Below are 144179 nucleotides of genomic sequence, written 5' to 3'. Positions count from 1 at the left end.
CACTTTGGCGAGGTGCACACTTTGTGTGTACGTTATCACATGGGCATGTGATGTGGACTTATATAACCCCAATGACGAAGGGTTAATATAGTGAGTGGAATAATTATATGCGTAGGTATATAATGTATTTATTTGTTGTAGCGTGAGATGTGAAGTGTCGATGTGCTAAGACACCACATTTCACGTGACGAGTGAAGTGTCGATGTGCTAAGACACCACTCAAAGTAATGTGATGGGTGAAGTGTCGATGTGTTAAGACGCCACCCGGGGTGAAGTGTCGATGTGTTAAGACACCACCCGGAGTGAAGTATCGATGTGCTAAGATGCCACTCCAAGAGAATAACGGGTGAAGTGCCGATGTGTTAAGGCGCCACTCGAGGTGAAGTATCGACGTGTTAAGATGCCACCTCAAGTAAAATGAAGAATGAAGTGTCGAAGTGTTAAGACAACACTCGGGGTGAAGTGTCGACGTGTTAAGACGCCACCCGGGGTGAAGTATCGAAGCGTTAAGATGCCACCCGTGGGGTTAGTGTACGAAGTGTTAAGTTCACTAATGGTTGTTATGAACATCGATGACTTATTTCGCGAAGTCATTCCCTTGCGAAGATTTGGTTAACCATGGTTATTGTGTTGTAAGCGTAAGCAAATTATGTTATTCGAGATATATATATATATATATATATATATATATATATATATATATATATATATATATATATATATATATATATATATATATATATATATATTGTATACATATAATGTTGTATTGTCGTGATGTAGCTAACCCTCCGGGTGTAGCTTATTGGCATTGTTCACATCGTTGTTGGTGAACTTATATGTTGTTGATGTATCTTTAGCTCGTTGCTTAGTGATCTTACGATATGCTTAGACTAGCTTGCCTTTATGCTTGGATGCTCCGGTATGCGGTATTTGGTTTTGTGTGGCGTGTCCATTTTATTCATATATATGTATGTAGTATATTCTCACTCACTAAGCGTTAGCTTACCCTCTCGTTGTTTACCTTTTTATAGATTTGCATGGATGTGGTGGCTTGGGTAAGCGTGGGACTAGTGGACTCGCGTAGTTGCTTTAGAAGGCTTGCTTTTGGATTGATTAGGATTGGGTAGCGTATCCCCAATCGCCATGCTCGGCTTTATTTTGTGTTAAAAGTCGTGTGGTCAAAAACTTGAAATTGGTACTTAAAGGGTAATTTGGGCATATGTGGGCCCGGTGTCGTAAAACCCTTTTTATTGATGGAACGTGTTAGTTTTAACTATTATAATATGTTGTGAAAACCGTTTAATCTAAATGTGTCAGGAAGTGGTCAAACATTTTCGCATTTGGGACTTTTTGGGACAGCAGCCTGTCCACGCCCTTTTGCGCGCCGCACGGGGTCATGGCGCGACGCGCCATTTGCTGCACAAAGAATTTTTTTTATTCCGTGTTATTGGTTGGTTAACGGGTTGGGTTGTTACAAGTGGTATCAGAGCATGGTCTAAGGGATTTAGGTGACTTGGGATAGGTGCCTAGACTTAGACTTTTGTGTGTGCTTAATTTGTTGCGGGACTTGTAGGATTACAGGTCGAAATGGGTTTAGTTAGTGCCTTGTTTATAGGTTGACTAACGTTTATATTAGTAATGCGGATATTATTAATATATGATTGTGTTGTGATGATAATTCTCGCGTGTGTTTGTTGAAATGTCCCGTTCTTATTGATTAAAAACGTTCCATATTAATTGATTTCGTTGCGAGGTTTTGACCTCTATATGAGACGTTTTTCAAAGACTGCATTCATTTTAAAACAAACCATAACCTTTATTTCATCAATAAAGGTTTAAAAAGCTTTACGTAGATTATCAAATAATGATAATCTAAAATATCCCATTTACACACGACCATTACATAATGGTTTACAATACAAATATGTTACAACAAAATAAGTTTCTTGAATGCAGTTTTTACACAATATCATACAAGCATGGACTCCAAATCTCGTCCTTATTTAAGTATGCGACAGCGGAAGCTCTTAATAATCACCTGAGAATGAATATGCTTAAAACGTCAACAAAAATGTTGGTGAGTTATAGGTTTAACCTATATATATCAAATCATAATAATAGACCACAAGATTTCATATTTCAATACACATCCCATACATAGAGATAAAAATCATTCATATGGTGAACACCTGGTAACCGACATTAACAAGATGCATATATAAGAATATCCCCATCATTCCGGGACACCCTTCGGATATGATATAAATTTCGAAGTACTAAAGCATCCGGTACTTTGGATGGGGTTTGTTAGGCCCAATAGATCTATCTTTAGGATTCGCGTCAATTAGGGTGTCTGTTCCCTAATTCTTAGATTACCAGACTTAATAAAAAGGGGCATATTCGATTTCGATAATTCAACCATAGAATGTAGTTTCACGTACTTGTGTCTATTTTGTAAATCATTTATAAAACCTGCATGTATTCTCATCCCAAAATATTAGATTTTAAAAGTGGGACTATAACTCACTTTCACAGATTTTTACTTCGTCGGGAAGTAAGACTTGGCCACTGGTTGATTCACGAACCTATAACAATATATACATATATATCAAAGTATGTTCAAAATATATTTACAACACTTTTAATATATTTTGATGTTTTAAGTTTATTAAATCAGCTGTCCTCGTTAGTAACCTACAACTAGTTGTCCACAGTTAGATGTACAGAAATAAATCGATAAATATTATCTTGAATCAATCCACGACCCAGTGTATACGTATCTCAGTATTGATCACAACTCAAACTATATATATTTTGGAATCAACCTCAACCCTGTATAGCTAACTCCAACATTCACATATAGAGTGTCTATGGTTGTTCCAAAATATATATAGATGTGTCGACATGATAGGTCGAAACATTGTATACGTGTATATGGTATCTCAAGATTACATAATATACAATACAAGTTGATTAAGTTATGGTTGGAATAGATTTGTTACCAATTTTCATGTAGCTAAAATGAGAAAAATTATCCAATCTTGTTTTACCCATAACTTCTTCATTTTAAATCCGTTTTGAGTGAATCAAATTGCTATGGTTTCATATTGAACTCTATTTTATGAATCTAAACAGAAAAATTATAGGTTTATAGTTAGAAAAATAAGTTACAAGTCATTTTTGTAAAGGTAGTCATTTCAGTCGAAAGAACGACGTCTAGATGACCATTTTAGAAAACATACTTCCACTTTGAGTTTAACCATAATTTTTGGATATAGTTTCATGTTCATAATAAAAATCATTTTCTCAGAATAACAACTTTTAAATCAAAGTTTATCATAGTTTTTAATTAACTAACCCAAAACAGCCCGCGGTGTTACTACGACGGCGTAAATCCGGTTTTACGGTGTTTTTCGTGTTTCCAGGTTTTAAATCATTAAGTTAGAATATCATATAGATATAGAACATGTTTTTAGTTGATTTTAAAAGTCAAGTTAGAAGGATTAACTTTTCTTTGCGAACAAGTTTAGAATTAACTAAACTATGTTCTAGTGATTACAAGTTTAAACCTTCGAATAAGATAGCTTTATATGTATGAATCGAATGATGTTATGAACATCATTACTACCTTAAGTTCCTTGGATAAACCTACTGGAAAAGAAAAAAATGGATCTAGCTTCAACGGATCCTTGGATGGCTCGAAGTTTTTGAAGCAGAATCATGACACGAAAACAAGTTCAAGTAAGATCATCACTTAAAATAAGATTGTTATAGTTATAGAAATTGAACCAAAGTTTGAATATGATTATTACCTTGTATTAGAATGATAACCTACTGTAAGAAACAAAGATTTCTTGAGGTTGGATGATCACCTTACAAGATTGGAAGTGAGCTAGCAAACTTGAAAGTATTCTTGATTTTATGTAACTAGAACTTGTAGAATATATGAAGAACACTTAGAACTTGAAGATATAACTTGAGAGAGATCAATTAGATGAAGAAAATTGAAGAATGAAAGTGTTTGTAGGTGTTTTTGGTTATTGGTGTATGGATTAGATATAAAGGATATGTAATTTTGTTTTCATGTAAATAAGTCATGAATGATTACTCATATTTTTGTAATTTTATGAGATATTTCATGCTAGTTGCCAAATGATGGTTCCCACATGTGTTAGGTGACTCACATGGGCTGCTAAGAGCTGATCATTGGAGTGTATATACCAATAGTACATACATCTAAAAGCTGTGTATTGTACGAGTACGAATACGGGTGCATACGAGTAGAATTGTTGATGAAACTGAACGAGGATGTAATTGTAAGCATTTTTGTTAAGTAGAAGTATTTTGATAAGTGTATTGAAGTCTTTAAAAAGTGTATAAATACATATTAAAACACTACATGTATATACATTTTAACTGAGTCGTTAAGTCATCGTTAGTCGTTACATGTAAGTGTTGTTTTGAAACCTTTAGGTTAACGATCTTGTTAAATGTTGTTAACCCAATGTTTATAATATCAAATGAGATTTTAAATTATTATATTATCATGATATTATCATGTATGAATATCTCTTAATATGATATATATATACATTAAATGTCTTTACAACGATAATCGTTACATATATGTCTCGTTTAAAAATCATTAAGTTAGTAGTCTTGTTTTTACATATGTAGTTTATTGTTAATATACTTAATGATATGTTTACTTATCATAGTATCATGTTAACTATATATATATATCCATATATATATGTCATCATATAGTTTTTACAAGTTTTAACGTTCGTGAATCACCGGTCAACTTGGGTGGTCAATTGTCTATATGAAACATATTTCAATTAATCAAGTCTTAACAAGTTTGATTGCTTAACATGTTGGAAACATTTAATCATGTAAATATCAATCTCAATTAATATATATAAACATGGAAAAGTTCGGGTCACTACAGTACCTACCCGTTAAATAAATTTCGTCCCGAAATTTTAAGCTGTTGAAGGTGTTGACGAATCTTCTGGAAATAGATGCGGGTATTTCTTCTTCATCTGATCTTCATGCTCCCAGGTGAACTCGGGTCCTCTGCGAGCATTCCATCGAACCTTAACAATTGGTATTTTGTTTTGCTTAAGTCTTTTAACCTCACGATCCATTATTTCGACGGGTTCTTCGATGAATTGAAGTTTTTCGTTTATTTGGATTTCATCTAACGGAATAGTGAGATCTTCTTTAGCAAAACATTTCTTCAAATTCGAGACGTGGAAAGTGTTATGTACAGCCGCGAGTTGTTGAGGTAACTCAAGTCGGTAAGTTACTGGTCCGACACGATCAATAATCTTGAATGGTCCAATATACCTTGGATTTAATTTCCCTCGTTTACCAAATCGAACAACGCCTTTCCAAGGTGCAACTTTAAGCATGACCATCTCTCCAATTTCAAATTCTATATCTTTTCTTTTAATGTCAGCGTAGCTCTTTTGTCGACTTTGGGCGGTTTTCAACCGTTGTTGAATTTGGATGATCTTCTCGGTAGTTTCTTGTATAATCTCCGGACCCGTAATCTGTCTATCCCCCACTTCACTCCAACAAATCAGAGACCTGCACTTTCTACCAAAAAGTGCTTCAAACGGCGCCATCTCAATGCTTGAATGGTAGCTGTTGTTGTAGGAAAATTCTGCTAACGGTAGATGTCGATCCCAACTGTTTCCGAAATCAATAACACATGCTCGTAGCATGTCTTCAAGCGTTTGTATCATCCTTTCGCTCTGCCCATCAGTTTGTGGATGATAGGCAGTACTCATATCTAGACGAGTTCCTAATGCTTGCTGTAATGTCTGCCAGAATCTTGAAATAAATCTGCCATCCCTATCAGAGATAATAGAGATTGGTATTCCATGTCTGGAGATGACTTCCTTCAAATACAGTCGTGCTAACTTCTCCATCTTGTCATCTTCTCTTATTGGCAGGAAGTGTGCTGATTTGGTGAGACGATCAACTATTACCCAAATAGTATCAAAACCACTTACAGTCCTTGGCAATTTAGTGATGAAATCCATGGTAATGTTTTCCCATTTCCATTCCGGGATTTCGGGTTGTTGAAGTAGACCTGATGGTTTCTGATGCTCAGCTTTGACCTTAGAACACGTCAAACATTCTCCTACGTATTTAGCAACATCGGCTTTCATACCCGGCCACCAAAAATGTTTCTTGAGATCCTTGTACATCTTCCCCGTTCCAGGATGTATTGAGTATCTGGTTTTATGAGCTTCTCTAAGTACCATTTCTCTCATATCTCCAAATTTTGGTACCCAAATCCATTCAGCCCTATACCGGGTTCCGTCTTCCTGAATATTAAGATGCTTCTCCGATCCTTTGGGTATTTCATCCTTTAAATTTCCCTCTTTTAAAACTCCTTGTTGCGCCTCCTTTATTTGAGTAGTAAGGTTATTATGAATCATTATATTCATAGATTTTACTCGAATGGGTTCTCTGTCCTTCCTGCTCAAGGCATCGGCTACCACATTTGCCTTCCCCGGGTGGTAACGAATCTCAAAGTCGTAATCATTCAATAATTCAATCCACCTACGCTGCCTCATATTCAGTTGTTTCTGATTAAATATGTGTTGAAGACTTTTGTGGTCGGTATATATAATACTTTTGACCCCATATAAGTAGTGCCTCCAAGTCTTTAATGCAAAAACAATCGCTCCTAATTCCAAATCATGCGTCGTATAATTTTGTTCGTGAATCTTCAATTGTCTAGACGCATAAGCAATCACCTTCGTTCGTTGCATTAATACACAACCGAGACCTTGCTTTGATGCGTCACAATAAATCACAAAATCATCATTCCCTTCAGGCAATGACAATATAGGTGCCGTAGTTAGCTTTTTATTCAATAACTGAAACGCTTTCTCTTGTTCATCATTCCATTCAAATTTCTTCCCTTTATGCGTTAATGCAGTCAAGGGTTTTGCTATTCTGGAAAAGTCTTGGATGAACCTTCTGTAGTAACCAGCTAGTCCTAAAAACTGGCATATGAGTTTCGGAGTTTTCGGGGTTTCCCACATTTCAACAGTTTCTATCTTTGCCGGATCCACCTTAATACCTTCTTTGTTCACTATGTGACCGAGGAATTGAACTTCTTCCAACCAAAATGCACACTTTGAAAACTTAGCGTACAATTCTTCCTTCCTCAATACTTCTAACACCTTTCTCAAATGTTCACCGTGTTCTTGGTCATTCTTTGAGTAAATAAGTACGTCATCAATGAAAACAATGACAAACTTGTCAAGGTATGGTCCACACACTCGGTTCATAAGGTCCATGAACACAGCTGGTGCATTAGTTAAACCAAACGGCATGACCATAAACTCGTAATGACCGTAACGTGTTCTGAAAGCAGTCTTTGGAATATCATCTTCTTTCACCCGCATTTGATGATACCCGGAACGTAAGTCAATCTTTGAATAAACAGACGAGCCTTGTAGTTGATCAAATAAGTCGTCGATTCTCGGTAGTGGGTAGCGGTTCTTGATGGTAAGTTTGTTCAACTCTCGATAGTCGATACACAACCTGAATGTACCATTTTTCTTCTTGACAAACAAAACAGGAGCTCCCCACGGTGATGTGCTTGGTCGAATGAAACCACGCTCTAAAAGTTCTTGTAATTGGCTTTGCAGTTCTTTCATCTCACTGGGTACGAGTCTGTAAGGAGCACGAGCTATTGGTGCAGCTCCTGGTACAAGATCTATTTGAAATTCAACGGATCGATGTGGGGGTAATCCCGGTAATTCTTTCGGAAATACATCGGGAAATTCTTTTGCGACGGGAACATCATTGATGCTCTTTTCTTCAGTTTGTACTTTCTCAACGTGTGCTAGAACAGCATAGCAACCTTTTCTTATTAGTTTTTGTGCCTTCAAATTACTAATAAGATGTAGCTTCGTGTTGCCCTTTTCTCCGTACACCATTAAGGGTTTTCCTTTTTCTCGTATAATGCGAATTGCATTTTTGTAACAAACGATCTCTGCTTTCACTTCTTTCAACCAGTCCATACCGATTATCACATCAAAACTCCCTAACTCTACTGGTATCAAATCAATCTTAAATGTTTCGCTAACCAGTTTAATTTCTCGATTCCGACATATATTATCTGCTGAAATTAATTTACCATTTGCTAATTCGAGTAAAAATTTACTATCCAAAGGCGTCAATGGACAACTTAATTTAGCACAAAAATCTCTACTCATATAGCTTCTATCCGCACCCGAATCAAATAAAACGTAAGCAGATTTATTATCAATAAGAAACGTACCCGTAACAAGCTCCGGGTCTTCCTGTGCCTCTGCCGCATTAATATTGAAAACTCTTCCGCGGCCTTGTCCATTCGTGTTCTCCTGGTTCGGGCAATTTCTAATAATGTGGCCCGGTTTTCCACATTTATAACAAACTACATTGGCATAACTTGTTCCGACACTACTTGCTCCGCCATTACTCGTTCCGACACCATTTGTTCCTTTCGTTCTATTAACCCCTGGTCCGTAGACCTCACACTTCGCCGCGCTATGACCATTTCTTTTACACTTGTTGCAAAATTTGGTACAGAACCCCGAGTGATACTTTTCACACCTTTGGCATAGCTGCTTCTGATTGTTGTTGTTGTTGCGGTTATTATTGTTGTTGGGATGATTATTGTAGTTGCTGTTGTTGTTGTTGTTGTTGTTGTTGGGCCGTTTGTTGTAGTTGCGATTGATGTTGCGATTGTTGGGATAATTGTTGCGATTATTGTTGTAATTGCTGTTGTTGTTGTATTGGTGATTCTTATCACCGTTTTCCTCCCACTTTCTTTTGACTTGCTTCACATTGGCCTCTTCAGCAGTCTGTTCTTTAATTCTTTCTTCAATCTGGTTCACTAGTTTGTGAGCCATTCTACATGCCTGTTGTATGGAGGCGGGCTCGTGTGAACTTATATCTTCTTGGATTCTTTCCGGTAATCCTTTCACAAACGCGTCGATCTTCTCTTCCTCATCTTCGAATGCTCCCGGACACAATAGGCACAATTCTGTGAATCATCTTTCGTACGTGGTAATATCAAATCCTTGGGTTCGTAACCCTCTAAGTTCTGTCTTGAGCTTATTGACCTCAGTTCTGGGACGGTATTTCTCGTTCATCAAGTGCTTGAATGCTGACCACGGTAGTGCGTACGCATCGTCTTGTCCCACTTGCTCTAGATAGGTATTCCACCATGTTAACGCAGAACCTGTGAAGGTATGCGTAGCGTACTTCACTTTGTCCTCTTCAGTACACTTACTTATGGCAAACACCAATTCGACCTTCTCGGTCCACCGTTTCAATCCGATCGGTCCTTCGGTTCCATCAAATTCCAAAGGTTTGCAGGCAGTGAATTCTTTGTAGGTGCATCCTACACGATTTCCTGTACTGCTAGATCCAAGGTTATTGTTGGTATGTAGCGCAGCCTGTACTGCGGATATGTTTGAAGCTAGAAAAGTACGAAATTCCTCTTCATTCATATTCACGTTGTGTCGAGTAGTCGGTGCCATTTCCTTCAAAATAGTCAAATGGAACAAGTTAATCATACAGAATATTAAGAGTAGTTAATAGTATTTCGTAGCATAATATGAACTCATTTATAAAAGCTTTTTCTTCATATTAGCATTTTATAAGTTTAAATTCGGGTAGTACCTACCCGTTAAGTTCATACTTAGTAGCTAATATACAATTCAACTACTACAATTCTATATAAAAAACTGATTATAATAATATTTCTCGTTCAAACTTTTATACAATATTTTACAAACTTACAATACCGCTTATTTTACATATAGCATGAAATATAGCACGCAATAAATTTGATACAAGTTGGTTGTGAAGATAATTCTAGCTAGTACACAAGTCGTTCAGCAAAGGCAATAAAGACACGTAATTCATACGTCCAGAAACAAGTCATGCATTCTGGTTTTACTAGGATTACTTCCCATCCTTGGTCTTGTGGAACATAACCGTTATGGCCGTTGATAAGACAGCGTGTTGTAACGTCGTCAAAGGGACGAGGGTTACGTAATGTCCAACAGTCCCGTAACAATCTAAAAACCTCATTTCTTACCCCAATTACCGACTCCGTCACTTGTGGGAACGTTTTGTTTAATAGTTGTAGCCCGATGTTCTTGTTCTCACTTTGGTGAGAAGCGAACATTACTAATCCGTAAGCATAACATGCTTCTTTATGTTGCATGTTAGCCGCTTTTTCTAAATCACGAAGTCCAATATTCGGATATATTGAGTCAAAATAATTTCTTAACCCATTGCGTAAAATAGCATTTGGGTTCCCCGCAATATATGCGTCAAAGTAAACACATCGTAACTTATGGATTTCCCAATGTGATATCCCCCATCTTTCGAACGAAAGCCTTTTATAAACCAAGGCATTCTTGGAACGTTCTTCGAATGTCTTACAAACTGATCTCGCCTTAAATAGTTGTGCCTGATATTGCTCTAAACATACATATTATTCGACGCAATATCAGTTATATTTCATCAGCTTTTATCATTTAAAAAGACATTCAATGTATAATATTCAAGAAAAACGACAAAAGTGGACGAGAGCTTGCTATTTGAAGAAACGACGATAAAACGATAGTTTTAACCAAATTTATATCAAGAAAAGTTTATCCGAATGAAATTACAAGATAGATGAAGAAAAGAGTTCAAATGGAAAGTGCCAAGTCAGTACACGTCGATACGGGATCAACAAAGAACAAACGAAAAAGAAAAATAAAGAAAACTGCCATCAACTCATACGCGAATCGTGTAGGATTACACGAAACGCGTAGTAATTTGTTCTTACACGAATCGTGTAGCCTCTACACGAAACGCGTAATGTTAGGCCGAGTTTAATCATGGATCAGAAATGGGGCGGCTGCTTTTGAGATTAAAAACTATTCTTTTTCCTAGTGCTACAGCAAATGGGATGGCTTTTTGACCAACTATATCACTAATCCTCAATGTTAAATACGGAGTAGCAGTCAGTGTACAAGGGGGTGGAGACAACACATAATATACAACATATTATTACTATACACATACTATTGTCATTATTATTATCTGTATTATTTTCATTTCAGTTTCAAAGTTCAAATATTAGGATTAGTTTCAAATAGTAAAGGTGTACTGTTCGTGATTAAGGGTGTTATTGTACGCGTGAAAAGGGTGTTATTATTGTAATTTTCCTACCGTTTGAAGTTAATGAAAGTGAAGATATTTTAGTAAGTTTACTCTGTTAAAATTAGCGTTGTTATTATTTTTGCATATCTATATTTTTATGTTTACCCTAGTGTAATGAATAGCTAAATTTCTATAGTGTTTGCTTAGATGTAGAGCCCCTAGTGAAATGGATTGTTACCATTTGTAAAAATTAAAATGTAACTTTAGTATTTTTAATATTGAGCCTAGTTAAAAGAACCATTTTTATGTAATTAGGTATTTGACCCTTGCCACTTAATTTATTAAGTTTAAATAACGAAAGTTGTTTTTATTTATATAAATTAAGCTTCAACATTAAAAATGATCTAGACGAATTTATGGATAAGTTATTAACACCAATTTAGAAATAAACTTCGGTGGTTTGGGTAATATCAATAATTATATGACAGTGAAATTATAAAAAGGGAAACTGTTATAATTTGGGTATTGGCGAAAGTCAAAACTAGGCTAGGTCTCAATTTAAATACTTAGGGAATAGTAGCTATCTAAAAAAAAAGAATCCGATGAAAATTAGATTTATTTTAGTTAGTTGTAACCTTATATTTATTCGAAAGAAAAATATAAAGTTTATTACTAAAACATTTTAAATAGGGCGAAAACTTAAAACAATCCATGGACCTAGGGGTGACACATTTAAGTAAACACTCCCATTTATCCCATTATTATTTCTTGTAAACTTATTATTATCATTATTTACGAATTATTAGTAAAAAAATATAAAAGAATACATAAAAATACTTAATTCTGTACGAAACTGTTTTGTCACATCGTATTACACATACGCGAATCGCGTATGTATACGCGAAACGCGTAAGCCTTAAACCCGGCTACAGTACCAGTAGGGTTAAAATTAGGGTTTTAATTATTTAATTAGTTTAAAATTAGGGTTTTAGCCTTTTTACTATTATATTTAGGTTATTACTATATAATTTATTTTAGTTCTTATAAAATACTTTAATACATGTTAAATCCTAATAATTAGTGTTAATTATAATACTTTATAATTAGAAATTAGTTTACAATTAGTTAATCATTTTAATTCCTTTTAATTTGTATTAATCTTTTTAAACATGTCATTTAGTTAATTTAAATAAGTTTATATTATAATTGCTCAAAACAAAATTCTAAACATATAGTTTTATTAAAAGTTACTATTTTACTAATTACCATTTAGTAATATAATTAATGCTACATAATTAGTATAATCTCATTTAGTTCCTTTTTAAGTTAATTATTGTAATCTTGTAATTTTATTTAGTAAATTAGTTTAAGTTATTTTCTTTTACTGTTATTTTATAAATTCCTAATCCAAAACCCCCTTTAATTAAGTTTGACATCAAAGACTATTAAAAACCATTAAACACTCCATCTCCCTGTGGAACGAATCGGATTTACCGACAAACTAAACTACACGGATAGGACTAGTTGCCTATATATGTGTGAAATCAACCTGAATTCAATAAAATACCACATATACAATAAATCAATTCGTGTAACAAAACAACTCAAATCCGTTCATAAATAAAGGTTACATTTCGCAACATCAACTTTTTGGTGCCGCTGCCGAGGAGTTGGCAGTTAAATAAATAGATAATTTTTTTTCTGGTTCGTAGTAATAGTTGGATTTGTACGTGGACCGGGTTGTTGGATCACCAATTTTATTGGTCTTTGAAGGATCCTGCCCCTCTGCTGCATCTTTTGGCTATTCGAAACGTGGGCCAAATCAGAAGGATAATCAGTTTGTTTAAAGGTTTTTATCATTGTTTTTATGTTATTCGATCCTCTCGAGGAAATTTATTTCCAAGAAAGTTCAAAGTTTTTGAATAAATCCTTTAGTTCTTTGTACAATTTCCCAAATTGTATGATCCGTTCAATCCTAAACTCGTTAAACTTAATCCGGAACCTCAAAGAATTAATAAAGGACAAAAACAACAAAAAGAAATAGGAAGTGCTAGTAATTTTGAAACACCGAAAAACACTAAAAAAAAAATAAACAAGTAGGTAACCTTAGATAAACCTTTAGTGAAGTGATCTCATAATAGAAATTAATGTATGAACTTACGTTCCTCCAATGCTGAATTAACTCCTTCACATCCTGAACCCGAAAGAAAATTCCACGAACGCTTAAGAGCCCAAGAAGTAGAAATTCTTGCTAAAAATTTAGAGTCACTTTCCTTAGAATCCGACTCTGAACCAATTATTCAACCAATCATAGAGCCGATTATTAAAGAAGAAGAAGAAATGGCTGATACAAATTTAACGATGGAAGCATTAATGAAGGCAACAAGGAAAGGTCAAGGCCACGCAATCATCCAACCCACGATGACTGATGGCTTTGAAATAAAAGGTCAATTTTTACACATGGTAACTAATACATGCCAATTCGGTGGAGCTCCAAATGAGGATGCTAACGAGCATCTTCGTAAGTTTGTAAGCATTTGCAAACTATTCAAAATTAAGGATGTCACCGATGATGTCGCATGTTTAAAAATCTTTCCATGGTCATTAAAGGATGAAGCTAGAGATTGGCTAGACTCATTACCAGAAGGTTATATTGAAAACTGGAATGAGTAAATATAGCTACTAGAAAAGATATAGACGTTGCAGCCGGAGGTTCGGTCATGAAGAAAATACCTGAAGACGCCCACACAATCATTGCTGATTTAGCTTCCCATTCCCATAATTGGCATCAAGAAATAGAATTCTCTAGATCATCAAATGTTGCTAGTATTGAAAGCAATGATGAAATTGCTTCTTTAAAAGTTCAAATAGAAAATCAAGCAAGGCAAATCGAGAAAGTAACCAAGGAAATGCATGCTATCAGAGTAGGATGTGAACTATGCCAAGGTCCCCATCTTACTAGAGATTGTGATCAAAGTACAATGGAAGAGCAAGCAAATTTCTTAGGTTACTTACGAAAAGGTGAAATGAACTTCAGTGATTTTCCAGCTATAGAAGCAAACAACCGAAAATATCCTCCTATAAACAGCTATCATGTAGGAGGACCTTCAGGATCAAATAATAATAACTATTAAAATAATAATAACTATCAAGGAGGAAATCCAGGTTACCAAAACAACTGGAATTTCCCAAATCAAAATCAAAGAAATCCACCACCAGGTTATATTAACCGAAATCAACCTCAACGAAATTATCAAAATAATTTCCAACACAATCAACCACAACCACTAGCACTTATGCAACCACAACCATTAGCAATTATGAAACCTCAACCTGAGAGGAAATCTGGTTTAGAAGATCTCTTAAGAGATTTTATGGTTAAGCACGAGCAAAATGCAGAGCTCCAAACTCAGCAAATCCGAAATCAACAAGCCACAATACAAAACTTAGAAAGGGATGTTGGAAGGATATCACAGTTACTATCAGAGAGACCACCAGGTACTCTCCCCTCAAATACTCAAGTATATCCCAACAACCCCCAAACAAGGAACGAGCATGTAAATGCTATAACTACTAGAAGTGGTTTAACTACTAAACCGGAGACTCTTAAGTCCCCGGAAGTTCCTTTATCTCCTTCTGTTTTACAAACACCGGTTGATGAAAATGAGCAAGTTGACAAAGAACAAGAGAAAGATGACCCACCTGAGGTCATACCAAAGAAAAATGAAGAACCACCAGTAAAGGTGCATAAGGAACCCATTCCATACCCAAAAGCATTAAAGAAAGACAGACTCGCAAGGCGGTATGAGAAATTTGCGGACATGATTAAGCAAATTAGTATTAACATGCCACTCGCGGAGGTTCTTAGGGATATGCCCAATTACGGGAAGTTTTTAAAGGATCTCATATCCTCGAAGGGTAAATACCACGATGTTTCTGCTACATTCCTCCATGAGGAATGTTCGGCCATCTTAAAGAAACAAAATGTACCTCCAAAATTAGGAGACCCTGGTAGTTTTATCATACCATGTATGATGGGTGATTCGGTAGTGTACGATGCACTAGCCGACCTAGGTGCAAGTGTTAACCTAATGCCTTACTCATTATATTTAAAACTTGACTTAGGAGACTTAAAACCAACCCGGATGGGTATTCGATTAGCAAACCAATCATTTGATACTCCCATAGGTATAGCCGAGGATATACTTGTAAAAGTTGGCTCACTTATCTTTCCCGTCGACTTTGTTATTCTAGAAATGCAAGAGGACACAAAAGTTCCTATCATTTTAGGACGTCCTTTCCTAAACACTGCAGATGCTATCATTAATGTCCAAAAAGAACAATTGAGTCTAGGTGTGGGAAACGAGAGAATAATTTGTCACATTGACAAAGCCATGAAAAGACCCACTTCTACCGATGACTCTTGTTTTCAAATTGATGTTATAGATCTTTGTGTCGAGAATGAATTGAAGGAGCTACTTGAAATTGATATCCCGGGGTTAGCCCCGGTAAGTGAGAATGAATACTTCAATATTGATAAAGATTTTGATGAGTTGATGAAGGTGGTCACGGATGACGAGACCATAATAGAAGAAATTCCCAAGGAAGAGGAATCATTTGAGGAAATCAAAAATGAAGATAGATTTCGTATAAAAAATTCCTTAGAAGAACCACCCGTACTAGAGCTTAAAGAGCTACCCAAACACTTGGAGTATGCTTATCTCGAAGGTACATCTCAATTACCAGTAATTATTGCTTCACATCTTTCAGATAATAAGAAGGATAAGCTAATTTCTGTATTAAAAACCCATAAAAAGGCTATAGCCTGGAAAACAACCGACATTCCGAGAATAAACCCGTCTTATTGTACACATAAAATTCTCCTTGAGAATGACTACAAACCCATAGTACAAAGACAACGTAGGCTAAATCCCAACATGAAAGAGGTTGTTAAAAAGGAGGTCGTCAAGCTTCTTGACGCCGGGTTAATCTACCCCATCTCCGATAGTCCATGGGTTAGTCCAGTACAAGTAGTACCCAAAAAGGGGGGTACAACCTTTATATTAAATGAAAAGGACGAACTCGTCCCAACTAGAACAGTTACCGGCTGGAGAGTCTGTATTGATTACAGACGTCTAAATGATGCCACTAGAAAGGATCATTTCCCGTTACCTTTTATTGATCAAATGCTTGAACGATTAGCGGGAAAAGAATATTATTGCTTTCTAGACGGTTTCTCCGGTTACTTCCAAATTCCAATTGATCCCAACGACCAAGAAAAGACCGCATTCACTTGTCCTTTCGGTACCTTTGCCTATCGCCGCATGCCGTTTGGTTTATGCAATGCACCCGGAACCTTTCAAAGGTGCATGATGGCAATCTTTGATGATATGGTAGAGGATTGTATGGAAGTCTTCATGGATGACTTTTCCGTATTTGGAGACTCCTTTGAATCGTGTCTTTTCAACCTTGAACGTATGCTTATCCGATGTGAGAAAGCAAACTTGGTCCTAAATTGGGAAAAATGCCACTTCATGGTGAAAGAGGGCATTGTACTTGGTCACAAAATATCTCGTGCGGGAATAGAGGTAGATAAAGCTAAAATTGAAGTTATCTCTAAGCTACCTAAACCATCAAATGTTAAAGCCATTAGAAGCTTTCTTGGTCACGCAGGATTCTATAGGCGATTTATCAAAGATTTTTCTAAAATCGCCCGCCCATTGACCAAGCTTCTTGAAAAGGATGCTCCATTTGACTTTGACACTAATTGCGAGAATGCATTCTCGATTCTTAAGTCAAAACTCACACAAGCTCCCATTATGGTATCTCCAGATTGGAGTATGCCATTTGAGCTAATGTGTGACGCAAGCGATTATGCCTTAGGTGTTGTTTTAGGACAACGTCAAGATAATCATTTTCTACCGATTTATTATGCAAGTAAAACTCTAACAGGAGCCCAAATTAATTATACCACCACGGAAAAAGAACTCCTAGCGGTTGTTTATGCATTCGATAAATTTCGGTCATATTTGGTGTTGTCCAAGACCATTGTTTACACGGACCATTCGGCACTTAGATACCTATTCTCGAAACTAGATGCAAAACATCGTCTCATACGTTGGGTTCTTTTACTTCAAGAATTTGACATTGAGATACGTGACAAGAAAGGAGCTGAGAATCTAGCTGCCGATCATTTATCCTGACTTGAAAACCCCGAATTAGATAAACTTGATGATACAATCATCAAAGATACATTTCCTGACGAATCTCTAATGAGGGTTGAAAAAGAATCTGAAATCCCATGGTTTGCCCATTTTGCAAACTATCTTGCTTCAGACATTCTACAAAAAGGACTTACTTATCAGCAAAAGAAGAAATTTTTTGCAGATTTGAAGTCATATTTCTGGGAATACCCAGACCTATTTCGTGTTGGTGCGGATCAAATAATTCGCCGTTGTGTGTACGGACAAGAAGCTCAACAAATTCTTGAGCATTGCCATCAAGGGCCAACCGGCGGTCATTTCGGACCAAACCACACTGCAAGAAAAATCCTTGATTCGGGCTTTTATTGGCCCACGATCTTTAAAGATGCCCATAATTTCGTTCGGACTTGTAATGCATGCCAACGAACGGGCAACATCACGAAAAAGGATGAGATGACTCAAACCGGCATCCAAGTTTGTGAAATCTTTGACATTTGGGGAATAGATTTCATGGGACCATTTCCAAGTTCACATAAGTGCAAGTACATACTAGTAGCCGTTGATTATGTATCCAAGTGGGCTGAAGCAAAAGCTTTGCCTACAAATGATGCTAGGGTGGTGGTAAACTTCTTGAAAAATCTCTTCTCATGCTTTGGAATCCCAAAAGCACTCATATCCGACCGAGGAACACATTTTACCAACAACCTTCTTGAAAAGGTGTTGAAGAAGTATGGCGTAACTCATCGTTTCTCTACTCCGTACCACCCGCAAACAAGTGGTCAAGTGGAGAATACGAATCGTGCCTTAAAACGCATACTTGAGAAGACGGTTAATAACAACCCTAAAATCTGGCAACGCAAGTTAGATGACGCGTTGTGGGCTTTTAGGACTGCGTATAAAACACCAATAGGTACCACACCATTTAGACTTGTATACGGTAAAGCGTGTCATCTACCTGTTGAAGTTGAACACAAGGCATACTGGGCTATGAGAGAATGTAATACTGACCTTGTACAAGCCGGAGAAAATAGGTTATTACAACTTAACGAACTAGATGAATTAAGATTACAAGCCTACGAAAATTCTAAAACATATAAAGAAAAAACTAAAGTATGGCACGATGCACGATTAAAAAAGAAAGAATTTGAACAAGGGGATAAAGTATTGGTATTCCAATCACGTTTCAAGTTTTCACCTGGTAAACTTAGATCCCGATGGACTGGGCCATATATAATAAAACAGGTTTTTCCATCTGGATATGCAGAGTTGTATGGTAAAGACGGTGGAACTTTCAAAGTGAACGGACACAGACTCAAGTTATACTTTGAAGAAATCAATACTACGGAAAGAGACGAAATCACCTTCTACCCTAAGGACAAATAAATTCAGGGTAACTCTAAGGTTTTAAACTCCATTCTCGATTTTTATTCTTATCTTTAAGAGTGGGGTTAGATTGGTCTTTCCCTAGCAGACCCTAAAGAACTAGTCTTCTCCCTCCATTCTACCTTTTTAATTTCTTTTTGTTTTTATTGTGTAATTTCAAGATGCGCAGTCAGTATATCTACAACCATTTCATTTTAAAGTGCGATAAGATTTTACCGAGGGATGTGGTGTTAGATATTAAGAAAAGATGCGATAAGGCGAGGAAAGAAGAAAGACAGAAACTAAATGAGACAAACTATGCAAGAGGAAAATCTAAATCAGCTAAAAGGCGTCGAGCACGTCATTTGGGTAAATGTGTGAAATGTGGAAAACCGACTCACTCCGGAGATTGCCCAAAGAACCAAACGGACTCTAATTACGAGTACGTAACCTTATGCCGAGAAGGGCCTTTAAAATGTGCAGAAGAAAACCTCTTAAACCAGCGAGGTTACGCCTACGAAGCAATGGGGAGCGAAATAATGCGACTCCACTACGAGGCGAGCCAACGAGGCTTCACTCTTTAAATCTTTTTCTCGCCAATTGTGTATTTGTGCATTTTTGTGTGTAATGTTTTGGTGTGTTTGTTTTGTTTTTGTTTGTTGTATGTTCTATTAAAACAGTCTACCATTTAAAAGTGATGAACCTTGAGTTCAATATGTTTTCATTGAAAACGATAAATGTTAAGTGTTACAACTGAATTATCGTTTTTCAAATTGCTCGAAATTTCTTGTTGGATTCATAAGATATCTGTTAAATAGTAAACCACGAAAACAAAATAAAAATTTAAAAAAATCCTTTCTACTAAATTGAAGGTGAAACGCCTTGAGTTTAACTTGTTTCTTTGAAAATGAAAATGTTTAGGTGTCACAACTGAATTTTCATTCTTCAAATTGCACAAAATTTTTTGTTAAATTATAAAAGTCTACAGTAGATTGCAAAATATACCTTTTTATCAATAACCGTAAAAATATATAACTTGTAAATCTTTGTCGTGGATAATGATAGGTTTGACGACCGAATTTATCTCTACCTAATCGATAGGAAACAAAGTTTTAAGTTTGAAAATTAGTTGATTTAGGGGTATACAAAAAAATAGAGTGTATTTTAATTTGTGTAATTTTTATTTTTCATGTACTTGTTCTAAAAATTAAAAATGTTAATATTTTTAACACAAAAAATAGAGTGTTTTTATTTTATTTTAAATTTGTTTTCGAAAAAGATTTAAAAAACTTTAATTTAAAATCAATTACTATACAGAAATATAGTGTCATTTTATTACAAATTTATAAACGGATTAAGATCAGGTGTAACAACCGAATTTCCGTTACAAATATAAATTTATAAAAGATATTTTAAAAATTCAATTGATTTTAAGTTATACAAAAAAAAAAAAAAAAAAGACAAAGCTTACGCGAATTGTGTAGACCTACACGAAACGCGTAAGGTCAAAAATAGCTGAACATAACAGACGGGCAGCAGTCTGTTCTTTACACACTCTTTTCATTATTTAGGCTGCTGTAAACGAGAAGAAACCCCAAAAATCGCCAAAATCACACCCAAAACTTAAATTAACACTTCCAATCTTCTCCAATTCTTCAATCTTTCAACATGCCTAGATTGGTAAGGGTCCTAAATCCATTTTACCTAGTGTTCTTCCAATTTTTCATTATATTTCTTTATAGCTTTAATCCGAAGTATATACATGTTCTTGTTGATTTTTGCTTGATTATTGCTATATTATTGTTGTTAGTATGATATTAAACCCGATTAGCATGAAAAATTGATGTTTAATTGGTTATTAAAAAATTAGGGTTTATACAAATTGGGGATAATTGTGAAATTGCTACTGAGGTGTGTTATTTTGGTTGTAATTAGATGTTTTTAAGTACTTTGTTAGTAGTTAGAACTCTTGAACATGATTTTGTTTGTTTGATTTAGTGATTTTTAATTTTGGTTTGAATTTGATAGTTTTTTTTGTCATTTTAAATGAATCAAGTATGAACTTTCATGCTATTAAGGATTATTTAGAAGCTGAAATGCACGCAATGTGATTGAATTGAATTAGATATATTAGATAAATTGCATGTTTTCACTTGTGAATTAGACTTTGCATAAGAAACTTGATTTTTGATTTATGATTTTTGGTTTGTTTCTGCTTTGTTTTGAATCATAGAACTAAAAATTCCGTTGTTGCTTAAACAAGTTGATTCCTGTGGATTGAAAACAAGCTTGTATGTTGAATTTAGACTCTTTGCTAACATTAACACATCCTATTGGGATGATTTTCTTGATTTAAAATGTTATGCAGGGACCAATTAGAATGAGGGCATTTAACCAACAACAAGCAGAAAATCAGGTTACACCCGAAATGGAACAACAACTCTTGAACCTACACCCGATCCTCCAATTTCCTAACGAATTACATCAAAGGGTACAAAAGGTTAAGGATTTGCTCATTCTGGTAAATAGAACCATCTCTCCAGTTTACGTTGTTGATTGGGCTCCCCTAGGAGACCCAGTCAACCTAGATACACCGATAAGGGAAATTTTAACCCAAAGTTTCACGGATGAATTTGGGGTAATTACGTATTATAATGACTTTGAGAGATTGTTTAGGTTGAATTCTCCTGTATATAGAGAATTGTGTTTGGAATTCTATTCTACCGTCAGGATGAATATACACCCTAAAAATATTGAAGATACTAGATTTCTACAATTTCGACTGGGTGGGGTAGATAGAGTAATGTCCCTAGGCGACATGACTTTGGCTTTAGGGATTTACGACGGTAATGAGATAAATGCTCCAGGTTTTTGGGAATATATTTTTACAGGAGCTAGGTATACAGGAGATTATGATTCTTTGAGCGTCTGGCGTTCTTTTTCCCAAAAGAATACATATGTAGCAGGCCAAGAATCATACCTTAAGATCACTGATGTTCGCTATCGAATAATTCATAAATTTATAGCGAACACAATTAACCAAAGGGCATTCCTTAATACAGATAAGATTAATTATGTTGACCTTTGGTATTTAGATGCAATCAGAGATAGTGATACATTTATTAGTATACCCTATGGAGTGGCCTACTTTTTGGCCCATATAGGTAAGGGTGCTCGAGGATCCAGTGACATGTCGGGGGGTCACTATGTCACATGTTTGGTAGCCTGGTTCGGTCTCAACCCGAATGAATTAGATCCTCCAATCCAGCCGATAGATCAACGGGTTCGTACTTTAGGATTGGAGGTGTATAAGACAGCTAAGGCTATACGTGTGAGGGGTGGGGTACGTAGTTTAAGGCAACAGGAAGTTGCTGCTCACGCACCTATGGAGGAGGATGATGAACCCGCGAGGGAAGCTAGGAGGAGACGCAGAGAGACAGATCAGGCTAGCTCATCTCATACAGGTACTTCTGATTTCGATATGCTCCAAAATTCTTTTAACGCATTGAGTTTAGATGTACGTAACTCATATCAAAACTGGGGAGTGAGATCAGAAGACCAGTATACTGCTTTGTCTCGACAATTGGGGGATATTAGGCATACCCAACTAGATCAGTATAATATTCTGTCTAACATCCGATACGATCAGAGGGGTCAGGGAGCACAATTAGAGTGGGCGCATCATCAGGCATATTTATACGCGTCTAACCCGCAGAATTACGCACCCTCAGCCTATCCTTCATACCCCCAATGGCAGACACCCAATGACCCTCTACCTCTACCATATGACAATAACGCCGCCATAGCCGCGATTCAGGATGCATATAGGCGTTTCTACGAGGAACAACGCCTAAACGAACAATGGCAGCGACAGCAACAGGAAGAAGGCGAACAGGGAGGCCCGTTTTGGAATCCATTTAACTAGTTCTATTCTTTAAAACATTTTTATTTTTATGGTTTGTAATAACATAATTGTATGGTGTGTATTGATACTTTTTATGTTTCTTATGTTTTATTATATATTAGCAAGAAAATAGTGTGGGGTAAAATTGTTTTGTACGATTGAAGTACAACCCCATGTTTTGTATTTTTTTTTTTTTTTAACATGGTTTTGACAGGTACAGACGAAAATGCAATTAAACACAACAAAACACCGATATGCATTGTGATACAAAAGATGGATATAATCATAGGTAAAACAATTTGAAAATCCAAAACGGTTAACAAAGGATGTTCCAAATACTTTACACTTTTTGTCCTCTCAAATTTATACATTATTATCTGATTTTATGTAATGAGGGCATTACATAATCTTAAGTGTGGGGTGGGAATATATAAATTCTCGAAAACTTATAATTTGGTGATTTTTATCAAAGTTTATAAAATTTTTAAACAAATGTATCAAATACATTTTTAAGGTAATTACGAGCGATTAAAGCATAGGTGTCAAAAACCGAAATTATCGTCTCAATACATTAAAAACGCATAAGGATATTTGTTTAAAACTTATAAAAGAAAACCAATTATAACAAAAATTTATAAAACCTTATGTTGAGAACCATTTATCACATGTTTCTATGAAGTTATTGCAGATATCATTGCTTTGGAACGTATAAACCTGAATACTCCATTATTACGAGTATTAGAGGATGAATCAAGTCCATCCCGTAAGGAAGTAAAGTCTTCCAAATTGACACACTTGCTAACTTATGTTAGAAGATGTAGTCCAGAACAGCTGTAGGTTGACGAAAAATCTTGAAAAGTCATCCCTATCATCGGCTGGAAATCCACCTAACCTCAGCATCAAACAGGGTTTTTGGTGGTCAGACTTATCCTAACCATGAGATGGATCTGTCTCGTACAATGGGGGGGCACAATGCAAATTAGCTTTTAAGACTAATGAATCTAATCCCCAGATGGATGATCTCCGTAAAGATTAACCGCATCTATGTTTGACTGCGGTCAACATACATATGCCATAACAAATTGAGGTGTGCAAACTCATGGTTCACCGATGATATTTGGACACGATATAATTTTGTTCTAAAACTTATGCTATTTTATGAATTATATTTGTGTAAAACCATTTTTTTGGACATTCGGCTTCAAGTTCCATGATACTACAATCATGGGGGTGAATAGCTTGCTAATCGCCGACTGAGACTTCGGTTTTCAGTTACCCTCAACCGGAATTTGAGGTTAAAACCGGAAAACGTGTCTAGTGTAAAAACTAGCATGACATTTTATAAAATCATAAAACGTTTTCACAAGGTCCAATTTTCCCTAAGGATCCAAATTTTTAAACCTTAATCACGAGTTTCATGTTTGTTTCTGTTGTCAGAATTTCGTTTCGTGTGGTGTGCGTGTGATTCAATAAAAATTGTGTAGTGTTTCAAACTATTCCATATAGCGTGTGTTTCATTTCGTGTAGTGTGTGTTGTGTGATCTAAAATATGTAATGTTCCGATTCTGTTAAAAGATGTAATTGCTTGAGGACAAGCAACGTTCCAGTGTGGGGTATTTTGATATTGCTCTAAACATACATATTATTCGACGCAATATCAGTTATATTTCATCAGCTTTTATCATTTAAAAAGACATTCAACGTATAATATTCAAGAAAAACGACAAAAGTGGACGAGAGCTTGCTATTTGAAGAAACGACGATAAAACGATAGTTTTAACCAAATTTATATCAAGAAAAGTTTATCTGAATGAAAGTACAAGATAGATGAAGAAAAGAGTTCAAATGGAAAGTGCCAAGTCAGTACACGTCGATACGGGATCAACAAAGAACAAACGAAAAAGAAAATAAAGAAAACTGCCATCAACTCATACGCAAATCGTGTAGGATTACACGAAACGCGTAGTAATTTGTTCTTACACGAATCGTGTAGCCTCTACACGAAACGCGTAATGTTAGGCCGAGTTTAATCATGGATCAGAAATGGGGCGGCTGCTTTTGAGATTAAAAACTATTCTTTTTCCTAGTGCTACAGCAAATGGGATGGCTTTTTGACCAACTATATCACTAATCCTCAATGTTAAATACGGAGTAGCAGTCAGTGTACAAGGGGGTGGAGACAACACATAATATACAACATATTATTACTATACACATACTATTGTCATTATTATTATCTGTATTATTTTCATTTCAGTTTCAAAGTTCAAATATTAGGATTAGTTTCAAATAGTAAAGGTGTACTGTTCGTGATTAAGGGTGTTATTGTACGCGTAAAAAGGGTGTTATTATTGTAATTTTCCTACCGTTTGAAGTTAATGAAAGTGAAGATATTTTAGTAAGTTTACTCTGTTAAAATTAGCGTTGTTATTATGTTTGCATATCTATATTTTTATGTTTACCCTAGTGTAATGAATAGCTAAATTTCTATAGTGTTTGCTTAGATGTAGAGCCCCTAGTGAAATGGATTGTTACCATTTGTAAAAATTAAAATGTAACTTTAGTATTTTTAATATTGAGCCTAGTTAAAAGAACCATTTTTATGTAATTAGGTATTTGACCCTTGCCACTTAATTTATTAAGTTTAAATAATGAAAGTTGTTTTTATTTAAATAAATTAAGCTTCAACATTAAAAATGATCTAGACGAATTTATGGATAAGTTATTAACACCAATTTAGAAATAAACTTCGGTGGTTTGGGTAATATCAATAATTATATGACAGTGAAATTATAAAAAGGGAAACCGTTATAATTTGGGTATTGGCGAAAGTCAAAACTAGGCTAGGTCTCAATTTAAATACTTAGGGAATAGTAGCTATCTAAAAAAAAAGAATCCGATGAAAATTAGATTTATTTTAGTTAGTTGTAACCATATATTTATTCGAAAGAAAAATATAAAGTTTATTACTAAAACATTTTAAATAGGGCGAAAACTTAAAACAATCCATGGACCTAGGGGTGACACATTTAAGTAAACACTCCCATTTATCCCATTATTATTTCTTGTAAACTTATTATTATCATTATTTACGAATTATTAGTAAAAAAATATAAAAGAATACATAAAAATACTTAATTCTGTACGAAACTGTTTTGTCACATCGTATTACACATACGCGAATCGCGTATGTATACGCGAAACGCGTAAGCCTTAAACCCGGCTACAGTACCAGTAGGGTTAAAATTAGGGTTTTAATTATTTAATTAGTTTAAAATTAGGGTTTTAGCCTTTTTACTATTATATTTAGGTTATTACTATATAATTTATTTTAGTTCTTATAAAATACTTTAATACATGTTAAATCCTAATAATTAGTGTTAATTATAATACTTTATAATTAGAAATTAGTTTACAATTAGTTAATCATTTTAATTCCTTTTAATTTGTATTAATCTTTTTAAACATGTCATTTAGTTAATTTAAATAAGTTTATATTATAATTGCTCAAAACAAAATTCTAAACATATAGTTTTATTAAAAGTTACTATTTTACTAATTACCATTTAGTAATATAATTAATGCTACATAATTAGTATAATCTCATTTAGTTCCTTTTTAAGTTAATTATTGTAATCTTGTAATTTTATTTAGTAAATTAGTTTAAGTTATTTTATTTTACTGTTATTTTATAAATTCCTAATCCAAAACCCCCTTTAATTAAGTTTGACATCAAAGACTATTAAAAACCATTAAACACTCCATCTCCCTGTGGAACGAATCGGATTTACCGACAAACTAAACTACACGGATAGGACTAGTTGCCTATATATGTGTGAAATCAACCTAAATTCAATAAAATACCACATATACAATAAATCAATTCGTGTAACAAAACAACTCAAATCCGTTCATAAATAAAGGTTACGTTTCGCAACATCAGTGCCGAAGAATTCTGACCGACTCTAGACAAGATTTCATCAATCATGTCTCCGGGTAGGTCTCTTAAAATATTGGGTTGTCTATCCATTTTGTGTTTTTATACTGTAAAATAGACAAGAGTTAGATTCATAAAAAAAATACTTATTAATACAAGCAATTTTTACATATATCATAAAGCATAAGCACACTATATTACATATATTACACCACACGAATACAACTATCTTATTCCGACTCGCTTGTTTCTTCTTCATCGGTTTTGGTTCGTTTTGCCAAGTTTCTAGGGATATATGATGTTCCCCTAATACGAGCCATCGTTTTCCACATTGGTTTAGAAAAACCTGGTGGTTTAGAGGTTCCCGGGTCATTGTTACAACTTAAGGACTTCGGGGGTTGACGATACATATAAAGTTCTTCGGGGTTGGAATTAGATTTCTCTATTTTTATGCCCTTTCCCTTATTATTTTCTTTTGCCTTTTTAAATTCAGTTGGGGTAATTTCTATAACATCATCGGAATTCTCGTCGGAATCCGATTCATCGGATAATTGGTAATCCTCCCAATATTTTGCTTCCTTGGCGGAAACACCATTGACCATAATTAACCTTGGTCGGTTGGTTGAGGATTTTCTTTTACTTAACCGTTTTATTATTTCCCCCACCGGTTCTATTTCTTCATCCGGTTCCGATTCTTCTTCCGGTTCCGATTCTTCTTCCGGTTCCGACTCTTCTTCCGGTTCCTCTTTGGGAACTTGTGAATCAGTCCACGAATCATTCCAATTTACATTTGACTCTTCATTATTATTAGGTGAGTCAATGGGACTTGTTCTAGAGGTAGACATCTATCACATAATATCAAACGCGTTAAGAGATTAATATATCACATAATATTCACATGTTAAAAATATATAGTTTCCAACAAAATTTGTTAAGCAATCATTTTTCAAGTAAACCCGGTCGAAGTCCAGACTCACTAATGCATCCTAACAAACTCGATAAGACACACTAATGCACAATTCTGGTTTTCTAAGACCAACGCTCGAATACCAACTGAAATGTCCCGTTCTTATTGATTAAAAACGTTCCATATTAATTGATTTCGTTGCGAGGTTTTGACCTCTATATGAGACATTTTTCAAAGACTGCATTCATTTTAAAACAAACCATAACCTTTATTTCATCAATAAAGGTTTAAAAAGCTTTACGTAGATTATCAAATAATGATAATCTAAAATATCCCGTTTACACACGACCATTACATAATGGTTTACAATACAAATATGTTACAACAAAATAAGTTTCTTGAATGCAGTTTTTACACAATATCATACAAGCATGGACTCCAAATCTCGTCCTTATTTAAGTATGCGACAGCGGAAGCTCTTAATAATCACCTGAGAATGAACATGCTTAAAACGTCAACAAAAATGTTGGTGAGTTATAGGTTTAACCTATATATATCAAATCATAATAATAGACCACAAGATTTCATATTTCAATACACATCCCATACATAGAGATAAAAATCATTCATATGGTGAACACCTGGTAACCGACATTAACAAGATGCATATATAAGAATATCCCCATCATTCCGGGACACCCTTCGGATATGATATAAATTTCGAAGTACTAAAGCATCCGGTACTTTGGATGGGGTTTGTTAGGCCCAATAGATCTATCTTTAGGATTCGCGTCAATTAGGGTGTCTGTTCCCTAATTCTTAGATTACCAGACTTAATAAAAAGGGGCATATTCGATTTCGATAATTCAACCATAGAATGTAGTTTCACGTACTTGTGTCTATTTTGTAAATCATTTATAAAACCTGCATGTATTCTCATCCCAAAAATATTAGATTTTAAAAGTGGGACTATAACTCACTTTCACAGATTTTTACTTCGTCGGGAAGTAAGACTTGGCCACTGGTTGATTCACGAACCTATAACAATATATACATGTATATCAAAGTATGTTCAAAATATATTTACAACACTTTTAATATATTTTGATGTTTTAAGTTTATTAAGTCAGCTGTCCTCGTTAGTAACCTACAACTAGTTGTCCACAGTTAGATGTACAGAAATAAATCGATAAATATTATCTTGAATCAATCCACGACCCAGTGTATACGTATCTCAGTATTGATCACAACTCAAACTATATATATTATGGAATCAACCTCAACCCTGTATAGCTAACTCCAACATTCACATATAGAGTGTCTATGGTTGTTCCGAAATATATATAGATGTGTCGACATGATAGGTCGAAACATTGTATACGTGTCTATGGTATCTCAAGATTACATAATATACAATACAAGTTGATTAAGTTATGGTTGGAATAGATTTGTTACCAATTTTCACGTAGCAAAAATGAGAAAAATTATCCAATCTTGTTTTACCCATAACTTCTTCATTTTAAATCCGTTTTGAGTGAATCAAATTGCTATGGTTTCATATTGAACTCTATTTTATGAATCTAAACAGAAAAAGTATAGGTTTATAGTCGAAAAAATAAGTTACAAGTCATTTTTGTAAAGGTACTCATTTCAGTCGAAAGAACGACGTCTAGATGACCATTTTAGAAAACATACTTCCACTTTGAGTTTAACCATAATTTTTGGATATAGTTTCATGTTCATAATAAAAATCATTTTCTCAGAATAACAACTTTTAAATCAAAGTTTATCATAGTTTTTAATTAACTAACCCAAAACAGCCCGCGGTGTTACTACGACGGCGTAAATCCGGTTTTACGGTGTTTTTCGTGTTTCCAGGTTTTAAATCATTAAGTTAGCATATCATATAGATATAGAACATGTGTTTAGTTGATTTTAAAAGTTAAGTTAGAAGGATTAACTTTTCTTTGCGAACAAGTTTAGAATTAACTAAACTATGTTCTAGTGATTACAAGTTTAAACCTTCGAATAAGATAGCTTTATATGTATGAATCGAATGATGTTATGAAGATCATTACTACCTTAAGTTCCTTGGATAAACCTTCTGGAAAAGATAAAAATGGATCTAGCTTCAACGGATCCTTGGATGGCTCGAAGTTCTTGAAGCAGAATCATGACACGAAAACAAGTTCAAGTAAGATCATCACTTGAAATAAGATTGTTATAGTTATAGAAATTGAACCAAAGTTTGAATATGATTATTACCTTGTATTAGAATGATAACCTACTGTAAGAAACAAAGATTTCTTGAGGTTGGATGATCACCTTACAAGATTGGAAGTGAGCTAGCAAACTTGAAAGTATTCTTGATTTTATGTAACTAGAACTTGTAGAATATATGAAGAACACTTAGAACTTGAAGATAGAACTTCAGAGAGATCAATTAGATGAAGAAAATTGAAGAATGAAAGTGTTTGTAGGTGTTTTTGGTCGTTGGTGTATGGATTAGATATAAAGGATATGTAATTTTGTTTTCATGTAAATAAGTCATGAATGATTACTCATATTTTTGTAATTTTATGAGATATTTCATGCTAGTTGCCAAATGATGGTTCCCACATGTGTTAGGTGACTCACATGGGCTGCTAAGAGCTGATCATTGGAGTGTATATACCAATAGTACATACATCTAAAAGCTGTGTATTGTACGAGTACGAATACGGGTGCATACGAGTAGAATTGTTGATGAAACTGAACGAGGATGTAATTGTAAGAATTTTTGTTAAGTAGAAGTATTTTGATAAGTGTATTGAAGTCTTTCAAAAGTGTATAAATACATATTAAAACACTACATGTATATACATTTTAACTGAGTCGTTAAGTCATCGTTAGTCGTTACATGTAAGTGTTGTTTTGAAACCTTTAGGTTAACGATCTTGTTAAATGTTGTTAACCCAATGTTTATAATATCAAATGAGATTTTAAATTATTATATTATCATGATATTATCATGTATGAATATCTCTTAATATGATATATATACATTAAATGTCTTTACAACGATAATCGTTACATATATGTCTCGTTTAAAAATCATTAAGTTAGTAGTCTTGTTTTTACATATGTAGTTCATTGTTAATATACTTAATGATATGTTTACTTATCATAGTATCATGTTAACTATATATATATATATATATATATATATATATATATATATATATATATATATATATATATATATATATATATATATATGTCATCATATAGTTTTACAAGTTTTAACGTTCGTGAATCACCGGTCAACTTGGGTGGTCAATTGTCTATATGAAACATATTTCAATTAATCAAGTCTTAACAAGTTTGATTGCTTAACATGTTGGAAACATTTAATCATGTAAATATCAATCTCAATTAATATATATAAACATGGAAAAGTTCGGGTCACTACATTTGTATCGCGTAGAATTTTGTTTGTGTTTGTTTATATCATCGAGCGAGGCGGTCGTTGTACTAACGAGTTGATACGGTGTGTGTGCGTAATAAAGACTTGCAAACCTTATTACGGGTGCAAATCGTGTCTAACAAGTGATGTACGACGAGTGTTTAGCAAGATGGGGCGGTGTTGTGTGTGTGGTTTTATACGTTCGTGATCTAATCGCTTTGCATTCCTTAGAATGGTGACGGAAAATGGGATCGAGACGAACGACGCAGAGTTTAACGCTAGAGTTACGGCCGCCGTTGCGGAGCAAATGAGTGCGTTTCGAGAAGAAATGGATAGGAAGTATTTTGAACTTCAAAGTAGTGGTGAAATGGAGCGTTGTCTTAAGAGCTTCATAAGGACTAAACCCCCAATGTATGACGGAAAACCAGATCCTTTGGTGAGCACAACTTGGATCTCGGATGTCGAAGGGTGTTTTCGTACTATTGAATGCCCTCCCGAGAAGAGGACAAGACTCGCTACTAGTTTGTTGCGAGGTAGGGCGAAGGATTGGTTGGATGGTAAGATTGATCTTGTCGGTGGCGAAACTTTTATGACTTTGTCGTGGGACGAATTTAAGAAGGAATTCTTCGAGGAGTTCCGAATTTCAGCCGATTTGTAGGAAATGCTTAATGAGTTGTGAAATTTGCAACAAGGTTCTATGGACTTGAATACTCTCAAGACGACCTTTATGGCGAAGGCTAGTTTTTGCCCGGAGTATTTGAGGAATGCTCATTTATTGATGCAAGATTTCTATCGAACCTTGAATAATGACTTGAGGAGTAAGATTAGCAGAGTTCAGGCGAAATCGTTTGAGGAGTTATTCGCCACGGCTAGAGGTTTTGAGTCGTATTCGCGATCGAAGGTTGGTGAACCTTCAAGTGAGAGAAGGGTTGTTTCTTTTGGTGCTCCAAGTAGGATGACTAAGGGTCCGAGTGTGAGCACGGGTGGTACACGGACTGGTATATCGGATTCTAATGCATCTAGGTGTTACAATTGTGGCGTGAGGGGTCACAAGTCTTGGGAATGTCCGGTGCCAAAGGGTGATGGCACAGTATGTTTCAATTGCCAAGAAGAAGGACATCGTAAGTCCGAATGTCCCGAGTTAGCGGGGACGGGGGCGGCAAGGAGACGTTAAGGTACGTTTCGTTTTAATAAATATGTCCTTTGATTATTTATTATGTGCCGTTTGAGTTGGAGTATGTTAAATGCATCGTGTTGTGCATGTTATCGTCATGGGTGACGTTCCTAATGGAAGTACCCTATGGTCACGTTTTGATTGTTGGGCGAAGGGCGTAAGACTTGGCGTAACCAAGCATTCCTTAGTATTTGGAAAATGTTTCTACCAAGCCATGGAAATGAGTTTTGGTGTTCGGATGTTAGAGCGTGTTCGCTCTCGTGTTGAAGTTGATGAACCATGAGGTTCGACGGTTGGGATGAAACCCGAGAAATCGAGTGTTTTGGATCTCAATGTATGTTGGTAAAGGAGTCTACATGACGCGACATTAGGTGCCTCTTTTATACCTACTAGCGTGGTGTTCGACTCCGATTGTGTTGCGGTTACATTGTACTTAGGGTACTGAGGTGAAACCCTTAGGTACATGAGTGATCGGGTGGAATTTGACAAACTAAAGCAATTGGATGGTTGTGAGGGTATGGTTTGTGTAATTGTGGTACACTTTTCATTCGAAGTGTTTAAGGATTGATAGAAATCCTTCGTGTGCCCAAGATTGGAGCAAGATGTGGTGATGGGTCGTGTGAGCCCAATTATTGGTAAAGTCTACCTTTGGTAGCATTGTACGAGTTGTGGATATGGAACGTAGTTCCAAGTGGGCGAGTTACACTCCCGCACGAGGAGATCCTTAGGGTGAGAATTCGGATAATGCTTATGGTAGATCCGAAACTTGTGTTGGGACCTAGTTTTGGTCGATTTGTGGTAGAGTACAATTTTGGTTAAATTGTACTTATGATTTTGGATTTGAAAATTATCACCGAGGTGGTAATGTGGTAAATCTCGTTGAGAGATAATGGACGTGTTTGACGAGCAAGGTGAAATCCCTCGGTTAAGGGATGTGTGTGTCGGATTCTCTTTTAGAGAATTTTTGTTTTGTGCCTATGTTCGATATAGGTGGTTCTTGCTCGATTGTGTGAATGGTTAGTGGTATCCGTTAGGATTCACTATGGCGTAGCAGAGCGCGATGTTACGCTACTTGTTGTTCGAGGCCAAAAGGGCGTTGATTGGTGAAGCATGACCTTCGGGGTCCGCTGACTTCATCATGGTATTGTTGATTGGTGAAGCATGACCTTCGGGGTCCGCTGACTTCATCATGGTATTGTTGATTGGTCAAGCAAGACCTTCGGGGTCCGCTGACTTCATCATGGTATTGTTGATTGGTGAAGCATGACCGTTCGGGGTTAGCTGACTTCATCATGGGAGTAGTGATATATCGGTGAAGCATGACCGTTGACGGGGTCCGCTGACTTCATCCGGTGTTGAGTGATCTATCGGTTGTTTTATACACCGATGGTGGGGTCGTGAGGACCATGTTGTGTGTTGAGTGATGCGATAGCCGTGTTTCGCTCACATGTTGTTACGGGTGTGACGATAGTCGATTTTGTCCACCTTGGGATCAGCGTTTCCATAGTCGTTTTGGGCGCTATCGGTTTTAGCCGTTTGTTTACGATGTTACGGTAGTTGCGTATTGGTCGTATTGCGCACTACAAGGGATGTTTAGTGGTAAGTGTTATCCGTAAGGGTTCGTTTGGTTCGGTCTTCATCATTTCGAGTTGTTGACCTTAGGTTGAGACTTGGTTGCTTTTAGCGTTGTACTCGGTAAGGGTACGCTAAGGGATTGATATCTCGGTACGAGATTAGTTGAGTTTTCCCGATGTTAGGGAATGAGCATGGTTTTAGTGCTCGGATTGTGGATTTGATAAATCGCGGGTGACGATTTATTTGGTAAAGGCGATTCATTGGGAAGAATTGCTTAGGAAAGTCGGTTGGGACTTATGTTTGAGGACCGTGGAGTGTGGTCCGTTTGGTTAAGTGGTGAAGATCACGAGGACGTGATCGATTTTAAGTGGGGGAGAGTTGTAAGACCCAGGATTCTGATTCTGGCAAGTCGCGCGCCGCGCCACCTGGTAGCGCGCCGCGCCATATGTCGCTGGCAGACTCCCTTGTTATTTTAAGGGTTTTAAAAGGGCATTTTGGTCTTTTCGCGTTTGAGCCAGATTTGTGGACTTAACCTCATCCACCCATTTCATTTATTCATTTCTTTTTCCTTTTCTTTTCATTTTCTCTCTAAAACTCAAACACCCCATCTGATTCTAAGGGATTTTTGGAAAGGAAGAAGCGGGTTTTGATCTTTGGCGCAGTAGACAAGTTTGTTCTCCTCGTTCTTAGCTACACGGTGATACTAGTGGTAAGCTCTAACTCCGAATTTCGTTTTTTGTGTTCACCATTCAAATTTGGGGCTTTTGATTGTATGATTCATAGATGGAACCCATTTGGTTGTTAATTGAAGATTAACACCAAGATTCGGGTTTATAAGTGTTAAATGCGGGTTTTGGGTTGGTTAATGATTTAACCATGTTTAAGACTTGAGAATGGTGTATAATCACTAGTATTAGTGATTATTGATGTATTGGAGACCTTTAGGGTTCTTGTGGTTGACTAATTTTGACTAGAGTCAAAATTAGGGTTTATTGATGATTATGACCCGAATGTCGATTCGATGAGGTTTATAAACTTAAAATGGATTAAGTTGAAGTATAAAACTGAGTTAAATATGTTTTGGTGTCAAAACTTGTAATTGGTGAGATTTTGACTTTATGTGTCAAACTTATGGTTTATGGGCGATTTTGAGAACGATAAGTGTTTAACACTTGTGTTCGGGTTTAATTGGCATATTAGGACCATTATCACTTGTGTTAGTGATTATTGGTTAGTTTGGGCACGGTTTGTGCTTGGAAGTGCAATTGGGTCGAAATGGCACTAAGTGTCGAATTGGGTTGGTTTGTAAGTCAACCCTAATTGTGTGTTGTTGTAATTGTGATAATGGAATAGGTACTTTCCATTGACGAGTTGCGGATTATTTGGAAGCGTTCATCAAGGCGACAAGGTGAGTGTTAATATCATATATACATATGTATGTGTAGGATGGGTGCGGGTCGGGTGAAGGGGTTCTCGCTTGTAGAGCTCGCTTCTCGTATAGGTGGAATTGTTGGACTTGTGTATAGGTCCAATTGGCACGGTTGTGCGTTTTGGTTGACCACTTTGGCGAGGTGCACACTTTGTGTGTACGTTATCACATGGGCGTGTGATGTGGACTTATATAACCCCAATGACGAAGGGTTAATATAGTGAGTGGAATAATTATATGCGTAGGTATATAATGTATTTATTTGTTGTAGCGTGAGATGTGAAGTGTCGATGTGCTAAGACACCACATTTCACGTGACGAGTGAAGTGTCGATGTGCTAAGACACCACTCAAAGTAATGTGACGGGTGAAGTGTCGATGTGTTAAGACGCCACCCGGGGTGAAGTGTCGATGTGTTAAGACACCACCCGGAGTGAAGTATCGATGTGCTAAGATGCCACTCCAAGAGAATAACGGGTGAAGTGCCGATGTGTTAAGGCGCCACTTGAGGTGAAGTATCAACGTGTTAAAATGTCACCTCAAGTAAAATGAAGAGTGAAGTGTCGAAGTGTTAAGACACCACTCGGGGTGAAGTGTCGACGTGTTAAGACGCCACCCGGGGTGAAGTATCGAAGTGTTAAGATGCCACCCGTGGGGTTAGTGTACGAAGTGTTAAGTGCACTAATGGTTGTTATGAACATCGATGACTTGTTTCGCGAAGTCATTCCCTTGCGAAGATTTGGTTAACCATGGTTATTGTGTTGTAAGCGTAAGCAAATTATGTTATTCGAGATATATATATATATTGTATACATATAATGTTGTATTGTCGTGATGTAGCTAACCCTCCGGGTGTAGCTTATTGGCATTGTTCACATCGTTGTTGGTGAACTTATATGTTGTTGATGTATCTTTAGCTCGTTGCTTAGTGATCTTACGGTATGCTTAGACTAGCTTGCCTTTATGCTTGGATGCTCCGGTATGCGGTATTTGGTTTTGTGTGGCGTGTCCATTTTATGAATATATATGTATGTAGTATATTCTCACTCACTAAGCGTTAGCTTACCCTCTCGTTGTTTACCTTTTTATAGATTTGCAAGGATGCGGTGGCTCGGGTAAGCGTGGGACTAGTGGACTCGCGTAGTTGCTTTAGAAGGCTTGCTTTTGGATTGATTAGGATTGGGTAGCGTATCCCCAATCGCCATGCTCGGCTTTATTTTGTGTTAAAAGTCGTGTGGTCGAAAACTTGAAATTGGTACTTAAAGGATAATTTGGGCATATGTAGGCCCGGTGTCGTAAAACCCTTTTTATTGATGAAACGTGTTAGTTTTAACTATTATAATATGTTGTAAAAACCGTTTAGTCTAAATGTGTCGGGAAGTGGTCAAACATTTTCGCATTTGGGACTTTTTGGGACAGCAGCCTGTCCAGGCCCTTTTGCGCGCCGCGCGGGGTCATGGTGCGCCGCGCCATTTGCTGCACAAAGAAATTTTTTTTTATTCCGCGTTATTGGTTGGTTAACGGGTTGGGTTGTTACAATTAAATTGACAGTTGTTCTTGTATTCACCGGGTCTATAAATACCCGTATAACCGGTTGTAATAAGATGTGGGATATAGAAATAATTTCAAGTTAATTTTCATAATCTTGTATTCTCTGAATTACAAGGTAAAACAAATTGAGATCAGAGTCTCTCTCTAAGTGTGATGATTTGTGCCACCATCTAAACCTTTATTACTCGAACACCTTTTTGAAATAACAACATCCTGATCCCATACCTCCAAGCCCAAATCAATACACATAGTCCTTAATCTCTTGACTGTTGACTTTCAAAAGTCAATTTTTCAACATCATTCAACACAAAAACTTCAGTAGCAACTTTTGTTGGAAAATAAAAGTACCAGTCCCATATTATGTAGCTCGAATCACTCTGATCCAGTTCACCATAATCCATCTTGATCAACCATAACTTAATGACCCAAAACCACGAATTTGGTCAATTTGCACATATACTAAAAATTCCTAACAAATCACAACTGCATGTACCAAAATCCACCCACAACTTTTAACATTTCCAAACCAAAATATTTTCACATCATAAACAGGACCCATGCTACCATGACAATCACACATAATTCAAACGTTAGTTTTATTAATTGGCATTCATACATACAACAAATTTCCATGTTCAATACTTAAAGAAACAAAGCAGTCTAGAATTCAAATTTAAAATCAAGTGAATCAACCTATAGCAACTTTTTATCTTCAGTCATTATCAGAATCACTTCTTTTCTAAATTGTTTTTAGATTCTAAAAACAGTTTATGGGTCAAAATTGAATATCATACCTATATAACTAATTGAGGTCCAACTTTTGGCCGTTGCCTCAAACCAAAACGACATTCTAAAAACATTTACAAACTCATCCCCTAAACTTACCCTCTATGTATAATTTCAACCCCCAACAAAGGGGGTAAAATATAAACCCAAAACTAATTAACAAACTAAAAAAAAAAAAACTTCACCCAAACTTTTAACGGGCCGTATCTTTCCACTCGCTTCGAGTTAAAATTTTCCGACTTCACCCTTCAACTCGAAATAATTTTACGAACGCAACACAACTAGCTATGGCAAAACGGACTACTTTTTTAAAACGTTAATAATTTCAGACTACTTTTTATACATATACATACACGTATAACAAACAACCCAAACTAACCACCTCGTATCGATGGTTATGTTCCCTTTGTTACGCGAATTTTCTGGCGTAAAAAATGCGCAATACATTAGGCATACTAGGTACTAACCACGTGCTTTCAAACATACCGTAGCAACGTGTTTTAAATTATGTAAATGCATAACGTTACGTAAAATAAGAATATGCAACCCGAAAGGCCCCGCCGCATCGCGCGGGCCGATGTTTTTCTAGTTTAAACTAAATGTATTCTAAACTAAATCCAAAACGTATAAATAAAAAGAGTATTTGACCCATTTGAGCTTTAAGAATCCATAAGGATTAATCTACTTTGAATATTTATATGACTAAGAAAGCCACCACATCTATAACTATCTTTAGGATTTATAGTTTTGAATTTCATATCAAAGCTGACCCGAACATTGGCAATCCTAACTCATTCCTTTGTTGGTGCAACAATACTGACCCAAACCACTAATACATTTACAAACTCTGCGCATAACAATTATACTTGTATAAAATTTGACCCAAATTAACTATCACATAGCAACTTTGATCCAAACCAAGAATATAGGGGTAATTCTGACCCAAATAAGCATGTAACACCCATTTGCACACTAAAATCACAGTTAATAATTTATTGACACATAAACATAGATAACGAATGAATTCTTATACTTACAAAACACAACTTATTAAATATCATTGTGATTAAGGAATACCTGTGTAATACTTCACATCTCACATTTGTGCTTTATATAAACATCCTGTTCGAACATGAAATTCATCATTAACGTTCAATACATTAACAAAATAAATACATAAATGCACGGATTCGAACCAAAATGAGATCAAGAAAACTAACCTTGATATACTAATAACCCAAATTATCCACAAGAAATAGTGAACTGCAGCTCACCCAGATTCGCACTATTCAGTTCTCTTTCTGGACCACAACTTCTGAATAATAAAAAGTTAACAAACTAAACCAACAAACACAATTTTTATATAGTTGCAAGAACTTGCAGTTTAATTAGTAAGATAAATCCTGATTTGTAGCATCGTTAAAGCCAGGTAACACAATCATGAAAACATCACTTGTTTCTTCCACCTATGCAGCTGCAACCTATTGCTTTCTTACCACACACAAAGCCCAAAAATTGGGATATAGAGCCGAAATTCAAAATTCGTGATGATAACTTAAAGCAAAGCTCAATGAATATAAATTGGTCAATAGAATATTTAAGTTGGTCGATAGAACATAAATTGACAACAATTAACATGTTCATAACTTATTACAAAACGATAACCACGTGAAAACATATACTATATAAAATCATTGATTGCTTTGTCTTTTTTAAAGATAGGATTACGCACCTGATAAGTTAACAAAAGCATATAGCTTGTGCAACTATTTATGAAGTTAAAATTTTCTAAAATAAATAACAGCTAATCACCCTGATACTTAAAATTTAATACAGAGTACTATATTACTAAAATTTAATATCCAGCTACTAACTATGATAATACGAACTCGAGTAATTCTTACTTTAGAGAAGGTGCATATATACGAACAAATTAATCACTTATACGGTTGTACACTTAGGGTTGAAAACGTGTCCCAGTCAGAGTTTTGTCAAGACTTGTCTAGTCAAAAACTCAATGCATCAGATTCTGCAAACATTCGAGGATCACTTTCCTTGGAGTAAACATTTGTCATTGTGTTAGACGTGTAGAACACAAAACCTACAAAGAAATCACATTACTGGAGTTTGTAATTATCGTGCCTAAATATAATAATAAGTTTTAAAATGATATGATCTAAGCTTTATTAGGTGGAAATTTGATTTCATACCCGACAATTAAAAAGGTTTAATACTTGTAGAGTATTATGGCACTTACATTTTTATTTATTTAGAATAAAAAGTCCGCTTATATATGAATCATATGAAAAAGATATCATAAATTCAACAAAACAAAGAAGCACATAAACTGGAAAAATTATACCAACATCAAGCTTTTTTGGAACCTTCCTTTTTCTTTTTTATGAAATATGTCATTCTTTTATAATCATCCTATTTACCTGTTATAACCAAGATCGACTTCTAAATGAAGCGAACTGCCACTTCTAACAATATAAATTATGACATGTAAAAGTAATTTACCTCTTCAGGTCAAGACTTGAATAATAAATGTATTTTTTTGAGACTGCTAACAACCATTCTGAGAAATTCATTAACTTTGGGATTATCATTGTCATCCAACCTCATGCACTCTACTGAACCTACATGCATGAACAACAACCACCAAAAAGTCATGCTCACCTAATGTAACCTAACATGGCCCACCCCAAAAAATTGGTCCTTTTGACCCATTAGCCAACCCATCCATTTGACTTGTACTATTGTTATGTTGAATGTTTATCTGACTTGTACATGTCAGGTTACCTTTGATCAACTCAATTTTGACCTTTTAGTTTGTCAAAGCAACCATGTTCCAACGTGGAAATAGCCATTATTGCCATTCTTCCATCTTCCCTTTTTATGAACATAATAAATAGGTTACCGCAGTTAGCATTAATCAAATATTTGAAGCACAAAACTTATAATGTTACTATTAAAAGTTACTAATACCTTTTAGTATGTGTATTCAGTGACACTCATCACATACAAACCCGCCTCTCATTGGTGTAAAAGTTTTTCTACAAACTAACCTAATAGTACCATGTTACCTTGGAAGTTAGAAAGTAACCGGAGGCTGCTTATAGAACGTAGCATTAAGTCAATTTGGGAAGCACAAAAGATCAATATATGTATCGTGCTGCCTGTTACCTGCAAGTTAGTTGACACCAACGTTAGTAGATGTTGGCCTCTTACTATGCCTATATGTCGTTCTCTCAAGCTCCATATGCTGATAGATGCTGCTTAGATATATTTGAGTCAACAAACTCATAACAATTTTTAGGATATCAAGTTTAAAATAATAGTCTTTTAATTAGCTAAGTTTAAGTTAACATAATAGAATGTAACATTGTTATTTTACAATTTTATAAAACGTGTACATATCAGGTTGTTATTTCCACATTATCATTGACCTTTTAGTTTGTCATGGCCTTGATTGTCCCAACACAGTAGTCACCATAAGTGCTAACCTTCCCTGGTTATGGGCAACAAAATTAGCACATTTAGCATTGATCAAACATTTAAAGCACTAACTTAACATGTTGCTATTGTAAAATAGGCCAACATCAAATCAAAATTAGTAATAAATTAAACTTTGAAGCACAAAACAGCAACATAAATTGCAGAAGCACCAAACTTAACATGTTGCTATTGAAGAATTAAATTAAACTTTGAAGCACGATAAAGAATTCTTAACTTACCTTCGAAGTTTAGTTGAACTTTTAGTCAGTGACTGTACAATGATATTCTGAACTTTGTTTATCGATATAAAAAGATAATGAATACACTTGTTTGGTGAATTGACTTACAGCTGAATACACTTTCTTTCCAAGCTCTGATCCAATCCCGATTTATGTCTTTTCTGTTTTAAATCCGGAAAGAAAAGCAAATGTAAACTTAAAAATTATAAAACGTTAATTGATAACATACACATGCATAGCACAAAATCAAATTGGAACATCAATCTCAAGAATCACTGATAAAAGAATTTCAAAATTCATTAATTAGTTGGCGATTATTTACCTTATCTTAATCGCAACAAAATAGGGACGCAAATTTGATTAGGGTTAGATCTGCTGTATAGATTGAATCGTTTGTGAAGAATCGCGTGGAAGAAATCGAGTTCTTCAGATCCTGTTGCATCGATTTTAAAGAATGGGATGTGGGTGTTCAAAAATGAGATTTGGAAGGGATATTGGCCAAAAAATAATAGGATGGGAAGCAAAACCTACAAGAAAGGGTGTGTTGAATATCCGATAATTGACTTAAATGGGAGGGATATTGGATGGTTCAGATGAAGACTTAAAATTTTGGTCAACAATCCATAATTATAGGATGCATTTAATTACTTAATTACTTGTTTAAAATTCAAAATTCAAATTGATATAGATTTATTTAAAAAAGGGTATTATTTGTACCACTAAGTAGGTAATTTCTAGATTAAGTAATGGTTTTACGGGATGAATTTGAAGCGTTAGATCAAAGGGTAGATAAAAGTCCAATGTTGATCTAATTGTGATTAAAGAATAGATTAACAAGACTTATTTGTTAATAAAAGTTTTCTTTTAAGGTACAGTAAGATGTAAAGATTATATTTTTAATTATAAATTAAATAATAAATGATGTCGCATAATTTACTTAGATTTTTTTTTTTTTTTTTGAATTTTATTAATGAAAAAAAGGTTTATTTATTTATGATGTTATTATTTTAAAATTTTAATAGAATCTATAGATAGATGAGGGACAAATTAAATAACTTAATAATATATTAAATTCAACAAAAAGTGAAACGGAATCCTTTTTTTAGACGGCAAGAGTAATAAAATTTAAATCGTGGTTTAAAAACCGTTATTATCCAGATTTCTAAAGTGCAACGTATTTGTGATGTGGGCCGTTTTAATTTTAATTTGGGTTAAACGCATATTTACTAAACAAACTAAGCCCTTCAAAAAATAGCCTAGTTGCGTCAAACTAATGGGGCAAAAACCGAAATAAGACATAGATGAAGGATGCAAATGAAAAAAATTGCTGCCTATATATAAATATCTGCAAATCCTATATCTTGTTACCAAAGAAATCAAATTTCTGATCAGAAAAAATAAATCGGTGAAGAAAATGTCAGGAATGGAACGACTACAGCGAATGTTCGGTGGCGCCGGCGGCTCTTTAGGTCACCCGCCGCCAGATTCACCGTCTTTGGATACATCAGAACAAGTTTACATCTCTTCACTCGCTTTATTAAAAATGCTCAAACACGGTATAATTTTAATTTCTAGGGTTTGAATTTTTGATATGTTAAATTTTGAAAAATTTAGGGTTTGAGTATGTTGTTAAATGGACTGTTTGTGTGTATTTTGTAGGGAGAGCTGGAGTGCCTATGGAAGTGATGGGATTGATGCTTGGGGAATTTGTGGATGAATATACGGTTCGTGTTGTCGATGTATTTGCGATGCCGCAGAGTGGTACTGGTGTTAGTGTTGAAGCTGTTGATCATGTTTTTCAAACTAATATGCTTGATATGCTTAAACAAACCGGAAGGTGTGTGTTTTGTTATTATTATGTTTACAATTTTTGATTTTGTTTGTGTTTATGAATGTATTTGATGTTTAAATTGAGAAATTGGTATTACAGTGTCGATTTAAGTTAAGAGGTGTCTTGGAAATCTGTTGCTAATGCTATTTGGTTTAGGATTATTCAAGATGGATAATTTTGTTGCAGGTAGTTGTTAATATGACTTTATATTAGGGTTTTAAAACTTTGATTTGATAACCATTTATGATTTATGAAGAGAGGTTTATGTTTTGCATGATGAATGATAATGGTGTAGTGATATGAAACATAATGAGGTCTGTTAGGCGTGATTCTAATTATGGGGTTAAGAACTTAAGATGGATTAGTTTGAATTGCAACATGCATAAGGACGTCTTGCGTTGCAAATTTCATAGTAGGATGATTGTAATAATAAGGTTCTTTCTGGTCTCCTCCTGCAACACTAGCCATTGTTGATACCTTTTGGTTTAATCTGTATGTTTCCCGCACCGGTTTAAGTTATGAGGTTTTAACTGCTGCATTTTTTGGGGTCAATGTGCCGAGAATTTATTTAAGTTTCCACTTTTTCCATTGTTTGTATTGTACTATTGTACCCAAGTATTTAAAGTTCTATTGTATGTACGGAAGTTTCTAGAATTTTTAATGTATCAGTTATAGTTTCTAATGTGTGTACCAACGTTTCCAAAAACTTTCTATTGTGTGTATCAGAAATCAACATAAAGACATACATTAGATATTTTAAAAAGTTTAATACGTACAAAAGAACTTATAATATAATGGTTATTGATGCATACAATAGTAAAAGTATAAATTTTAATACATATTCGAAACATGATCCTAATTTTTGTATTATTGGTTCTCCAGAAATCATATTTTGTCTCGTCCATCCTCTATTTATTAATGCTGTTTAATCTGCAAATTTAGATATAGATATTACTGAGCCTTGATTGGTTTATTTACTTGTTGTCAGACCTGAAATGGTAGTCGGATGGTACCATTCACATCCCGGATTTGGTTGTTGGTTATCTGGAGTTGACATAAACACACAGCAGGTACTGTTTTTTGTTCAATTATTTGTTGCTTCATTACAATATCTTTTGTGCATTTTATAAACGTAGTCTTAAAAAATGCTTGACCTTCCAGAGCATGTTTAGGTTTGACAACGTACCGTTGGCAGCCGTGCAAGTATAGTAACTTATATTGTAGTCATATTGAATAATTTTTACAGCATTTTTTGAACTTTCAATCGAACTTATTGAATCCATCTATCTTATCTTCCTTTGAGATGCTATTCGTAGCTTTAATTGGTACTTTTTTCACACCTCCTATCTATTAATTCTACATGCATTTGATATCATAATGATATCTTAAAATTTTTCTTATATAAAAAAAATTAATTACTATGAACCTGACATTGTTGCATGTTCAAATTTTTAGAGTTTTGAAGCTCTAAATCAACGAGCGGTTGCAGTGGTGGTGGATCCAATTCAGAGTGTTAAAGGGAAGGTTGTGATAGATGCCTTTCGCCTAATTAACCCTCAAACCATGATGCTTGGACAAGAGCCTCGCCAGACAACATCCAATCTTGGCCACCTCAATAAACCATCTATCCAAGTCAGTACTTCTTAAATAACCCTACTTGGTTATTTTTAGTGAATGGTTTGTGTATAGTTGTCATCTTACCAATGTGGTTTATTTTTTGCAGGCACTGATCCATGGTTTGAACAGGCATTATTACTCGATAGCCATCAATTATAGGAAAAATGAACTTGAGGAAAAGATGCTATTGAACCTGCACAAGAAAAAGTGGACAGATGGACTTACACTTGAACCATTTGATACACATTCGAAAACTAATGAGCAGACTGTCCAGGTATTTTACTAAATTGCCTTTTGATTTTCATAATAATAATCTTGGTTCACCTAGATAAAAGCAACTTACCATATTGTATTCATCACTACTGTGGGTCACCTATGACCCATTTAGTCCCTTACCTTATATAACTACAATTGTTTACTGTATAACCTTTCTGGCCTACAAAGATATTGTGATAAAATATTTTGAATCCCAGAATCAAAGTCGTGTATCGATTCTTGAATTTGTAAAGCTGTTGTACAACTGAAGACAGTTGTGACCCATTTGCTCATGAATGGGTCGATTGAGGTTTGGTTTTATCATTGATTTATCAAACATTACCACAAATACACAATACTTCACAAATCATTATATAGGATTCATATTAACATTAGGAAAGACGATGTAATCACATCTGACATTAATTATATATGAAGTATTTGGAAAAGAACATATTTTGGGACATCCTATCCGCCTATTTTGCAACCTTTATGTGCTACCTTTGTGGATGTTTTGCTCATAATTCTGTTGTTGGGTCAAAAAGTAATGAAAGATTGGTTGTGCAGGAAATGTTGGGTCTAGCTATTAAGTATAACAAAGCGGTTCAGGAAGAGGACGAATTATCCCCAGAGAAACTTGCAATTGCAAACGTTGGAAGGCAGGATGCCAAGAAGCATCTGGAAGAGCATGTATCTAACTTAATGTCATCCAACATCATTCAGACACTCGGTACCATGCTCGACACAGTTGTCTTCTAAATGTCACTTATGTTTTCAAACGTATCGTGTACCTTAACGACTTTCTAGATAAGGTCTTTGTTTATCAGGCTATGACTTTTTATTTGTAATTGTTATGTTATGGTACAAATTCTGGATATTGCTCTTCAAAGTTTTCTTTGATATCAACTTGCTTTCGTTAAATGAAAAACTCATATCTTGTATGAGTGAAGTTGTCTGATCTTGTTGAACCATAAAGCTCATGTATCAAGAAAGGAGTTAAAACTAATGATGTAGGTGCCCTAGCTTTCGCTTCAATTTTTTTCTCTCTTTGTTTTGTCTATCGAATTTAGCAAACCTTTTTCATGTGGAACGCTAGGGCACCTACGTCATTAGTTTTAAACAAACTTTTTGACAACTTTTCTTGACCGATATTGTTCTTAAGTGGTAATAAGGAAAAAATTGTTGTAATTTAGTAGTTTATAACTACCCTTGGCTTATTTACTAATTAGAGACTTATATGTATAAGTAAGAAAAGAGAGAGTTTATATATATGTGAAATATATTCAAGAGTGCATTATTTGCTAATTCAAGAGGGAGTATATATACTACATATTCTCACTATACAAGTATTAAAAAATTGTTAGCCAATATTGACTAATACAACATCTATGGACTTTTCATCCACATCTATAGACTTTTGTGTCCAGTTAAATTATTGGCACATATATAACACTCCCCCTTGGATGACAATTTTATTAGAGAGCAACTAGTACTGCCTCGTTAAAAACCTTGCTAAAGAAAAACCCAGTGGGATAAAAACTTTAGTCAAGGGAAAAAGAGTGCAGTATAGAGTTGACTCCCCCTCAAGTAGACATCGTTGAGTCGTCACATCTTTTGAACTTGTCTCATGCCAATATTGTGAACGTGTGTTCTGAAAATAGCAGTTGGGAGTGCTTTGGTGAAAATATCAACAGAGTTTTTGCTGGATTGAACATATCTCATTTCAATCTGGTTATTCTTAATGAGATCTTGAGTGTATGAGAAGAATCTAGGAGGTATGTGTTTTGTTCGGTCACTTTTGATATACTTTTCTTTCATCTGTGCTATGCAAGCTGCATTATCTTCATAGATAGTTGTTGGACTTTTATCGCGTTCTAGTTCACAAGAATCAGTAATGAGTTGTGTCATTGATCTCAACCAAAAACATTCCCGAGTAGCTTCATGTAATACAATCACTTTGGCATGATTTGATGATGTTGCAACAAGTGTTTGTTTTGGAGAACGCCATGATATTGCGGTACATCCATTTAGGAATACATATCCAGTTTGAGATTTAGCATTATGTGGATCAGATAAATAACCTGCATCTATATAACCAACCAAATCTTGTTTTGAATCGTTAGAGTAAAATAATCATAAATCAGTAGTTCCTCAAGGGTATCAAAACATGTGTTTGATCCTATTCCAGTGTCTTTTTAGAAGGAATTGAGCCGAACCTTGTTAACAAATTAACTATAAAAGAAATGTCAGTTCTGTATAATTTGTAAGATACATAAGAGCCTCAATTCACTAAGATATGAAACTTCTGATCCAATAAGATCTTCATGATCTTCACGGGGATGAAATGGATCAGTGTCAATATTGAGTGATATATCAACCAATGGTTTTGTCTTTAAAAATGTTTTAACATCTTTTCTGTATAAGTTGTTCGATGTACAAATAAACCATTAGGCATATACTTAATTTGCAATCCAATGTAATACTTGGTTTTTCAAGATCTTTCATTTCAAATCATTTTTTTATTTATTTATTTATTAATTTTTTTTTTAAGAAGTTGAATGATTTCATAGATCTCTTTATTTGTTAATATGATGTTATGATCATTGACATAAACAACTTACAATCACATATTCGAACATTGTTTTCTTAATAAGAACACACGTGAAAATAAGATTATTTGTATACCCTTTTTCTTATCAAATAATCACTTAGTCGGGTATACCACATGCGACCCGATTGTTCAACCCATATAAAGATCTTTATGATTTAATGGAATACATTTCCTTGGTTGATTAAATGCTTTTGATACCTTAAACCCTTTAGGTATATATATATATATATATATATATATATATATATATATATATATATATATATATATATATATATATATATATATATATATATATATATATATATATATATATATATATATATATATATATATATATATATATATATATATATCAGTATTAAGTGATCCATATATATAAGTAGTAACAACATCCATGAGATGCATTTTTTAAGAAACTGCCACGTTGATTAAGTATCTAAAAGTAATTGCATCTATTACAGAAGGATAAGTTTTTCTCATAATCCATTCTTGGTCTTTGAGAGAAATCTTGAGTTACAAGTCTGAATTGACCTTGTAAGTTCATTTTCTTATTTCCTTTTCGAATTCAAATTCATTTATATCCCACACGTTTCACATCTTTAAAAGTGATAACGATTGATCCGATAACTTTTCTTTTATTGAGCGATTGTAATTCAGTTCGTATTGCTCCTTTCAATTGAGCTCAGTCATGTATATTTTGACACTCAATGACAAATTTTGTTTCTAGGTCATCATCTTTATTCATGATGTCATTATATGAAAAATTCTCATCAATATTTATCATTCCGTTTCGGTTCCATAATATTGCATAATTTATTGCAATTTATGTATTTATTATCAATATCCTCTGCAGAAGGAGTATTGATATTTGGTTCTTCTTGAACACTTTATTTTACCTCATTATCAGCTGATTTTATTTTCGAGGATTTTTATCTTCGGAACCAATTGATCTTCCACGTTTCATGCGTGGCAAAGACTCAAGAGTGACATTATTGCCAGTTTTTGGAATTTCAATTCGAGCTGGAGCATTTACTGCTATTATATATGATTTAGTCACTCTTTTTGTATCTTTAAATGCATCACGTAATCGATTTGCAAGTTCTTGCATATGCATTATTTTTGAACTTTCGTTTCACATTCTTTTGTGCGAGGATCAAGATACCTTAATTGATGTTCACACCATGAAACATCATTTTATTTATTTTTCATTTCTCCCCCTAATCCAGGGAACAATTTTTCATTAAAATGACAATCAGCAAAACGTGCTGTAAAAACATCACCCGTCATGGGTTCAATATATCTTATAATTGAAGATGTTTCATATACAATATATATATCCCCATCCTCCTTTGAGAGCTCATTTAGTGCGTTGTGGTTGTGCAACTAGAACATATACTGCACAATCAAATGTTCTAATGGTGGAAAATATTTGGCTCTCGGCCAAAATCAAGTTGTAGGGGAGAATATTTATGAGTTGCACTTTGTCTAATGTGAAATAATATCGCAGCATGTAAATTTGCATGTCCCCATATATATCACTGTGAATTCTTTCAAGAAACATTGGTGATTCTTTCTCAATATGCTTTTCATTAATCACCATATGTGCTTTTCATTAATCACCATATGTGCTTTTCATTAATCACCATATGTGCCTTTTCATTAATCACCATATGTGCCTTTTCATTATATATCATTTTCACCATATGCGCTTTTAATCATATGCGCTGTGCTTTTCATCACATGCACTTTTCATCATATGCGCTTTTAATCATATGGACTGCGCTTTTCAACATATGCGCTTTTTATCATATGCGCTTTTTGGTGCTACATAGATATTTCTCATTTCCGGTTATCATTGACTGATAATCATATCCATTATGATATATATCAGAGAAACTTAACAAATTTCTCTTTGATTTGAGAGAAAATAAGGCATTGTTTATCAGAAAATTCGTACCATTTGGTAATATGAATTTTTACCTTTTCCGTTCCTTATATCAATTTTGCAAGACCTGATATAGTATTTATAATTCCTTCATTTGATTTAAATCAATGAAATATTTCTTAGATTTGATCATAGTGTGTATGTTACCACTATCTACAATACATAGGTCTTTACCATTTAATTGATGTTGTATTTCAGCAGGATTCATACTAAAACTTCAAATAAGATAAGCAAATAATGAGTTATATTTCAGCAAGATAATCAAATTATATTACCTACAAATAAGTTACAATTTGAAGTACATAAAAGATAACACTTAATAAATATATGCGTTATGGTCTAAAACCATTTATTTATGAGTGATACATAACAAGCTAGACATATTAGAAAATTCAAAACATTCAAGTCTCAAGGTAGCTCAGGGTTTATTTAATCAAGATTTTTCAACAGATTCACTCTGGTTTTCTTTTCTTTTTGGGACTTATTTGTAGAGCTAAATAAGATGTTCATATATTCAAGAAATAGTTACGCACAAGGAATTCAAATGATTCCAAACTTTAATCGCGCTCACAATTTGAGCATCATCTTCCCTTTCATTAACTTGGGGAGCGGTTCAACCAAGAACCTCGCAAGGTTCAGTCAAGAACCTCGCAAGGTTCAACGTGGTCAGCTAAAAGAACATCTTTTACTGTCAATCGTTTAAAGTTTCTCAACATGATTAAAACCGTATTTGGAATTGGGCTATATGTGTACTGTTTGAATTCTTTTTTGGATAGTGATATGGCTTTATGATTTATTTGATCCATGTGTACTGAATTGTGGAGTATTACTTTATGGTTTTGACATATGCTTATTTGTGATAGACAAAATGCTAGATAACAAGAATATTAATTATCTGTGTACCACTTGTTGTTGCTTTCGAAGTAAAATAATCAGCCCCACCACCTCAACTATATAAAGTAAGCCCATTTGTCATGTTATACATATATGTATAGGTGTATTTGTGGTTTAATCTTTATCCTTTAGTTCAATAATTTCAAGCATTAATTAATATAGACTGCCATTATTGAATTTGTTATATTCACATGTGTATGGAGTTGTTATATATGGAGTTGTTAAAGGCTCTCGGTTTCTTACACAATTTAATTTATGTTATGATTATTTTTATATAGTGAAGCTATATGTTTGTATGCTTTGTATGCAAGTGATGATTGAAGTTATATGTTATAATATACTATGTTTGTATGGAAGTGTATTGATGTTATGTATGGATTGCTGATTGTTATATATAGCACAAGTACCTGTGATTTTTTTTTTATTTTATAGCATGTGTACTAATATAGAATTACTATTTTGTATTGATTGGCTTATATAGTTTTGTAAATGTAATTATGTTTCATCATCATGTTATATTATATCTGAATAGCGCTAATCTTTAGTGCATCAAATAAAAGATTCAATAACATAGTTATGTTTCACAAATATCCTCATATGTAATCACAATACTTGATCAATAAAAGTGTATAAACTAACAATCAAGATCAGAGCATTTAAGCATACAACGATTAAATAAGAAAATATATTCCAGAATAAATTTAGAACCCTTAATTATCAAGTTAGATTCCGATATATATGATCACACCAAACATATATAACAATATATATAATCACGGCAAGCAATCCATATTCTATAAGCTCACATGGGTATTTCTTGAAGCAATATGTAATTAACACTAAATATGTATGTAGATAAGCATATCATAATTTCTTCTAGAATATGTATGTAATATTAAGTCCAATTAAACTGGTTAAAAGCAACAACAGAGTGTAGCAAGATATTAACAATCATAATACATATTGCAAATTAATAAGTCAGATTCTTAATATACAAACATAACAATCTGATCGAACTAAATCAGTTTATAAATTTAAAATCATCGCAGCAGAGTAGATTATATATTGTACACATCAGAACCATATATTAAAATAAATGTTTAGCGTAATACGAAACCAATACACATATTAAACAAACCTATTAACCAGTGTATACAATGAGCAGCTAATAGTATCTTATTATTCATATAAATTCGCATAACAATTATGAACTGAAACACAGGCAGTACATATCGAGATCATATGAGAACATGTTACAGCAAATTAGTTAACAACAGAATATATGTTATGTTTAATTTTTAGTTTCGTGGAACTTGAATATGTTTAAGTTTGTAGGAATATATGTATACGAAACTGAAATAGCCGAGCATATAATCAACCAAAAAGAGAAAGTTAAAACGATCTAACCGATATTAAGGTTGAACCGAAATTGAAGGTTGAACTGGGCTTGTGTTTGACACAAACCCCTTAAACAAATTCGACGTCTGTTCCCAGGGTACACCGGTCTGAGCAGCGTACTGCCGGACTTGAACACTTGCCTTGATTAGTGACTTGTACTTACTTAGATAAACCTTGATTATACAGAGCACTTCGTGCTGATAACGTGTTGTAATTTAGTAGTTTATAACTACCCTTGGCTTATTTACTAATTAGAGACTTATATGTATAAGTAAGAAAAGAGAGAGTTTATATATATGTGAAATATATTCAAGAGTGCATTATTTGCTAATTCAAGAGGGAGTATATATACTACATATTCTCACTATACAAGTATTAAAAAATTGTTAGCCAATATTGACTAATACAACATCTATGGACTTTTCATCCACATCTATAGACTTTTGTGTCCAGTTAAATTATTGGCACATATATAACAAAAATAATATTCTTTCGGTAAAAGAAACTTTAGTTGTACAGTTAATACATTTGGAATTGTATATAAATTGAATGGGTCTTGCAGAATTTAGTGAATTAAATATTCAACAATAGCGACTTGCATTAAATAAAAACTGAGAGCTTTCATAAAAAAACTTCCCATCACATTTTGTGGTTGATTGTTTTTCTTTTGCGAGTCTTATTCAATTAATGAATCAATTTTTCATAATTATCAATTATAGTATTATTTTTAAGTATATGTACTGTATAAATATTTAATGTTTTAATATAGTAGGGAGTATTAAAAAAAAATATTACCATTGGATTGAAATTAGCAACTTGTAGCTGCTTTCACAAATATGTTGATAACAAAATCTAAGCAATTTCTGACCCACTAAATGAGTTTCCTGGCAACTACAACGCAGAAAGAAAACATGAAAGGATGTCTATTTTTATTGACCAAGTCAAGTGTGACTTATACAAAACACTATGAGTTTTGCCAATATTTTCAAACCACCACATTAGCATTTCTCTCTACCCTGAAACAATGGCAAACAGAGACATATTACTCTTCCTCATCCTCACTGTATTCCGAAATCCTTGTTACGCCGAAATAAAAACATCAACCTTGCAACAAGGTCAACAGTTCAAGGACTGGGATGAACTGATCATGCATATTTTAACCGTGGGGTTTAATATGTCTGCTCAATACATAAAGAGGGGTTTAAGGATCTTAGAACGTGGCTCTCCGGTCCGGCTACCGTGAATAACCCTGGCCGACATCATGATGTCGGCGGGGTGGCCAAGTGATTAAGTCCACCTCCGATAACGGTCGTCGATCAAGAGGCCCCAAATAAGGTCGTAGGTACTAGCTTACGAAAGACTAACCTGTTAACCTTGAAAAGATGCCGAATGATGCTTTTGTATCGTAGGTGATGGTTACGTAATATGCTGTGTCTGGTAAATGATGATTAGGGTTTGTATTTATAGGCAAACCCTAATTCTAGAACCGTCCCAGATCACGTTAATCTCATCCATAACTGACTACCCCGAATCACGGATATAATTATGGAAAAGATATTTACTTGACAGCTAAGCAACCGCCGTACCGGGAACAAAGGCATTCGCACGCCGCATACCGCACACAAGAACACGCATACGCACAATAGTGATTGTCCGCATACATTTGCGGTGCGCCTGCGGGTTGCGGTATCATTATGAACTAATTTCATCCAACAAGGTCTTCACTCTAAAGTTTTTCAGCTTTGGTACAATGGTGAGCCCTTATTTAGGGATATTTTACAACAAGAATACGTACAATGACAACTACAATAACAAAATCAGATATCGTGATTCAGACGAGTCGACTGGTATGCCTGTTTGGGTAGCAAACAGAAACAATCCTATTCCGGATGTATATGGCAAGCTGATCATAGATGCCCATGGAAAGCTTAGCATTTTATCTAATGGAGGCACTGTTCTTGATCTATTTACTCCTAGTTTGGTTACACGTAACGCAAGTCTTACACTTTTGGATTCGGGGAATTTGGTATTACAACAACTGTATCCAAATATGTCGGTTAAGCAGGTTTTATGGCAAAGCTTTGATTACCCAACAGACACACTTCTACCCGGGATGAAACTGGGAATTAATCTGGAGACTGGGCATAGATGGTCACTCAGTTCTTGGTGGAGCCCACAGCTACCAGCCGACGGGTCATTTACATTAACAATAGACCCAAACGGCACAGATCAACTAGTGATGATGTGGCGCGGAAATACACACTGGAGGAGTGGGCCATGGGTGAACAGTGAATTTAAAAATACTAATCTACAACCGTCTGGTTCAGATGTTCGTGTGTACTATGTGTCTAACGCGACTGAGAAATTGTTCGCATATATAACGAAAACATATGATTCGTTACCCGTGCTAAGGATGCTTGAAAATGATCTTTGGGCTACAACTTTAACGTTAGACACGTATTGCCTAGCAGTTAATCGGCCTCCTGGTTGTGTTGAAGCCGAATTTGAGAAACTAGAATGTAGAAAACATTATATAGATGAATTTTATTATTCGTCAGGCTATTACATTTTTCGGTATGAGTATGTATATGACGAAAGCTATAACTTGAGTTTATATGATTGCAAAAGATTATGTTGGAGTAATTGTTCTTGCGTAGCTTATACTCATGCCAACGACAAGTGTAGGACTTTTGGTCAAATAATATATAATCCAGAAGAAGCTCAACATAACCCATACGGGAAGTATTATGCCTTCGCGTACTATGGAGGTCAGAAAATTTACTACTCTTGATGCTTTGCATATAGAAAATGGATGACAATGTTACCATATAGAAATTAAACTCAGATAGTCATTTATACAAGGTTCATTTTTTCTTTTATAGGTGGATCAGAACTATCAGAAGAAGAAAGGAAGAAAAAGAAGAAAAGTAAGACCTTAGTAATTGGGTTGATCATCATGATTGTACCCTTAGCTCTGCTCCTATTAACCTATCTGGCATATGCAGCATACAAGAAGTACGATATTAAAGGTATCAAACTCAACTTTTTACTCCATTTCTATAAGGATTTTGTTAATGACAGCCCTTAGGGTTGTCGTTACACATAAAACACTTGTACAATCAGGTAACGCCAGCATAAAGTTAGTAACCAACTACCTTGTACAAGTGTTTTAAGCGTGTTAATGACAAACCCTTAAGACGCATAAAACACTTGTACAATTTGGTAACCACCATCATAAAGTTAATAACCAACTACCATGTATAAGTTTTTGAAGCGTATTAACGACAACCCTTAGGGCTGTAACTATTAAATACGGTAGTGGCTTATCATCCATATAGATTACAACAACGGGTCAAATGATCCTATCATCGTTTATGCTTGTCAATGTTACATAAGAAACTTGATATTAAGAAAATCTATCCAATGAGCAAATTTTATAGAACAAATAATATATGTTCGTTCGAACAGTGACTTTTTTACTGTGCATCTTGTGACTTCAGAAGTTGACAATGTTAGATATGTAACTACTTTTTTTTAATAACAAAACAGGGAAGGCTAAAAAAATGAAAAAGTTGGCGCTGCTTCAGATGAGACGTCTCTACCATTACGTACGAACTAGTAAGAATGTATATGTTGAAGTACATTATTTCACCTTTCAAAGCATCTCATCTGCAACAAACAGTTTTTCAACCACAAATAAGCTTGGAGAAGGAGGCTTTGGAACTGTTTATAAGGTAAAGTTCAAAAGCAACTATTTTAAAAAATATATATCAAATAACAAAACCTCATGTGTGATAGACTTCACAGGGTAAATTAGCTGATGGGCAAGAAGTTGCGGTGAAACGACTTTCAAAAAGCTCTGGACAAGGTGTCAAGGAATTTAAGAACGAAATCGAACTCATTGCTAAACTTCAACACACTAATCTAGTCAGACTTATAGGGTGTTGTGTTGAAAAACAAGAAAAAATCCTTGTATACGAGTACATGCCTAATAATAGCTTGGATTTCTTTCTATTTGGTATGATCCAACACTCTAAATACTACGTACATTCTTACGTCAAAATTTACATATTCTCGTAATTCATTAGTTACTCGATTATTAACAGATCCCAGTAAGAAAGGATTACTGAATTGGAATAATCGCTTTGTAATCATTGACGGCATTGCTCAAGGACTTCTATATCTCCATAAGTTTTCAAGGTTGAGGGTAATACATAGAGATCTAAAAGCCAGTAATATCTTGCTAGATGATTATTTAAAGCCAAAAATATCAGATTTTGGTATGGCTAAGTTATTTGGGATCAACGAATCCGAAGCAAATACAAGCAAAGTTGTTGGAACACGGTAACTTATTTCAAAGCCTTTTCTTGTGTCAAATACAATTCCAACAAACTTCCATACTCTAACTACTAATTTGATTTCATCATCTAGTGGTTATATGCCACCCGAGTATCTAATAGATGGCATTGTTTCAACCAAGATCGATGTCTTTGGTTTTGGTGTTCTATTGCTAGAGATCGTTAGCAGCAAAATGAATCGTGGGAGCTATGATGTCGAACACCCACTCAACCTTCTAGGACTTGTAAGTTATTTATATGTTCAAACTAGTGTTTGACTTACATTATGTGCATCGACCTATGGGCATCCATTATTTGTAAATTTATACCTGACAAACAGGTCAGGTTGGGTCGGTTTAAGTAACAGGTCAAAATGGTTTTGGGCTGAAATGGGTCATAGGTCAAACGGGTCATATTTTTAAACAGGTCCAATTGGGTTGGGTAACGGGTCGAAACGGGTAATGGGTCAAATGGGTCCAGTACTTCAAAATTAAATAGAGTATATGTTTAAACAACTTTAGGCCTGGGAACTGTGGAATGAAGGCAGAGGTTTGGAGCTGATGGATCCAGTACTTGAAGATTCATGTACTCCAAAAGAAGTAATGACATGCATTCATGTTGGTCTCTTATGTGTTCAAGATAATGTCATGGATAGACCGACTATGTCCGAAGTTGTATCGATGCTCACAAATGAAAATATGCATCTTCCTGAGCCAAAGCGACCAGCGTTCTTCATTGAGAGGTTTGATGCAGAGACTGGAAGAGATGATACTCATAATAATGTCGGAAATGTATCCGTAAATGGGCAATCAATATCCATTTTATTTGCTAGATAGATACTGCAAAATACTACTGTACCGTACTACATTATACCTATGAAATTATACTGAACTAATAATGTGTCACTAGTTCGATTATAATAGTTTTTAGTTTGTTAATTCAGTTATAGGTTTTTTGACATTCTAACAACTAACTTTTAAGGCCGGAAACGGTCACAGATAACCCGTGTAGGCGGTGTACATGTGAGTAAAAAACTAAAAACACTCGCTCCCTAGTCCTATATGTTAAATGGTTCTAACAACTAACTTTTATACATCGTTAGGCAGTTTATTCGTGTTACTATTCTCTTTTGGTCTGAACGTTTATACACATAAGTGTTTATTGATCAATTTTTCAGGGAATACAATCATACATGTTAATGTTAATTTAACAGATTATTCAGAAGCATCAATTCGCATGATCAACTAACTTCCGTCTGTTTCAAATTACACATAAAATGATAATTAAGGTTAAATTTGATATATGTTAGATACATAAGGGACTTAAAGTGTAAGTTCTCTTCTAAATATGAAAATTAACATCTAGGTCCTTTTTATGTCATTGTAACAACGAAACACAATTTTGCATCATCATCATCATCATTCTTCATCATAAGGAGCAAAAAGGGCTAAAAAATTCACGCATTCAAACAGCTAGCTATATGGAAAAATTAGTGATGATGAGATCTCTCTACCGTTCGATCTCAAGGAGATCGTTTAGTTCCATCTCTACCGCTGCTGCTGTAAGCACCGCCGCTCACCAATCCCTCCGCCGTGGAATCCACTGCTCCGCGTCGTCTTTGATATCCAGTAACATTTTCTTTTAAGATTTTCTTTGAAATTGATTTGTGGAATTTGCATGGTATTAAGATACTATATGTTTTTAGGGCTAATTATGTATGTTAGGGTTCCTGTACTATTATGTTTGGTTAAAATTCTGTTTAGATCTTTAGTAATGTGATTTAAAAACAAAAATCATAAGGTATGATTTGAGAAAGAATTACATCAAATATTGGTGCTGGTGAATGCTGATTGACTTTTGGAAATGGCTAATATCAATATCAAAATAATCTACATGATAATCTGAAATATGCTACTTTATACTCCTATCTTAGATTAGTTTATTGCTGTTTTTGTTTTCTCAAATGCTGGCAAAATTGTTGCTGTTATAATCAGAAAGCAATGTATGTAATGAGTAATGTCAGCAACTGCATGAGTAGAGATGCATATGCATGATGATGATGATGCCACTAAGTTAAATGAGTGAAGCTATCAAGCTAGGCAGTTAGGCTGTGGATTGTGAACTTACCAGATTTGAGCGTTGTATATTTATCAAAGAGTGTCTCTCATAAACTATCACGCGTTAGAATAAATTTATGTTGAGTGCTGGACCATCTAGTAATGGTGGTCCTTGAGTTTCAAACTATTGCGTCAATTTAACTTAAACAAAGTGATCAAATCAAAGGGTTGAAATGACATTTCGCTAGTTGGAACTGTGTACAGTCTTGCAAGGAGAAATAGAAAACTGTGGATGATGGCTGAAACTCTTATAATTTTAATCACTGTCAAGTTTATTAATGCTAGTAGTCTAGTACTTAGATTAGTATTCACAAAGTCCTCCACTTATATTTGTTCTCTATTATGTAAGTTTGTGTATACTTCAGTTATTACAAATCAACAATCTTGTGAGCTCTTTTTTTGTTAATGTTCGCTCATTAGCATATTTTCTGTAATTATGCACTCTAGGTAAATGATGACATATTTTTTTTTCTAAGATACCTATGTTTATTACAATTCCTAATTTCTTATCATAGTGATGCGGATATGAAAAACTGATTTAAATGTTCTGAATTATAGACAATCGTTCTCCTTTTGCAATGAGAATTGGAAGTGCCCGTTGTTTCAGTGATGGCTTGACACACTTGCCAGACATAAAAGATGGCGATATTAAGAATGCTTTTAAGGAACTTATGGCTGTTAACTGGGCTGAACTTCCGGACACTGTTGTTAACAAAACCAAGCGGGCGTTGTCTAGAAACACTGAAGACAAGGCTAGTCAAGAGGCATTAGCGAACTTATTACGTGCTGCAGAGGCAGTTGAAGAGTTCAGCGGGTTCCTTGTAACTTTGAAAATGGAAATTGATGACAGTGTTGGGATGAGTGGCGAGGTAGGATTACCTTTTAAGAAGGAAATATGTGTTTATGTCATTATGTGAATGTTATAGTAAGTTTATTGTAACTGGTTTTGAAATATGTTGCAGGATGTAAAGCCTTTATCTGATGATGTTGCTAATGCATTAAATGTAGCGTTTGGACGCTACTACGCGTACTTGGAATCTTTTGGACCAGATGAGGGTTATTTGAAGAAAAAAGTTGAGAATGAGTTGGGAATGAAGCTGATACACCTGAAAATGAGATGCAGTGGTCTCGGTGGTGATTGGGGAAAGGTATATCCTCTCTCTCTCTCTCTCTCTCTCTCTCTCTCTCTCTCTCTCTCTCTCTCTTTCTCTCTCTCTCTCTCTCACACACACACACACACAGACTACTGGGGTGGAAAATTTTGGTTTTTATATACCGTTTTCTTGGTTTATGTATTGAAAAGCTTTGAAGTAGTTTCTATGTTATTGGGTTAGTTATTGCAACTTGATATATCGATGGTTGATATCAAAATAACTGTTTGAACTACGTTTCTCTCTGATTGCAGGTGACTGTTCTTGGAACGTCTGGAATTTCTGGTTCATATATTGAGCACAGAGCTTAAATATCATCATGTGAGATCATGACCTCTTATCTTGTTTGTTGTTTTCAGAAACATTGTTGATATAGGTTGCTTCTTATTGTTCCGATCAATGTTTCCGTTTGTTTTCACCAACGTTAGTTTGGTTGGATTTTGTTTTCTGCACGTCAACTTGAATAATAGCAGAAAAACCAACTAAACTTGGAGTATATTCATTTCAGGTTGAAGAAATTTGTATGCATAGTTTCTTCCATTTCAAATAGAAAACCAAAGTCATTGAAATTCTATAAAGATGATAAAACGCAAAACATATAGTTCAGTACACAGTAACCAAAATTCAGACAATTATGTTAGCAGCGTAAAAAGATAACCATGGTTTTATGGCTAAAGCCAAGTTGACTGATGGCAAGCTTCGTAACACAAACATATTGATCCTTATGAATAAGTTGATAACTACTATCAGGTTATCATTGGAACTAGTGACCAGTTTACCATTAGAATTAGTGATCATAATCTTTGATTACTATTCAACCACTCGAAAATTGGAATTATAAAATTGTAAAACTTGTAATAGTTGCACTATATGATACAAGCTGACAAGCATATAAGTCGAGAGTACAAAAATTAAATATTGCAGAGGATGAAGAAGATGGAAATTTACCTGTTCAGCATTATTATTTTACAATCTGACATATTCTTATATACAACTTTAAACATTCTTGTTAACAAGAAACCAGAGAAAATAGCCAATTTGAAAAACAGACATTCATAGAATATATGAACAGTATCTATCAATATTATCGATTAATGCAACTTGATTCGGCAACTGCACTATATCTATCCAGCTTATGGTTATAAAGGTACCAAATCTAACTCGCCCTGGGTTTTTTTAAGCCGTTGAGCCGTAAGAGCGATGAGAGATTGAAGCTTAGCTACAGCTGAAGTCTTATTGGGTGGGCATTTAGAGAGAGCCACATTCAATGTCTGAAATGCCTCTTCAAGATTACCAGCAGTCAAATATGCAAGCCCAGCTTTATAAGCTTCATCTGCCTTTCGGGCATCATATATTGAAGAAGCATTAGGGTTTACATCATCAATGCTCGTCGTATTCTTTGAAAAATGAGTAGGAGAATTCAAAAGCTTTGTTGCCGTGGCATACTCTAAAGATGAAATAGCCGAGTTGATCTCAGCCATTAAAGCATCGGGCTTTGTGGGTATCTTGATGCCGTCATAAACACACCAATGGGGAATTCTATCCCCAGAACCCATCTTGGTTGTTCAATGTCGTTTTGCTATATGTTTCATTGGAAAAAAAAAGGTAAATGTGAGTTATATTATAGTTATACACTGAGTATCTTTCAATCAAATAATCAATCAAGTTTAGTATGGTATTAAGGCTGCAATCGGGCTGATCTCGGTATAAATATTCCCCTGACTAACATGTGTGTAAACTTAGAAATTTGCATAAAATGAAAACAGGTTGAAACGGGTCAAAAATCACCCAACCGTGTATTAAAAATGTATGAAGTACTATAATATTCGTAATGGCTTGAAACACTTCTAAATATATACAATATATATGCAATGTATATTCAGTAAAGAAAGTACAAAAAAGTATATGTGGTTGGGGCAAATATAACGGGAGGTGATATTTTCAAACATCTATTTGATAGATCCACACATATTTGTGGTTAATTTCCAGTTATACCCTACAATAATTTGAAAATGAAAAATCTGTATAACACATCATTAAGGGTACTTTAGTGAATTTGTTTGGATTATCAAAAACAAGTTTGGAAATATCAATTCCCAAATATATAACCTGTTTCAAATATATCCATGTCAACATGATCAATATCCAGTACTGGCATGGTGAAACATGACTATATCTTTTTGAGAAGACTGAACTTACAAATGTGCTACATAACAAAATTTCCTAATGATGATTTTAGTTTTGATTCCCTTTTCAACTTGAAGATTAGTCTGCACCTTAACATTTATGTAAAAAGATCCGAGTATATCGATAGGGACCATATATAAACATCTGCAATTGATTCATAGAGTTTTCATATGTTTAGAAAGAAAACAATTTTGATTTACTTTCAATCTACAAATGCATAACAATATAACGGCGTAACAAGCAACATAAATTATATTATATTAGCTTATATAAATTGGCAATTTTTTTATTTTTTTGAAAAGCATATAAATTGGCAATTTTAAGCTCTTAATAACAACAAAAAACAATAAAATAGTGTAACTAATTTAAGTTCATACCAAGAAAGAAGCACATCAATCCCTAATCGGGTAACTGGTAAAATGCAGGAAATTAAGTAAACTTCAGTTAATTAAACTGTGTATATAAGTATGTGGTATATGTGGAGGTTGAAATTACAAAGTGAAAATTGACACGTGTTACGAACCAATGCGGTGCGGTGGCGGTGGCGGTGGCGGTGGCGGTGGCGGTGGGAGGCTGATGGAAGAAGGGTGTTCAGTGTTCTCCCAAACATGCAGTTTGATACGATAAAAAAACGGTTACACTTTACTCTCTGCATTTTAGGCATTTTTAGTGGTCACAATTTGAGATGAAATTTTGCTGAATGAAGAGATTCACCCGTTATACACTTTCAGTAAAGTGAAATACTAACGCAATGTAATTTTTAGTGGTGACAAATTTTTTTTTTTTTTTTTTTTTTTTTTTTTTTTTGCGAAAAACGAAAACTTATATATAACCGGGGACGTTTTCCAAAGGAAAACGCCCACAACAAGAATTACTAAAATACAGGAGAAACGGGAAAGCTCGCACCTAGAAACCGACCATCTCGAACACTATCTATAGCCGAGGCTCCCCTAACATCCCGAAAACCTTACAAACAAACTAACCAAACAAAACCGAAAACTACATGAAAAAAGTAAGAACCAAATGAAACGAATTACACAAGACGAACCTCAACGATCAACCTCTAGGTCCCGCCCTTTTCAATTTGCCATTAACAGTCTCTTTCAAAGTATTTTTGCCGGACCGATTCTCTATTTTGTAGGATAACACATTAGCGAATCCATCACCCGGTATGCCCTCATCGGCTAAACGTGTCATCATCTCATCAAAAGTCGCGAAAGCCTCCTCGGACATAGTTCCTATTTATCCCTCGTATCACTTTAATTTTTATTTATTATTTATTATTAAATTAAAAAACACAAAAAATTACAAACTTGAAATTAGTTTAAAAATTAGAATTTTATTAACGATGAAATTTAAAGTTGTCGTTAAAGTCTACTTAAAGTAATACAACAACAACAAAACCAATACCTAATTTCTAAAAATGCATCATTTGTTACCCTAATTCCTAAAAATGACATCCTCTCGATCTCATGGATTATCGTCCCATTAGCCTTATTGGAAGTGTTTACAAAGTTATCTCAAAAATTCTCTGTATCCGATTATCAAAAGTCATACATAAAGTGATCGGGGTAGAACAAAACGCTTTTATAGGTGGGAGATATATCCTCGATGGTGTATTAATTGCAAATGAAGTTATTGATGAGTTGAGACGAGAAAAAAGAAAAAGGTCTTATTTTCAAGGTGGACTTCGAGAAGGCATTTGACCGACTTAAATGGGAGTTCATAATCGACACGATGAAGAATTTAGGGTTTGGTGATAAGTGGGTCAATTGGATTTCGGCATGTCTTACTTCTACCTCTATCTCAGTCCTTGTCAATGGCTCACCAACATGCGAATTCAATCCGGAAAAGGGTGTTAGGCAAGGAGATCCCCTATCTCCTTTTCTATTTATAACTGTAGCTGAAGGGTTAAACTTGCTAGTGCAAAAAGCCATTAACATGGGTGAAATCAAAGGTATTCAAGTTGGACGCGAAAGGGTGATAGTTTCTCATTTACAATACACCGATGATATGATTCTTTTTGGTGAATGGAGCTCAATAAACTTAGGTAACATCATGAAACTTTTAAGATGTTTTGAAAAGCTTTCGGGTCTCAAAGTAAACTTCCAAAAGAGTAGCCTTTATGGTGTTGGTGTCGATAATTCCGAACTTAGCATCATGGCCGAAAGATTCCATTGCTCCCCCGGTTTATCCCCGTTGAAGTATTTAGGTCTTCCACTCGGCGTTAAAATGAGTAATGCTAACTTTTGGCAACCGGTCATTGATAAGTTCAAAAAAAGACTCTCGGAGTGGAAATCTAAATCGGTCTCCTTTGGTGGTCGTCTAACCCTTGGAAGTCGGTTCTAAATAGCTTGCCTCTCTACTTCTTCTCTCTCTTCCGAGCGGTTCAAATCGAACCAAAACTCACTTTGGGTTAGGATTATTTCAAGTATTTATGGGGCGGATGGGGGGTTGGTTGAAACTAACGTGGACATGTCTCGATTTGGAAGCACAACCTGATGTAGTATCATTAGAGCAGGTCTTTCTATCGATGCAAAGGGAGTCGAATTCACATCATCATTCATAAAAGTAATCGGTAATGGACAGACAATTAAATTCTGGCATGACCCTCGGCTAGGTGATTTCAAGCTAAAAGATAAATTCCCTAGACTTTTCGCATCGGAAGCTTCCAAAGATGTTTCGGTTGCAACTCGGGTGATAAAAGAAAACGGGCTTCTAACCAACTGTTGGAATTGGTTCAGTGAGGTTCGGGGCCGATCTCAAAGCGGTCTACAGGTCCTAATTTCGATGATCTCAGCTATCGATTTTAATAGTAAAGCAAGCGACTCTTGGAAATATATATTGGAACCGGACGGAATTTTTGAAACAAAGGGATTGTCAAATCTTATTGATGTCTCGTTATCACCCTCTAACTCGGTACCTCTCTCGAAAACTCTCAAAAACAAGGCTATCCCACTCAAAGTGGAAATTTTCATATGGAGAGCTAAGCAATCTATACTTCCGGTTAGGGTTGAACTCGATAAATTGGGTATTGATTTGGATACCGTGCTTTGCCCTTTTTGCAACAACTATGTCGAATCCGTAGATCATATCCTTTCTCAATGTTCATATACTATTGAATTATGGAGTCAAGTTCTAAAATGGTGGAATCTTCCCGAAGTTAATAACATATCCATAGATCAAGTGGTAGATGATTGCGCGTTTGTTCCACTTCCAATGACTTCTATTGGAAAATCTATTTGGCAAGGTCTCAAGTGGGTTGTTTGTTACTCTTTATGGAAGGCGAGAAACGATTTGGTGTTCAACAAAGTTCCGTGGTGTATTCCAAACATTCTCAACAATATCCAAACGTCATCTTTCTTTTGGATCTCGAAACGTTTAAAAAAAGCATCTCGATTGGCATCAATGGCTCATCAAACCATGCTCGTATGTCACAACATCTACAAGATCGGGAATTGGTTGATTAGCCCCGTTTATTTTTTTTTTTATTAAAAATTGTATATAGTCTCCTCGTTGGGTTGTATTTTATTTTGGCTAGGTTAGACTCCTAGTTATAGTTTTCCTCCTTGTAATCGTGGGTCTTTCTCGTTGAATATAATATACTTGCTTAAAAAAAAAAAAGTCAATATTAACTGTAGGTAGAGTACATTTATTCGTATTAACGATGGTCGTTGAAAAAACTTAAAAATTGATAAATTTACCTTAATTTAACTAACATTATGTTAACTAAGTTATTTTCTTCTTAGGTCACTTACAATCATGGTTAAATAAAATAACATCTTTAAATTCAAAAGAAAATATATACTCACTTTGTGCCATATTAATACCAAGTAGTTCATAGACAAAATAAACATAATTAAAAAATGTAGTCATTACACTTTACTTTATCTTTGATTTTTATCTCTTACTTTAAATATATCTTTTTGTTTTATACCTAAAAAGTTAAGGACATTAAAAACCCTTTAACTTATTATTCTTATTTATTTATTGAAGTGAACTATTGGGACAACACGTAATGAAATAGTAAATTATATACGATAGAGGGAGTAAAATATTACAATTAAAATCACTCATCTATATATTTTTTCATTAGAGTTATCTAATGATAGTAAAAAGGTTATACTTACCAAAATAATCTAAGCATAAATAATTATACATTAAGGTTAATGTTAGTCACGTAATTATTGGAGGTGATTACCTGATAGTTAATGAGTTGAATAGTTGACTGTTTTCATGTATACAACTAACACAGGAAACCAAATAACTTATTCAATTGAACTGAATCAAGCTAATATTACATCAAATACAAGTAATAAGATCTCTAAAGCCAAATCAAACAAATCTCTCAACCAAATCGAACCTAGTAAGAAACTTTTTATGATTACAATCCAACATTTCACTCAAACTGCAAGAAATGTTCCTCTGCTTCAAAAGCTTTTCCCGCCTTTCAAGCCGCTTCTTTAAACCGTGCTGAAAAAACTCAGGATAATCCGCAGCCTCTTCAATTCTCCGATCCATTACCTCTACCAAAAACCTAATCCTCGGTTCCAATGAGTTCTTAACACTTTTAATCAAAATAGGCGGATAACGAGCCACTAAAGTTGCTACCTGTCGGGAATCAAACCCGCGGGTTTTAAGGTAATCAAGATTCGGTTTCAGAATCTTGTCAACATCTCTGCATAAAACTTCCGGGAAATTAATAGCTATTTTTTGAAGATCGGGTTTCGTTATACCTATAGAAAGCAAGAATTCGGTTGTGGGCCGCAATCTTTTCTCAACATTGTAACCCATAATTGACGGGTTTTTAACGAGGATTTTACCTATTAACCCTTCTTTGGTCAACCCAATGCTAGCAAGAAAGTCAACTACCCCCGAAAGCTTCGTGTCAATGCTGTAACTGATTATTCGTGGGTTATAAAGAAGCATTTTACCGAGTTGAGTTCCTGACACACCGAGTGACTCGAAGAAACCGAGAAGTGGGCAAAGCTTTTCTTCAACGCTGTGGGTTAATATGTGCGGAAATTTGGTTATGGCGGAAGCTACTTCATTTGGTTTTGTCGCTAGGGTTTGTAAACATTGTACCATGGGAACGAGTTTCTCGTTCAAATTAAGGGTCATAATTCGAGGGCATTTTGTGACGATGGACGGAAGCTTTCTCTCATGGATGCCGATTTTTTTCAAGTAATCCCAGTTTTCGTTTAAGTTTTCTTTTTGGACACCTTCGAGGCGCTTGCATTTTTTGAAAATTTCGTGAATATTTTGGTCGTCGAAACCTTTGTGCTTGAAAAACCACAAAATGCTGTTGTTGTGGCTGTTACTGATGTCCATATGTCCTGATAAAGTTGGGCAAAACATCATAATCTTTTAATTACATATAATTAATAATACAAAAAAGACTTCAGTTGCTACAGTAAGTCATCATTCTGGCATGGCTATGCATATGGGTTGAAATAAAATTACTGAACTATTAGTCCTAATTATCATATGGTCTAACTATCAATTTGTCTCCGTAAAATTAGGTACTTTATTCCCCAAATTTAACATCAATTGAAATTTATCCTAAAATTTAAACCACTAGTTATCTGTTTGCATTAATTTGTTTATCGGTTTAGCTACTAATTGAAATAGGTAGTAATCCAAACAATACACAAATTAGCAATTCAAATTCTGGACCGGTAGTCTATCACAAAGTTCATAGAGTGTATCAAAGGAAATAATGGGTAGTAAGAAAGACTTACCGGAGATGAGTAAACAGCCGGAAAATTGAACGGTGACAGTGTGTGTTTGTGAGACTCCTTATCCCCTTCTGTTCCCCCAGTTTTTTTCTTGTTGGTTTACGGAGCTGTGTGTCTGTCCATACCTGACTCTAAAGAAATGTTTTTCTTTATCCTATTGATACTCATGGGCCAGCCCATATAAATGAGGCCCAACTCCGATAATTTCTTTATTCTTTTATTTTTAGTATGAACTAGTCCGGATCGGCCCGCGCGTTGCGGCGGGTGCTTTCGGTCTGCGTATTCATATTTAACGTAGCGTTGTGTATTTATAGAGGGGAACATGGCCCATGTGTTAAGCGCCGTTTTAGATTTCGTTGTGTTAAGCGTTTTTAAAAAAGTATCCGTTTCTAACATAGTTAGTTTTGTTTTGTTAAATAAATTTTTTCGGGTGTAACGGTGCTGTCGGAAAAATTTAACTCCCCGCGAACAGAAAAATACGGGCTGTCGTTGTGTTTAGCGTTTTTTAAAAAGTGTCTGTTTCGAACGTGGTTAGTTTCGTTTTGTTCGCAAAATTATTTGAAGTCTGACGCTACCGTCGAAAAAATTTAACTCGTGGCGAGCGGGAAGATACAGGTTGTCGTTGTGTTTAGCAGTTTTTTGAAAAGTGTCCGTTTTACGTATAGTTAGTCTCGTTGGGTTCGTAAGATTTTTTCGAGTTGAACGGTGGTCTCTGAAAAATTTAACTCGCACCGAGCGAGAAGATATAGCCCGTTATAAATTCGGGTGGAATTAATTTATTTTATTTTAATAAAATTATATATTTACACTTTTTACCTCTGAAAAAGTGTAAATTTGAGGGGCCGTTGTGTAAATATAGTCGTTGATAGACTGTTTGTAATGTGAACGCACACTCAAAACGACAATCTGAAACGATGACATTCGCCACCACTTTTAGTATGTAAGTCTTAATGTTAATGTTAATGTTAATAATTAATTTAATTTTAAATTAAATAATTTGATGTTTGACATGTAATCCGGATTACGGAGCGTGTAATATGTAAATAATGATCTTTTAGCCACACACTTGACCTTAAGAAAAAATCTGGTCCCAAACTAAAATAATCGCACATTATTCAACTAATATTTTTGACACAACAGGCCTGCATGACTTTATTTTTTAAACCGTTACTTTAAAAGTGGTACTACTACGCTTCGCTTGCATCACTCTATCATCTTCTAGAAGCCTTGAATGGATTGTTAACATACTTTTGGACTTAGATCGAGAATTGGCAAATTTATTGCACAGGGTCTCAAGTTCAACGAGCATATTTAACTAAAAGAAAACAGTGTTTCAATACCAATCTAGCTACCTATAGTTTCTATTATATTTCTAAAATGATTATTTCATTATTAGGCTAATTTCTTTGTTAAGAAAAAATTAAAAAGAAAAAGAAAAAAATCTAAGCATGTTGGGTGATGTCATTAATCTAAATAATTTTGAATTAAAATTAAATCTTATTAATTGATTATTGATTATTATTATTAAATCTTATTAATAATTATTTTAATTATTAAAATTAAATAATTTTAAATTATTTTAGTTAATTATTTTGAATTGAGTACGAGAAGGTATAAAAGTTAGGTAGAAGGAAACCAATTCTACATTTATATTTTAATTTACACTTTTAAAAAAAATGACAACCAATATTATCTCTTATAAATGGATGTGGATTGTTTAATATGCATTTTAGGTGTTTGATGAAATGTTCAGCTGACGAGTTTCTTAGTCGAACTATGTGGTTCCACGGGTCATTAAACTAAATAACTTTAGCATTTACGTTCACTTAATACCTTAAACATATCATTAAACTGTTTCGTTTAAATAAACCCGTGGTTTCACGGGTCATTTCACTAGTTTGGTGCATTTGGCAACTGATTATTCTTCATTCTGTAATTAATTTCTTATACTTAGGTTTGTGTTCGTGTTATTCGTTTTCCTTCTCAACTCACAATCACACTATAGTGGAACCAACTGCATAACTAGTTCAATTTAGACAATGTAATGATTTGAGGTTACCATCTTTGTAACGATTTTACATCTCAAAACTGGCCACTAGATACATTTAATCATACAAATCAACTCAAAACTATGATGCAGATGATACAATGCCATCTGGATGCTAAACAAACTATTTTCTCAAACAATGTATGGTTGATAGTAGATATGCGTATAATCTATATGATTCTTACGACTTTAGTTATTGAGTCGACAGCAAGAGTCGATTTATTGGCGACTTAACTGACTCTTAGAGCCTAAATTAAATTTCATGCAGGATATAAAACTCATGAAAATTTGATTTTATCATTTTCATGGCATCTCATTTTTATTTTTAATTTAATTTTTTTTTTTTTTTTTTTAAATTTCCTACTTAATTGTCGGAGATCCACTCGGAAGCAATCTCTCTATCTGTCGAATAAAGATAAGGATGACTTACTCTACTTTTGAGAGTGTTTTCACTCTGGGTGGAGAAATGACTTGTCTTTATTCTCGGATAGGGGAAGGATTGTCTACATCCCACCTCCCACATACACCACTTATGTGGTATTGAGTTTTGTTGTTGTTGTACAAACGTCATTTTGCTTGCTGGTAGTGACACATTAACATGAATAACTAGTAATGTTGAAGGCAAAAGAAAATAAAAAACAACAAATCACCAGCTTTTTCATCACATTTCAGAAATATACATTACATATTCCCTATCGCCGTTTCGGTACACATATATTGCCAAAATTTAATCAGAACCAAGAACAGCTTCTCAAGAATCAACTCGTATCTTGGTTAATCATTAAGCGAATTTTCAATGAACAAGATCCACAAGGTAGCACGATTGAAGCCATGTCAGCACTATCTTGTGCTCGTAAAGACAACTTGTTACCTTCCATAAATACTATAAATCCCATCTCTCCCAATTCTAAAGAATCAACAGAAAAGTAATCACCACATCTACATTGATATAAAAGCTCCACTACAGCATTATCACCGCTAGCTTCCACAGTCAAATCTTCTATCTCGATTTCATCAGCAATTACGCCCTCTTGTCTTTGAACTCGAAGCTCCACGTCATATAGAGCTCGTGACTTTATGTCTCCTAATATTTCCCAAGCCGTTAGGATTTCAAGAAATGTTGACTGTGGGTCATCATTGTGGTTAGAATTTGTGGTCTGCTGTAGCTTATCTGGATGTGAAGTTAGAAGAGCCGATTTGTAGCGTGTGCGGATTTCTTCTTGATTTGCATCTTCTTTTACATTCAAGATGTTGTAGTGAGTTCTATGGATCGTGTTGTTAGCTAATTGCATTCTTAAAAATCTTCTTCCTGAAATATATGGAAGAAAGTATCACCGTATAAATTTCATAGCATGTTAATAAAAAGTTTTTAACTTAAATACATCGACAAGTTGCAGACTATATCTTGTATGAATGGTTGGATACTGGTCATAAAAATAATTATATGAATAGTCAACTTGCAGTATTTTTCTGATATGAACAATATTATTGAAGAACGGTAAATAGGAAACAGATAAATAGATGATGATTTTATTGAATGATAAAGGAATACATGAAAAGTAATTTAGAAGGATCTTAAAAACCTGAGAATCCTCTGCCCGAATCAAAGAAAAAGCACAGTTGCTATCTTTCTGCCCAAGCTCTCAAAAGCTAATACACTAAGCACATACAAAATACATTACTCCTTTCATTCACCCTAACCTACACTATTTATAAGAGCCTTCATTCATGGGATTGGGCTTAGAGTTGTTGGGCTTGTTCTCTATCAGTATATTTTGCACCATTTCAACACAAACTAATGAAATTAACAAATAACAACGACCAGTTTCATTAGTCAATATTCATATCGTTTGGAAGACAAAATTGAAGTAACAGCAGATGATATGTCATTATCCTGCCTCATCAACTAAATGTGTGTAACTAAAAGTGATGGGCACACAATAATCTTTTTCTTAATACTCCGTATTAACTAATGCTAGGGGTCATGGTCATTAGTTTTCTTGGCTCGCCACCTAAATGTTAGACCTAAAAGAAGACCTTCGTATGCGGATCACAGCTGCAAGTTTTTATATAATTAATGTACATAGTACTAAAATTCAGGAGGTATATGAGGTCCTCATGACCACATTGTAATAAAGAAAAGTGCAATACCAGACCTAACAGATATAATGAATGCAAGCTAATTATTGGACCAACATTTTAGAACGAAGTTAAATTATACTTGGATTAGAAAATGTTTTCTTGTTACATCAATTGAAACTGCCTGGGATTAGTAATAGTGACTAATCTGATAACTTGAATTGTATTTTGTAGAACACAAGATAGTGGCTTGCTAAAAGGCTCCTTAATAGTCAGATTGGTCAGATGGTATTAAGTAACCGAAAGAGACATATATAACATTCATAATTAAACAAATATCCTACAAAAGTATAACACACTTCAGTGTAATCAATAGAATATTCGCTTTTTGAATGGAAATAGCTTTTTAGTATTTTAGGTCTTAAGTTCTACAACAACTTGGATAAATATCTCTTTTCGATTATAAAAGACTTACTTATTAAGTGCTTCATAATGTATCGAACTAAAGTCCAACTTTCATAACGTTTATCGAACTATCCAGCCTTCCATTGTGTGTGATATATTTTATATTAATTGCTATTGTATGTATATTAGAGCCATGGCACCTTATATAGATGACACTTGAGAATAAGCAAGAAATTAAATTACATACAACAATGGATAACAAGTTCATCAATTACAATTGAAACGTAGTTCGATACCTACTGTGATAATCAGACCTTAGTTTGCATTATTAATGCAGTTAACTCTTTTTTATTACTCCGCATCTAGGGCATACATACTAATACTAAATTACTAGGTCTTCATTTATTTTTTGTGAAGATAAATAAATTATTAAAAAAAAAAACACACACACATTTACTGCAAAACCTAAGTATTGCATGATTATCTTATGATGATTAGAGTACACCAACTACGAATTATATCTGCTCCTATTTAATATTCAATTAATTTAATGGCATCATAAACAGAATAATGAACCGGAAACAACAACTTAAAATGGTACAAACAGGTATGCATTAACTAACAGAAACAATTAAATTAATTGAAGACTGAAGAATTATAGTTGCAAAAGATGGGATGATGATGATGATACCTTGAGCCAGCGAGAAGACGATCCGAGAGGAGTTTTGGGGGAATTAGGGGCGATTAACAGAAGAACAAATTAGGAGCTTTTTCGTTTGTTTCTGTAATAACACTTATTATCCTTTGGTTATATCAGATTGCCGAAATTAACCCAATAAATTACAAGTTTGTCCAAATTAACCCTTGTTATGTTATTTGTCAGCAAAAATATATACTGTACGATTTATTTTAATATATGTCCATTTGGCTTTGATCTAGATCAAGAAATATATGCAATCTCTCATAAAGTTTCTTTCTTTCCTCATAATCGTATGTTGTCTTCAATTTACGGGTACACAATAGTATTTAACGTTTATTTTTAAAAATTCAATGAACGAAATATTAGACATGAAAAAGTCTTGAGCTATGAGATGTAATTACTTAACTTAGATCACAATATATAAGCATTTCACTAGAAGATAATAATCATATATATCACAATCATAATTATAGTAATTTGTACATACAATCTTTCAACCAGACTCAAAATGACAAATATATACAACAAATGATACAGTATAAACAAACTACTGAGGGACTGCAAGCAAGGCCTGTGATTGTTTCTCATATTTAAAACCTAAAGCTTTCGAATCATCTGCAGACCAAACGAATATCCCACCGAGCTTCCCTTCACTTTTAAGCCTACGACACGCAGTAAAAAATCCGTTTTGTGGTGATAAACCTCCACTTCCATCACTAATAAAACTAGCCAATATACTACCTCCTTCATAATTAGACCTTTGCGTCTCAAAATACTTCATAAACTGCGCCACGGTGGTCCCCACATCATACGCGTAAAATTGAAAATTGACATAGTCTATGACATGACCATAATTCTTCCAAAGAGCCAAATAATGGCTCTGAACATCATCATCATCAAACGGAGCAATAGACGCAAACGAAATGACTCCATTGTTCTTAAGGGTTGTTATAAGTTTCCCTATGCATTCAGAGAATGTTTCAGGATCTGCATGAAAATGCTCATAATCGATATCGATTCCATCTAAGTTATATTCTTGGATGATTTTTGTAAGCGAAGAAACAGCGTTAGACACCCATGAGTCAACCGATGAAGGGCTAAAGTAACAGCTTCCACCATTTACACTGTCCCCACCTAAACTTAAAGCTACTTTGACATTTGAATGTTGATTCTTGATCGAAGAAACTTGAGATGGGCTAAGGTTATCTGTATCCCAAAACACGTTAAATTTGCCATTGGTTGGAGACGCAGAAGATGATGAGGTGTAATCAATAGCGAAAGATAGTATGTAGTGGAACTCGACGTTTGGGTTGATGGGTACGTCTGAAAATTTAACATTGTTGAACTCTGCTCCGATGTATTCTCGAAAAAGGTCTGATTTTGGTAGTGTAATATGTGTTGATCCCATAACTAAAAGAGCTTGTACCGTGAAAAGAACGACGAAAAGTTTAGAAAAGCTCATTTTCATTAGAGAGGAGAGTGATTGTGTTGAAGGTTGATGAGGAGATAATAGAAATAATCAGCATTTAAATAGAAGAAATTTGTGGAGATTAAAGTGAAATTAAGTATTTAAATATATGGTTACGTTTGTGTACTTCTGCTGTTGTTGATATTTGAATATTTGGTTTGATGTGTCATTTTGTATAACAACAAACAAGAGGCCTTTTATTTGCTTCTCCTTTGTCGTTTGTTGGTCACTTAAAATGTTTAGAAATACCTTCATATATACTTGTTAATAGAAGACTGTTAAGTTGGACCATTGGAGTAATGTGTTCATTATCTACCCTAAAGATTTTTTTTGTTCAACCAGAAAGCCAAATTATATTTCTCATGTTTTGAACCAATATATACAGTTTACCCTTCTTTTAAGTTTGAAAAGTAAATATATTTTACAGCTTAAATTTGTTAGAAAATTAAAATTACAAATTCAATATTTGTAAGAAATTAGTTATATAGTTAAGAAAATGTTGCATCAGTAATACAAAAATGAGAAGAAACATGTGTCAAATCGAAACACAACAAGAAACGACACTTTTTGAGACTACATTCTTCGTCTTTTTCAAACGATTTTTCGTCTTAATCAAGGGCGGACCGATTTAACTCCGCTGATAGCACGCACTACCACTGAATACGTAATGCGGCAGAAATTTTTTCCCACTTTTAACTGGTGATGATATTTGATAAGAGTAAATTTTTTTTGTGGAACACTCGATAATGTAATTTTTTTTTGAGCTATTAACTAGTGACACCACTGACTACGAATGCTAAATCCGCCATTGGTCTCAATAGACGTTTTCAGACAACATGTCATCCGAAAATGATCACATTCAAACTTTTCAGAAAAGCTGACCAAAAAGCATACTTTTTTGTCATTTAGTTAGCTTTTGCGAACGACACTATGTTGTCGGGATTTATGTTTTTCTTGTAATGAAATTACATAGCGAATATATGCTAATAATAGTAACTTTTTGGAGGTGTGTGTATGTGATTTTGTGAGAAGCGTGTTAGAAATAGGGTATGATTTGACTGTCCGGATTGATTCTTGAATCGTGTATTCACTTTCTCTGTAAAGTATTTCGACCCAACGATTGTCTTGGTTTCACGAAATCTTTACAGTGATATGACAATAACGCAATTAGTATTTTTGGCAATGAAATCACTAATCAAAAATATCAAAGAGATTTTGTATGTTTATGTTGTTGTGTAATGCAGAATGCCAAAATCGAAATTAAGAAACTGTTAAATTCGGCAGTTAGGATTTGAAAGGATGTAACATTTCATTTCGGGCTAGAAAAAACTGTTATACCACAGGGCTGGAATACATTTTCACATCATAACGTATAGTGTATTTTGGTTGAGGTTCGGGGTGCTGCCCATTGGACCTCGCAAGGGGCGCAACCCCCTTGACCCTCGTAATTACGCGGCAGTTAGTAACCAACTCTTACGGGCGTGTACTCCACACTCTCCGACTCATTGTTAAGTATGACTAGCTAATGCTTGTATTTTGGAAAATCGCAATCAGCTAAAATGAACGTTGGATGACACTAAAATTACCAACAAAGCGTTATTGAAATGTTTAAGGGATCAACAAAATATGATTGAACGTTTGGTAAAAAAAAAAATTAACAATATAAAGTAATGTGTCAAAAACTGATTTGGTGTTGTTTTCAAAAAACAATGCCTCTTAACAGGGCGTTGTATAAATGTTGACGGGTGTCTTTTGTAAGGACGACGAAAAATGTAAATTAGCTACGGAGTATTTAACTTGGTCCTTATTTTGCAAAAAGATTGGCGCAAAAGGTAGCGTAGTTAGGGCACAAATAAACACATAACCTCTTTTCTACGAAATTGATCTTCTTCTTCTTCTTCTCTTTGCAAGTACAGGCATGTATTTTACTTTCATTTACAATGGATGAAAATGATGTCGATCAAGAGGAATTTGAGTTCTCGAGAAACTATTATCGGCAAAAGAACTGGAAAATCAGGGAAGAAATCTGCTCGTAACCTAAAATCGATGTCGCTGATGAACAGGTCATTATATAATATCTCCAATATTTTATTATTTATTACAGTTTTAACTACAATCTTGTTATTTATAGAGTATAATCTATAAATCAAGTATTAAGGGAGTATAAAGAAATAATGTTTGAATTACGGTTATAGTGTTAATAGATATTGTTATTATACGGTTGTAGGTCATTTCAAATGCATATCGATAATTAGATATAGGAGAAAAATATGATGTTGTGTTTGAAAAATAAATAAAAAGATGTCATTTAGAAACGGTGTCATATTTATTTCCTTTTGGATTGTAAAATAAGGCATGTTCTTCGAGCTGAGGTGTTCAATACCAAACGAAGCACGTGAAGGAAATTTCTTCATTGATCAATAGTTACAAATGCTTGTATAATAAGTGGGTATTTGAGTTGAGGTATGTATGCATTTGTTAATTACCTTATGATGTATATTTGTTGATCTAGTCTGTCTGAAAAAGATGCTCATTTGGTAATTCAGCTTCGTATATTTTTTTTTATTTTTTTTTTGGAACGGCTGACAATTTTATAAATAATACGGAGTAAAAGACTAGCAAGGAGCTAGACAACAGAAACAAACAAGAAAAGAAAATTACATAGGATTATCAAGCCAAGTTGCCCAGTTTGATGCGAACTTGCTCCTAGACTGTAACCAATAAAAATAAGTTAGTTTGATAGCATCAAATACATTAGCTAATTTAATACTACAAGCCCCAAAAGTAAAATCGTTCCTGTGTCGCCAAATCCACCATAAAGTTGCCGTGATAATGCAATAGAGTCGATGAAAACGAATACGGTTGCCTTGGAAAGCGTCGATCCAAGTAAAAAGGTCCTCCGTCGTGTAGAACATAGGCCAAGTAATATGCGTCCAATCTCTTATCTGCTGCCAGAGTCTCGATATGGTGTTACAAAACATAAAAACATGATCTCGCTCTTCGACCCCGATACTACAAGTTGGACATATGATAGAGTCAGCATTAATACCTCGAAACACAAGGTTTAATCTGTTCGGAAGGCGATTTAATAGCAATCTCCAAACAAATAAATTGACCTTGATTGGGACTACTTTTACCCATCTAGTTTTAATCGAAACCGAAGGAAGTAACACTTCATCAAAGAATGTGCGGGTACCTTTAACCGAAAGACACCATCATCCTCAATCGACCACTTCCATGTATCATCATCATCATCGTTTATGGTTGCATTTCTAACCATTTCCTGAAGCTCGAGAATGTTGCACGAAGGTGATGTGGTGCGTGACCATGAGAAAACCGACCCATTAAATCTTTCCCGAACACTTCAATTTTTGTTCGTTTCAAGACGAAATAATCTATTAAAAGAAACGGATAATGGAGAAGAACCAATCCATATATCGATCCAGAACCGTGTGTTCATGCCATTACCAAGATGTCGCTGAATAACATTGTCAGGAAGTAGCCCCTGCAATTTTAAAAACTTAACAGAGTCAACAATTGCACTCCATGTGGCTCAATATCTACAGCCTCTATCATTAAACCCCAAATCGTCACCATGAATGCCCTTTAAAATTCTCACCCAAGGTGCACTAGGATTAGTATAGGTTCGCCAGTACCACTTAACAGCGAGGGAGTAATCCCGCCAGGCTGCGTACGTCAGAGTCTGGGGTCGGATTACTCCCCCTCCCTGGTAGCCCGAACAGGGAAAAACCTTCTACATTTTACCCTTTATCGTTACAAGTTAAAAGTAAGAATACATGTGTTAATAAAAGTTTAAATTTTTAGTTTGTTATATTTACTTTGATATATATGATTCCCGTAAACAATTTTATGTGTTTGTAGTGGAACTCGAAGAAAGTGTCGTTATGCAGTCCAAGCAGGGTGAAATTTGATAACTTTTTGTGTTCCTTTATACGTTCTTTGTTAATTTTTATGCTGCTATTTGTTACACGGTCAATACAAAATATGACCCTTTTATGGTTCTCTTTGTCGAACCTGCTTAATACGCCATTGAAGCATATACAAAATGTGACTTTCTTTTCATACAGGAACTATGGATGCTATTAGGACATTAAAAAAGGAAAAAAAAAATGGCTTGCTATGCTTTGATGATATTGGGTTATTCAGCTTACTATTATTTATTTGTTTTTAATGAAGGTCTAATATGCAGGTAACTATGGCAATGGCTGAAGTACTACGAGATCAAAAATCATTCATTCATGATATATCTTAAAGTTGACCCTTTTTCAAAGGTAGTTAAGTGGGCATCTTACGGTCTCAGGTATTTGCTAATTATTCTTATGGTGGCAGTCAAAGTTTAAAACCTTGCGGGTCAGGTCGTACTGACTTGAAACACTGTTTCACTATCCATTAATACTTAGCGTGCCAAATATGATTACAAAAAGTTATGATAAAATATATAAATATGTATATTTATGTAATTTATCTGTTTGATCGTTACACATATGTTTGTAACATAACCCAAGTAGGTAATGTAGCCCGTATTGACTTTTGTTTATGATCTAGAGCTCATGTTAATAGTAATTTTAATATGTATTAATGCTCATGAAGGAGACTGATCCAACTGATAAAAGTGGATATATTAGTTAAAAGATAGCTTTGATCGGTAAAATTGGTGGGTTGGTATCAGGTCAAAATAGGTTCGGATCAAAACAAGTCTTTTTAGTACGGATCAAAACTGACGGCTTGGGTTGATCCGAAACACTTTTTGTCCAAAATTATCAGAGCTATTTTTTGTTTTGTTAATAGTTTATTCTTTAAATCTGTCAAAGAGTATAAAAACTAGTTTTTGATCAATGCAATGAGTAGGATATCTGTTAGAACAATGCACCTCGCGTGTCTTTTAAATCATTTCCTCTGTACCTTATTCTTGTTTTTTATCCATTTTACACGTCAGACGTAAACTTTTACCCAAGTTGACCTCATAAGTAAGTGAGTTTGAATTGTCATCTCCAGTTATGGTGGTTGACTTTAGTAAGTGAATCAACTTATTCGTTATAGTTTGTTTTGAGAACTATCTGTAAATCTGTAATGCTGTTTTTGTTTTTTAGAGGAACGACAGGTGCCAAAGTCAACTCATTTAGTTATTAATGGTTTGATTCTAGTTGTGGCATTTTACCTGGAGGTAAATTCAAAAACTGTGATTAGGAATAAATGGGTCATATAGACCAAAAGTAACCCAAGTTTATTTCAAATTTTAATGCATTCAACCTATCAAGCGTTGTGTCAGAAGATTAGAGATTGAAATTCTATGATTATTGTGATTTATATTGAAAAACATTTTTTGCTTTTATTCAAGAATGCCCATTGATGTATTATGTTCAGGTTTGGTGGGTTGCCAAAGGCAACAAAGGGTTTGAGAAGAGATCGACCAATTAGAGACCACCAACTGTTCACGTGGTTTACATTCTTATAACCTGAAAACGTTTCAGCAGTTCACTTTGATAGATATGACCTGTTGGGTCTTTTTTGGACAAAAAACATCTAGTTTGGTTGTCATTATTTATTAGAGTTAAGTATGAGGAATCATCTTTTGGATGAAATTGTTGGTGTGTATGAATGTGATGTGGACACAAAATTAATGTGATGGTCAGGTTTGGTACACAATATTTTTGCTTGCAGATATTTTCTCTCTCTTCTCTCTGTTTTCTCCCAACGTCCACAAAACCACCAAAAGCAGCCATCATATTGCCTGTAAAATTTCATCAAATCTGAGGATTATAGTAAGTCACCTCCACTACCTTTTTACTTGATTTTACCTAACGATCAGAACGAGACCAGTCCCACCGGCGTCGGAGATCCCACGCGCCGCCAAGAGCAACCGTCGGAGGAAAGTACCAATCCTAGATATTTCCTATAAACATCTCCGCCGACGCCGCCGCTGCCTATTACCGAAAATCAATCTTTTCTGCCGGCCTTTTTCAAGCTTTTCCGGCCTGGTTCAGCGAGTACTACAGCACCGCGAACGAATCAGTGTACGGATCAACTCTTTTATTGTTTTTTGCAGGTACCCGAACAGTCGCTGGGAGGACGAACGCCGGCAACTCTGCCGGAAGTAAGATCTCCTGCCGGTTACAGCTTTCACTCTCTTCTTCTTCGCTGTTACATGTTATTTTCTGTGTTAAACTCTGATCCTCGTGCTTATATATATTTATATTGAATATTGACTGATATAATTAATTATTTTAAGACTATAAACAAGTAGGAGTACTTTATTACTACACTGTTCGTCTGTTTACTCGTTTTCTGTGTGGGTGGTAATAGGAAAGATTCTTCACCCACTTTTATTGACTATTTTGTTATAACGTGTTTTTATTACCCTTAGTCATTATCTCTATTTTTTATTACTTTATCGATTTATTACTATTGATACTAATAATATTTTTACTTTATTATTATTATTATTAAATTATTATATCTAGTTATATTATATTACCTCCCCTACTTTATACCCTCTGTTTAATATATAGTGCAAGATAGACTCGGGTCGTAGAGATGGTCACGTGAGGTCATGTCCTTCTTACTTAGGGGCGGTTAGATCTAGAGGGTTTAGAGTTGGCAATAGGTTAGCGAACCCGGTTAAGATTAGAGTAGGTAGTTGGAATGTAGGATCTTTGACTGGCAAATCCTATGAGCTTGTTGAGACCTTACATAAAAGTAAAGTGGATATTTTGTGTGTTCAAGAAACCAGATGGAAGGGTCAAGAGGCGGTTGACATTGACGACTATAGGTTGTGGTTTTCGGGTTCCAAGGTAGCTAGAAACGGGGTAGGAGTCATTTTAGGACATCCGTATAAGGATAATATTGTGGGCGTAGGTAGAGTTAGTGATAGGATTATGTCAATAAGATTAGTTATCCAGGAAGGGACTTACATGGTCATTAGCGCTTATGCACCTCACGCTGGTTTGGGTGAAGATGAAAAAAGAAGCTTTTGGGATTCGTTAGATGAAGTCGTGAGGAGTTGCCCCGCTGACCATCGCTTACTTATTGGGGGTGACCTTAATGGTCATATAGGCACGGATTCAGAAGGATATACGGGTGTCCATGGGGGCTTTGGGTACGGAGTTCGAAATGAAGAAGGACGCTCCATTCTCGATTTCGCTGTTGCCCATGATTTGGTTGTTGCAAACTCTTTCTTCAGGAAGACGGAAGCTCAACTAGCTACTTTCCACAGTGGGGGCCATAGTACCCAGATTGACTATTTGCTGCTTCGCAAAGGGGAGCTTAGGGCTTGCAGAGACTGTAGAGTTCTGACCACCTGGACCTGTTCCACCCAACATAGATTATTGGTCATGGACCTGGCCCTGCAGAGACGGGCTACCAGGAGCGCGAGACCCGTCCAACCTAGGATCCTATGGAAGAATCTAAATGGAGTGAAAGCCGAAACTTTTAAAGCTTTGGTTTTGGAAAGAGTAGAGGCAGGAGTGGAAATTGCTACTCATGGTGACGCGGATCAGATGTGGAATAGTCTGGCTTCCACTATTAGAGATGTAGCCAAGGAAGCCTTAGGTGTGGTAGTAGGGACATCGCGAGGACACAAACCTGGTAGAGAATCATGGTGGATTAGCGATGAGGTCCAAACCAAAATCGCGCTTAAGCAACTAAGGTTTAGGGAGCTCATTACTTGCAGGGAGGGAACACTTGAGGATAGAACTAGGGCTGAAGAGAGATATAAAGAAGCCAAAAGGGAAGCTAAGAAGGCTGTTGCACGTGCAAAAGATAAAGCGTATGAAGATTTGTATAAGAAACTAGACTCTAAAGAAGGAGCTAATGATATCTACAGGATTGCAAAAGCTAGAGAGCATAGGAGGAGGGATATAGATAACATCAAGTTTATCAAAGATGAATCCGGTCACACCATTGTGAAGGAAGACGAAATAAGGAAAAGATGGGAATGGTACTTCTCATCTCTTTTCGTTGGTGGAGGACCCGGGCGCCAAGAGGACCCGCGAGACTCGGGTATAGGACAATTCCAGAACAACAGTTTCTGTAGGAGGATCAGGCATGAAGAAGTAAGATTGGCACTACGAAAGATGGGTAGAAACAAAGCTGTTGGACCAGACCAGATCCCAATAGAGGCGTGGCGGTGCCTCGGCGAGGATGGTGTTAGGTGGCTAACGTGTCTTTTCAATAAGACGTTTAGAAGCTATAAAATGCCCATAGAATGGAGACGCAGCGAGATTATACCCATCTTCAAAAATAAAGGGGATGCCCAAATCTGCGGTAGCTACAGAGGCATAAAATTACTTAGTCATACCATGAAGCTTTGGGAAAGGGTAATTGAGACTAGACTTCGACGCGAAACTACAGTTTCAGAAAACCAATTTGGTTTCATGCCAGGACGCTCCGCGATGGAGGCAATTCATATTATAAGAAGCGTTATGGAGAAGTATAGGGAAAAACAAAAGAACTTAGAGATGGCCTTCTTAGACTTAGAAAAGGCCTATGACTGTGTTCCGCGAAAGTTGATCTGGAAGACCCTTAATGTTAGAGGTATTCCAAGTAGATATATTAGAGCTATTATGGATATGTACGAAGGGGCGAAGTCGTGCGTTCGGACACCTGTGGGAAACACAGAGTATTTTCCAATAACAGTTGGTCTGCACCAGGGATCTGCCCTTAGCCCTTTCCTTTTCGCTTTGATCCTCGACGAGCTGTCTCGAGGAATACAAGAGAACATCCCTTGGAGTCTGATTTTTGCCGATGATATTGTGCTTGTTGCGGATTCCAAAGAAGAGCTTAATAGAAGACTAGAACAATGGAGGGAGGCCTTAGAACAAAATGGCCTACGAATCAGCAGGCAAAAGACGGAATATCTTAGGTGTGATTTCGGCAGGGTTGAAGATGAACAAAATTCTGGAGTAAATATCAGCATTGGAGGCCAGATCTTGCATCCACAAGATTCGTTTAGATATCTAGGCTCGGTCCTCCACAAATCGGGGAGGATAGACGATGATGTGACCCATCGTATTAAGGTAGGTTGGTTGAAGTGGAGGGCAGCGAAAGGGGTATTGTGCGACAAGAAGATACCACTCAAATTGAAAGGGAAATTCCTCAAGGTGGCAATCAGACCCGCCATGTTGTACGGATCAGAATGTTGGCCTATGACGAAGGCCCAAGAGAGAAGGATGGAGGTGGCAGAAATGAGGATGCTTAGGTGGACGTGTGGTAAAACCATGCTAGATATGATCCCAAATGGTGTGTTTAGGGAAAAACTTGGAATCAGTAGCATCATCGACAAGCTAAGAGAAGAACGACTTCGTTGGTTTGGGCATGTGATGAGACGACCACGTATTGCCCCGGTTAGGAGAGTTGAGGCACTCACGGTCGATGGTGTAAGGAGAAGGGGTAGACCTACTCGTAGGTGGATGGATAGACTAAGACTCGACATGAGGGAGCTTTCGTTGACCGAGGACATGACTTCTGATAGGGATGCGTGGAGGGCTAGAATAAGAATAGTCGAGTAGGATTACTTTCTTTTATGTATTATTATTATTATTATTATTATTATTATTATTATTATTATTATTATTTCCTATTTGTACTATAATTAGGATTAGGATTATTTTTAGTTGTTTTATTACTGTTATTATTCTTACTATTACTATTATTAGTATTACTATTGTTATTATTATTATTATTATTATTATTTGTTTCACTATTAATTATTAGTGTATTAGTATTTGTTTTACAAATATATATTACTATTAATATTTATATGAACTATTATTATTACTATTATTTGTATTACTATTACTATCGTTTTTATTAGTTTTATGTACTATTATTATTATCATTAAATGAGTATGTTTTCGGTATCTTTGGTTTTGGATGTATGCATGCTTGCTGGGTTGTTTGTACGTATGCACGTAGGTCCATGTATGTTTGTATGCATGCATGCTTGCATGCATGTATGTAGGTTTTGTAATGAAAGTATGATGTAGTTACACACGTTTTTGTATGTTTGTTTTTTATGTATGTTTATATGGTGTTAGGTATGTATGTATGCATGTTTTTACTTGTCTGTAGGTGTGGTATATTCACTCATGTATGTATGTTTTGCTATTAGGTTTATGTAGGACTGGGTGTTTTTGCTATGTATGTATGGTTGTTTGTGTGGCTTTATACGTAGGTTGGTCCTTTCTTGTACGTAGGTATGTCTCATGTATGTACGTAGGTATGTCTGGTGTATGGTTGTATGTAGGTTTATGTATGTGTGTATGTATGTACGTATGTATGCATGTATGTATGATCAGGTGATTCGCATCGCTCGGTGCATCTTGGGACCATTATGGCTGAGGACGACTTCCCTTGCTCTAGAGCTTGGTTGGTTTCTTTTAGTTGGGTGGTTTCGGGGGTGTCTACCGTAAAGGTGCATGAGTGGTTTTTGGTTTGCTAAGGGTGGTTGGCTCTTTGCTTGCGCAACAACTTCCACCCGGCATGCCCTCGAGTTGCTGTCCACAAGGTCTTTTGGCTATTTTTATTGAGGCAACGACAAGCGCCGTTTTAGTGGCGTCTTGACTGCCGCTCAGAGCCTAAATTGATTTCTCATGCGTGCTTTAAACCCATGAAAATTTGATTCTACCATTTTCATGGCGTCTCCCTTTTTTTTTTCTTTTTTTTTTTTTTTTTTTATTATTTTTTTATCTATATTTTTATTTATTTATTTTTATTTTTCTATTTTATTTATTTATTTATTTATTTTTTTTTAACTTATCTTAAAAAAAAAAAAAAAAAAAAAAAAAAAAAAATTCTTTTTAGCCGGAGGTCCTCACGGAAGCAATCTCTCTACCTGGAGTAGAGAGGGGGATGAATTTCCCTTTCCTATGGGTGGAGAATTCCTTTTCTCGACTCGTGGTAAAGGAAACGACTTCTCTTCTAGTTTAGGGTAGAGGAAGGATTGTCTACATCTTACCTCCTCCATACCCCGCAGGCGCGGGATTGGGTATTGTTGTTGTTGTTGTTGTTGTTGTTGTTGTAATGTTAGTTGACAATGATGGAAGCTATTAAGTCTTTTATTGAGCATTAGAGGGACCATGTGTTAGTTACATTGCTACTTTCAGCGTACAATGAGTGACCAGTTGATGGACCATTTTGTTTGTTACATTCAGAGGCGGAACTTCAAGGGAGGCGTGGCAGGGTGCTAGCCCTTCCAGTCTTTTGCATTATTAGTATAAGTTTGATATTATATAACTTTAAAAAATAGAATTTTTATAAATTAACCCTTCCAAAAATTTATAATTAGCCCATCCAAAAGATTAGTCCAGCCCAGCCCTCTCAAGCTTCATGTGAAGTTGAGTTATTAGCGTAGCCCCATCCCATTTAAAAATTCTGGATTTTATTGCAGTGGCGGAAGCAGAAATTTTTTCCACCGGGGGCGAATTTTTTTTTTTTAAGACGTACATTTTTTTACCCAAAATATGAAGGTTTTTGGGCGAAATTTGAGAGTTTTTGGGCAAAATGTGGAGGTTTTGGGTTAGTTGTGAAGGTTTTGGGACAAAATATGGAGACTTTGGGGCAAAAAATTTTTCACGGGGGGCATAATCGAAAAACCCAAAATTTTTACACTAAAAATTGAAAATCCACTGGGGGCGGTTGCCCCCCTCTGCCCCTTCTAATTTTCACCCCTGTTTTATTGCATCTAGCTTGATGATTTACATTGAAAAAGATATTGCAAAAAGATTTGTGTCATAAGTGACTTTAAAGACCTGAAAGGTCGTCGAGCCGAGTTGTAATTTCTTTTTGCTTTAACGTCTATGTGACTATGTCTTTGTCTTATTTCATGGTACATGTATGAACTCTTTATATGCATATTTATGTGTTTTGATTTATGTTGGAACATTTTCGCCCTCTCAATAGTAAATTTCAAGATCCGCCGATGGTTACATTCCTACTTTCGAACCATTTACGGGTACATTGTCTAGCGTGGGATTGAATGTGTTTGGATTAGGTGTAGACTTGTAGTAATTTACTGGTTTGGGTTGGTTTCATCACCTTACTAGAAACTGTGATCAGGACCTTGTGGAACATACTAACCTCCCTAGAACCAAACTAGTTAGGTAAGGTAAGGTTAAGCCTAAACTTCCCGTTTCATACTAAGCTGCCTAGAATGATTGAGATATGAAAATGGGATAAGAGCATTAACATAATAGAGCCCATGTGTCATTTGCTAATGAAACTAACTAGAAGTTAATATATAGGTACTAGTACCAAAGCCCGCACGATACATAATTGTAATAAATACACTACACAATTCTTGACAATGCATACAGAGATTGCTTCCGAATGGACCTCTGGTCAATAAATAGGTTAAAAAAGCGTGTGACGCCATCAGTGTTGTAAAAGTCGGCCGACTTGGCCGACGCGTCGGCCGATGCGTCGTTTTTTTGGGTTCTCCTTCCCCTTTTTTCTGAAAACGACTCAAAAGACGGTCAAAGCTAAAAGTTCGTTCAAAGACGGTCAAAGTTGGTCAAAAACGGTCAAAATCATTCAAATTTTTTTCAAGATGTGATATGTTTTAAAATTAGGGTACGTTTTCATTTTTTGAGCCGCTCTTTTCTCTGTGTCCTTACTGATTATGTGCTCGGTAACATTAATTAAGTTTGAAGTTTGATTATATTTAATTTCAAGTTCTTATTTAAGAAATTTATGGTACAGAATCAACTATTTTATACATATATAAATATATATTTAAGAAATTATCAATAAAGTCAATGTTGGTCAACGACCGATGCGTCCCCGACTCGGCCGACGCGTCCTTTTTAGGTCTCGACCGATGCGTCCCCGACTCGCGACTTTTACAACCTTGGACGCCATAAAAATGGTAGAATCAAATTTTCACGAGTTTTAAACCTGTCTAACGTTCAATTTAGGCTCTAAGCGGCAGTCAAGTTGTTTATAAATCGACGTTTGCTGTTGACTCGATTAATAGAGTCATACGATATATATAATAAATGTATTAAATAGTTGTATTGTATAACTCATTAATACATGTAACAGATTTATTGAAAAGTGTGGTGAGAATATCACTACCAATATAATTTTGCAAGAGTGCTCTCAATGGTGACAAACTTATTTTCCAGGACTAGCTGTCACATCAACACTTTCTTACTAGTACTAACTCAGGACTAAACACTACTAACAGTGACATACCTTCTAAAAAAATTAGGTTCTACTATATTATTTTTAATTAATTAATTAAGTGTACACGTAAAAAAGCAAAAAGTACAACTTAATATACATATGTATCCGTCCAGCAACATTTCAGACGAAGACATTCAATCGGACGAAGTGGAGGGCGGAGGGCTGGGCTGACCTGGGTGGCTCGCTGTCAACAGCGCCCATGTGAGCACTTATTTAAGAATCGAAGTAGTTGTTTTCAAGTTCTTTTCCTTTTTTATTTACATAATGAATGATATCAAATAAAGCTGTAAAGGTATTTTCATGAATCAATATTGCGACTCAAATTTGTTCAATCTATCTATCTATCTATAGATTCTATTATATTCTTAAAATGATGACATCATAAATAAGCTTTTTCCTTTACAAAAGAAAATCAAAAAATAAAAAGAAAAATTTTTAGGCCATGTTGATGATGTCATAAATAATATTATTTTAAAGCTAATTACTTTTTTAATTTTTATAATGATGATGTCATAATTATATATTAATTTAATTAAATAAATAATACGAAATCTTTTATAAAAGAAAATATTAATCTCTCCTAAATTGTAAATTTTAATTTTCTAAAAAAATTTAAAAGACATTTATTATTACTAATAATAATAATTATTATTAAAATATAAATATTTAACTTTGAGCGAACTTTATTATTATTATTATTTACTTTTGATATAAGAATTATAATTATAATTATAACTATTATATTATTAATATTCAAATATGGATTCTTTTTACGAAATTAATTACGTTACATGTGTATGCGAAAATACATGTCTCTATATATTTGTAAAAACAACGACAAGTTTCTTAGTCAAACGGGTCATTAAAACAAATGACTTTAACATTTACATTCACTTAATACCTAAAATATGTCATTAAATTGTTTCGTTTAAATAAACCCGTGATTTCACGGGTCATTTCACTAGTTTATTTACATTTTTCAAGATTTAACTATGGTTAAAAAGAACTATTATAATTCGTTTATTTTAAAATAAACATGCTTGTTATTAGTTTTCATTAACTCTTAATAAAAATAGACACCCCTATTGACTCTACGTTTCTATGTGCCAACTATAAGCGTATAAGTACCAAATTTGCATCATTTTTATGCCCTTCTAAGAAAAATACAAACATATCCTTTTCTATTTTTATTTTATTTTCATTTTTGACAATAAATTAGAGTAATAAAACTAGTTAGAGGAATAACTAGTGATTAAGGCCACAAATTCTTATGTTTTATCTTTTTTTTTATTTACTATATACTATATACTTTATATTGAAAAATATAATTTAATCATTAATAATAGATACATTATAATCAGTGGCGAATTCAGGATTTTTTTTTCACTGGGGATAAAAAAAATTTAAACTATAGCAATTTTTTTTTTTGGTAAAATATGGAATTTTTTGCAAAATTTGGAGGTTTTTAGGCAAATTATGGAGGTTTTGGGGCAAAATTTGAAGGTTTGTGGGTAAAATTTGAAGGTTTTTGAACAAAATTTGGAGAATTTTGGGCAAAATTTGAAGGTTTTAGAGCAAAATATGTAGGTTTTGGGGCAAAAAAATCCACCGGGGGCAAAGTCAAAAAATTCAAAATTTTTACACTGAAAATTGCAAATTCACTGGGAGCGGGCGTCCCACCCTACCCCCACATAAGTCCGCCACTGATTATAGTTATGTTTTTTCATTTGTTTGGTAGTAGTACAATGAAAGGACCCGTTCATATCGATTATAAACGATTCACAATAGTTGATTACATCGCGAGGTACTTGACCTCTATATGATACATTTTACAAACATTGCATTCGTTTTTAAAAGACATATACTCTCATTACATCGAAAGTTGACGGCATGCATACCATTTCATAATGTATCCAACTATAATTGACTTAATAATAATCTTGATGAATTCAACGACTCGAATGCAACGTCTTTTGAAATATGTCATTAATGACTCCAAGTAATATCTCTAAAATGAGCAAATGCACAGCGGAAGATTTCTTTCATACCTGAGAATAAACATGCTTTAAAGTGTCAACCAAAAGGTTGGTGAGTTCATTAGTTTAACATAAATAATCATTTCCATCATTTTAATAGACCACAAGATTTTCATTTTCATTTCTCATAAATATACGTCCCATGCATAGAGACAAAATTCATTCATATGGATTGAACACATGGTAACCGACATTAACAAGATGCATATAAGAATATCCCCTATCATTCCGGGACATCCATCGGACATGATAAAACAACATCGAAGTACTAAAGTGTAGTGACCCGTCGTAATCCATCTGGACGAAGTCTTCAACAGCTGGTCCCATTGCGAGGTTCTGACCTCTATATGCCATGAACGACTCCATGTAATATGAGCAAATGCACAGCGGAAGATTTCTTTCATACCTGAGAATAAACATGCTTTAAAGTGTCAACCAAAAGGTTGGTGAGTTCATAAGTTTATCATAAACAATAAAATTCATCATTTTGATAGACCACAAGATGTAAATACAGTACACCTATCTCGTGTACGAAACCATTTTTCATAATGCTTAGCAGAGTAGGTTCGTATCCTTTTCTCCCCCGTAGGTTGCCTCGCGATTTTTAATAATCGTACACATATCTCGTGCACAAAAATAACATACACATAACCTGTGTATAAAATCATTCTCTCGATACATAACATTCACTTTACTTTCATTGCTTGGCTTGGTAACCGACCTTAACATATAATGCGCATCAATAATATCCCCAAAACATAACATCTCGTCTGTATAAATATATAAACTTCGAAGTACTAAACACCACGCCCACTAGCTCTTCCGTCTAGTGAACATTCTGGGTGGGGGTGTTAAACTCGGTAGCTACCTTTAGGATTCGAGTGAATTAGGGCCATACCCGATTCTAATTCTTAGGTTACCAAGCAATAATAATCAGGGAAAAAATATTCATATCAATGGTGGCAATTATCACGTCCACATAATTCAATGGTGGCAATTATCATGTTCACATAATTCATTCGAGGAATGTTTTGCTTGTGTCTAATCTCGTCAAACATTTAGAAAAGCATTTCATGCATTCTCAGTTCAAAATATATTTCAAAAGCATTTAATAAAGCAGTTGTAAAAGCAGCGCATGTATTCTGAGTCCCAAAAATGTAAAGAGCAAAAGGGAATCAAATGAACTCACAATACTGTATTTTGTAGTAAAAATACGTATGACGACATTGAACAATGCAGGATTTGCCTTGGATTCACGAACCTATATATATATATATATATATATATATATATATATATATATATATATATATATATATATATATATATATTAACACACATAATTGTAGTCGAACAAATTTATATATTATATCTTAAATTATATATCTTATATATTTAGTTTGTATATCCATTTGAGATAATTAATATTTAGATAGTTTTATATATATATGTGATTAGTATTATGTTGAAAATCAATAATTTGTTATATGCAAATATTTATATAATTAGTGTTAATACGTTTATTCTATAATTTTATGTAATACTAATATATTATGTATCAAATATATTTTTATGTGTCTAATATTTCTTAGATAAATAATGTTAATAATAATAATAATAATAATAATAATAATAATAATAATAATAATAATATAATAATAATAATAATAATAATAATAATAAGGTAATAATAATAATAAGTAAATAAATAAATAAATAACTACCTCACAACAGTAGCTCTTTAAAAATGCCCAAGTCCGGGTTTGAACCCGCGACGTCCCGCTAACCCGTAAACACCCTTAAACCAACGAACCAACAATTTGTTTTGGTATTAACTCGCATGATTAACTAGTTCATCTTCATCAAACACTTATCGTCTCATTATTCTTATCATGATCTAATATCATCATCATTCTAATATCATAATCAAATTATAATCATAATCGTAATTATATCATAATGATCATAATACCATCGGCATCAATATGTAACCCATCCATATCATGATCATAACGTCATCATCTCACGACCCTAATATTGTTTAATCATCATCATTAACTATATCCTAATTCGTTAATCATTTATCCTCATTAACATCATAAACCTAACCGTGATCATCCTCATCATTACCGTCCTAATCGATCATTATCTTATATCATTAAGCTTCTCATCATCATTTGCCTTGTCACAAAATCATCATCACCATTTAATCTTCACTCGTTCATCGTCATTTCATTACCAATTACCATCACTCTTGGTTTTATCATAAAAATCACGATTTTAATAATCCTAATAAAAATTGAGTTCGGTCCAATTATTTGATTAGTCTCTCTACTTGGTTGACTCAATAGCTAAAATGGAATATGGCCCAACACTCATAAGTTTTTCGGCCCTATAAAGGATTCAGTGGTATTCGGCTCACATGGGACATATGGTAGCTCAATTGTGGTTAACGTCGGCAGAAAAGAACTAAAACACTCACAAGGAATTCGGTAAATCATCATTCATACCTCACCCATTATGTGTATGTTGTCCCACATGTTCCTAACCCATTTGACCACCTTTTCCTACTAATTCTATAACTTCCTCACTTGGCCCAAGATAAATTCTATCCCACCGAATTTTCTGTTGGCTTATTCTATTTCCACAAAAGCATCGCATGGTTCAAACAAATACATGTGGTTGTAATTAATAATGTGACACTCACCTTGGGATCCCTTTGGTCGGCCATCCATGAGGTTATGTAATAGATAACTTAATTATATATAAAAAAAAATATAGGAATAAAGGCTGCTGCATTATTTGCCATTGTGGATTAAGAATATATAATAGGTGTGCATCAGAAAGAATAAACTCAAGGATTTCGGATTGCAGAAAGAAGGAGAGAAAAAAAAATATAACGATGGTGGTTTGATAGTGGATGTTCAACAAGTAACCAGAAATAAACGAAGATGTAGTAGTAGTAACAGCAGGTGAAGGTTGGTGCTCGTTTATTACGAATGGAGTAACAGATGAGTAGCCGATTTGGTTGTAATGGCCATGGTGGGCGACTAGGAGAGAGAGGAAGAGAGAGAGTGATGTGGTTGTAGACGGTGGTCATGGTGATCAACTGGGTGGTTCGATGGCGGACAGAAAACAGACAAAGATGATTGGTGGTTTGGGTTAAATGGTGAGTTTGATGGTTAACGAGTATGATGAAGGTGGCGTTAGTGGTTTTGAATGGTGATGTTCAAGTGGTGTTTGTAGTGGTGTTAAACCAAAACAGAAGTATAAGCATAGCAACAGCAGACAGGAAGTTGTTTGGGTGATTTGTGAATCGAAACAGAATTAAGTAGCTGTAGCAACAGTGGTTTACCATGGTAGGAGATTTCATGGTGATCTGAGGTTGATCTAATGGTAGGTGGTGCTACGGTTTAAACAGAAACGCGTTAAAGTGATAGGTTGTGGTTTAGAGTGTTCAAAAGGTGGTGTTGGTCACGGTTGAAGAAGAGAGGGAGAGAGTGAAAGATAGAGAGATATGGTGATGGTTGCCGTAGGTAGAAGTGATGGTGGTGATGGATTGTAATGAAGGAGGAAAGAAGAAGATCACAAGATGATGTGGTGATTGTATGTTTCATGTATATATATATATATATATATATATATATATATATATATATATATTCACTCTCTATATATCTTACATCTATAATCATATATACTCTCTAATGTAATATGTAAGTGTGAGGAAAAGAATCAACTACAAATAGTACCCTTTAACAGTATAGTAGCCACACATATTGGATTATTGTGCCGACACTATTTTCATGCACTATTATATTGCGTCCATTGCTAAACAGTTAACATATAAAAGTGTTCCTAAAAATCCCAAATTTTTATATTACATACATTTGTTTATTCCGGTCATTAACTGAGTAAAACCTGATCAAAAAGGTTCGTCTATTATTTATTTTCTGTACCAAATAATATGTATGGAGTACTAATATTTATACTTGTTAATTCTAAACTTGTTCGCAAATAAAAGTTAATCCTTCTAACTTGACTTTTAAAATAAACTAAACACATGTTCTATATCTATATGATATGCTAACTTAATGATTTAAAACCTGGAAACACGAAAAACACCGTAAAATCGGATTTACGCCGTCGTAGTAACACCGCGGGCTGTTTTGGGTTAGTTAATTAAAAACTATGATAAACTTTGATTTAAAAGTTGTTATTCTGGGAAAATGATTTTTATTATGAACATGAAACTATATCCAAAAATTATGGTTAAACTCAAAGTGGAAGTATGTTTTCTAAAATGGTCATCTAGACGTCGTTCTTTCGACTGAAATGACTACCTTTACAAAAATGACTTGTAACTTATTTTTCTGACTATAAACCTATACTTTTTCTGTTTAGATTTATAAAATAGAGTTCAATATGAAATCATAGCAATTTGATTCACTCAAAACGGATTTAAAATGAAGAAGTTATGGGTAAAACAAGATTGGATAATTTTTCTCATTTTAGCTACGTGAAAATTGGTAACAAATCTATTCCAACCATAACTTAATCAAATTGTATTGTATATTATGTAATCTTGAGATACCATAGACACGTATACAATGTTTCAACCTATCATGTCGACACATCTATATATATTTCGGAACAACCATAGACACTCTATATGTGAATGTTGGAGTTAGCTATACAGGGTTGAGGTTGATTCCAAAATATATATAGTTTGAGTTGTGATCAATACTGAGATACGTATACACTGGGTCGTGGATTGATTCAAGATAATATTTATCGATTTATTTCTGTACATCTAACTGTGGACAACTAGTTGTAGGTTACTAACGAGGACAGCTGACTTAATAAACTTAAAACATCAAAATGTATTAAAAGTATTGTAAATATATTTTGAACATACTTTGATATATATGTATATATTGTTATAGGTTCGTGAATCAACCAGTGGCCAAGTCTTACTTCCCGACGAAGTAAAAATCCGTGAAAGTGAGTTATAGTCCCACTTTTAAAATCTAATATTTTTGGGATGAGAATACATGCAGGTTTTATAAATGATTTACAAGATAGACACAAGTACGTGAAACTACATTCTATGGTTGAATTATAGAAATCGAATATGCCCCTTTTTATTAAGTCTGGTAATCTAAGAATTAGGGAACAGACACCCTAATTGACGCGAATCCTAAAGATAGATCTATTGGGCCTAACAAACCCCATCTAAAGTACCGGATGCTTTAGTACTTCGAAATTTATATCATATCCGAAGGGTGTCCCGGAATGATGGGGATATTCTTAAATATGCATCTTGTTAATGTCGGTTACCAGGTGTTCACCATATGAATGATTTTTATCTCTATGTATGGGATGCGTATTGAAATATGAAATCTCGTGGTCTATTATTATGATTTGATAATATATAGGTTAAACCTATAACTCACCAACATTTTTGTTGACGTTTTAAGCATGTTTATTCTCAGGTGATTATTAAGAGCTTCCGCTGTCGCATACTTAAATAAGGACGAGATTTGGAGTCCATGATTGTATGATATTGTGTAAAAACTGCATTCAAGAAACTTATTTCGTTGTAACATATTTGTATTGTAAACCATTATGTAATGGTCGCGTGTAAACAGGATATTTTAGATTATCATTATTTAATAATCTACGTAAAGCTTTTAAACCTTTATTGATGAAATAAAGGTTATGGTTTGCTTTAAAATGAATGCAGTCTTTGAAAAAACGTCTCATATAGAGGTCAAAACCTCGCAACGAAATCAATTAATATGGAACGTTTTTAATCAATAAGAACGGGACATTTCAGTTGGTATCCGAGCGTTGGTCTTAGAGAACCAGAAATTTGCATTAGTGTGTCTTATCGAGTTTGTTAGGATGCATTAGTGAGTCTGGACTTCGACCGTATTTTCTTTAAAAATGATTGCTTAACATTTTTGTTGGAAACTATATATTATTAACATGTATATATTATGTGATATATTAATCTCTTAACATGTTTGATATTGTGTGATAGATGTCTACCTCTAGCACAAATCCCATTGACTCACCTAATAATAACGAAGAGTCAAATGTAAATTGGAATGATTCGTGGACTGATTCACAAGTTCCCGAAGAGGAACCGGAAGAAGAGTCAGAACCGGAAGAAGAATCGGAAGCGGAAGAAGAAATAGAACCAGTGGGGGAAATAATAAAACGGTTAAGTAGAAGAAAATTCTCAACCAACCGACCAAGGTTAATTATGGTCAATGGTGTTTCCGCCAAGGAAGCAAAATATTGGGAGGATTACCAATTCTCTGATGAATCGGATTCCGACGAGAATTCCGATGATGTTATAGAAATTACCCCAACTGAATTTAAAAAGGAAAAAGGAAATAATAAGGGAAAGGGCATAAAAATAGAGAAATCTAATTCCAACCCCGATGATCTTTATATGTATCGTCAACCCCCGAAGCCCTTAAATTGTAACAATGACCCGGGAACCTCTAAACCACCAGGTTTTTCTAAACCGTTGTGGAAAATGACAGCTCGTATTAGGGGAACATCATATATCCCTAGAAACTTGGCAAAACGAACCAAAACCGAAGAAGAAGAAACGAGCGAGTCGGAATAAGATAGTTGTATTCGTGTGGTGTAATATATGTAATATAGTGTAGTTATGCTTTATGATATATGTAAAAATTGCTTGTATTAAAAATTACAGTATAAAAACACAAAATGGATAGACAACCCAATATTTTAAGAGACCTACCCGGAGACATGATTGATGAAATCTTGTCTAGAGTCGGTCAGAATTCTTCGGCACAACTATTTACGACGAAATCAGTTTGTAAGACATTCGAAGAACGTTCCAAGAATGTCTTGGTTTATAAGAGACTTTCGTTTGAAAGATGGGGGATATCACATTGGGAAACCTGTGATGACCCGGAAAATTTCGACTAATTTAAACCAATTCTCTATACGATTTATTATTTTGGCACGTTAAACAAAGTCTGTTAGATTGAGTCTCAAAATTTTAGAACTGTTCATATATACAATTACCTTTGATTACTCTCAACGATTCATGAACAATTATATGTATGTATGTATATATATATATATATATATATATATATATATATATATATATATATATATATATATATATATGTACAAGTAAAAATGACTTTCCTACAGTAAAACCCTAGCTGCTACAGTAAAAATGACAGTGCTACAGTAAAACACTATTTGCTACAGTAAAACACTATTTGCTACAGTGAAACCGTATTTTGCTACAGCGCTACAGTAAACACTATTTGCTACAGTAAAATACTATTTGATGTCGACGAACTAGCAAACAAAAACAGAAAGGGCGGCCATGCGATCGCATGGCAAAAACACTGAAAACTCATGCTATCGCATGAGCTACAGTAAATGGAAAAGTATTATAAAAGGTCAGTTTGCTCGACGAAGTAATACAATCTATATCTCTTTGCTCATTCTTACATTCATATTATAATTATAATTATAATTATAATTATAATTTATAATTTAAGTTTAATAATAATAACGTATATACGCGGGTGTTTTAATTCGGGTTTCAAACCGCTTTAAGCTAAGGAAATATTGGGTATTGTTCGGGGTATTGTTCTTGAATCCAAGGCCAACCATACAGTCGTCTACCATCATTACGTCTACGCAATTTACCTACAATATTGAATCGCAATATTGAACTGTGAGTTTATAGATCCCTTTTTAAATACTTTAAATATTTTTGGGCTGAGAATACATGCAATTTATTTTAAACGCGATAAGACACAAGTACATACTAAATTCTACACTGAGTTAAACCGGAAATCCCTTAGCTTTGGTAACTAGTAACTGCCAGTACATAGGATATGGACTGGTGGGCGCGAATAATTGTATATGGATCCATAGGGCTTGACATCCCCGTCCGAGCTAGAGCGCTAGCCTTTTAACGGACGTATGTTATTTGAGTTTAAGACACGTTGGTTTGCGTGTATTAAAACGAATGGGGTAATTATCACTATAGCGTTAAGTTTAGTTGCCAGGGTGCTCTGTTACGTAGAATCTATTAATTTTTGATGAAATCTTGTGGTCTATCTTTATATATGTTTATGACTCGAGCAATTAAACCTATAACTCACCAACATTCATGTTGACTTTTTAGCATGTTTTATTCTCAGGTCCTTAGAATGCTTCCGCTGTGATGTGCTTGTTGCCTGCATGGAGTCTCTCATGCTTTGTACAAAGTTTATTGCATTCAAAATAAAACTGCGTTGTGTAATAAATAATTGGACTGTGAAGTCAACCTGTAAATTAAAGACTTATGTATTTTGGGGTTTTGCTTATACCTAAGCACTCGCCCACATGTTTATAACTTTCTATGTTTAGAAAGTCACTTATTTTAATGAATGCAATATTTTATCAAAACGTATCATATAGAGGTCAAAACCTCACTGTGGAATCAATGACTAACGTGCTGCGTCAATAGCGATTTTGACGGGTCGTTACAGTTGGTATCCGAGCTTGAGGTCATAGGGAACCAGAAATTACATTAGTGTGTTTAACTGGTAATTGTTAGGATGCATTAGTGAGTCTGGACTATGACCATATCTGTTTTTACTGATTTTTGCTTATTATTTGGTCAAAAACATTATATGTGATATATTTATATGCTAACGTAATTGTTGTTTCAATTATGTGATAGATGACTTCTTCTAATCCTATCATTTTGTACGACTCGGAATCGGACACTGAATCTATTCTATCCACAACTGAAAAGGGCGTTCCAATACCTATTAAAGAAGAAATTGTGTTAGCCGGGGAATCTCAACTCCCAGTAAACCCAGAGGAGGTTCCAGCTCTACCCAACTCTAGTTTTCCGGAGCCACTGTATCGTTGGCATGGACCCATGATCCCTGGAGTAAATGAGGATCGTCCATTTCTAAACAAATATGGACATTGGTCCAGATATACCGCCGACGGGCGGGTTGTGCCGATTACGCCTGGCAGATTTCGGTTCATGACCACCGGTACATATTCTCGCAGTTCGTCATCATATTCTCCTACACATGACTCAGACAGTTCGTCATCAGACGAGATCAGTAAGGAGGAGGATTTCGCTAATGAAATAAAAGAGATCACTAAGGAGAAATTCCAACTTGCTATAGATAATAAAAATAACCACAATAATAAAAAGTCCTTAATTATTAAAAAGGAACAGGACCATTCGATCCGTAACCACCCTTATTGTATTAAACCCACTGAGGCAACGGGTACCTCAAAACCCCAACCAAAAATAAAATACACTGCCAGAATGTCTCTCGGACCATGTGCACACAAACAATTGGCAGAGAGAACTAAATGGGAAGAAGTTTCTGATAGTTCTGAATAAACGACCTCGCAACCATAAATCTTCCATGCGCTATCCTATTGCTTATGTGTGCTACTCTATCTTGTTATGTAAAATAAGCATATGTAAAATATCAGTATTGTATGGTATTGTATTATTTTGGTTTATTAATAATAAATGCATGGAATGATTATTTGTATTATTACTACTTCTTATTATTATTATTATTACATAATAATGTAGTAACTCGCTATAATTTTTCATAGTGGAATATTATTAGGATTTTAGTAGTTAATTCCTTGTACTAGCTATTATGTATGAACTTAACGGGTAGGTAATACCCTAGAAATAATTATAAAATGCTAATAAGAAGAAAAGGCTTTTATAATAATCAGTTCATATTATTAATATGCTACGATTAACTATTGACAACTCATTTTACCTATAATATTCTATATGATTAAATTATATCTGTTGTGTTTATTGAAGAAACATGTCTCAAATGTCGGATGCTGAGTTTGAACAACTAGTCGAGAAACGTGTGAATGAAAGAATTGCTGCAGCCGAGGCAGCAAAAGCAACAACCGAAGCAGCAGCCAAAGCAGCAGCCGTAAACACAAACTCACGAAACGGATGCTCATACAAAACTTTTCAAGGATGCAAACCACAGACGTTTAGTGGAACCGAGGGACCAGTCGGTCTAACCCGATGGTTTGAAAAGATGGAGTCCGTTTTCAAAATCAGTAATTGTGCGAACGGAGACAAGTCAAAGTATGCTTCGTGCACGTTGCAAGACGGTGCACTTACTTGGTGGAACAATTATGCTAAAGCAGAAGGAATATATACGGCATATGATATCTCTTGGGAAGAACTGAAAAAGATGCTAATCGAGGAATACTGTCCTCGAAACGAGATCAGAAAAATGGAATCTGAGTTACGTAATCTGAAGGTTATCGGCGCGAATCTCAATAACTATGAAAAGCGTTTCATGGAACTAGCCTTGTTGTGTCCCGAATTGGTGCCAAACGAGAAACGAAAGATAGAAATGTATATTGACGGTTTATCGATCAATATCAAAGGAAATGTTACATCGTCCAAACCAAATACGATGTAGGAAGCCATGACAATGGCACACCAACTCATGGACCAGATCACGGAGAGTTCGATTAAGGCACCAATTACCGAAGTCAAGACAACTGAAGGAAAGAGGAAATGGGAAGACTATAAGGGCAAAAGTACTCACCTGAAGAAACAAGAAACTTTTAAAGGTAAACAAGATGGGGCAACTGCAAGTCCAAACTATAAGGGACCCCATCCGTTCTGCAAAAGATGTTACACACATCATGCAGGTTATTGCCAAGTGGTCTGTGATAAGTGCAACAAGAAAGGACATGTGGCGAAAGATTGTTATGCCACCGTTTCTGAAGTAAAGACAAAACTAACCGATGTCAAGAAATGTTTTGGATGCGGGAAGTCTGGTCACTTTATAAATCAATGCCCTGATAAGGAGAAGAACAAAGAACCCGCACGTGGAAGGGCATTTAATGTTAGTACCAGTGAATCACGTGAGGATCCTAATCTTGTCACGGGTACGTTTACCGTTAATAATCAACTAGCTTCTATTATGTTTGATACGGGTACTGATAGAAGTTATATGTGTAAAGACTTTAGTTCTAAACTAAAATGTGCATCATTACCTCTAGACGATAAATATACTATTGAATTAGCTAATGGTAAACTGATAAAAGCCGATAAAATTTGCCATGGTTGCGAAATAAATCTCGCTGGTGAAACCTTCAAAATCGATTTGATACCCGTAGAATTAGGAAGTTTTGACGTAATCGTTGGCATGAACTGGATGTCCAAAACAAGAGCGGAAGTTATTTGCGCTGAGAAAGCAATCCGCATCCCTCGTAAGGATGAAACGTCATTAATGATTTATGGGGAGAAAAGCAACTCAAATCTGAACTTTATCAGCTGTATGAAGGCCCAGAAACTTATAAGAAAAGGTTGTTATGCTATTCTGGCACACGTAAAGAAGATCGATACTGAAGAAAGAAGCATTAATGACATGCCGGTTGTAAGAGAATATCCTGGAGTATTTCCAGAAGAATTACCGGGGCTACTTCCACACAGATGTGTAGAATTCCAGATTGATCTCATACCAGGAGCTGCACCTGTAGCCCGATCTCCATATAGACTTGCACCTTCAGAAATGCAAGAATTACAAGACCAGTTGCAAGAATTATCGGACCGTGGATTTATTCGTCCTAGTTTTTCACCTTGGGGTGCTCCTATTCTGTTCGTCAAGAAGAAGGATGGATCTATGAGAATGTGCATAGATTATCGAGAATTAAACAAATTAACGATCAAGAATCGGTACCCATTACCGAGGATTGATGATTTGTTTGATCAATTGCAAGGATCAAGTGTTTATTCTAAGATTGATCTACGCTCCGGATATCATCAGATGAGAGTGAAGGAAGAAGATGTTCCTAAAACCGCGTCCAGAACCCGTTACGGTCACTATGAGTTTCTAGTCATGCCTTTTGGATTAACTAATGCTCCAGCAGTATTCATGGATCTAATGAATCGCATCTGTAGACCGTATTTAGACAAATTTGTCATTGTTTTTATCGACGACATATTGATTTACTCGAAGAACAAGGAAGAACATGAGCAACACTTAAGACTGGTACTAGAGATACTCAAGAAAGAAGAATTGTACGCAAAATTTTCGAAGTGTGATTTTTGGTTACAAGAAGTACAATTTTTGGGTCATGTTGTCAGTAAACATGGAATTAAAGTTGACCCTGCCAAGATCGAAGCCATTAGTAAATGGGAAACACCGAAGACTCCAACACAAATCCGCCAATTCTTAGGTCTTGCTGGTTACTACCGAAGATTCATTCAAGATTTCTCTAGAATCGCCAAACCCTTAACTGCATTGACTCAAAAGGGAAAGAAGTATGATTGGTCCACGGAACAGGAATCCTCATTCCAGTTATTAAAGAAGAAGTTAACGTCTGCACCCATTTTGTCATTACCGGAAGGAAATGATGATTTCATGATCTATTGTGATGCTTCGCGCCAAGGTTTAGGATGTGTATTAATGCAACGCACAAAAGTTATCGCATATGCCTCACGACAACTAAAAATTCATGAAAAGAACTATACGACGCACGATTTGGAACTTGGAGCAGTAGTTTTTGCACTCAAAATATGGAGACACTATCTATATGGCACCAAGTGTATAGTGTACACCGACCATAAGAGTCTTCAGCATATTTTTGATCAAAAACAACTCAATATGAGGCAACGTCGCTGGGTAGAGTTGTTAAACGATTACGATTGTGAAATCCGTTACCACCCCGGAAAGGCTAATGTTGTAGCTGATGCCCTAAGTCGAAAAGAAAGAGTAAAACCTCTTAGGGTCCGAGCCTTGAATATTACAATTCGTACTGATCTCACAAAGCAAATTCAAGCAGCACAGTTGGAGGCTTTAAAAGAAGAAAATGAAAAAGGCGAAATATGCAGAGGGTTAGAAAAACAGCTTGAAGTAAAAGCCGATGGAACCCTGTATTTTGCTGATAGGATATGGGTACCAAAACATGGTAATCTAAGGCAACTAGTACTGGATGAAGCACACAAAACGAGGTACTCAATTCACCCAGGAAATGGGAAAATGTACCACGATCTCAAGAAGTTTTATTGGTGGCCTAATATGAAGACAGAAATTGCTACTTATGTTAGCAAATGTTTGACGTGTGCAAAGGTCAAAGCTGAGCACCAAACGCCGTCAGGATTACTACAACAACCAGAAATTCCGCAGTGGAAATGGGAAAGAATAACCATGGATTTCATTACGAAATTGCCAAGGACTGCAAGTAGTCATGATCCTATTTGGGTGATAGTTGATCGTCTAACTAAATCAGCTCACTTCCTACCAATAAAGGAGACAGACAGTATGGAGAAATTAGCACACCTATATTTGAAGGAAGTAGTTTCCAGGCATGGTGTACCCATCTCCATCATATCTGATCGTGACACCCGATTCACATCACGTTTTTGGCAATCATTACAAAAAGCATTGGGAACTCGATTAGATATGAGCACCGCTTATCACCCACAGACAGATGGTCAAAGTGAAAGAACAATACAAACATTGGAAGACATGTTACGGGCATGCGTGATTGACTTTGGAACCAGTTGGGATCGACACTTACCGTTGGCAGAATTTTCATACAATAACAGCTATCATACGAGCATCAACGCAGCACCATTTGAAGCACTTTACGGTAGAAAGTGCAGATCTCCTATCTGTTGGAGTGAAGTAGGAGAAAGACAACTTACTGGACCAGAAATTATTCACGAAACCACCGAAAAGATCATTCAAATACAACAACGATTGAAAACGGCCATGAGTCGCCAAAAGAGTTATGCTGATGTAAGAAGAAAACCGCTAGAATTTCAAGTGGGCGACAAAGTCATGTTGAAAGTGTCACCCTGGAAAGGAGTTGTACGATTCGGTAAACGAGGAAAGCTAAGTCCTAGGTAAGTAGGACCCTTTGAAATCACCGAAAGAATTGGAGCAGTTGCTTATCGATTAAAGCTACCGCAAGAACTTAGTAGTGTTCACGACACATTTCACGTGTCAAATTTGAAGAAATGTTTAGCTGAAGAGGATGTCGTAATTCCTCTTGACGAAATACGAATTAATGATAAACTCCATTTTGTCGAAGAACCTGTTGAAATCATGGACCGTGAGGTCAAACAATTAAAACAAAGCAAAATACCGATAGTTAGAGTTCGTTGGAACGCAAGACAAGGACCCGAGTTTACTTGGGAACGTGAAGATCAAATGAAGCAAAAGTATCCACATTTGTTCACTGATATCGCTCATGAAACAGGTACTACTCAAAAATTTCGGGACGAAATTTTCTTTAACGGGGAGGTACTGTGATGACCCGGAAAATTTCGACTAATTTAAACCAATTCTCTATACGATTTATTATTTTGGCACGTTAAACAAAGTCTGTTAGATTGAGTCTCAAAATTTTAGAACTGTTCATATATACAATTACCTTTGATTACTCTCAACGATTCATGAACAATTATATGTATGTATATATATATATATATATATATATATATATATATATATATATATATATATATATATATATATGTACAAGTAAAAATGACTTTCCTACAGTAAAACCCTAGTTGCTACAGTAAAAATGACAGTGCTACAGTAAAACACTATTTGCTACAGTGAAACCGTATTTTGCTACAGTGCTAGAGTGAACACTATTTGCTACAGTAAACACTATTTGCTACAGTAAACACTATTTGCTACAGTAAAATACTATTTGATGTCGACGAACTAGCAAACAAAAACAGAAAGGGCGGCCATGCGATCGCATGGCAAAAACACTGAAAACTCATGCGATCGCATGAGCTACAGTAAATGGAAAAGTATTATAAAAGGTCAGTTTGCTCGACGAAGTAATACAATCTATATCTCTTTGCTCATTCTTACATTCATATTATAATTATAATTATAATTATAATTTATAATTTAAGTTTAATAATAATAACGTATATACGCGGGTGTTTTAATTCGGGTTTCAAACCGCTTTAAGCTAAGGAAATATTGGGTATTGTTCGGGGTATTGTTCTTGAATCCAAGGCCAACCATACAGTCGTCTACCATCATTACGTCTACGCAATTTACCTACAATATTGAATCGCAATATTGAACTGTGAGTTTATAGATCCCTTTTTAAATACTTTAAATATTTTTGGGCTGAGAATACATGCAATTTATTTTAAACGCGATAAGACACAAGTACATACTAAATTCTACACTTAGTTAAACCGGAAATCCCTTAGCTTTGGTAACTAGTAGCTGCCAGTACATAGGATATGGACTGGTGGGCGCGAATAATTGTATATGGATCCATAAGGCTTGACATCCCCGTCCGAGCTAGAGCGCTAGCCTTTTAACGGACGTATGTTATTTGAGTTTAAGACACGTTGGTTTGCGTGTATTAAAACGAATGGGGTAATTATCACTATAGCGTTAAGTTTAGTTGCCAGGGTGCTCTGTTACGTAGAATCTATTAATTTTTGATGAAATCTTGTGGTCTATCTTTATATATGTTTATGACTCGAGCAATTAAACCTATAACTCACCAACATTCATGTTGACTTTTTAGCATGTTTTATTCTCAGGTCCTTAGAATGCTTCCACTGTGATGTGCTTGTTGCCTGCATGGAGTCTCTCATGCTTTGTACAAAGTTTATTGCATTCAAAATAAAACTGCGTTGTGTAATAAATAATTGGACTGTGAAGTCAACCTGTAAATTAAAGACTTATGTATTTTGGGGTTTTGCTTATACCTAAGCACTCGCCCACATGTTTATAACTTTCTATGTTTAGAAAGTCACTTATTTTAATGAATGCAATATTTTATCAAAACGTATCATATAGAGGTCAAAACCTCACTGTGGAATCAATGACTAACGTGCTGCGTCAATAGCGATTTTGACGGGTCGTTACAAAACCCATAAGTTACGATGTGTTTACTTTGACGCATATATTGCGGGGAACCCAAATGCTATTTTACGCAACGGGTTAAGAAATTATTTTGACTCAATGTATCCGAATATAGGACTTCATGATTTAGAAAAAGCGGCTAACATGCAACATAAAGAAGCATGCTATGCTTACGGGTTAGTAATGTTCGCTTCTCACCAAAGTGAGAAAAAGAACATCGGGCTACAACTATTAAACAAAACGTTCTCACAAGTGACGGAGTCGGTAATTGGGGTAAGAAATGAGGTTTTTAGGTTATTACGAGACTGTTGGTCATTACGTAACCCTCGTCCCTTTGACGACGTTACAACACGCTGTCTTATCAACGGCCATAGCGGTTATGTTCCACAAGACCAAGGATGGGAAGTAGTCCTAGTAAAACCAGAATGCATGACTTGTTTCTGGACGTATGAATTACGTGTCTTTATTGCCTTTGCTGAACGACTTGTGTACTAGCTAGAATTATCTTCACAACTATCTTGTATCAAAGTTATTGTGTGCTATATTTCATGCTTTATGTAAAATAAGCGGTATTGTAAGTTTGTAAAATATTGTATAAAAGTTTGAACGCGAAATATTATTATAATCAGTTTTTCATATAGAATTGTAGTAGTTGAATTGTATATTAGCTACTAAGTATGAACTTAACGGGTAGGTACTACCCGAATCTAAACTTATAAAACGCTAATATGAAGAAAAAGCTTTTATAAATGAGTTCATATTATGCTACGAAATACTATTAACTACTCTTAATATTCTGTATGATTAACTTGTTCCATTTGACTATCTTGAAGGAAATGGCTCCGACTACTCGACACACTGTGAATATGAATGAAGAGGAATTCCGTACTTTTCTAGCTTCAAACATAGCCGCAGTACAGGCTGCGCTACATACCAACAATAACCTTGGATCTAGCAGTACAGGAAATCGTGTAGGATGCACCTACAAAGAATTCACTGCCTGCAAACCTTTGGAATTTGATGGAACCGAAGGACCTATCGGATTGAAACGGTGGACCGAGAAGGTCGAATCGGTGTTTGCCATAAGTAAGTGTACTGAAGAGGACAAAGTGAAGTACGCTACGCATACCTTCACAGGTTCTGCGTTAACATGGTGGAATACCTATCTAGAGCAAGTGGGACAAGATGATGCGTACGCACTACCGTGGTCAGCATTCAAGCACTTGATGAACGAGAAGTACCGTCCCAGAACCGAGGTCAATAAGCTCAAGACAGAACTTAGAGGGTTACGAACCCAAGGATTTGATATTACCACGTACGAAAGACGATTCACAGAATTATGCCTATTGTGTCCGGGAGTGTTCGAAGATGAGGAAGAGAAGATCGACGCGTTTGTGAAAGGATTACCGGAAAGAATCCAAGAAGATATAAGTTCACACGAGCCCGCCTCCATACAACAGGCATGTAGAATGGCTCACAAACTAGTGAACCAGATTGAAGAAAGAATTAAAGAACAGACTGCTGAAGAGGCCAATGTGAAGCAAGTCAAAAGAAAGTGGGAGGAAAACGGTGATAAGAATCACCAATACAACAATAACAGCAATTACAACAATAATCGCAACAATTATCCCAACAATCGCAACATCAATCGAAACTACAACAAATGGCCCAACAACAACAACAACAACAACATCAACTATAACAATCATCCCAACAACAATAACAACCGCAGCAACAACAACAATAATCAGAAGCAGCTATGCCAAAGGTGTGAAAAGCATCACTCGGGGTTCTGCACCAAATTTTGCAACAAGTGTAAAAGAAATGATCATAGCGCGGCGAAGTGTGAGGTCTACGGACCAGGGGTTAACAGAACGAAAGGAACAAATGGTGTTGGAACGAGTAATGGAGGAGCAAGTAGTGTCGGAGCAAGTTATGCCAATGTAGTTTGTTATAAATGTGGAAAACCGGGCCACATTATTAGAAATTGCCCGAACCAGGAGAACACGAATGGACAAGGCCGCGGAAGAGTTTTCAATATTAATGCGGCAGAGGCACAGGAAGACCTAGAGCTTGTTACGGGTACGTTTCTTATTGAAAATAAATCTGCTTACGTTTTATTTGATTCGGGTGCGGATAGAAGCTATATGAGTAGAGATTTTTGTGCTAAATTAAGTTGTCCATTGACGCTGTTGGATAGTAAATTTTTACTCGAATTAGCAAACGGTAAATTAATTTCAGCAGATAATATATGTCGGAATCGAGAAATTAAACTAGGTAGCGAAATATTTAAGATTGACTTAATACCAGTAGAGTTAGGGAGTTTTGATGTGATAATCGGTATGGACTGGTTGAAAGAAGTGAAAGCAGAGATTGTTTGTTACAAAAATGCAATTCGCATTATACGAGAAAAAGGAAAACCCTTAATGGTGTACGGAGAAAAGGGCAACACGAAGCTACATCTTATTAGTAATTTAAAGGCACAAAAACTAATAAGAAAAGGTTGCTATGCTATTCTAGCACACGTCGAGAAAGTACAAACTGAAGAAAAGAGCATCAATGATGTTCCCGTCGCAAAAGAATTTCCCGATGTATTTCCGAAAGAATTACCGGGATTACCCCCACGTCGATCCGTTGAATTTCAAATAGATCTTGTACCAGGAGCTGCACCAATAGCTCGTGCTCCTTACAGACTCGCACCCAGCGAGATGAAAGAACTGCAAAGCTAATTACAAGAACTTTTAAAGCGTGGTTTCATTCGACAAAGCACATCACCGTGGGGAGCTCCTGTTTTGTTTGTCAAGAAGAAAGATGGTACATTCAGGTTGTGTATCGACTACCGAGAGTTGAACAAACTTACCATCAAGAACCGCTACCCACTACCGAGAATCGACGACTTATTTGATCAACTACAAGGCTCGTCTGTTTATTCAAAGATTGACTTACGTTCCGGGTATCATCAAATGCGGGTGAAAGAAGATGATATTCCAAAGACTGCTTTCAGAACACGTTACGGTCATTACGAGTTTATGGTCATGCCATTTGGTTTAACTAATGCATCAGCTGTGTTCATGGACCTTATGAACCGAGTGTGTGGACCATACCTTGACAAGTTTGTCATTATTTTCATTGATGACATACTTATTTACTCAAAGAATGACCAAGAACACGGTGAACATTTGATAAAGGTGTTAGAAGTATTGAGGAAGGAAGAATTGTACGCTAAATTTTCAAAGTGTGCATTTTGGTTGGAAGAAGTTCAATTCCTCGGTTACATAGTGAACAAAGAAGGTATTAAGGTGGATCCGGCAAAGATAGAAACTGTTGAAAAGTGGGAAACCTCGAAAACTCCGAAACACATACGCCAGTTTTTAGGACTAGCTGGTTACTACAGAAGGTTCATCCAAGACTTTTCCAGAATAGCAAAACCCTTAACTGCATTAACGCATAAAGGGAAGAAATTTGAATGGAAGGATGAACAAGAGAAAGCGTTTCAGTTATTGAAGAAAAAGCTAACTACGGCACCTATATTGTCATTGCCTGAAGGGAATGATGATTTTGTGATTTATTGTGACGCATCAAAGCAAGGTCTCGGTTGTGTATTAATGCAATGAACGAAGGTGATTGCTTATGCGTCTAGACAATTGAAGATTCACGAACAAAATTATACGACGCATGATTTGGAATTAGGCGCGGTTGTTTTTGCATTAAAAACTTTTAGGCACTACTTATATGGGGTCAAAAGTATTATATATACCGACCACAAAAGTCTTCAACACATATTTAATCAGAAATAACTGAATATGAGGCAGCGTAGGTGGATTGAATTGTTGAATGATTACGACTTTGAGATTCGTTACCACCCGGGAAAGGAAAATGTGGTAGCCGACGCCTTGAGCAGAAAGGACAGAGAACCCATTCGAGTAAAATCTATGAATATAATGATTCACACTAACCTTACTACTCAAATAAAGGAGGCGCAACAAGGAGTTTTAAAAGAGGGAAATTTAAAGGATGAAATACCCAAAGGATCGAAAAAGCATCTTAATATTCGGGAAGACGGAACCCGGTATAGGGCTGAAAGAATTTGGGTACCAAAATTTGGAGATATGAGAGAAATGGTACTTAGAGAAGCTCATAAAACCAGATACTCAATACATCCTGGAACGGGGAAGATGTACAAGGATCTTAAGAAATATTTTTGGTGGCCAGGTATGAAAGCCGATATTGCTAAATATGTAGGAGAATGTTTGACGTGTTCTAAGGTCAAAGCTGAACATCAGAAACCATTAGGTCTACTACAACAACTTGAAATCCCGGAATGGAAATGGGAAAACATTACCATGGATTTCATCACTAAATTGCCAAGGACTGCAAGTGGTTTCGATACTATTTGGGTAATAGTTGATCGTCTCACCAAATCAGCACACTTCCTGCCAATAAGAGAAGATGACAAGATGGAGAAGTTAGCACGACTGTATTTGAAGGAAGTCGTCTCCAGACATGGAATACCAATCTCTATTATCTCTGATAGGGATGGCAGATTTATTTCAAGATTCTGGCAGACATTACAGCAAGCATTAGGAACTCGTCTAGACATGAGTACTGCCTATCATCCACAAACTGATGGGCAGAGTGAAAGGACGATACAAACGCTTGAAGACATGCTACGAGCATGTGTTATTGATTTTGGAAACAGTTGGGATCGACATCTACCGTTAGCAGAATTTTCCTACAACAACAGCTACCATTCAAGCATTGAGATGGCGCCGTTTGAAGCCCTTTATGGTAGAAAGTGCAAGTCTCCAATTTGTTGGAGTGAAGTGGGGGATAGACAGATTATGGGTCCGGAGATAATACAAGAAACTACCGAGAAGATCATCCAAATTCAACAACGGTTGAAAACCGCCTAAAGTCGACAAAAGAGCTACGCTGATATTAAAAGAAAAGATATAGAATTTGAAATTGGAGAGATGGTCATGCTTAAAGTTGCACCTTGGAAAGGCGTTGTTCGATTTGGTAAACGAGGGAAATTAAATCCAAGGTATATTGGACCATTCAAGATTATTGATCGTGTCAGACCAGTAGCTTACCGACTTGAGTTACCTCAACAACTCGCGGCTGTACATAACACTTTCCACGTCTCGAATTTGAAGAAATGTTTTGCTAAAGAAGATCTCACTATTCCGTTAGATTATCGTTGTAACGACATTTAACTGTATATACATCATACTAAGATATATTATATATCATAATATCATGATAATATAACAATTTAACATCTCATTTGTTATAATAAACAATGGGTTAACAACATTCAACAAGATCGTTAACCTAAAGGTTTCAAAACAACATTTACATGTAACGACTAACGATGACTTAACGACTCAGTTAAAATGTATATACATGTAGTGTTTTAATATGTATTCATACACTTTTGAAAGACTTAAAGACACTTATCAAAATACTTCTACTTAACAAAAATGCTTACAATTACATCCTCGTTCAGTTTCATCAACAATTCTACTCGTATGCACCCGTATTCGTACTCGTACAATACACAGCTTTTAGATGTATCTACTATTGGTATATACACTCCAATGATCAGCTCTTAGCAGCCCATGTGAGTCACCTAACACATGTGGGAACCATCATTTGGCAACTAGCATGAAATATCTCATAAAATTACAAAAATATGAGTAATCATTCATGACTTATTTACATGAAAACAAAATTACATATCCTTTATATCTAATCCATACACCAACGACCAAAAATACCTACAAACACTTTCATTCTTCAATTTTCTTCATCTAATTGATCTCTCTCAAGTTCTATCTTCAAGTTCTAAGTGTTCTTCATAAATTCCAAAAGTTCTAGTTTCATAAAATCAAGAATACTTCCAAGATTGCAAGTTTACTTCCAAGTTTTCTAAATCCATTCCAAGTAATCATCCAAGATCAAGAAACCTTTGTTACTTACATTAGGTTATCTTTCTAATACAAGGTAATAATCATATTCAAACTTTAATTCAATTTCTATAACTATAACAATCTTATTTCGAGTGGAAATCTTACTTGAAATTGTTTTCGTGTCATGATTCTGCTTCAAGAACTTTCAAGCCATCCAAGGATCCTTTGAAGCTAGATCTATTTTTCTCATTTTCAGTAGGTTTATCCAAGGAACTTGAGGTAGTAATGATTTTCATAACATCATTCGATTCATACATATAAAGCTATCTTATTCGAAGGTTTAAACTTGTAATCACTAGAACATAGTTTAGTTAATTCTAAACTTGTTCGCAAATAAAAGTTAATCCTTCTAACATGACTTTTAAAATCAACTAAACACATGTTCTATATCTATATGATATGCTAACTTAATGATTTAAAACCTGGAAACACGAAAACACCGTAAAATCGGATTTACGCCGTCGTAGTAACACCGCGGGCTGTTTTGGGTTAGTTAATTAAAAACTATGATAAACTTTGATTTAAAAGTTGTTATTCTGTGAAAATGATTTTTATTATGAACATGAAACTATATTCAAAAATTATGGTTAAACTCAAAGTGGAAGTATGTTTTCTAAAATGGTCATCTAGACGTCGTTCTTTCGACTGAAATGACTACCTTTACAAAAATGACTTGTAACTTATTTTTACGACTATAAACCTATACTTTTTCTGTTTAGATTCATAAAATAGAGTTCAATATGAAACCATAGCAATTTTATTCACTCAAAACGGATTTAAAATGAAGAAGTTATGGGTAAAACAAGATTGGATAATTTTTCTCATTTTAGTTACGTGAAAATTGGTAACAAATCTATTCCATCCATAACTTAATCAACTTGTATTGTATATTATGTAATCTTGAGATACCATAGACACGTATACAATGTTTCGACCTATCATGTCGATATATCTATATATATTTCGGAACAACCATAGACACTCTATATGTGAATGTTGGAGTTAGCTATACAGGGTTGAGGTTGATTCCAAAATATATATAGTTTGAGTTGTGATCAATACTGAGATACGTATACACTGGGTCGTGGATTGATTCAAGATAATATTTATCGATTTATTTCTGTACATCTAACTGTGGACAACTAGTTGTAGGTTACTAACGAGGACAGCTGACTTAATAAACTTAAAACATCAAAATGTATTAAAAGTATTGTAAATATATTTTGAACATACTTTGATATATATGTATATATTCTTATAGGTTCGTGAATCAACAAGTGGCCAAGTCTTACTTCCCGACGAAGTAAAAATCCGTGAAAGTGAGTTATAGTCTCACTTTTAAAATCTAATATTTTTGGGATGAGAATACATGCAGGTTTTATAAATGATTTACAAGATAGACACAAGTACGTGAAACTACATTCTATGGTTGAATTATCGAAATCGAATATGCCCCTTTTTATTAAGTCTGGTAATCTAAGAATTAGGGAACAGACACCCTAATTGACGCGAATCCTAAAGATAGATCTATTGAGCCTAACAAACCCCATCCAAAGTACCGGATGCTTTAGTACTTCGAAATTTATATCATATCCGAAGGGTGTCCCGGAATGATGGGGATATTCTTAAATATGCATCTTGTTAATGTCGGTTACCAGGTGTTCACCATATGAATGATTTTTATCTCTATGTATGGGATGTGTATTGAAATATGAAATCTTGTGGTCTATTATTATGATTTAATAATATATAGGTTAAACCTATAACTCACCAACATTTTTGTTGACGTTTTAAGCATGTTTATTCTCAGGTGATTATTAAGAGCTTCCGCTGTCGCATACTTAAATAAGGACGAGATTTGGAGTCCATGCTTGTATGATATTGTGTAAAAACTGCATTCAAGAAACTTATTTCGTTGTAACATATTTGTATTGTAAACCATTATGTAATGGTCGCGTGTAAACAGGATATTTTAGATTATCATTATTTGATAATCTACGTAAAGCTTTTTAAACCTTTATTGATGAAATAAAGGTTATGGTTTGCTTTAAAATGAATGCAGTCTTTGAAAAAACGTCTCATATAGAGGTCAAAACCTCGCAACGAAATCAATTAATATGGAACGTTTTTAATCAATAAGAACGGGACATTTCATGATTGTCGGTCGGAATGAGCGAATGAATAAGGTTTAGAATTTTAGATAGAATATAATCGTGGCAAGATACTCTGGAAATGAGAGAGAAAATAGTATCATGAACAGGTTCATGGGTAAGTGCATCCGGTTCTTTGCCAAGAGAGAAAGTCAGTGGATGGAAAGAATCGCTTTCTTCTTGTCTCCATTGGTTTAGTTGACTACGAACTCATCAGATGAATTGGGGATGGCTGATTGGTTGATTCATTTTGATGACGCTGCTTCCGGAGCTTAGGTGAACATCCGTGTCGGAATAGTTGTCGGGTTCCGAAGAACTTGAACTAGTGACGAGTTCCATTTCGTAATGTTGAGTAAAGGGTTTTTCGGTATGAAATAATTTTCGGATGTCGGATGATATTCTAATTACATAAAATACTTATATATAGTAAGGAAGAACCCGTAGATTACAGAGGAATTTGTAGAATATGTCAGACAAAGTTTACACTAATAGATACGCTAAGATATGAATTAGCAGATATGCTAAGATATGAATTTTGTCTATACACTATTCATGCAATCAATGCAGTAAGATGTCTAGACTTAAGAATGATAAGCAGGTAATTTCCTACAGATGATAAGTAGATGATTTCCGACTAGAAATGATAAGCAAAACTTTTGACATGTAGACACGGTCGAAGTCCAGACTCACTAATGCATCTAAACAACTATCAGTTAGACACACTAATACAAGACCTGGTTCGCTAAGACCACCGCTCCGATACCAACTGAAAGGACCCGTTCATATCGATTATAAACGATTCACAATAGTTGATTACATCGCGAGGTACTTGACCTCTATATGATACATTTTACAAACATTGCATTCGTTTTTAAAAGACATACTTTCATTACATCGAAAGTTGATGGCATGCATACCATTTCAAAATATATCCAACTATAATTGACTTAATAATAATCTTGATGAATTCAACGACTCGAATGGAACGTCTTTTGAAATATGCCATTAATGACTCCAAGTAATATCTCTAAAATGAGCAAATGCACAGCGGAAGATTTCTTTCATACTTGAGAACAAACATGCTTTAAAGTGTCAACCAAAATGTTGGTGAGTTCATTAGTTTAACATAAATAATCATTTTCGTCATTTTAATAGACCACAAGATTTTCATTTCTCATAAATATACGTCCCATGCATAGACACAAAATTCATTCATATGGATTGAACACATGGTAACCAACATTAACAAGATGCATATAAGAATATCCCCTATCATTCCGGGACATCCATCGGACATGATAAAACAACATCGAAGTACTAAAGCATCCGGTACTTTGGACGGGGTTTGTTAGGCCCAATAGATCTATCTTTAGGATTCGCGTCAATTAGGCGTGCACTAATTCTCAAAATTAGTGATGTTACCTAATTCTTAGGCTACCGAGCAAAAAGGGGCATATTCGGCTTCGATCATTCAACCATATAATGTAGTTTCGATTACTTGTGTCTATTTCGTAAAACATTTATAAAAGCGCATGTATTCTCAGTCCCAAAAATATATATTGCAAAAGCATTTAAAAAGGGAGTAACGAAACTCACTCTACAATATTTTGTAGTAAAAATATTCATACGACAAATTGAATAATGCAGGGTTGACCTCGGATTCACGAACCTATATCATTTATATATATATTAGTACATATAATCGTAATTGAACAATTTCATATATTATAACTTTATATATTATAGATTTAATTTGTATATATATATATATATATATATATATATATATATATATATTTTTTTTAAAAATACCTAATTTGTTATATATGAATATTTATATAAGATTGTTAATATAATTAATTTATACTTATATGTAGTATTACTAATAAGTATATTTTTATATACATAATAATATTAATAATAGTAACTAAAAGTTGTATTTGATTATAATGATAAAATTAATAATAACATTACTTATGATAATAATAATTATAATAAAGATTGTAGTAGTAATAATAATAATAATAATAATAATAATAATAATAATAATAATAATAATAATAGTAAAAATGATAATAGTAATAATTATATAATTATAATGATAACAAAATAACAATTTTATAGAAATGATAATAATTTTTAATAATAACAATACTAATAATGATAATCATATTAATAATACTTTTGTTAATAATAATAATAATAATAATAATAATAATAATAATAATAATAATAGTACTAAAAATGATACTAATGTTAATATTTATAAAAATAATAATAAATTGTATTGCTTTGATAATAATCATAATAAAAATAAAAAATGATAATAATACTAAAACGATAAAATTAATAATAACAACTGAGCAACAGTTTTGTAGTTGCAATCGATGGTGAGGATCAGAACTAGTAACGAGTAGATGGGTTGTTGGTGATGGTTTAGATGAAGGTGGTTTTTGGTGATGATTGTAAAAGAGCGGTAGTTGTTCTTAATGGTAGGGTGGCGTCCATGGTGGAGTGGTGGTTTGGGTTGAAGCCGACGGTGGACTAGGGTGACATGAGGGAGAAGAAGATTCAACATATGTATATGTATATACATCTTATATGCACATATATCAAATATAAATAGAAATTAAGATAGATAGAAAAGTGCTACAGTAATCCCAAATCAATATTCAAATAACACGGGTGTTAAACTATTAGTTCTGCCGACACTCTCAATTGGGTACAATATCGTGCTCCGTTGATAATTAGTGAGGGATAAAAGTATTCGGAAAAATCCCAAAATTTTACATTAAATATATTTATTTATTTTGGTCATTATGGTATAAAATTCGATCTTTAATTTGTTAAATAAAAATTACATCAACTGTCCCTCTCAATTCTGGGTAAAATATAAAAAGTGTTAAAACTTAACAAATAGTTCATAAATACATTTTTAATAAGCCTAAAATTTATAGAACTCATTTTCGTATCACCGTTTATTTTAAAATTACATAAGTTTGAATTTAACTTGCTTAATATCAATCGAAACATCAAACAAGTATTACAATTATTTAATATTTATTTTTAATATACTTTATTTATATATAGAGATATATTTTAAATAATAATTATTATAATATCATATTTTTATTTTATTAATTTTTAATAACAACATATAATACTTCAAATTATATTTCGAATTATTATTTATATATACATACACACATATCTATTTACAATTAATTGTTCGTGAATCGTCGAGAGCAGTCGAAGGTCAAATGATTTCATAAACTAGTTCAAAATTTTTGAAATTCAAGTTAATAGACTTTGCTTATAATGTCGAAACCATATAAAGATTAAGTTTAAATTTGGTTGAAAATTTCCGGGTCGTCACATACAACGTTTAAGTTGCAAGATAAGATTTTCTTTTGACATGATAGTAAGACTATTTTAACCTCAATTGTGACATCACACGTAAATGATGTACCTTTTGATGATGTGATAATGTCATGAAATGAAGTTATTTAGTGGTGAGTGTTAAATTTGAGTGGAAAATTTTTGAGTGATATGATAAAATTTGATTGAAAGTTTGGTGGAAAAAAATAAGTTAACAATATATATAAATATGTGTCAAAATCTGATTCGTAAAAAAAAAAAAAAACAAACGCCACCTTTTCTTAATCAAAGTGACTAACGCCCTTATCTGTCAGATGGTGATGCTGGTTTAGGAGCGTTACTTTCATCAAACCGTGACACATCATTTGACGCCTAAAATGTAACCAATAGTAACCAGGGGTATTTTCGTTATTTCACCTTTTTTTTCAACGATAAAAGAAGCAGCTTTCGTAAAAGAACTAACCCTTCAATGTTACCAAAAGATGTCGAAATTTTTTTTTTTTACAAAAAAATCAACTAACTTTTTTTTCTTCTTCTTTACTTCCTCAACGATAAAAGAGACAACTTTTTTAAAAGGAACAAACCTCAATGTTACCAAAAGATGTCGAAAAACATTCTTTTTTTACAAAATAGATCAACTAACTTAAAAAAAAATGAACGCTAAAAGAAGCAACTTTCACAAAAGGAACAACCTTCAATGTTAGATGTAGAAAAAAATTCTTTTTTACAAAATAGATCAAGACTTTTTTTAAACTCACATTTAAAACGGAACCCCCGACGCAAAGCGAGGTCTCTTTAGACTAAAAGGTAGTTATTTAGGTAAAAAGTATTGTACTAGTGCTAACCTAGCATATAATATACCTTTTTACCCAACTGTTTCTCTATGATAAATATTAAAACAAAATAATAATAATAATTAGACTACACCTAAAAAAAGAATAAATAAAAATAATTAGACTACACCAAATAATCTATAATCTATAATCTTATTATTCACTATTCGGAGTATTAGATATTAAAAGTATATTAGATCAGATTAGTTTAACAGCTTGTGTAAAATTTCTCCCATTTAAAACTCATTATCATCTGTCATCGTGATCATCCAGTGAAAAACTAATATACATCTTCTTCTTCTTCTATCTTTTTATTTATTTATTTTTTTGCCAAAAACGAACGAAAAACTAATATAGAAATATATATCTTCTTCTATATATATATATATATATATATATATTGAAAGGATCCCTAGAGAACTAGAGTATGTAGAGAACCCATAGAACTCATAGATTGAACTTCAATCTATGTGGAGATTGAGCTTCAATTTTGGAAAAAAAAATACAATCTGGAAAAAAAAACTGCAAAAAAAAAAAAAACAGCGAATCTGAACAGAAAAAAAGTGAATCTGCAAAAAAAAAAAAAAACTGCAAAAAAAAACGTCAATCTGCACGCAGATTGACTCAATCTGCATAAAAAAAAGTCAAATCTGCACAGAAAAAAGTCGATCTGCAAAAAAAAAAAAAAAAACTGCAAAAAAAAAACGCAGATTGACTCAATCTGCATAAAAAAAACTGAAAAAAAGTCGATCTGTAAAAAAAAAAAAAATGGAAAAAATCGTCAATCTGCATGCAGATTGACTGAATCTGCAAAAAAAAAAAATTCTGAACAGAAAAAAAAATCTGCAAAAAAAAAAAATTATGTAAATCTGCACGCAGATTTAGTGAATCTGCACGAGTTCCATGAGTCTCTACTACTATGAGTTCTACATGTATCCTCACCCTGTATATATATTAGATACAAATAATTACTGTAATAAAATAATCACCACCCATAACTAAAAATCCTCTCTCCCCAACCCCAAAAAAGAACCCATATCTTTGCTCATCTTCTTGATTTCTACTACTATCATATCCATATCATATACCCTTCAATTTCATCTCTAAAATTTGGCTTCTTGAAAATAAATCAAGTCTTCAAGAATGTGGGGATTTGGGGGCAGATTCTACTGGGGTAATAATTATAATGAATCAAGTAAAGGAATTGTGGTGGTATTTGCATGGATGTCAAGTCAAGATAAACATTTGAAGAATTATGTTGATCTTTATTCATCTCTTGGTTGGAGTTCACTTATTTGCCATTCCCAATTTCTTAATCTGTATGTCTTTTCATGCCCTAATTAAATTAAATTAAATTAATTTTATGTTTTTTTGTGTAAACCCTTCAACTTTCATCTTATCTTATGCTTGATTTCTTGTTTTTGTTTACTGTCTTGTTTGTTACTTAACTTAGACTTTACATTCTTATGTCAACTGAATTAGATTACAAGTTTGAAATTTGATAACAAACTTGAAATTGAAGTGTACTGAAACACTTAATTATTCTTCTTTGGGTGTTTTTTCAAACAAGAGTTAAGAAGAGATATGAAATCATTACTAGCACCTACATATTTTTTGCCAATTTTTGTATTTGGGAAATATGGGAATTCAGTGTTCTTGAAAAGGTTTGATTTTGAAATTTAGTTTTTGTTTGTAGTTGATAAGTTAGTACAGTTAGTACTCTTTTGGTGGTATGATTGATTTTACATGATAATTTGGATATTTGTAAGACTTCTGTATTAGATTAATCATGGTTAAAAAAATGGAAGTAAAATATGGTGATTAAAATTAGTGTCACAAGTAATACATTTTACTTCAAAGTTGCTATAATTGTTGCATTTAAGATGGGAGGAATCAATATTGGTTTTGATTTAGGTGGGATGGAGTAATCGTTTGCGTGTGGTACTTTCGATCGAACATGTTGCAATTAGGTCATTTCAGCTAAAAAGTTGCTAAAAAGTTGCAATTAATATGGGAAGATATCATTACGGTGTTCTTTTGAGTAGCAGTAATAATAATAATAAGATGTAGCGTGTGGTACTGGAACTTTAAATTTAAACATTATTATTAGCATTTTTTCCGTTGTGATGTCAAAAAGGGTGTGTAGACCACCTGCTCCATCCCAACGGGTCCCACAATAAGCTAAATTACTGTATTTTGACTCGGTACTTGTAGATTAGGTGATGTGGTTGTTAAATTAAGGTAAAAAAATTTGGACCCTAAAATTGAACAATGATGGTTAAGAATGAATTGTGATCAAGAGAGACAGATTTAAACTAAAAATGGGATTAAAGGAACTCTTGAACCTCTTGATCACCATTATGCATAAATGCTCTTCTCTTGTTATTTTCATTTATTTAATTTATTAGAGTTTTTGGATTTATTTATTTATGGACATGAATTGATACACAGGTTCTTCCCAGATAAGGCTAATATGTTGGCCTTTGACATTCTTAATGAGCTTGTTAAGGTCAGTTCCGTAACATTTTACTACTCATTAGAGGTGATAAAATGGGTGGGTCTGGCGGGTTGGTAAATGTGTGAAATTAGGGGATGTTTTGTAAGGGTTGAAATGGGTCCAAGTTACTTGAAAATCTTCCATTGTCTCATGATATCTTAAATAATTAGTTTGTCAAACATGATAAAAATACCTTAATATATTATATCATGTTACATTATCAAGAAAAGGCTAAGTTTTCGTGAACTGAATTCAGAGGGTGTTATTCGTTCAAAATACTCTTTGGGGTGACTTTCGATCCGTTTGACCAGTTTGACCCATTTGACCCCATTCCTTTCAAGTTATTTCCCTATAATTGTGTGACCCGCTCGAGATAAAATAAAAGCAGGATCGACCCATTATCAACAATAGGTTTAAAACTAATTTATGTTCGTTTGTACACGAAGGAACTAAGAAAAAGGCCATGCCCTGTCGTGTTCGCGCCTTTCTCTGGTGGCCCAAAAGCTTGCATGTACAAAGCTTTGCAGGTAATATAACTTACATGTTTATATATGGTGTTATATTATATAGTGCTTATTACCATAGAAACAAAGGTACAAACATCTATTGTGAATTAGATATAAAGCTGTGATGGGTAAAGCAATTTTGCAATATTCTTTTAAATTTGACCTTTTTGATATTGGATTACTTAGGTTTCTTAGATTCCTATTGGTTGTTTACTTTGGTATCGTTTGGTGTAGATAATCGACTCAAAGTGTGTATCTCAAAGAGATCTGGTAAGATGTCTATATCTATCCTTTATTTTCCGATGTATCAATTTCTTTAAATATTCTAGAGGTGGTACTTTCGACCCATTATACTAATGAATAGGTCAGACAGGTTATATTTGACTAAAACCTGTTCTCATATCTAATTTAATGGGTATAAAAATACTTGAACTTGTAATGTGGGTCAGCCAGTTCACTCATTCTTTTTTGCACTTTACTATTATTTTAAACTTGCTTTGTGTTTGATGGTGAAGGGTGAGTATCGACTCGTTAGAGACTGTCTTTCTGGACACATATTCGATTCTGCTCCTATAGATTTCACAAGTGATTTGGGCACCCGATTTGCTCTTCACCCGAGCGTTCTTAAACTGTCCCGTCCTCCCACAATAGCAAAATGGATTGCAAGCGGTATATCATCGAGCCTTGATGGTTTATTCCTTAGCAAATTTGAGTCGCAACGTGCAGAATATTGGCAGACTTTGTACTCAACTATAGTAAGTTTCTACTTAAAGTTGATTCATTTAATCTCTCTCTTTTTTTACACTCATGTTTAAAATAATGCCAGGGGATCAAAGCACCATATTTAATATTTTGCTCAGAAAATGACGATCTTGCCCCTTACCAAACCATATGCAACTTTGCTCAACGGTTACAAAGTCTTGGTGGCGATGTTAAAATGGTGAAATGGAGTAGCTCTCCTCATGTAGGTATGCGCAAGGGTTAAATTTGCGGTTTTTCTAACATATTGGGATCGATAATCAATAATTAATCCTAGTAAATAAACATAAAGACTATAACTTTGAATATAATAATTCTCTTTCAATAATAAACGAAGTACTATATAAAATCAATACTAAAAGCTGATCATTAATAGAATGCCTCTCTATAATATTACTAGTAAGTTTCCTAGTTGTGCGACAAAATTTAATGGTTAAATATATTTCCTAGGAGTTTAAAAGTAAGTAAAGTATGTTTAGTAATTATGTAAGTGAAAGTGAATAGGGGGCTGTTTCACATACAAAATACATGCAAAACCCCTCAAAATCACGTAGCTTTTGTGAAAAACAACAACAAAACCCAATCCCACAAAAGTGGGTTATGGGGAGGTAAGATGTAGACAACCCTTCTCCTATCCTAGAATAAAGACAAGTCATTTCTCTACCCAAAGTGAAACACCACAGGAGTAGAGAAAGTCCTCCCTCTCATTGTTCTATGGATAGAGAGATTGCTTCCGAATGGACCTCCGACCAATAGATAGGTTAAAAAAAATAGTGTGAGACACCATGAAAATGGTAGAATCAAATTTACACGGGTTTTAAATCTGCATGAAGTTCAATTTTGGCTCTGAGCGGCAGTCAAGTCCCAAATCAATCGATGCTTGCTGTTAACTCGATTAATAGAGCCAAAGCTTTTGTGAAAAAGCTTTCTTAAATTAAAAGCCAACTCTAATACCCTAACACCTATTAACTTCAAAATGCGTACGTGAATAGTAATCGTCAATTAAAAGCCAACTCTAATACCCTAACACCTATTAAATTAAAAGCCAACTCTAATACCCTAACACCTATTCATAGAAGTGATTGTGAACTCATGACGATGTTAATATGATACTTACCTCAATTAGGTTATTGATTAATTAACCGTGTATTAACTTTTAATTGTTATGACGGATAGTATATCGAATTTGAGGCTGCTAATTGGTTGGTTCTCAAAGTTTGCATTTCTAAAAATATTTGGCCTTTTGTTTGAAAATTCTATTATGAATTATATCCTTATTAATTTTACAGAATCAACTTTTTTGATCCTCTTTTGCTTTTTGACATGTGTTATATGCTTTTTCGATACGGTTTACACAAGCAAACATTCATTTGATATTTGTATTGCACTCCGCATAAGTATGGCATCCTCATCTTTAATCATCGCTTATAATTGAAATGTTTTACTACATTCTTTAGTAGGCAAAGATCTAATAGTACCGATTACCATTAAAGTCGACTTGTTTTGCTAATATATGTCTAGAAATTATAAACAACTAATAATAGGGCGAGTTCTTACTTATATTCAAGGTGATTGTTGTATTAATGCAAGATGATATAGTTTTATAATGGGATAAACGTGGAAGTAGGATTTTCGAAGTTCTCATTTTTTTGGTTAAAAAGTAAACAGTTAAATATTGTTTTCAAGCTTGGAAGTAGATGGGAGTTCAATATACTTTTTTAACAAACCGATTACCGCTTTCAAAGTTGGAACGAGGAAACGTGAAATGCCCAAATTGATAATCATGACGGGTTTAGTTGGAGAACCGCAGGCAACGCTAAACATATTGAGTTAGATGCCACTACACGGGGATGCATAAGTGGCTCAACATGACGCGGGTGAAAAAATAAAGACCAACTGGGTGATTCACCAATATTATTTGGGAAATGGAAAAGACGTCATGGATACTATATAGTGTTGAAAGTGTTTAAAACGTTAGTGCTTATATCTTTTTTATTGAAAATACAAATACTACTTTTTTTAAACACTTTCGACACCACATATACTCAATCCATGACGTCATTTTTGTTTTCCAAATGGTATTGGTTTATCACAGGTTGGTCATATCTTTCCCACATGCGCCATGTAAAACCAATGTTTTCCAACATCCTTGTGTAATCTTATCCAAGTCAATAAGTTTAGCATTACCTGTGTGATTATCTGACTAAACTCGTCATAATCATCAGTTTGAACCTTTCGACATTTCCGCGTTCTAACTTTGTACGCGGTAATTGGTTTTTTATAAGAATATATTAAACTCCCATATGCATGCATTCTAGAAAACGAAACTGCACCTGTTAATTTGTTACCAAAAAAAATGAGCACTTCGAAAATCTTACTTTTGCGGTCGTCCCATGATAAAATTATATCATGTTGCAATAAAATGACAATCACTTTGAATATAAGCGCAAACCACATTGTTATTTTATTTTACATATATGAGCAAAACAAATCTACTTTAATAGTAATCGGTACTATTAGATCTTTGCTTATTAAAGAATGTACTACTTTGTAATTGGAAGATATATGATCAAACAAGAGGATGTCATACCTATGCAGAGTGCAATATAAAATCAAATGAATGTTTCCTCTTTCGAACCATGCCGAAAAGGAATATAACACATGGCAAAAAACAAAAGAGGTAAAAAAAAAAAAAAAACTTGATTTGGTAAACAAGGATATAACTAAAGATGGTGAATATGGAGAATGTTCATATCAGAATTTCAAAACAAAACCCAAATATAATCTTTGAGAATTGACCAATTAGCAGCCTCCAATTCGATATATCTCCTGTTGTAATAGCTAGAAGTTAATACAAGGTTAGTCGTTAGTCAATCAAAAACCTAAATGAGGTAAGTATCATATTAATATCATCATCAGTTCATAATTACCTTATCAATAGAAGAAATACCTTAAATTAACCTAAGATTTATCACTTAAAAGTGTAATCCCAATAATAAGCCCTATTAGGACCTATACAACTTGTGCAACCATATGTGGACCTCAAAATATATCAAATCTCCTCATACAGAATAAGCTACTTTCTAGTAGTAGTTAGCACTCCTATTTTTTTATGTGTTTTGAGCAACCGTATATATAGGACCCATTCCCCTCTAGTAAGAACATGTTCTCTGTTTTGGTGCTTTTAGGGAATGTTTGATTCTAGTTGCACTTTTAGGACAACCTTTGACCTATCCAAATATTACATAGAAAGTTCCTATGAGCACCTTGTCGCCTACGACCCGTTTTGTTTTAACCAATTATTTGATTCTGATTATTCAATAAGATATAATCACTCCTAAAGCGCATTTCCAATTGAAGAACCTAACAAACACTAGTGCAGGTCATTATCAGCATCATCGAGAAGAGTACAAGGCTGCTGTGACTGACCTCCTAACGAAGGCAACATTCGTTTACTCGCAAAGAACCCAACATACATGTGGGTCCCGCCATACGTCAGAACCGTTACGCCACCTAAGGGAAGCGGTTTCCAGCTCAAACCAATACCGGAGCTGCCACAAAATCACGCTCGATTTAAACGACCACTTGGTTGTTCCTGGCTCAGTCGAGTACCATGAAGGTAGAGAAGTGGGGTCCATTCACGGTGCACCTAAAGAAAATTTAATTCCAAGGTCAACCCCAAAAGTGGTCAACGCTCATGGAATTCTAGGTCAAATCCTGTTTGATGTCTGTGTACCAGAGAACGTTGAAGATTGGGATTTAAGGTCGTTGCCATCATCTTCCTCGTGTAAATTTAATTCAGCCCGGAGAAATTCACATTTTAATCCTATAAAATGCATCCGAAGATCGAGGCTTTAGTTTCTTTTTTAAGGGGAAAGAGGTGGTCTGAATAATGAGGTTTGTAACATGAAAAGTGCATACATAAATATTCAAAATGCTGTTTTGTAGAACTATCTTTCTATAATAAAAAATGGTGTTTTCACATTGTTCTTGTTGCATCAAGATTTGTTCATTTAAAGTCCAGTACCAGTAACTCAGTAAGTGTCAATACTCTTTTTAACTATTACTAAACTTGAGTTGTAAATGTACGGAAGATTGATTTTTGTTTGTAAGTGTTAGCCTAAGAAAAAAATATACAGTAACAAACCCAGCTTAATCAGCATTAGATAAATTGCAATAAATTTCAACTTTATGCATTCAGCTGGAGTTTGTTGCGGTTTGGCTGGAAAGTTGGTTTTAAAAAGGATGGGAGGAGAGGGGTTTTTATGGATTGATGTTTTTTAGTATAGTTCTCATTTTCACATTTAAAATGTACGTATTAGTATCATTTGACATTTACATTATTCTGTTATAGCATATGAAAGATGCTACATTTTGACAGGTTAGGTAGTGTACAAGTTCATTTGTAAGTAGCATTAATTAAATTGATCATGTTATTGGATTTGTGACAAGAATATGATTGCATATGAATGGTTAAACATCAATTTGTATGTTTAGTTAGTCGTTTTTCATCGGAGACGGTGATCGGTGAACTCATTAGTTACATTCTAGGTATATGAAATGGTATGAACTATAACAAAGTTTTTAGAGCACAATGTATACTACAAGATGATGGCTCTATTAATCGAGTCAACAACAAGCGTCGATTTATTGACGTTTTGATTGTCGCTTAGAACCTATTGAAATGTTGAAGTCAAGTAAGAATCTGTTGGTGTGACTTGTATGAATGTCCAAAACAGTAATGTCAATTCAACTTTGCTTCTTTCAGTCATTGGTGTTTTAATATTATTTTAAATAGTATAGTATATAGTATATAGTATATAGTATATGAGAATTTTGCACAAGATATACAATTAGTTGAATATTATATATATCCATATTTCCATAGGTCTTATAATTAGTTGCTTCATAATGTTTGTTAATCCTCAAAAGTCAAATCCCACCCTATGTCCTATGACCTAAGCCCATAGCTCATTCTTATATAAATACGGAGTATGATTAGTTAGGTTTTAATTAAAGACTAGGTGTATTGCCCGTGCGTTGCACGAAAATGGTTATGGTTCTTGTGTCGCACTTGTAATTGAGATTGTTTAATGTAGTAATTGGTCTTCGGTGCTATGTGTCTATGTAAAGTGAACAACATTTTTGTAGCATGAATAGAAAGCATACACTAACCAATATATGATACAAATTGCTTTTAGTATTACATGAATGCATACTATTGTTATTGTTAATATGAATTAAAGAAAATTATTTAACTATTGTGGTTAGTTTTTTTTTTTTTTTTTTTTTTTTTATTATCAATTATACTATAAAGTATTATGAGATAAAATTATTTATTTTTTCTAAGGCTTGACTTTTGAATAGGTAAGAATATATATCGATAGCTTATATAAACAGAAAATGAAATTGAATATAACTTAAAATATCATCTTTTTATATTTCCTCATAAATGCATATTGTTGTTGTTAATGTGGACTAAACAAAGATATTTAGGAAAATGTGATTATTTATTTATTTATTTAAATTTTTTTTATATCTTTTTCCATCTAAAACACTTAAAGGCTAATATTGATTTCTATAGCCATGTATCTTCATAAATTAACCATAGATTCCGTCATAACTCTACAAATTCAACACAAAAGTCAAATTTAACATACCAATTAAAGAAGAAATAATTACATATATATCAAAACTTAAACATAAAACGATATTGGATTTTGGGTACTCCCGTTAACGATGAATTTTCGGAACCCCCGTTAACAAAGAATTTTCGAATAAGCAAAACGGCATTTCTACATGTCAAATGTAACCTTAAATGTGATCATCTTACCAACACTAACCATAGATTGTCTTTAACTCTACAAATTTAACACAAAAGTCAAAATATGAAGTTTCAACCATAAAGTCATTAAAAAAGTAATAATTATATATATATATATATATATATATATATATATATATATATATATATATATATATATATATATATATATATATATATATATATATATATATATATATATAAGAACATAAACATTAAACGATTTCGGATTTTGAAAACTCACCTTAAACGAAGAAATTTCAAATAAGCAGAAAGGCATTTCAACATATTATTATCTTTAACATACTTTCCTTTTTTGTCCGGTCAAGAAAACCCATCAAGAATCCCATGCTTACTTTCACTCTTCTATTTCCTTTTTATACCTCATGCTATAAGTCACAGAATTTTCAATGCAATGCGAAATGAACTTTAAAAGCGATCATCTTTTCACATGCATACTATTGTTATTAATGTGTATTATAAGCAAATGTCGGTATAAGTTTCATGCCAAATGTAGCATTAAAAGTAATCATCTTTTCACATCCCTTCATGAATGCATACTATTTTTATTAAGAGGTAAATCATATTTATTGTCTCAAGATGAAAATTACCAAGTCATGGTAAACCATATTTATTATTCTGTATCAAAGAGTTTTTATGAGATTTTTAGCTTTTATACCACCATAAAAATAAAAATGGGTAAATCATACTTAATGATCTGAAATTGAATATTTGTATAGATATAGATAGATCGATTTGGTATAACTTGAAAGTTACCAATCAAATAAACACATCCTTCCATTATCCTCTGAATGTAACAATGTGCAATATTATTCTTGGTCGTGCATTGGATAACATTCCCCTGCGTAAAATGAATGTTAACAGTTGAACCATGACCAATATTTGATTAAATTTGGACCTAGCGATAAAATATTGCAATTGCAAATGTCTATAAAAGTAAATATAAAATTGATAAATAATGTTTTAATCGATAGTGTAGATGCTAAAAAAATTCCAGATCGCACAATCGATATTTTTGACCATGTTTTTTAGTTGTCATCTTTTTGGATCTTAATCAACCTAAAGTTCAAATATAATATATAAGTAGGACTTTTATACCTTACTATGAGATGATAAAATCGGTGCTCGAGTATTTACCATAGGCATTGTGGGTGTCCCATCAACGACATACCATGATCATGACCTCTGCATCCTTGCCTTCTTGTAGTTCATTAAGAGATACATAGGTTTTCTTTTTTGTCAACTTGTGGGGTAGAGGTTTCAGTAGGTTTAGCCATATGGAGGAACCATGTTTTTTTTTTTGATTGATTGATGATGGTTGGTGTAAGTTACAACAATTTATATGGAACAATGAAGGTCGATTAATGCCAGAGATATTAGGAGGCATTGATCAAGAAACGTAAGAATAAGGGATATGAAAGGGGTGGAAAATTAAGAGTTGTTGGTTTTAATGGTTGGTAGATTTAAAAGATTGAAACTTAACTTACAGTAAAGCACTTGAATAAATGATCATATTCAACATTTTATATAAAACAATGAAGGTTGATTAATTCCAGGGATATTAGGAGGCATTGATCAAGAAACGTAAGAGTAAGGGATATGAAAGGGGTGGAAAATTAAGAGTTGATGGTTTTAATGGCTGGTACACTTAAAAGATTTTATAAAGAAAAATAGTTTTTATTAAAAGAACATATATTTTCTTTACTTTTAAATTTTATTTGGCTCATTTATGAAGATGGGAGTCAGTTTTTAATTATATATATAGATATAGATTTGCGTTCATAAATACGAGTACATGCTAAACTTTCAATTGATTGATGCCAATATCCACACCAGACTATAAACCACAATAATAGACACCCACGTCTAAGACTATTCTCAACCATGCCATATTTCCTCATCAGAATTAACCAATGTACTATGAAAGACCTACTATATTATTGTATTTAATTAACAAATGTACAAGTAAGAAGCCTAAAAGTACAAGCAAACCATCCGTCCTCAAACATGTTGAATAACTATGAAATGGAAATCACAATATTGTCCATTGAGATCTGATGTGCTTGTAGCCCCAAAACGCATTGTGTCTGGTAAGGATGTGAGTTACTTTATAAGTGACTCAAACTTACAAATTCTATCCGATGTGGGACGGGTTATTACAAACTCCCCCACTTAGAATCCTGACGTCCTTGTCAGGCCGAAACAAATTGATACCCAGGATCTATACCTCAGGAGATGCACGAGCCGAGTGCCCGTCACACCCCGAGAGGCTACCATCTGTAACATCCCGTCTTACCACGATCACATTATTGTCCGCTTTGCCCGCATGATCAAAGAGGCTTAGAAGAAGATCGTAGCCTTCCATGAACTTAATTTTGTTAACTATTCATGTCTTTGCTGCAACGTTTTCATTTGTCGCCTAAAGTAAGAACATTTATTATAATGAAGAAGTTGACTACAACTTTTTACAAGTCTAAAATCTTTAGTGATCAAGATATGAAATAACATAATGTGTTACAAAGTATAAACCACTATATATATATATATATATATATATATATATATATATATATATATATATATATATATATATATATATATATATATACCCAAATAAAAACAACCTTCATAGACCTTTACGTGTTAACCTTCACAAGTATACAAGGTATTTGTTAAACCCTTGTAATTACTAGATAATAGCCTAATTTGATGTTAATTACTACAGTAAGTGAGAACATCAAACTTTTCTTCAATATTAAATTCTCTTTTCTTATCTTCACTCTTTAACCAGAGCAAATATTTCATATAGACTTACACTAAGCTCACGTATAATTAGTACGCCAATTAATATTTCAATCGTGGTGGATAGGCGACCCCATGGTGTACGCATAGGTTTGATAGGTTGTACCTATGGTGTACATAGGTTTAATAGGTTGTAGGACTGCCCTTTTAACAAAGTTATTTGTGTTAGTGTATAAATATCAAAGCCTACAGGATCGAGGCAATGTGTGACTAATTAGAAGTATGAAAGTGTTGGTGACTGGTGCTTCATGTTACTTGGGTGGAAGACTCTGCCATGGGTTAATCCAACATGGTCATTCTGTTCGCGCTTTTGTCCGTCAAACTAGTGATCTTTCCTTCCTTCCTATGTTGTCGGAAAACATAGATCTAGAGCTTGCGTATGGTGACATGACTAATTATCCTTCGATTCTAGCCGCTTGTTCAGGTTGCAGTGTGGTGTTTCATGTCGCTGCTATAGTCGAATCATGGCTTCCAGATCCTTCAAAGTTTTTCAATGTAAGCTTTGAAACTCAAGGTAACATTCATAATTTCATATATGTTTTACCAGTTTAATATTATCTTAATAAACAGTACGCAATTAATACGCAATGAGTAGGTAAATGTTGGAGGTTTGAAGAACGTACTTGAAGCGTGTAAAGAGACGGATACAATAGAAAAGATCATTTATACGTCATCGTTTTTTGCTTTGGGATCAACTGATGGATATATTGCCGATGAAAGTCAAGTAATTACTATTGTTTGTTGTTTGAGTGTGACATAATTACAAAAATAGTCAATGTGGTTTGTTCTATTCAGTCTCTAAACTTTTATTTTAATAAGAACGGTCATTATGATTTGCAATTGTTGCAAAAACAGTAAGTAATTGTTGGAAACTAAACTTGATTTGGGCTATTTGTTTTGGATATGGGCTTGCAAGTATACAAGTATATGGATCAAGATTGTAGTCCAATATCTAGAAACTTCATGTAATGTGTAGTAGTCAATGTGTGTAGAATAATCATGTAAAAATATTCAAGTCTAGAAAATACTTAGGAAATATCTAGATATTAGTTGATGAAGAGTTCTAGACTACTCCATTGAGTAGTATAAATAGAGGGCTTCACCCCTCATTTGTAATCAAGCAAATCAAGTAATAAACAAAGCCTTCAAGATCAATCAAACATCTTAATTATCAATCCTCTCTTCCACAAATAATATACACATAACCTCCTATTTCTAACAAATTGGTATCAAGAGCTTGGTTCGACAAGATGATGGCCAACAATGTCATCACGTTTTCTCGCCTCACAAAGGATAATTATGATCGATGGAGCATCTAAATGAAGAACTTCCTAGGTGGACAAGACTTATGGGAGATTGTGGAGGAAGGCTATGAGGAACCTGCAGAAAAAGGTCCTCTCGGCAAGGAGAAAAAATTAATGAAGACGAACGATCAAAAGGCTCTTTCCATCATCCAACAAAGTGTAGATGATGGAGCTTTTGAGAAAATTGCAAGTGCAACCACCGCCAAGAAAGCATGGGAGATCTTGGAGAATTCTTATAAGGGAGTTGATAAGGTGAAAAGGGTTCGACTACAAACACTACGAGGTGAGTTCGAATCCTTAAATAAGAAAGACTCAGAATCAATTTCTGATTATTTTACAAGAGTCTTGACGGTTGTCAATCAATTAAAGAGGAATAGTGAAACTCTAAGTGATGTAAGAGTCATTGAGAAGATTCTTAGATCATTAGATTCAAAATTCGACTATATAGTCGTAGCCATCGAAGAATCTAAAGATCTAGAATCAATGACTATCGATGAACTCATGGGTTCACTACAAGCCCATGAAGAGATGTTCAATAAGAAAAATAAGGAGCCTTTGGAGCAAGCTTTACAAGCAAAACTCTCTTTCAAGGAAGAGAGCAGTGAAAAGACTCATCAAACGAGTCAACGAGGTCGTGGTCAAGTACGTGGCCGAGGACGAGGGCAAGGATATATCAAACGTGGAGGTTATAGTTCTTATAAAAATGAAGAAAGAAGTCAAGATTTTCACCCGACAAGAGGTCACGGAAGAGGCGACACAAGTAGAAGGCCAAGGTATGACAATTCTCAAACCAAATGCTATAATTGTCATAAATTTGGCCACTATGCTTTGGAATGCGGGAAGTCAAACAATTACGTGCAAGAAAGAGCAAATTTAGTGCAAGAAGATACCGAAGCCGTGAAAAACACTTTGTTACTAGCATGCAAAGGTGAAGATAACGGAGAATCAAATTTGTGGTATCTCGACACGGGTGCAAGCAACCATATGTGCGGTGACAAAAACATGTTTGTGGAGTTAGACGAGGTAATTAGTGGAAATATCACCTTCGGAGATTCCTCTAAAGTCCTGGTTAAAGGCAAAGGTAAGATTCTCATCCGCTTGAAAAATGGAAGGCATCAATTTATCTCTAACGTGTATTTTGTGCCCAATATGAAGACGAATATACTGAGTATTGGACAACTCTTAGAGAAAGGCTATGATATTCACATGATAAATCGTACCCTTTCTTTAAGAGTCCAAAAATGAGGTTTGATTGCTAAGGTACCAATGTCAACGAATAGGATGTTCATGCTAAATATTCAACATGACATTCCAAGATGTTTAAAAGCATGTTTCAAAGATAATTCTTGGCTTTGGCACATGAGATACGGGCACTTAAATTTTAGAGGCTTAAAATTATTATCAAGTAAAGGAATGGTGAAGGGTTTGCCTCCAATTAATCATCCGGATCAAATATGTGAGGGATGCCTTCTAGGAAAGCACTTCCGAAACAGTTTTCCAACAGAAGCTTCTAGTAGAGCGAAGAAACCTCTAGAACTTATTCACACGGATGTGTGTGGACCCATCAGCCCACCCTCTTTGGGTAAAAATAGATATTTTCTTCTATTCATTGATGATTTTAGTCGAAAGACATGGGTTTATTTTCTAAAAGAGAAGTCGGAAGCTTTTGTAATGTTCAAGAAGTTTAAAGCATTTGTGGAGAATCAAAGCGGTCTCACCATAAAGGCGATGAGATCCGATCGTGGAGGAGAGTTCACATCCAAGGAATTCAAGGAATTTTGCGACAACAATGGGTTACGACGTCCTCTAACCCTTCCGTATTCACCTCAGCAAAATGGTGTTGCGGAAAGAAAAAATAGGACCATTCTTGATATGGCTCGGAGTATGTTAAAGAGCAAAAGGATGCCTAAGGAGTTTTGGGCTGAGGCAGTGGACTGTGCAATCTATCTAGCAAATCGCTCGCCCACTAGAAGCGTCAAGAACAAAACGCCCATTGAAGCTTGGAGTGGAAGGAAGCCCGACATCTCACACCTTCGAGTGTTCGGAAGTGTGGCATATGCTCATGTGCCAGATCAGAAGAGGATAAAGCTCGATGATAAAAGAGAGAAACTCATATTCGTGGGCTATGACTCAAGTTCGAAGGGTTACAAGTTATACAATCCCAAGACCGGTAAAGTAATCTCAAGTCGAGATGTGGTGTTCGACGAAGAAGCAACATGGGATTGGAATGTTCCCGAAGAGGAGAACTACGACTTTCTCCCTTATCCATTCGAGAGTACTGCAAGGAACGAAGAATATCTTGAAGTTCAAGAACCTTCTAGTACACCACCTCCGCACTCTCTACGTACTCCAACCACTACACCTAATGAAGTGACACCAACATCAGGAGGAGAATCAAGTAGGCTACAACATCCCACAAGGAGCATTAGGGAGTTGTACGAGGTAACCCAGCCTATGGAGGATCTATCATTGTTCTGCCTTCTTGCCGATTGTGAGCCAATAAGTTATGAAGACGCAGCAAAAAGCCAAAAGTGGAAACGTGCTATGGACGAAGAGATTCAAGCAATCAAGAAGAATAATACGTGGGATCTTGCCACACTACCAAAGGGACATAAGGCTATTGGTGTAAAATGGGTGTACAAGGCCAAGAAGAATTCCAAAGGTGAAGTTGAAAGATATAAGGCAAGGTTGGTGGCGAAGGGATATAGTTAACGAGCCGGCATAGACTATGACGAGGTATTTGCTCCCGTCGCTCGTCTAGAAACTATAAGATTGATAATCTCACTTGCGGCTCAACATAATTGGAAGATTTATCAAATGGATGTCAAATCCGTGTTCTTTAATGGCCATTTAGAAGAAGAAGTCTATATAGAACAACCTTTGGGATACATCGTGAAAGGCCAAGAGAATAAGGTGCTAAAATTGAAAAAGGCCTTATACGGGTTGAAGCAAGCGCCTCGGACATGGAATAGCAGGATAGACAAGTATTTCCAGCAGAATGACTTTACGAAATGCCCCCATGAGCATGCCCTCTACACCAAAGTTAGCAATGATGGAGATGTTATGATTATGTGCCTATATGTGGATGACTTGATATTCACCGGTAGTAATCCCAAAATGTTTGAGGAGTTCAAGAAAGCAATGGTTCGGGAGTTCGAGATGACCGACATTGGACTTATGGCTTACTATCTTGGGATCGAGGTAAAACAAAAGAAAGAAGGAATATTTATATCCCAAGAAGGTTATGCGAATGAGGTGCTCAAGAAGTTTAAGATGAATGACTGCAAGTCAATGAACACACCGGTGGATTGCAATCTCAAATTGTCAAAAGATGATGAAGGATACTTGGTGGACCCAACACAATACAAGAGTTTGGTTGGAAGTATGAGGTACCTAACATGCACGAGGCCAGATATTCTCTACGGAGTTGGACTAGTAAGTCGATATATGGAAGCACCTACAATAAATCACTTGAAGGCGGCCAAGAGGATACTTCGCTACATCAAAGGTACGATTGACTATGGCCTGTTTTATTCGCCTTCTGATCACTTCAAGTTAGTTGGATACAGTGATAGTGATTGGGCTGGAGACATAGATGATCGTAAGAGTACGAGTGGTTTCGTGTTCTATATAGGAGATACAACGTTCACATGGAGCTCGAAGAAGCAACCCATTGTGACTCTGTCAACGTGTGAAGCCGAGTTTGTAGCAGCAACATCGTGCACCTGTCATGCAATATGGCTCAGGAAGTTACTAAATGAGCTTAAGTTTTTCCAAAAGGAAGCTACGGAGATATATGTGGATAACAAGTCTGCGATTGCTCTAGCAAAGAATCCAGTCTTCCATGATCGAAGCAAGCACATCGATACGAAATACCATTTCATCAGGGAGTGTGTTACAAATAAAGAGGTGCAGATAAAGTACACGAAGTCATTCGACCAAGTTGCTGATATTTTCACAACGCCTCTAAAACACGAGACTTTTCAGAGATTACGGAATATGCTCGGAGTGAAGAAATCAAGTTTAAGGGGGGCTGTTGGAAACTAAACTTGATTTGGGCTATTTGTTTTGGATATGGGCTTGCAAGTATACAAGTATATGGATCAAGATTGTAGTCCAATATCTAGAAACTTCATGTAATGTGTAGTAGTCAATGTGTGTAGAATAATCATGTAAAAATATCTAAGTCTAGAAAATACTTAGGAAATATCTAGATTTTAGTTGATGAAGAGTTCTAGACTACTCCATTGAGTAGTATAAATAGAGGGCTTCACCCCTCATTTGTAATCAAGCAAATCAAGTAATAAACAAAGTCTTCAAGATCAATCAAACATCTAAATCATTAATCCTCTCTTCCACAAATAATATACACATAACCTCCTATTTCTAACAGTAATTACAATTACTACCTTTTGTTTCATATCTGGTTTATTTTTATTTTGTATTTGATTAATCTTTGTTTATACATGTTATGAAGAAGATGAAAAAAATTAGGGCTTACTATTTTGGAAAAGAAGGTGAAGAAATTAAAGGTATGAAGGAGGTGAGGAAAAAGAGTAAACGAAAAAAATACCCTAATGTGCAAGGCATATGATGAAAGTTAACGGCATTGTTTAATGTTCATTTGACGGATGGACTGTTATAATATATACAAGCCACAATGATTGTCCTTGTCAAAGAAATTATTTTTTAACTTGAAATTTAGAACAAACCACAGTGACTGTTTTTGTAATTATGTCTTTGAAGGTCGATAAGTAAAGAATTAACTAGGTAAACAATATGAAAAACAGAAAAAGAAAATCATTTCCAACGAGTTTTTGAATATGTTTTACATAGATGCATTCAACCAAATATTTTTGTACCGAGTACGAGAAATCAAAAGTTATAGCTGACAAGATTGCTTTAGATGCTGCGAAGGAAGGGGTACCTATAATTGCTGTTTATCCTGGATTAATATATGGACCTGGTAAAGTTACAGGAGGGAATTTTGTGTCCAATTTGGTAATTTTCATAAACAAACTTATTTATGTGTTATCTGGTTCAACTTTCATCTATGAAAATGTTGATGGTTTTAATTTTTAACTTTTTATTCCATCTTATCAGCTTGTTGAACGATTTAATGGGCGCTTGCCTGGGTACATAGGTCATGGAAACGATAAGTTCTCGTTCTGCCATGTAGATGATGTGGTAGATGGTTTCATTTCAGCTTTAAACAAAGGTCAATTAGGCGAAAGATACCTTCTTACTGGAGAAAATGTATCTTTAAATCAAGTTTTGGATATAGCTGCCGCTATCACTAACACAAGAAAGCCTTGGTTTAACATTTCTATGTTCGTGGTCGAGCTTTATGGCTGGTTAGGTGTACTAATCTCTAGAGTAATTACCGGAAAACTTCCATCGATCAGCCCCTCGGTACGTACTTCCACTTTTATGCTTTATCCTATTGAAGAACTAGAAGTTGCAAGTATGAGTGTCTGACCCATTTTTAAAGAAAGATGGGTCAGTTCAGATTGTGTGCATATAATTCCTTGTATATCACTTGCAAAAATAAAATTATTAAAGATTTTTCTAACGATAGTCCTTAGGGTTGTCATTAATGTGAATCAATGAGTTGTACATGAAGGTATAGTTTTGACTTTTGTAACGCAGTTATTGAAGTTTACAAGTATTTTTTGCAGTTTAACGATAGTCTCGTTAGCAAATCCAAATATTAGTAAATCACTTTTTTTTCTAACGGCAAAAACGATGAAAATTGATAGGAAAGTGTTGACTCGTCAGATCAAACGAACCCAACCCGACCAGATAATTAAACCTTACCCGAAAAGGAACAAATATGTTATGATGACCCGATACCCAAATTAACCGGTTCACCACTTCTGGGTAGAAGGATTGATTATAAGTGATGTTTATAAGTTGTAATTTGAAACTGCAGGTTGCGTATGTTATGAGACACCAGTGGGCTTATTCGTGTGAGAAGGCCATAAGAGAACTGAACTACAAACCAAGAAGCTTAACTGAAGGTGTAGAAGAAGTTCTTCCTTGGTTGAAGAACTTGGGTGCTATTAAATACTAGCTAGCAACATGATTACACAATACGAGTTTCATCATATATATTACGGAGTACTTCTATACCTTGATCTTAGTACCAAAATAAATATATGCTTTTGAATTCTTTGTATCCCAGAATGGACAGCTAATGCATTTGTAGTTAGCTAACTGATTACTAGTACTTTCAGTTTCTTGAAAAACTTCTTCACAAAATATTGACTTGAATACACTGATAATTTTCAACTCAATATAAATTTTTTAAAATGATTATATGAGTTTTCGACTTTTAGGCACCTAAACGCACCCTTAATTTCAATCTAACAGCATATAAACATAAATATACCAAGAGCTAAACCGGAATAGACATCAACATATCTTAAACGGAGTACATCATAAATAAATTTGGCTTTATTTAAAATTTAGTTCATTTTTTTCGTTTCGGTTTATTCTGCAGAATGAAAATTCTTCAAAGTTAAATGACAAAATTACACGAATAGTCCTTGTAGTTTGTCAAACATTTTGTAGATAGTCCAAATTTTATGTTTTGACATGAACAATTCATTAGTTTAACCATTCAGGCTTGCCTGAGTGGCCACCGAGTTGCCCAATGAAGCACACCACCCGGGTTCAATTCCTGACTATGCCAAATTGTTCAAAAAGAGAGTGTGACTAGAGGGTGCGCATAATGCGCAATTCATCCGATACCAGGTCTCGCGCTCGGGGGGCTTGATTACCCGAGGTTTTACCTTCTATGGGGGAGCCAATGTGCTTTCCTCATAGGAGGGTTTCCTCGCTTACCAAAAAAAAAAAAAAAAAAAAAAAAATTCATTAGTTTGCATTTCTTTCGTGGATAGTCCAATCTTTAACTATACACTAGTTTTATTCCGTTAAGTGAGAGTACATTTTTCAATTTACATATTTTCCTCTTCTTTCTTCTTACAATTTCATCTTCATCTTCGCCCCCTTAAAGAACAAGAACCGTAAATTTTAAAAACCCTAATTCACAAAAACATTCATTGTTTTTTTGAGGTTTAAGGCAATAAGCACATATTGTTTTCTAAATTAAACCCTAAAATTTAGGGTTTAGAGTTTTAAGGTTTAACTGGGTAGTATTTATTGTTTAGATAAAATTAAATAACCAAAAATGATGTATGATAATCAAAAATGAAATTTTTTTTAGCCGATTTAGAATTTAGAGTTTAAGCTTCATTCGTCATTATCTAATTTTCTTTAAATAATTTATACTATCAGTTTGTTTTCTTATTGCAGCTAAGAAGATCTATGGTTGATGACAATAAGCTATTTGATGTTGGTGTGTAAGTGTATTTTAGTGCGTAAGTGTTGATTCTTGTGTGAGTACTTTTGTTATACTAAAGGTATGACCATCTTATGTAGTGCACTTTTACATTCGATTTTATGATTATATTAAGTTGTTCAAGATAAAAGCTTCTTAATTGGAATGGCCTTCTGAACAACTCTTTATGATAATATCAGTTTTGAACATGTTGCCCATGTAATTGATTTGACTCATTTTCTATTATGTATGGGTTCTGTTCCATTTACATTTGACTCATTTGCACTATACAACTATTAATTTAGATATACATTCTATCGTGTCCATGTCTTGAATTTTGACCCATTTACATTAGATTCATTTGCACCATTTAGGGTCGTCCTAGTCAATTTTATAGATCCTGCTCAAAAATAAATTGTGGACCTTTTGTATACCAAACTTTTACATTACATATTACATATATTACATATTACATATATATATTAATATGAAAAGAAAAATAGGTTCAATAATAAATGAATTTTACATACGTAGCAATTTATACTCGCAATGAAGCGCGGTTGAAACTACACTTATTAACACTCCATCCCTCCCAAATTTATGCTAGTACATCACTCGTAATTTTGATTTAATAATTAATACCAATAAACCTGTGTGATTATTATTTTATTAATTAATTTTAACTTATGATTGAGAAAGTATAAGTTTTTGGAGCTCAACAATACAATGTACAGGATACTATTGTGAATAATTCCAAACTTCAGAGGTTAAAAAATAAAACTTTCAATAAATTAAAACTTCCTTCAAGCTTTTAGGGGTTAAAAAGAAACTTGTATTAAAACAAAAGGCTGTCCTGGTTCAATTATTAATATAATCATGTTCGCCGTTAATATTTGAAAAGGGGATGATTCTCACACACACTTTTTTGATCCTCACACACTAATTGAGTATTATTAGAAGAGTAAAATGTTAAAATAGGTGTGTGAGGATCAAAAAAGTGTGTGTGAGAATCATCCCCCTATTTGAAAAGGGTAGTTACAGCATAACATAATAATCAGTTAACTGTGCTGAATATTTTGGGCGCATAATAGTTGGGCATGTGCAGCAACACTTTTTTTTTTTTATGAAAGGCAGATAGAATTTTATTAACCTCACAATGTTTTTACATCATAGCAAGACTCACTGAAGGAAACCAAATCACCATGATGCAAAGGTTGCAACATAGTAACATAGTTTTACATATCTCGACTAATTACAACTTATGACAAAAAGACTTGCGGATTGTGTAGCCAGTTGTGCCAATCGATCTTTATACTTTTGCAACGTTTCGCGATCCACTCAAAGCTCTTAACTTGTATCTCATTTAGTGCGACCGGCGGATTCCATCCTTTATTTGAGAAGACTTTTTGATTTCGGTTCTTCCATATTAGATATTAACACGTCCATTCCACCGCTTACCAAATCTTCGCACCCAATCTCGACACTTGATGAGAAGAGACCCCACGAAAGGCTTCATTAATACTCAAATTTGTAGTACCATGAATATCCCACCACTTGTAGATCTTATCCCATATAGCCAAACTATCATTGCAAAGTAAAAGAGCATGGTCCACCTTCTCAAAACAATCATTACAAATAGGATAACGGGTGGAATGAAGGTCTATACCTCTCTTATCGAGTTCCAACAACACTAGTAATCTTTTCCTTTTGGCCTTCCATACAAAAACCTCTACTTTTTTTGGAACAAAATTATTCCTCATTTTTTCAAAGTTATTTGTATCGGGACCTAAAATAATTGCATTTATTTTATCGGATAATACCTTAGTTATGAAACGCCCATACCACTCATAGACCAACGCCAACTATCCACAGATTCGGGACTGATTACAGCATCGTCTAGGATGGCCGTGAGCTGTTCGAGTTCTGTCAAAGTTATTCGTTTCGGTTTATTCCGACCAAATTTAAACTTGATCTTTATATGTTTCCGACACGATAAGCAAAGTCTGTAATGTTGAATCTCAAAAATTTTAAACTATGTTCATACATTCATTTAACCTCGACCAAACTATGACGATTCACGAACCATTATATAAATGGATATGATTGTATATATATATATATATATGTATATATATTATAACTTAAGAATATTAACAAAGTATTAAACGTATAATACTTTACATGAACGTATTTGTTTCAATATGATTATCGATGGAATTAGAAGATAATATCAAATGATTGATTTATCAGATACATTGTATGATTACGAGTCTCTGTTGAGAGGTCCACTTTGATTTAGGAAACCTTTCCTTTTTAACGGTATTCGAAATAATTGGTAAAGTGATTTACAAGTAAGAACAAATGTGTCAATTAACGAAAATTAGACAAGGGTTAGTGGAGATTCCTGTTTGAAATTCAATTCATGATTTACAATATTATCCTAGTGACTTTTAATACGGTAATTATTAGCTTTCATAATATTTAATGTGAAAGTAATATTATGGAATATAGATAACTTAGAAAATAAATATCGATGTTTTATTTTAAAATAATTTCATACGTTCCTTTAACCTCTGAACTTTATCTCACACTTCATCATCAAATGGTAATTTAAAAACTTGAAACCTATAATGAGTATTTATAATTTTATTTTCTTAATATGTTTTATGATATAACGATTTCCATTATTTTAACTTTTAAACAAAATGATTCTTAAATACAGTTAGTTTTGGAAAACAAAATCTTTATATTTATTTCATATAGTTCCAAACGTACAAAACGTTTTCAGTTTAAAAAGAACGTTATTATTAAAACATTTTATAAGATAATTTGTTTATGAATTTTGAAGGATTTTAATTAAAGCTTATATTATAAATTACAAGTATATATATATATAGTGTTTCAAAAACGAAAACGTAATACGATATAATATATTTTCTATTATTTAAACGATTATAAATGATCTTCGAAATATAATTATTTTTGAAAAACAAAAATATAATATTTTAATTCTATATGATATGTACAAAATGATATATATATATATATATATATATATATATATATATATATATATATATATATATATATATATATATATATATATATATATATATATATATATATATATATATATATATATATATATATATTTTACAAAGTGATTAATTATAATTTTAACTTAATACAAAACATTTTGGATTTAAATTAATACTATCATATGTATATATAACGAGACGTTGATTTATAGAAGCAAATGACCATAACACTTGAAATGTCCCGTTCATATTGATTATAAACGTTCCATATTAATTGATTTCGTCGCGAGGTTTTGACCTCTATATGAGACGTTTTTCAAAGACTGCATTCATTTTTAAAACAACCATAACCTTTATTTTATCGATAAAGGTTTAAAAAGCATTACGTAGATTATCAAATAATGATAATCTAAAATATACCGTTTACACACGACCATTACATAATGGTTTACAATAAGAATATATTACATCAAAAATAAGTTTCTTGAATGCAGTTTTTACATAATATCATACAAGCATGGACTCCAAATCTTGTCCTTATTTTAGTATGCAACAGCAGAAGCTCTTAATAATCACCTGAGAATAAACATGCTTAAAACGTCAACAAAAATGTTGGTGAGTTATAGGTTTAACCTATATATTATCAAATCATAATAATAGACCACAAGATTTCATATTTCAATATACATCCCATACATAGAGATAAAATTCATTCATATGGTGAACACCTGGTAACCGACATTAACAAGATGCATATAAGAATATCCCCTATCATTCCGGGAAATCCTTCGGACATGATAAAAACGAATTCGAAGTACTAAAGCATCCGGTACTTTGGATGGGGTTCGTTAGGCCCAATAGATCTATCTTTAGGATTCGCGTCAATTAGTAGATCGGTTTACTAATTCTTAGGCTACCAAGCAAAAGGGGCATATTCGGATTCGATCATTCACCCATATAATGTAGTTTCAATTACTTGTGTCTATTTCGTAAAACATTTATAAAACTGCATGTATTCTCATCCCAAAATATTAGATTTGAAAAGTGGGACTATAACTCACTTTCACAGATTTTTACTTCGTCGGGAAGTAAGACTTGGCCACTGGTCGATTCACGAACCTATAACAAATATGTACATATATATCAAAGTATGTTCAAAATATATTTACAACACTTTTAATACATTTTGATGTTTTAAGTTTATTAAGTCAGCTGTCCTCGTTAGTAACCTACAACTTGTTATCCACAGTTAGATGTACAGAAATAAATCGATATATATATATATATATATATATATATATATATATATATATATACATTATCTTGAATCAATCCACAACCCAGTGTATACACGTCTCAGGCTAGATCACAACTCAAAGTATATATATTTTTGGAATCAACCTCAACCCTGTATAGCTAACTCTAACATTACTGCATATAGAGTGTCTATGGTTGTTCCAAATAATATATATACATGGGTCGATATGATATGTCAAAACATTTGCATACGTGTCTATGGTATCCCAAGATTACATAATATATTAGAATACATGTATAATATAATATAAGTTAGCTAGGATATGATTCGTATAGAATTGTTAATATTTCCCGTAGCTACAAAAATCAAAAAATATCCAATCTTGTTTCACCCATAACTTCTTCATTTTAAATCCGTTTTGAGTGAATCAAATTGCTATGGTTTCATATTGAACTCTATTTTATGAATCTAAACAGAAAAAGTATAGGTTTATAGTTGGAAATATAAGTTACAAGTAGTTTTTGTAAGAGGTAGTCATTTCAGTCGAAAGAACGACGTCTTGATGACCATTTTGAAAAACATACTTCCACTTTGAGTTTAACCATGATTTTTGGATATAGTTTCATGTTCATAAGAAAAATCATTTTCCCAGAAGAACAACTTTTAAATCAAAGTTTATCATAGTTTTAATTATCAAATCCAAAACAGCCCGCGGTGTTACTACGACGGCGTATGTCCAGTTTTAAGGTGTTTTTCGTGTTTCCAGGTTTTAAATCATTAAGTTAGCATATCATATAGATATAGAACATGTGTTTAGTTGATTTTAAAAGTCAATTTAGAAGGATTAACTTTTGTTTGCGAACAAGTTTAGAATTAACTAAACTATGTTCTAGTGATTTCAAGTTTAAACCTTCGAATAAGATAGCTTTATATGTATGAATCGAATGATGTTATGAACATCATTACTACCTCAAGTTTGTGGATAAACCTACTGGAAAAGAGACAAATGAATCTAGCTTCAAAGGATCTTGGATGGCTTGAAAGTTCTTGAAGTAGAATCATGACACGAAAATAAGTTCAAGTAAGATTTTCACTCGAAATAAGATTGTTATAGTTATAGAAATTAATCAAAGTTTGAATATGAGTATTACCTTGTATTAGAAAGATATCTTACTTTAAATAAGAAAGATTTCTTGAGGTTGGATGATCACTCTACAAGATTGGAAGTAAGCTAGCAAACTTGGAAGTATTCTTGATTTTATGAAACTAGAACTTGTAGAATTTATGAAGAACACTTAGAACTTGAAGATAGAACTTGAGAGAGATCAATTAG

General features: G+C 34.4%; 9 protein-coding genes and 2 long non-coding RNA genes across 22 annotated transcripts; 7 read left to right on the top strand and 4 right to left on the bottom strand.

Annotated features, from left to right (window-relative positions):
- Positions 1-36731: 36731 nt before the first annotated feature.
- LOC139840362 (uncharacterized) lies at positions 36732-41735 on the bottom strand. Of its 6 annotated transcripts, XR_011757385.1 has the most exons (8): positions 41516-41735; positions 41302-41354; positions 40906-40967; positions 40259-40642; positions 39977-40095; positions 38677-39557; positions 38534-38578; positions 36732-37086 (listed from the first exon to the last, which is right to left on the bottom strand). It is a non-coding gene; the product is annotated as an uncharacterized lncRNA (long non-coding RNA). The 6 variants fall into 6 exon arrangements; XR_011757386.1 differs by having other exon boundaries at positions 40259-40348; positions 40445-41354; XR_011757384.1 differs by having other exon boundaries at positions 40906-41354.
- An 834-nt stretch (positions 41736-42569) lies between these two features.
- Positions 42570-45840, top strand: LOC139839958 (26S proteasome non-ATPase regulatory subunit 14 homolog). The gene is made up of 6 exons (XM_071830172.1): positions 42570-42749; positions 42853-43030; positions 44013-44094; positions 44480-44656; positions 44748-44915; positions 45464-45840. The coding sequence occupies exons 1-6, from the start codon at positions 42608-42610 to the stop codon at positions 45653-45655; spliced, it is 939 nt and encodes a 312-aa protein (XP_071686273.1). The 5' UTR covers positions 42570-42607; the 3' UTR covers positions 45656-45840.
- Positions 45841-52755: 6915 nt separating this feature from the next.
- Positions 52756-57026, top strand: LOC139904623 (G-type lectin S-receptor-like serine/threonine-protein kinase CES101). 6 transcript variants are annotated; one of them, XM_071886552.1, is made up of 8 exons: positions 52756-52898; positions 53457-54515; positions 54630-54776; positions 55297-55481; positions 55555-55765; positions 55854-56091; positions 56179-56329; positions 56606-57026. In XM_071886552.1, exons 1-8 carry the CDS (start codon positions 52772-52774, stop codon positions 56918-56920), a joined length of 2433 nt encoding a protein of 810 aa, XP_071742653.1. In that variant the 5' UTR covers positions 52756-52771; the 3' UTR covers positions 56921-57026. The 6 variants fall into 6 exon arrangements, with proteins under 6 accessions (XP_071742653.1, XP_071742649.1, XP_071742652.1 ...); XM_071886548.1 differs by lacking the exon at positions 52756-52898 and having other exon boundaries at positions 53448-54515; positions 55836-56091; XM_071886551.1 differs by lacking the exon at positions 52756-52898 and having other exon boundaries at positions 53448-54515; positions 55546-55765; positions 55995-56091.
- Positions 57027-57478: 452 nt separating this feature from the next.
- On the top strand, positions 57479-59880 carry LOC139840360 (succinate dehydrogenase subunit 5, mitochondrial-like). The gene is made up of 4 exons (XM_071830626.1): positions 57479-57712; positions 58760-59070; positions 59164-59349; positions 59607-59880. Exons 1-4 carry the CDS (start codon positions 57565-57567, stop codon positions 59661-59663), a joined length of 702 nt encoding a protein of 233 aa, XP_071686727.1. The 5' UTR covers positions 57479-57564; the 3' UTR covers positions 59664-59880.
- Positions 59881-65790: 5910 nt separating this feature from the next.
- LOC139842783 (transcription termination factor MTERF6, chloroplastic/mitochondrial) lies at positions 65791-67393 on the bottom strand. Its single transcript, XM_071832889.1, has 2 exons — positions 67281-67393; positions 65791-66875 (listed from the first exon to the last, which is right to left on the bottom strand). The coding sequence occupies exon 2, from the start codon at positions 66868-66870 to the stop codon at positions 65875-65877; it is 996 nt and encodes a 331-aa protein (XP_071688990.1). The 5' UTR covers positions 66871-66875; positions 67281-67393; the 3' UTR covers positions 65791-65874.
- Positions 67394-69958: 2565 nt separating this feature from the next.
- LOC139844087 (uncharacterized) lies at positions 69959-72573 on the bottom strand. Of its 2 annotated transcripts, none has more exons than XM_071834300.1 (2): positions 72500-72573; positions 69959-70633 (listed from the first exon to the last, which is right to left on the bottom strand). In XM_071834300.1, the coding sequence occupies exon 2, from the start codon at positions 70614-70616 to the stop codon at positions 70083-70085; it is 534 nt and encodes a 177-aa protein (XP_071690401.1). In that variant the 5' UTR covers positions 70617-70633; positions 72500-72573; the 3' UTR covers positions 69959-70082. The 2 variants fall into 2 exon arrangements, with proteins under 2 accessions (XP_071690401.1, XP_071690402.1); XM_071834301.1 differs by lacking the exon at positions 72500-72573 and adding an exon at positions 70908-71504.
- A 482-nt stretch (positions 72574-73055) lies between these two features.
- Positions 73056-73970, bottom strand: LOC139845512 (chitinase 2-like). The gene has a single exon (XM_071835763.1). It carries the CDS (start codon positions 73968-73970, stop codon positions 73056-73058), a length of 915 nt encoding a protein of 304 aa, XP_071691864.1.
- Positions 73971-75808: 1838 nt separating this feature from the next.
- LOC139844508 (uncharacterized) lies at positions 75809-78534 on the top strand. The gene is made up of 2 exons (XR_011757989.1): positions 75809-76039; positions 78187-78534. It is a non-coding gene; the product is annotated as an uncharacterized lncRNA (long non-coding RNA).
- Positions 78535-78994: 460 nt separating this feature from the next.
- On the top strand, positions 78995-85516 carry LOC139840522 (uncharacterized). Its single transcript, XM_071830785.1, has 5 exons — positions 78995-79010; positions 79088-79161; positions 80044-80091; positions 80507-82312; positions 85463-85516. The coding sequence occupies exons 1-5, from the start codon at positions 78995-78997 to the stop codon at positions 85514-85516; spliced, it is 1998 nt and encodes a 665-aa protein (XP_071686886.1).
- A 32957-nt stretch (positions 85517-118473) lies between these two features.
- Positions 118474-125241, top strand: LOC139839973 (uncharacterized). The gene is made up of 7 exons (XM_071830189.1): positions 118474-118814; positions 119947-120004; positions 120439-120519; positions 120733-120768; positions 121014-121253; positions 121325-121466; positions 124640-125241. Exons 1-7 carry the CDS (start codon positions 118639-118641, stop codon positions 125113-125115), a joined length of 1209 nt encoding a protein of 402 aa, XP_071686290.1. The 5' UTR covers positions 118474-118638; the 3' UTR covers positions 125116-125241.
- Positions 125242-130126: 4885 nt separating this feature from the next.
- LOC139844309 (uncharacterized) lies at positions 130127-137281 on the top strand. Its single transcript, XM_071834532.1, has 5 exons — positions 130127-130399; positions 130500-130628; positions 136045-136209; positions 136312-136620; positions 137141-137281. The coding sequence occupies exons 1-5, from the start codon at positions 130127-130129 to the stop codon at positions 137279-137281; spliced, it is 1017 nt and encodes a 338-aa protein (XP_071690633.1).
- Positions 137282-144179: the final 6898 nt, after the last annotated feature.

The sequence above is a fragment of the Rutidosis leptorrhynchoides genome, chromosome 4, assembly GCF_046630445.1.
Source record: "Rutidosis leptorrhynchoides isolate AG116_Rl617_1_P2 chromosome 4, CSIRO_AGI_Rlap_v1, whole genome shotgun sequence".
NCBI lineage: Eukaryota > Viridiplantae > Streptophyta > Magnoliopsida > Asterales > Asteraceae > Rutidosis > Rutidosis leptorrhynchoides.
The sequence above is the reverse complement of the archived record's forward strand: the minus strand, read 5'-3'. Positions and strand labels throughout refer to the sequence as shown.

Coding starts and splice junctions, on each gene's coding strand:
- LOC139839958 (XM_071830172.1), top strand. CDS start 42,608: ATGTCAGGAATGGAACGACTACAGCGAATGTTCGGTGGCGCCGGCGGC. Junction 44,095..44,479: donor TTGACATAAACACACAGCAG/GTACTGTTTTTT, acceptor TCAAATTTTTAG/AGTTTTGAAGCTCTAAATCA. Junction 44,916..45,463: donor CTAATGAGCAGACTGTCCAG/GTATTTTACTAA, acceptor TTGGTTGTGCAG/GAAATGTTGGGTCTAGCTAT.
- LOC139904623 (XM_071886552.1), top strand. CDS start 52,772: ATGGCAAACAGAGACATATTACTCTTCCTCATCCTCACTGTATTCCGA. Junction 55,482..55,554: donor GCTTTGGAACTGTTTATAAG/GTAAAGTTCAAA, acceptor TAGACTTCACAG/GGTAAATTAGCTGATGGGCA. Junction 56,330..56,605: donor CACTCAACCTTCTAGGACTT/GTAAGTTATTTA, acceptor AAACAACTTTAG/GCCTGGGAACTGTGGAATGA.
- LOC139840360 (XM_071830626.1), top strand. CDS start 57,565: ATGGAAAAATTAGTGATGATGAGATCTCTCTACCGTTCGATCTCAAGG. Junction 57,713..58,759: donor CGCGTCGTCTTTGATATCCA/GTAACATTTTCT, acceptor TCTGAATTATAG/ACAATCGTTCTCCTTTTGCA. Junction 59,071..59,163: donor GTGTTGGGATGAGTGGCGAG/GTAGGATTACCT, acceptor AATATGTTGCAG/GATGTAAAGCCTTTATCTGA.
- LOC139842783 (XM_071832889.1), bottom strand. CDS start 66,870: ATGGACATCAGTAACAGCCACAACAACAGCATTTTGTGGTTTTTCAAG.
- LOC139844087 (XM_071834300.1), bottom strand. CDS start 70,616: ATGCAATTAGCTAACAACACGATCCATAGAACTCACTACAACATCTTG.
- LOC139845512 (XM_071835763.1), bottom strand. CDS start 73,970: ATGAGCTTTTCTAAACTTTTCGTCGTTCTTTTCACGGTACAAGCTCTT.
- LOC139840522 (XM_071830785.1), top strand. Junction 79,162..80,043: donor TTGTGGCATTTTACCTGGAG/GTAAATTCAAAA, acceptor TGTTTTTTGCAG/GTACCCGAACAGTCGCTGGG. Junction 80,092..80,506: donor CGCCGGCAACTCTGCCGGAA/GTAAGATCTCCT, acceptor TTTAATATATAG/TGCAAGATAGACTCGGGTCG.
- LOC139839973 (XM_071830189.1), top strand. CDS start 118,639: ATGTGGGGATTTGGGGGCAGATTCTACTGGGGTAATAATTATAATGAA. Junction 118,815..119,946: donor CATTCCCAATTTCTTAATCT/GTATGTCTTTTC, acceptor ATTGATACACAG/GTTCTTCCCAGATAAGGCTA. Junction 121,467..124,639: donor GAGTAGCTCTCCTCATGTAG/GTATGCGCAAGG, acceptor ACACTAGTGCAG/GTCATTATCAGCATCATCGA.
- LOC139844309 (XM_071834532.1), top strand. CDS start 130,127: ATGAAAGTGTTGGTGACTGGTGCTTCATGTTACTTGGGTGGAAGACTC. Junction 130,400..130,499: donor ATCCTTCAAAGTTTTTCAAT/GTAAGCTTTGAA, acceptor CGCAATGAGTAG/GTAAATGTTGGAGGTTTGAA. Junction 136,210..136,311: donor GGAATTTTGTGTCCAATTTG/GTAATTTTCATA, acceptor CCATCTTATCAG/CTTGTTGAACGATTTAATGG.